This window comes from Diospyros lotus, chromosome 2 (assembly GCF_014633365.1).
Source record: "Diospyros lotus cultivar Yz01 chromosome 2, ASM1463336v1, whole genome shotgun sequence".
Taxonomy (NCBI): Eukaryota; Viridiplantae; Streptophyta; class Magnoliopsida; order Ericales; family Ebenaceae; genus Diospyros; species Diospyros lotus.
The window spans coordinates 16369960-16513103 of NC_068339.1; the positions used below are offsets into that span (position 1 = coordinate 16369960).

A 143144-nucleotide genomic window follows, 5' to 3' on the forward strand; every position below is an offset into this window, starting at 1 on the left:
CTACATGTATACACACAAAAAAGTGTGGCTTCTTAATTACTTGGTGGTTGATTAAATATTGTCTAAATTCTAAAAGGATCAACAACCAAATGCTTCATCTTGAAGTGGATATATAGGTGCATCATTCCACTTTTCATTTATTGTTCTTTTGGGTGCCCATAAGTCTAAGTGGACCATCATTATGGCTGTCTCTTCTTGTTTGGCCACTGCATGTGCCAAACAAAGGGCTCAGATTATAATAAAATTCGTGTGATTGCTCGGTCCTAAAGCAAAAATCCAATCGATAATTCTCAAATTAGTTGCAAAATTAAGAAGTCCAAGTTTATACTAACAATAAGTTAAGCAGTTGATAATTACATAAAATTTAAATGTTCCTTTTTATAGATTGCCTTATATATTATATATGAATGAGAGGAAATCATAGTACACTTTATCATTTGTGATTCAAAAATGATAAATTCAAATTATGAAATTAGTTTTTTTTTATTATTCTGTCAAGTAATTAATGATTGGGTGATGAGTTTTTAATCAATATTGTCGAGAATGTTTAAATTTTGGAATACTACTTTTATTATAGTGTAACTTGATGATAGCCAACTAGATGTTCAACTATATATTTTAGTAATTTAATGAGGTGAGAACCCATAATGCGAGCTTTACTCAAGAGAAATAGGACCCATAGTGCCTCTATTAGAGTTTTACTCAAGAGAAATGGTTAAGTGTCCAAACTAAATTTTCACATAAATAAAGGTATGCACACACTATTTTAGCAAGTAATGTACCTTCTTCTCCCCTCAAATCGTAAGTGAAGAATTAATGTCATGCACAAATTAATATCCATTATAGTTATCAACCAGCGCATTTAGAGAAACAAAGTGTGATAATTCATGCAATCTCATGTCTGAAGCAAAAGTCAAAAGAAGTGATCATGATAATTAGCCTTTTTTTTAAAATTATTTTAAAACAAAATATATCATCAAAGATGTGATCATCATTGTTGTTTCTTCGCTCTGCCATCAAAGATTAATTTGGTTGCTACCCAAGCTAGTAGTTATTATGGGCTTTAACTGTATAAAAGGTCAGAAAGAATTGCATTCATTCATTCATTCATTCATACATAAAAAGACATACTTTTCTTTCTTACCATGCTTTCTTTCAACTTCATCTTCCTCTCGTCTCTTCCAGTATAAATAATTTTTTCCTCCCATTTCCATGAAATTAACCCAAAAGCATGGCACTTGATCCCCACATAGTTGAAATCATTATCCTCCTTTTCCTGTGTCTTGATCTAAATTTCTTATTCCCCATGATCAAATATCATTTGGGATATCCTTGCTTTATAGAACTAACCACAACCTTTACAGTGTGACATAAATATATATAATATGAATATATATCTAGTGACACAATTCATCCCTTATTTTGCTTGTTTGCTGGAGAAAAGAAAATTCTTGGAACTGAATACAGTCTGCGTTGATCTTGAGAAAGGAAGAGAGAGATTTGACATATACTCGCATTGCCGGGAGCTCTTGAGAATGCAAGTTATCAAACTGCTGGTATGCATCAGTTCTGCAAATCTCATTCTTCTTGTTCTACCAATGTCTGTGGGCTGCTCATCACCTGAACACTTCAACAAAGCCAGCAATGGCAATAACATCAAGCACAGCAGCCACAAGGTCAGTGATTAGTTTCTTCATCCATTCTTCCATAGACAACAGCCATGAACATTCAAGAATCTCTCTCTCTCTTTCTCTCTCTCTAGCAGTTCAGTAACTTTAATTAAGCAAGCTGTGCAGTTAATTCAACGAGGGTCGAATTCTAGGGTACCCAAGGGCACCGATACATTCTCTTCTCGTATTATTTGCATCGCACCCCCTCTTGCATTTCACCCATACTTCCTTCACATTGTACCGCATACCTTTCGCCTTCTATTACATGTCTTCGAATTGTACCGCACCCTAGGAGTACCCCCAGAAAATTCCCTTAATTAGGGTTAGTTGATGGAGTGAAGTGAACTAATTTTGAGTCAGTGAACATTGTACAGATATCTGATATCACAGTTCATGGACTTCTCTTGTGGGCTTCAATGGGCTTTCTAATGCCTCTTGGGATACTTGCAATTAGATTGTCCAACAGATTGGAATGCGGGAGATGGTTCAAACTACTCTTCTATTTTCATGCTGCTTTGCAGGTTTGGCCTTTTTCTCTCATTATTGCCAAATGGATGGAACTGTATGAATAAACCCATTTTTCAGTACAAGAAGTAAATTAAGAAAAATAATCACAGCCATTTATATATAATTTCAAAGAAAATGGCATCTCGTTTCTTTAGAAAATGATTTCTCTTCTACTATGAAGTGGCATGTTCGGAAATAACCATTCATGGGATCAAACATTACTCATCTAGAGTGTCAAAACTTTTTTTATTGTGTTCTGGTACATGACCATACTCATAGCACACTTTAGCTTTAACTTTAATGATGGCTAATGAAGGGAACTATATGAAAAAGTTTATGGACACAAAATTAATACTTTCCAATGCAGCCCATGGTTTGATTGCAGTGTAGTGAATACCATCCAACCATTTTTATCATGAACACTTTGGAGACAAGGAAAGGACAGACTATATATCTATATCATATATGTATGTGTATAATGTATATGTAACAAGTGATTAAGTAAACTATCATGCTTAGCGCGCCACCATGATGGTAGTGTAGTGGTTGGGGGTATTTTTCAATATTGTGCTCAAGAGACCAAATCATTGTTACTCTTATAAATGAGTTCGTGTTTGACTTGTTAATACAAGGTGAATGCAAAGACCCATTTAATACAGTGTCATAGAGTTAAGATGATGAATTTGCCAGGTAATAACTCACCTCTCATTTTTATCAAGGAAAGTTAAAAAACTATCATTCTACTTATAACTTACGCTAATGATGTAATGATTTCAATAATTTGGAAATTCATATTGTTAAAAAATAAGATGAAAAATAAAAGATTTAATCACATTCAAATACAAGAGATTTTTATGTGAAAAACTGTAAAAGAAAAAAATCACAATTGTTAGGACAACAGAAGAAAAAATATCACTATAATAAAGTTTACAACTACAAAATTCAATATTCTTTATCAAAACCTAAATCCCAATTATATCCAATTCCTAGTTCTCACTGGTCTCTCACAAGTAATTTGCATACATTGAATAACAAGTCAAAAATCCTATTTATAGATTGTTTTCCTTGTTCATTAAGGCTAAGATTTTCTTGCCTAACAAGTAGTGTAAACTCACTAGGAAATAGAATCATAAACTAAACATAAAATCAATTAGAAATAACTGATTAGGAAATCTAATCTTCAAACTAATTAGGATTTTTTACTAAAAATCCCAACAAACCACCACCTAAATGAGAATTCCTAAAAACATTCATCCATTTTCTGATGACAATCATGAGTATCTATTATCGATAATCACCATGAGCTTTATCACTAAGATTACCGTACCCCACCATAAAAGGTACAACCACTTAGGCACATACTGCCCTAAGATTTTTAAGGCACAATGTCAAAAAGTATCTTGCTAAAATACTATGGTGCAACACCCATGCTTGGCTTCTTTGGGAGCTCTTCAGCCATTGACATTCCTTTCCACCACACACCTTGCATGACCTCCAAGCCAATGTTTGTGTACAAACTCATGGATCCGCTAAAAGTATCACATTATCTTTCACGGCAACTCTAGTGGCATGCCATGAAGATGTATCCATATCTTAAAATGACATCTTCATCTCCCATAAAATTAAGAGATGAACTTCTAGTGTCACAATCTTTAGAGCCTTTTGTCATACTTGCTTTATTAGCGCGACAATCATTTTTCATGTGACTAGATTGTTTGCACTTCTAGCATATCATTTTACCAGATTTTTTAGAGTCTTCAGGAGTTGGTTTGTTCTTCAACACTTTGTGTAACCCATATTGGATCAAGATATCCTTAACTTGTATTTGTCACAAACCAAAATTGATCTTCCCATCGAACTTTTCAAAATCAAACTTCATCATGCTTGACATACATTTTGTGTATTAGGCGACTGATAATGAAAGCTCTAATACCACTTGTTGGAAAATAAGATGAAAAATAAAAGATCTAGATACACTCAAATACAAGAGATTTTTACATGAAAAACCCTAAAAGGAAAAAATCACAGCCATTAAAACAACAAAAGAAAAGATATCACTATTTAGTAAAGTTTACAACTACAGAATTTAATATTCTCTCTCTAAAGCCAAATTTCAATTACATCCAATTCTTACATTTCCCTAGTCTCTCACAAGTAATTTACACGCCTTGAATAGCAAGACAATAATCTTATTTATAGATTATTTTTTGTACACCAAGACTAAGGTTTCCTTATCTCACAAGTAGTGGAAACTAACTAGGAAATAGAACCACAGATTAAATAGAAATAAATTAGGAATAGGAAAAGAAGTTATTAGGAAACCTAATCTTCAAGACTAATTAAAATTTTTTGCTGAAAATTCTAACACATAGAGATGTGATTTTTTTAATTAAAATCTTAAAATTGAAATGTAAAAAAAAAAACTAAGTTGGATAGACGTACACAGAAATCAAATCTAAAACAAAATTAAGCACCAATATCAAAGGAGCAAAGATTTACAGAGCAAAGAAAAAGAGCAGACATAACTTGGGAGATTTGGAAGTGACAAGAGCGAGCACCAAGTCATTGTATAATAAAGGGGTTAAATAAATTAACTTATGCCTCTTGAAGAAGGTTGAGGAGATAACCCGATAGTGTTGCAGTTGACACGTAACTTGATCTCAAACTTACCACAGCCAGAGTAATCATCAAAATACTTGCAACATAAATAAAAATAAACTATAACTAATAGTAATAGAACACAACAAACTACAAAAGTACATAAACTACCACATTCTACACTATAACTAACTAGCCACAAATGGCAAAGCAGGGCCCAAAAATAACAAACCAATATACCAAAGAGCAGGGCTGAGGTTGTGGTTTATTCTTTCATAAGAGTTATAATTTATAAGAAGGGTACCTATAGTATGTATGCCAATATTTTTATATTTTAGGATCTTTAATGTTAAAAGACATTGTAAGATTATTTACACACACACACAACCTAATCTATCATTTGTCATTAGTTTAAGATTATAATTGGTATTTTTTTGTTGGGTTTAATTTATAATTTGTATTCTAAATAATTGGATCATGAAGTCCAAGCACTTTTATATGTTTTATCAAGTATGGTGAGACAATTTACATGATCTATATACTAGCCATATGACTGTGAATAATGATGCCTTGACCAATTTGACTAAGAGAAATGAATGTTTTGATTTAGCAAAATTGTCATTACTAACACTCATTTCTCATTACTAATACGAAGATAAAATTATCATTATCCTACGACTATGCATGCTAATATTCTTAGGTTTATTATATATATATATATGTACTGAATTATCAATGTTCTTTTTGATGGATTAATGATCAGACTGTGGCAGTGCTTCTTGCAACAGCTGGAGCAGTGCTATCCCTAAGGAGCTTTGAGAATTCCTTTAACAACCAGCATCAAAGAATAGGCTTAGCTCTTTATGCAGCCATTTGTGTGCAGGCCTTTCTTGGATTTTGCAGGCCAAAGAGGTACCAACAAAATCCATTCCCCGTTCTTCCTTAGCTAAACTGTTTAGCTGGGTGCATCAAAGAGTTCATACATAGTACCGTCAATATTTGATTACATCACCTTCATTTCTCAATATTTATCAAAGAATCTCCATAAACTTTTGTAACAGCCTCGTTAGACCCTTCACCCTTTCTTAATCAAGATAATTTGGATTTTAAGAATTTGCAGAGGGGGCAAGGTTAGAAGTGTATGGTACTTTGTGCACTGGGGATTGGGAACAACAACTTGTGTGGTGGGGGCTTTGAACGTTTACACAGGCTTAGAAGCCTACCACAAGAGAACATCAAGAAGCACCAGACTTTGGAGCATCCTGTTCACTGCACAAATCTTCTGCATCGCCTTCTTATACCTCTTCCAAGACAAATGGGAATATATGCAAAAGCAAGGAGTTGTCTCGAGCAATCAGCGGCCAATGATTCCCACCCATACTCAAACCTCCAACCACGAGGACTTGGTGACTACTGAAGCAGCTATGATTAAAACCAACTCCCTTGCCAATTACTTTGCCAGAAGCATTGCTCTCAAGAAACTATTTCAACTCGACATAAATGAAAGGTAACTCTTTCGGGTTTTGGTCCTTTTTGCATAAGTCTTTTGTGATTTATTTTTAGTATATTGGGTCTCTATAGTTTGATTTTTTTTTTTTTCAAGACAACTTGTCTATTAAGTTAAAAATATGTTTTAAGAAATAAATTATCGAGACCTGAAATACTAAAAATAAATTATATAAATGTATGTGAAAATGACCCAAACCGTAAGAGGTAGAAGGAAAATGTACCAACAAAGTAATATATATTTGCCTTTTTTTCCCACTTATGTATAACGCTGCCTTGTATTCATATTTCATGCCCCGCCTTTCTTTTCTTTTCTTTTGTCTTGCACTATAGATACATAGAGGTCTTCTTTTTTCGGTTGGATATGATATTAAATATTTATATAAAGATACTAACAGAATAATGTGTATTTATATTTGTACGGCTCGCTTGATACCAGTAGAAATTAGTGGTAATACCATGTTTGAGACAAACACTTGTGTCATTGTGCTGTATTAACTAAGAGAAAAAGTAACTTCTCTCATCTAGATGGGACAAACTTGTTCCAACCCCCTGGTATAAATTAGTCCAGCTTCTCATTAAATGCATCTCCTTACCGTACCGTGATTCCCCTTCTCACAATTCGGATTTGAGGGTGTGATCTCCCCTTCTTCCAATTCTGATTTGAGGGTGTGATTTGCAGATCTGTTCTTACCATCTCTTCCTCTTCTCTTTCGACAGAATCACCGCCGGTCCACCGCCACCAACCACCTCCACAGAGCGCACAAGTTTGGGGTTTTTAAATGTTATAGATGGCTAGTGTGTTAATTGTCACCATCGAAGTTAAAAAGAAACACATCCGGTCATACCATTTAAGTATTTCCTCTACAAGTTAAAAAAGAAAAAGATTATTTTGGACAACAAAGAATTTTAGAAAGAAAAGACCTCCAAATTTTAAAAGAGTGCCCACATAGCCCTACCATAGGTTTATGAGCTTTTTTGTTCTTTTGTTTCGGTCACTAATTAAGTGGGACAGACCATCATTTGATGGTTCCTTCAGAGATGAAGCAAGCTGAAGACAAAGTTGAAACAGCAGCTTCAAACAGTAGGATGAGATGCCTAATGAATCAGCAATTCATCAAAACAAAATCTATACTTCCGACTCATAACATAGGAAGATGCTTCAGAACATAAACTTTGTATGAATTACAGCCTCAATGCTTTTATGTTTAGATACAGTTTAGCTATAAGGATGAGATGCCTAATGAATCAGCAATGCTTCTGACCTCTGCAATCATGGCCACTGAATCATTAAGCTTGTTAACAGCTGAGCATACGCCGTGCATCCACAGCCAAAGACCAAAGTTTTAGACCATTTGAACAGAATACTAGAGACCATCCCAGATTAACAGTGTTCGTATATTTTCCACACCACACTGTCCAGTTCTGTATTTATAGCTTACATACACATATATATAATTAAGAAGAGAGATGAGTTACAGAGATCAAAGATGAACTGATGAGATGAATTATCAACCTTAATTATCTGCACCACTAACAACAGAAGCAACACTATGTCTACAAAAATTCTGCAGCCCGGAAATAATCTGCAAAATATGATTATTGTAAAAGGACACACGTAGTTCAATTATAAATAAATAAATAAAAAATCCAAAACACGTATGCATGCGAACCAGAGAAAAGCATTTCTTGCATGGAACCGTAAAACACCTAAATCGCAGGAGCGGGTTTATTCAGGAACTCCCTTAAATGATGAAAACAAAACAAAGAAGGGAGTTCTTTCCTTCGGGTTCGGGCAATATAACAGATTTGCCGGTTCATTGCTTGCTTAGTCTCAAGTTTTATCGGAAACCCTTTAAACAGTCGATAACAAAAAACTAAAGAGATAATAGTTGGGGGGTAAGACCTTGGGGGGCTCTTCTACGGCCGTCTTTCTGCGTGCCTGACAATGGAGAGCCGTTGGGGAAGACGGAGAATCAGAGGAGATAAGACAGGATGGCAGCTCTATAACGTTGCAGAAAAGATATTCTTTTAGGTAATGCATTATTTTATTTTGGGTATAATTATAATAAATTTGGGTAAAAATTATTATAAATTTATAATTGTTTGTGCGCGTAACATTTCCTTCTTCTTTTTGTTCTTTTTGCAAGACATAGAAAGGATATTTTGTTTGTTGGAAAACGTAGATACTATTTTGACTTGCAGTTGATATATGTTATGTGAGGCTTAATAATAATAATTAGTTATTTGTCAATAATTTTTGTAAATAAATACTGGCAAGTAATTGATCATTAATATTAAATAATATATATTTATTATATCTTATTTTTAACATCTAAATAATTTAATCGATTGATGATAAATATATTATATTTTAAAATATTTAACTAACCAATCAAATTATTTGAATAATGAGTGGTTGTAGTTTCTTTTCACAATGTTTTAGTAGAAATGATCAGTATTTAGATTTTATTCCTTTCTTATAAATCAGGGGTTACTCCACTTCTCCATGAGAATTTTCTTTTTAAATAAAATCATACAGTCATTCTATTACATGATTTTCTCTTAATCAAAGGAGATAATATTTCATGCGCTTTTGACTATATTTTTCAACAGACCCATAAAATATTATCTAAAATTATTTAATACAAATAATATTTATTATTTTAAATTTTATAAATTTAATGTTAGACGTCTGTAATTTTATTTTTCATTTTGTAAAAAAACAAAATTAAAAAAAGGCAGCCCAATGGATAGACTCGCCAAGGCCAAGAGGCCCAGTCAACGAGGGCCGCAGAAGCAGCCCATAGTGGACAGAAACCAGTTGAGGTATGAAGAAAGGGCCATCTCTCATTGTCTCGTATAATGGTGGATGGTCTGAGTTTTCAAGTTTGAATTCACTACTTGTACAATTATTATTAACTAAATTTAGATTTATTTTTATATCGAAAATCATAGGATTGAGCGATAGGAGCTCTCGGAAGGAAGGGCATCCAAGAATGGGTTATTTCTACGGTATCTTAGGCTATTTTTTTAATTAATAATAAAAGTTTAACTACACTTTATAGTTAAATATTTAATTTAGTTGGAATTAAGGAATTCCCAAAAGCCTCTGCATATTATTGAATCCAAATTCTTCACATAGGCATAAACATACAAGACAAGTCATATAACTGCTTGTTAGAAATTTTGGAGGTTTGGTTAATTAAATTACGTTTAAATACGGACTTTAACAAAATGTCATAAAATTTCATAGTAATTAAACGTGCATTTCATTTATCAAGATCTGTAAATATGGTGTGGAACAAGCTGTTTGATATAGAGTATCTAATTAATAGCTATGTCAATGGCAATTTTTATTTTTAATTTTCTGGAAAAAGGAAAACCCAGTGGTTAACTGAAACAAAGTATACTACAGCTTATTGATCTTATGTGACTCAGAAAGGACCGATCATTGCGCCGCCGTAGTCCAGCAAGTTTGACGTAGAAGCACTAGCCGTCACCGTCGCCGCCATTGCCGTCTCATCCTCATGAAGCCTAGCCAACACGTTCGTCTTAAGCGCTTCCAGTGCAGCCAGATAGTGTTCAAGCTCGTGCAACTCCAGATGACCAACGGGCTCATCCCACCAAAACCCTAATTCTCCCGGAGCCGCCGCCGCCGCCGCCCTTTCTCTCTCCTTCTCGGCTTCCAACATGCTCTCGGCGTTCTTGTACTTGTTCCTCATCTGCTGCAGGCGGATCAGTTCTGCGTCCCTTGGACCACTGCTGGTAGGGTTAGGGTTTCCTTGAGCGAGAAACCGATCGGCGACGGAGTCCACTGACGGGTGGCCGAAGGCGAAGACCTTGCCGGCGAGGGACGTGACGATGACCGCCACTTGTGCGCCGCACAGGACGCTGAGTTCGCCGGCCTTGTTGAAGAGGCCGGAGCGGCGCTTCGAGAAGGTGACCTGAAGTTGGCTGCTCTTCTCTATCTTCTTGATTTCAATCTTCCGCCGGCCCATGCTGGTTCTCTTCTGCTTCCTCTCCATATATATATCGATCGATCACAGTAGCAACAACTGGCTTCTTTTATTTATTTTTTTTATTCTTCTAAGTAATGATCATGATCATGAAGAAGACGATGAAGGATGATGGTTTGAAATTTATAGATTTATAGATTCTTTAACAAGGGTTTCATTCAATAAGGAATCAATCTTTTGGCGGTATTTTTGTGGATTTATTTCCATTCTCAGTGAAGTAAGAGACTGAAAAGGTTTCTATTTTCTTGTTGATGAAGCTTCCCCAATAAATGGAAAGTCGAATAAATAAAATCCAAAGTATATAAACATCTACACTTTTAAAAGATTCCAAATAAAGATTTTTAAACTGTAATTGGTGGTTTAGGTTTAGTTTTTTTTTTTTAATTGTTTGGACAAACATTAAATGAAGATTAGTGAAACTATATATATTTGGGTAGTATTTGTTAAGGTAACGTTTGTTAACCAAAATATAGACCGACAAATGTGGAATATAAAAAGTATTTTCGACAAAAGTATTTTTTATTATATTTATTAACTTTTTTAAAAATAAGTTATATGACTTTTTATCTTAAATTTTTAAAATAAATTTGTTCTTTCCCCTCGGATAGTTATCTTGAATTTTACAGATAAATTATCTCGATAAAGGTTTATCTTACTCATTTTAACAAATACTGCTTAATTAAGATATATATCAAAAAAAGTAAAATATGTAAAGTATTTTAGATTTTTATTATTTTCAATGAATTTGTTAAATTTATATAACGACTTTTGAAAAAAAAAAGTCACGTGATTTTTTATTGACATATTTTTCAAATATACTAATATCTCATCCCAAGATAAGTATATCTTATATTTTATAAATAAAAAAAAAACGCATATATCTCTAGTATATTTCAAAAAATTTAACAAATAATTTTATAAAAATTTTGAAATGTTTTCTAAATTTATTTTGACCATTCTATATATTGATTTGGAAAATATTTAAATTTTATCTTGATATAATCTTATTTTACTCATTTTAACAAATTACACTCTTTTTTTGGTTTAAGTTAATTTTAAAAAGTATTTCAAGTTTTCAAAATTACACTTACGTTGGTGAGTTACAAAACATGTCAAACTTTGCCTTTTCTATTAGTTTATGGCAATTAAATTATAAAATGTTTGTAAAATTATTTCCCACATCTTACCTCTCTTTCTTATTTTTCTTAAAAGAATAAATAGGTAAAATGACAAAGAAAGTCAAAGTGCATGGCTCATAATGGTTATCATTATGTTGGTGGTTTGTAATTGTAAAAAAATTGTAAAAAATAAAAAAAAAAGGCAAAAAGAACCGAACAAAGAATGTAATGATAAATAAATTAGATAAAACAAGAAATAGATATACGAGATAAAAAGATAATGGTGGCTATCATCATTAAGAATGGTTGAAGTTAATATTAAAATTGATCATCAATGATACTTATATGTCGTTGTAGAAAAGAAAAAAATTGTTCAAAATAAAAGTTTAAGACGAGAGTTATTAAAGGTCATATTGGTAAAATGATTATGATAGAATATTTAATTTTTTTAGAAAATTTGATTATAGTTTCAAAAAAAAAAAATAATGACATATTTAAATTACATTTTAAAGTTTTATAAAAAAGAATTACTTAATTTTTAATAAGATAAATTATTCATTTTAATGGGCACATACATCATGCATGAATGGGCAACGACAGTTTCATCAACCATATATAGCTAGCTGTAATATATTGGAGAGGATTGCCCGCATGGGCAGTCCAATTGGTCAAGAAAAAGGGTATAAAGTGTCTTTCGTGATGAATCTTGAATCAAAATTAAGGATCGAGTCTCGCAAGCAGCAGTTTGAGGTATCTCTCTTTAAAGTGAGGGGGGCTCCTTGTGCGCGGTGAGTCTGGGTCTAATCACAGCGTCCGATTGGGTCACCATGATTAACCTCCTCACGTCCTGACGTTCGACGTGAACGATTTCACCTTTTGGATCAATATATTGGAGAGGATTTTTTTAATGATTATTATTATTGTATATGTGATAATTATTGATTAGAAGTTGTACCATAACCATCAAAACTTGTGATGGAAGTCAGAAGGTTTTATGGTCCCCACACACGTGATTAGTGCAGTTTAGCTCACAAACAAAAATAGAGTAATAAAACATAATAGGAGGGCATAAGGAAGCAATTTCATGTTCTTCTATCGCTTAGCATCATTATTATTATATCTGAACTAGAAGAACATGATAAAATATCTAATAAACTTTAAATTATTATATTTGTGTTTGTTTATATTCATTTACATGTTCGCTTTATGAATTTGCTTCCAAATAAGTTTAAATGATTCTAGGCAATTTATAAATAAATAAATGCAAAAAAGCTATCAAGAATATTATTTTTACACTATTTACAGGAAAAATATTATATATATAATATATATATGTAATGACAGAGAGCAGGAATGCCAAAGAGGGAGCTTGATGAGACAGCATTCGCTTTTTGTCAAACCTCGTGAGGCCCACTCTCTGTCACGCGTGAATGATCTAACGTTCACACTTCCTTCCGCACTACACGGTTCCCTTCCATCCGACGGTCCAAAGTCTCTGCCTTTGACTCTCTCTCTCTCTCTCTCACCCCCTTCGCTTCTACCCACCCACCACATCCCAATAACCCAAGATTTCCCAAACCCACTCATCAGATCTCTATACTCCTCCTTCTCCGATTGCCATCTTCTCTCAAACCCGGATTTATGGTAAACCATGCCTTCCTCCCTCCGATTTTTTCTGATTATCTGCATCAATTCGTTCAGATTCGAACCCATACGCTAATCTTTTTGCTTATGTTTCCTCTTTCGGTTTCATGCACTTGGGCTTGACTTGTGGTTGTCTTATATTCTCACTCTAAGGCGTTGTTTTGATCTTGGATTTGAGTTATTTGTTCAGTGTCCTTAATAAGTATAAATCGTATGTATGGCTTAAATTTCCTTATGAAATATTTGATTTGGGTTTCTATCAGTTTTGGTTTCGGCTGTTGCTTATTTGATCTTTTGAATTAATTAGACGATGTTGCCTGTTCCATTAATGGGTTCCTATTATATTCTCTTTTGAAGGTTGAGGCTCGTATTTTCTAGTAATTTTGGAGCTGAAGGAGTAGATCAATATGCCGTGGACGTCCTCTTGTGTGAATTTTAGCCGGAAGTGTGTTCGATTGGTGGTGTTCTTTCGTGTCATACTGTAATTAAATCTGTTCCTGTAAGATGTCTGACTCTTATCTTGTTTCTTTGAGTCATTTGAATTGTGTTTATGATGTTAAAAGCGAAAAGCATCAGTATATTTTGTACTTCTGAAGGGTTTGGCTTGGAATTGTATTTTATGCATTTGTCTTGGCTGATTATTTATCTCTTATTCCAAAAATTGGTGTTATGACTTGTGGTGGGATTACTATAATGGAAAAGTTTTGGGTCATTCTGAATCGGTGATGCATTACTTTTGTTGGTTTTTGTGAGAACCATGGTTTAAATTTTAGGTGAATAAGACAATTTGAATTGGGAAGATTCGGTGTTGGAATTTCATTTAAGCATTGCGGTTTGCTTGGTGTTCATTCTTGCCTTATGATGTTTTGGGCAATCAAGCAGTGTGTGATTAAACTCTAAATTTATGAACTGTAAAATGTAATGCTAATAAGGTTTTTGGGCTTGTTTGGTGCAGGCCAACTCTTTTGCTTTGTGAAGGCTTTCTGTGATTGACTGTTTCTAATTTAGCAGCTGCTTTTAGATTGAGAATGTATAGGGCAGTTACCCTGAAAAGATATCGAGCAGTGAAGGAAGTCGGGAAAATTAAAATGAGTGTCGGGATAATTGCTTATTACCAACTGATGCAAGTTTGCCAGGTAAAAAGTTACTCTTGTTCCGCTCCTATTTTTAGTAAGTATGCATCCCATTGCTAATCCTTTATATATTTTAACACTGGATCTCAAAAATCTGTAAACTGTTTTCCTGAACTTGCTTAAAGCTTTGGGGCTTTTTTGGTCTCTGTTTTAATTGTCTATCCTGTCTCTGTAGTCTGTAACTTTGGGAAAGAAATGTTAAAGCAACACGTTTGGTTAAGAATCATTAAAAAATTTCTTAAACAACCACTCCTTTTTAGGGCATACTTTACTTTATGATGTATTTACTGTTTTTTAATAGATTTCATGCAGTTTTTAAATGCTGCTTGATTGGCCCATGCTCACACGTTTTCACTAATTGTTTCTTTACCATATCTGTAAGTTACTAGTAAGTTTGTTAATTTGTGGACCTCTTGTTAGAAATGAATGAAACTTAGAAAATAAGGGGAACCAAATTGTATTGGGAGAAAAGAAGATATTATTTTTGCAGAATAAGGGAGGATGCAAAATCAGCACCTAGCTTATATCAAATAAGTTTGCCTTGATCAATGGCTTTTACTTATGTTTTGTTGTTATATCTTTCTTTTTTTTTGGATCATCGCAATTTTTTTCCTTCTTTTGCCACTTTATGCAGTGACTGGTGCCTAATTTTGGTAGATTTCTAATTTTGTCCGAGTTAATTGGCTTGATGATTATATGGAAAATTGTATGCTTCTCATGTATTTCTATTTGAATATATAAGTCTAGAATTTTCAGAAATTGAGAACCCTTCACTGTGTAATGAAGATTCTAGCTCAATAGAAATTAAAGTATTTTTTTCCCCTTAGAAAAAAGAAATATCCCGGGGTACCACATGCAGTATGAGATTTATGTGTTGATGTCTCTATTGCTATATTTATATGAATGAAAAAATATGGTACTGTAGTCAAGAAACCTCTGTATTGTGTCCATTTGTATTTTCCTATTTATCATTGTGGTATATGATTTTATATTCCTAACTTTTCAAGATATATGTATTTATATTATCGGTTTTGCCAATCTTTTGAATTAAAGTGTCATTAATACTGTGGCTTGGCTTTTGCTTGGCAGGCTGAGTATTTCCGGCAGTTGCTCAAACCTGTTACGTAGTCTTAGTGTAGTAAAAGCCTTGGGTCTTGGGATTGATTACCTCTGATTATTCTCGCACATTAGATGGCAGTATAGCAGCTATGAATCGTTGATTCCGATAGTGGTTAATTTGGAATTGGCAACTCTTTCTGTGCTAGATCCTTGTTAGGCCTGTGATTTAGTCTATTTGTCATCTTGGGAACATTCATAGGATAGATAATTGAAAATTCCCCTATTGTACTTTCTTGTCCCCCCCTCAAAAGCCACTGATATTCCTGTTAGTGAACTTGTTTATTAAAAGCAGCACTCATGCAGAGCGACCAACAACTTTTCCCTCAAAATTCACTGTTCCCCATTTCTGATCAAGTGGGTGGTAGCTGCATGCATAATGCTCTGAACACATCTGGCTTCGGTGGGGCAGTTTTACCTACAGGTGTAAGCCACTCAAAGCCCTTTCATGGACTTGAATTTCAACCCTCAGAGGTCTGCCCTAAGAACTTCATTATTTTCAACCAGACTGAGAACAGGAGCCAAATTATGTTCCACCCAGCAGTTGCGCCCAGACTCTGTTATCCTGGTATAAATATGTGTTCATCATATTTCAATGACAATGTCGAGAAAGATAAAAATATTGAAGAACTTCCTTCATCCTTGGAAGAAGATTCCGATGACATTGATGCACTGCTAAGCTTGGAAGAGGAAGAATATGATGAAGAGGAGGTCAGCACAGCTCATACACTTGGAAATTATGAAAGTGACTCCTCCGATTCTTGCTCTAATTATGGCTCGAAACCCAGAAAGAGCAGAAGGCCGCCTCATTTACAGAATTTGTCTGGCAGTGGCAGCAGTTGTAACAGTGAAAGGAAGCGGAAGAAAATGCGAGAAATGGTGAAGGCACTTAGAGGAATCGTGCCTGGGGGCAACAAGATGAGTACTGTTGCGGTTCTTGACGAAGCTGTCAAGTACCTCAAGTCCCTGAATGTAGAAGTGCAGAAGGTTGGAGTAGATAACCTGGAGAAACAAAGAAAAGGTTGAACCTTTGATCCGGTAACTGTGATTGCAACTCCTTGTTTTTGCTCTATTACTACTCCTCTCTTTTTGTCTCTCTATGAGCAGGTGGCTATACGAAGGGTGATTGATGATGCAGCGTTCTGCTGCATGCATGTATGTGCACATGTGATCTTGCCAGAAATATTGTCCAGACTTGTGGAGGAAACAATAAATTTCTAGCAGTATGGTTTATCTTGCTTCATGTAGGACTTGAGCTGTGTTGAATGTTATATATAACTTTTCGTGTAATAACTCAACTCCAATGCTTTCTCAACAATATGTAGTTTTCATTCCGTGATAGATTCTTAATTAGTTGTTTTTTTCTTTTCTTTATTCGGTGGAGGGTGTCCACAAGTCTCATTCTCATTCTCATGCTTGATATGAGATGTTGGTTGTCACCGAGCCATGCGTAGTGTTTAGTTGGAATATTTGATTGGTCTCTGTTGGATTATGCCTGCCTTGGTTTCACTTTTTCTAGTTTTTTCCTTGCATGCTATCACAAGTCTCATCCATCGCATATTAGGACATGCTCTTTATGCCCCTCCCCTCCTTTGTTGACAGTGTCCTGTGGGTTAGTGGCGCATCACTTTAGCAAGCATGTAATTGCTTGGCAAGCAAATGACCATTGCATTTGGCATTTGCGATGCTCCTCCTAGTTCCCAACACTGGTAAATGGTCCCAATAGTCTGCTTTTATTTGCCATACATTTCTTGAGTGGTGAGTGGTTGGGCTATTTGTGTTGGTTCACTTTTTTTCTTCTTATTATGAAACGAAACAACAACATGACAACATGATTCTTATTCTTATTATTATGATTTGTCATAGATTTGCATAGATAAGAGTCCAGAAATTTCTCCAAAATTGTTCCAATAGTCTAGCCGTTGAATGGGAACTTGCAATTGCCATAGCCTGCAAAATCAAAAGGCAGAGAGAGTTCAATGATCGCGAAAGGGAAACCAATCATGATGTCAATTAGAATTAGCAATTGGGTATTACCTTAAACTGCCTACTAAATCTAACTTAAAGAAAATTAATTAACATTTATAAATTGTTTTATATTAAAAATATTGAAAATTATGTGCCGGTCAGGACAAGGTCGGGTTAGAGATGTACCCATATTCCAACCCGACCCATTTCAGATAGAAAATATGCTTGCTTTTTATCTCCCTAGCTGTCTTTTTAGCAAAGTTTTTGTCCAAACTCGCCGCCTTAAGGCTTATTGGCGGGTGGCCATTTGCAATCCACAGGAAAAAAACAATTTTGGTGATCTATAGAATGAAGCAGTGGCTTACTGGGATCGGTGACGGTAATGACGCCAGAACTGTTGAAGTCACAGTTCCAGAAGTGTCTTCCAGCTTCCTGATAGTAAAGGTTCATGACAAAGGAGGCATGGTTCATGGGCAACGGAGGCAAGAAACATGGCCCTCCGTCTCGGATCAGGCTGCAGTTCACTACGCTGCACGCATAGTTTATGTTCGCCACGAGCTTCTCAATTGAAGTTGATGGCTTTGCCACACACCAAGCTCCCTGAATTGAAGCATGTATTTTGCCCAAAATTTTTGAACCAAATAACATGATTAAACGTCATTTATTCCGGAAGGAAAATACTCTTTAAAACAACACGAAATTGCAAGGATTGAGATTTACCTGTCCAGGTGCCTGTCCGTAAGCAAGCTTGATACTTCCACCTGAACAGCAGAGTCATGGGAAGTTAATGAATCAATGTTCAGAAACTGGAAATACAAAACAACCCAATTTGGGTGAAGTAGAAAGATGAATAGAGAACGTAGGATTCAGATAAAATTAACAAGAGAAAGATCAAGCCGGATGAAATAACACCACAGTTCATATATCATAAATCTGAAATTAAGTGAGAAATTAATTAAATGGCTAATTACCTGAGATGAAGAGGAAGAAGATGAAGAGGAAGAGAAGTGTAGAAGAGTTAGCCATGGATATGAGCTGTGAGGCAACGGAGAAAATTGTTTTGGAGATCCAATGGATGCCCCTTAGGCTGTATATATGTGTGTGCGTGTACGTAGAAAGCAAATTGGGTTCTATTTATAGGGTGAAATGAGAGAATCCAGATGCAGACAAAACAATTCAGAAAAGAGAAAAAGCAATTGAGAGAAATAGAGAAAAAACTTGTCCAAGCATCATCCTTGAAGCAGCATTGAGCACATTCATGTCAACAATCTGTCGACTTAAAAGCCATGATTTTGAATTTGATTCCCTTTTTGTAAAAGAATTTTGGTATCAATGAGAATTTTTGATATTATTGTGGCAAAAGCACATTTTTGCTCCTCAACTTTTACATTTTTTTCTCATAGAACTTTAAAATTTTTGTAGTTGTAAATGTGTCCATAAACTTGCAAAATCACTATATTTAAACACCTTTTAATTGACTCACGTGCGTTTGCAACACGCATGTTCTTTGAGTGCTCGAGAGCCAAAAATTGATTTGACTACGTCTAAACACTTTTTAACCGACTCATGTGCGTTTGCAACACATATGTTCTTTGAGTGCTCGAGAGCCAAAAATTGATTGATGAGAAAGAAAAGCCAATTGAAATAAGTTGATGGATATTTTCTGCTTCAAATCACTTCAAGGCGATGAACAAAAAACAATAGCAAAGAAAAAAGGAAAGAAATGGAATGGGTCTCATCCAAAATTGGGGGAGTTGATGGGGCTAGAGGCAAAGCATCGCAGAGTCAGTGGCAAAGACCGGGTGAACTCCCAAACTATTAGACAATCAAGTGGAAAAGAAATCATGGTGAAGCCATGGAGATGGTAGCTTGAGGAAAGATAGAGAGTGATTTTCTTTGGAGTAGTCAAGGGGAGAGGAAGATGATGGTGTTGGTCTTTTTATGGCTTCACTGCAAGTGTTGCATTGTTCGACAGAGAGAACTATGGTGTTTGTGGTGGCGATGGAGGAGAAGTTGTTAAGGTGAAGCTTAGAGAGGAGGTTGATGGCAACGTTGGTGCCAGTGTCGAAGCCATCGATGCCATCGATTTCTTCGATTTTTTGGAAGTCTATCATTGATTCTCAATCTTCGAAATGGTTTAGAGAATAAAATATTCGCCAGTCAATATTTGTCTCTCAAGTGCTCAAAGAATATAAGTGTTGTAGACATGCATGAGTAGGTTAACAACTGTTTAAATATAGTAATTTTATAAATTTAAAAATATATTTAGAATCACAAAAAATTAAAAATTAAAAAATAGATGTTAAAACTGAGAGGCAAGAGTATGTTTTCGGCCTTGCCCCTTTTCATTTACCGAGGAGTAAGATGTGCATGAGGGAGGCACGCCCTTGTTCATGGTTGATTAACTAAGATAATTAAAAAACACTCCCCAAAAACTAAAATAATTATAAAAGATGTTCTTGTAATATTTTAAAAATAATGTGATACTGATGAGAGTGAAATATGGACAAATATAAAGACGTAATGTCATTTTCTTTTTTTGTGTTTTTATACAAAAAAATATATATGTAAGAAATTGATTTAATTTCTTATTAAGTTTCCAAAACAAGCCTTTTAATTTAAATAACTACCAATCTCATGTGACCTATAATTTTTAGGGTTGCAATTGAATCGAGGTTGGTTGAGTTTAGACTCGGCCCCCGAGCCAGTTTTTAGGCTTGAGTTCAAACTTGAGCTTGACTCGAGTCTTAAAACTTGGCTCAAACTCGAGCTTGAGCTCGAAATCGCCAAAACCTACTATTTTGCTTAAAGCTAATTTGTTATTTGACTTTATTATATCTATCATATTATGTTAAATAATTAAATTAATATATATAATAGTTTTAAATATATTCAATTTAATTGTATTATATAATAATTTAAATTTTGATAACTTTATATTAAATAATATATTTATAAAATTATAAATAAATATATTAATGTATTTATAAATAAATTTATTCATAAACTATTCACAAACTTCTAATTGACCATATTTACGAACCTTTAATCTAATATATTAGTATTCACGAGCTTTAATAAACAAAGTTTTACTGAACTCAAGTTTAGTTAGTTTACAAATTAAATTTTAAAATTAGTCTTAAACTCAATTTATTTATCTTAATGAACGAACTTTTATCGAGTCAAACACCGAATCACTCATAAACGGGTTGGCTATTTGTGACCCTACTAATTTTGAATATTATGATCATCTCTCTAATTCATTATTTTTATATTGACATTTCATTAAGATTGATTCTCATTTTTTTTTTTTTATTATTATTATTAGTAACCAAGTCGATTGCCCACTTTTTAACTTATTTGTAACTTTATGCTCACATGGGTCCTCGAGCTCACCTAAAACCCTTACAAAGTTAACTTTCATATCTAACTTAATTAGTCATCATTTAGACCTGACAGGCATTCCCAATGTTATTTCCAATTATTCATTTGTCAAGTTATAATTTTTATTGTTCATTTCCAATTCCTATAATCAACATTTACATGGAGCTATTCATGTTTACATCAAATAAATGAGGGTGCTTTTGCTTTATTTCAAGCTTTGGCACCAAAGAGGCTTCCTCTTCAGAATGATTTCTCCATTGGAACTTTATTGAAAATATTACTTACACCTCAAAACACCTATTTTTTGATTGACAATCTTCACTAACCAATTTGGATATGCCAAGTTCTATTGTAACTCGACTGTCCCTTCTTGTACTGTGAGGCTTGAATCAAATATGAATGTTGAGGCTTGAATCAAGTATGTATTTTTGTAGTTAAGATACATGAAACAGATTATGAATGTTGGACAAAGTAATAGATTGGTCGAAATAATATATTATAGGTACTACCCTCTTTAGAATCTTATAGGTTCCAATGTATTTTGGACTGAGTAACTCTCTTGTTTGTTTCTCTTCATTGACTGGAGAGGCTAAACTCTCATATATATATATATATATATATATATCTTGTGCCCAATCTTAGACTTCTAGATCTCTAGTCTAATGGTCTATATAATATTTTTGGGTAACTTAAAAAGCAACTTTCAATCTTATTTGACAAGTCATATCTTTTCTACTGTGTATTGGACTACCTTGCCTGCTATATGTAATACCTTGGATTTTTATAAAAATTTGGAAGAGTTAAACCAAAGTAAATTTTAAGGATGAAATCTCCTTAACAGTTATTGGATGTAATATTCAAAATATTTAGGGATTTTTGGATATTAATTAAAAAATTGAAATTGAGCTTAGCGATAATTTTGGTTAATTATCAAGTATCAGTGGGCTTGAGGAGAACTTAATGAGAATTTATACAGAAATAAAACTTAAGTGTAATTTTTAAAAATTATAAAATAGGTCAATTTTGATAAGTTAATGAGCTAACTTTGAGAGCAAACTTTGATTAACCTAGATCAAATGAAACCTATACCAGTAGAAGGCTTCGTAAATGGGATTAAGATAAACCCATAAGATCTAATTTCTTAAGAAATAACTTAGCAAATTAAAAGTTATTCAAGCTCAATATTGGTTAAAACGCATAACAAGTTGATTGGTTAAATGTAGTCCAAGGTGATCGATAAGGGTGAATACAAGTTGAGTTTAAATCAGTGTCAATTTTATTCAAAGTGGTCAAAGTTTGTAAATGACAAAGTTCAAATTGTGTGAGTATCCCCTAAAACGGCCCAATGATCAAGTACAAACTAGATAGATATTGCATAAGGTGATTAGTTTGAAGATAAGATCGAGTTCTTAAAATTGTGAAATATCACCCAAGATAGGTGGTGAATGGTTGAGTTTAAACTGAGTTGATCTTACTCAAGACGATCGATGTGGCTAAAAAATCAAGTCTAGAGTTCAATGGATACTACTCAATATGACCAACCTAATGACTAGTTAAAACCAAGTGGGTTAAGTTCAAGATGACCAAATTGGATGATGTGATGAAACGAGGGTTAAAGATATGAGTTAAAAACTTATAGTGGATAATGTTAAGATTTTGGTTAAAAGCTTGAAAAATTTTTGAGGATAAAATTGTTTAAAGGGATTGGATGTAATATCTTAGATTTTTATAGAAATTTGGAAGAGTTAAGCCTTAGTAAATTTTGAGGATATTTAAGGGGTATTAGATGTAATATATGAAAATTTAAGCAATTTTTGGATATTAAAAATTATTTTAGAACTAGACAGAGGGAACTTAACAATAATTTTGTGAATTACTGAGATTTGGAAGAAATCCAGGAGAACTAAAACCTAAACTCACAAAGAATTTGCACCCAAGTGTAATTTGTTAAAAATTATAAAATAAACTAAATTTACAAAGTTATGGGGCTAAATTTGAGTTTAGAATTTGATCAAATTGGAACAAATCCAATATTGGGTTTCTAAGATGAGACTGAGTTGAACTTGTAGAACCTAGTTTACACAAAATTGTGGAGCAGATTAAAAGTTATTTGAACCCAAAATTAATTGAAAAAACATAATGAATTGATTAAATACACTAATTTGAACCTGAATGAACTATGATTGAACTCGGATTAAGATAAAACGAAAGATGGAGGGTTAACATAAGCATAACCAAGAACATGATGTTGCTTCCACATCTCACTATCAACTGCTGGATTGAAAACAATCGAACTTGGAAGATTGCAAAAAAAAAAAAAAAAAACTGCCAAAGACATTTGGATATGCCATTTTGAGCCAAAATTTTGAGCAAACGACCTTGAATTGAGTTGAACCATTTTACAACTCTTGAAGTCAGCATGAAGCAGAACATATCAGTGCTTCCAACACATGTTTCCAGCCATGGATGAGCAAGATATTGGAAGCTGAAAGTTTGACAAAATACCTAAAAGAAATTGAAGCCATTAGCTAAGTGTTAGGTGGGTAATACATAAACTCAGTCGAATTTGAGCTTCAGTCACTACGATTTAATCAGAATCGGTCATATCTGCAGCAATGATGAAAAACTGAGAAAATCTATGAGAAATTCAAAGCAAATCAAGCCAAAATTACAGGGGCGGAGCTACGCCCAGCCAAGGGTGGGCAATTGCCCACCCTGCTTTTTTTAAAAAATGTTATTAAATATATATAATTTAATTTTTTTTAATTTTTGTCTCCAGTAGCACTCCACCTCCACCCCCTCACTTGCCCAACCTACTTTTTTTTTTTTTTTTTTAATGTTATTATATATATAATTTAATTTTTTAAATTTTTTTTCTAAATATTAATATCACCCCACCTCTTACCCAACCTAACCTCATTTTCTCTCTCTCTCTCTCTACTCAGACAGTCGGTCCGTCGAACGCCCCCATTGTCGCCGGTCCCCGGCATCACTTCCACCTCACTCACTCGGTTACTCTTCTCGATCTCTTCTATAAAAGCTCTGTAAATCACCTATTTTGCAAAATCTGATCGTTGGATCATGAATCCGACCACAATATCATCATGAAATCAATCATGATCTACAACAAGATAAGCTTTTTAGTTTTATTAGCTTTACTTTTAGTATAGATTCGTAAGGTGTTTATGTATATATGCGTTATTTAGTTTGGCCAAAATTTTAAGCTTAGATCTACGGAATTTTAGCTGTTGGATCTTATTGATTTTTGGATATGTTAGACGAATGGGATAAGGGAGTCGAGTAGTGGACTTAGATTGCTAGAAAATACTGGTTGTGGTGGCCAGCGGCAATCGACAGTGTGTGTGTGTGTGTGTGTGTGTGTGTGTGTTTTTGTGTTTAAATCTAGCTGAAAATTAAAAACCACATTCGACCTAGATCCATCATGCCAAGAACCCGATCTCGATACATCATGCTAAGAACCCGATCTCGATGCATCATGCCAAGAACCTGATCTCGATGCGGTGCCTCCATAGTCTTGAATGCACAATGTACCCCATTGTGCTTCTTTGCCCTTTACTTCAGTCATGAAGAATGAGCTACTCATTTTGCTGCCATTCATAGAGTTTTTAGTGCCAGAAATGCCTCAATCCTTCTGGCCCAGTTTTCGATAAGTGATCGGTTCGGGGTAGCCATTACACTCACTATTGAAGCTCTAGCTCGACTTCAAGATTCTGTTTATAGTTATGTGTCCTATATTCTTCCCTTTCAACAACAGGTTAGTGATCTACAAGCTTATCGAGCTTTTTTGCAAAATTTACTATTTGGAAACCATTCTGCATATTCTCAACCTATTCCAAATTGGTTTCACCCACAACCCAATCCAAATCCTATTCCATAACCTAATATGAGATTTGCCGATATTTTTGGACTCATCTCGCATGGATCATTACTCGTGGATGATCCAAACCCAATCGGGAGCTTTGAATATCTCATCATCCTCGAGACTGCCTCGCTTCCTAGTTTTCCAGAAGCTACTTCTCTACCTTATCCCGTCGACACTAGCAGTAGCCAATGGCCACTTCGACACGACATCGATGAGTTTGAATCCGTCATGTTCGGCAATCATCGTCGACACTGTGCATCGACAACATTTCAAGGTATCAATTTCTATGGTTTGACTTCTTTCTTTTTTTTCTTGTATTATTCATGGTTTGATCTCTTGTAAATGTATTGAATATATGGAATAAATGCTATGTTTTGGATATTTTAATGTCTATGATCTATATTCATTATATAACACCTATTGTGATATTCCCTAAGAATTATCAACATTATCTTCGATGTTTCTCATGCGTCTCCCTATTTGAAGAGTACACTAATATATCATCAATAAATATAATTATTAGGAATGGGTTTAGAGAAATGAAGGCATTTTTCAAGATGTTATTTTCATCAATCAAATATATTTATTTAAATTCTAAATATATAAAATAATTTAAATGGATGAAAAATAAAATAAAATTAACATTTACAACAGTTAACAACGGTAGTAAAATTTATTAATTTTATAATTAAAAAATAAATTTTATAATGATTTTTGAAAAATTATAATAAAATTTAGAAAATAATTTAATAATTAAAAATAAAATAAAATAATTTAATTTCTTTTAACTTTTTTTAATATCATTTTATTTTTGCCACCTTATTTAAAATTCCTGGCTCGGGCCCAGGCCAAAAATGACAAAAATTTGGAAGAAATTGGGTTGATGTATGTTCATGTATATAAATCTAGAAAATTGGTTGAAATGAAAGGGATGATTATAGTCAACATTTAGATCGTCGATGGCTACTTAGCCAAGGTGACTTATGGCGATGATGGAAGTTGATAGGTGTCTTTTATACACTTATTTTGGTCTATAAACTTAGCATTTATACATTCAATGAGCATGATTTCTACTTGATTTGATTCTATATATGGTTATGTAGATGTAGAGCATGTGTTAAAGCGGACATGGAGCAAAAAGAGTGATTTTTGGTGCATGATGGGAGTGAAATGAAGTTTGGAGGCATGGTCGGGTTTCGAATTAAAAAGAAGCAAAAGAGTATCGAAAACAAGAAGTTGAAGATGATAAAGCAAGAGGCCAAAGAAGAAGGCTAGCGGGCTTATAGCAATATGCATACCGCTGTAGCACCGCTATAAGACTTAGTCTCTGGAGCTCACGGTCTTACAGCGGTATGCATACCGCTGTAGGACCGCTTTAGGAATTATTTTCTGGAGCTCACGAGTCTGCAGTAACAAGCATGCCGCGGTAGGACCGCGGTAGGGTTCAAAGCTTCGTGACAAGGTCGTTTTAAGCCCGTTTTAATCCAAATAAAAGAAAAATAGACTTCTTCAAGGTGAAGAACTTTGATAACCTAAAGAGGGCTATATAAAGGCTTATTTTTTGGAGATTAAGTAGTTAGTTTTGGAAGGAGGAGAAGACGGCAAGTTGAGGCAAAAAGAGAAGACTTTCTTGAAGAACTTCGGTTTTGGTTTTATTTTTCTGTTCTTTATTCTTTGCAACATCATGAACTCCGTTTTTATTACTTTCTCGTTGGTTGAAACTATGTTAGGCTAAGTACTTTGTGGCTAGGGTGATTGATGAAACCTAGTTCAATGATGGTTTAATTAAAAGTATTTGGATTTTATTTTATTCTTGTCTTTTGAGTTGATCGTTTGTTATGCACTAATTCCGTTTTGATGCTTGGCCGCCATTAGAACGTGTTTGTGATTTATATTGCTTTCGAGAGATTCAATATAGATTAGCACTTGATAATAAATGACATAAAGTTCGATAATAGGTAGAGATACCGTTATGCCTTGTGAAATCTTATTTTGATGATCATTGTGGATAAATGCATGTTTTTATATTTGCAGATTAATTAGAGATAATTAATCTCATATGCGAGCATAGATTCGATTGACCATCGAGAGAGGCTTTTGATTAACTTAGGATCATCGATTTTCAGATCAAAGCAAGAATTATAAAACTCAACCACTGAGAGATTAAACCAAATATAGAACTACGGTAGATTCATGAACCCTAGCGCATTAGATTTTCATATTTAAAACCTAAAGAATTATTTTGTGTTTTTCTTTGGTGAGTTAGTTTTAATTTATATAAAACTTCCATTGAGTATTCTTTGAGTTGTGTGTGACTTATTAAAGTTAATAGTAGTTAAAGTAGGGACCAAAAACCAATCCTCGTGGGAACGATACTTGATTCATCATTATATTACTTGTTACGATTCCGTACACTTGCGGGAAAGAAAAAGTCTAACAGAAGTGTCAAAGTGGTGATGCGGTAGGGGGAAGATTGACTGGAGGTGATGTCGATGGGACTTGACGGAGCATTTTAGAGTGGCCGGAGATTCAGTTCAAATTGGGTCGCCAAAGAAGACGAAATGACAGCAGTTGTTTTCGTGTTCTCTGGTAGTTGTCGGTAGTGTGGCTGGCATCGACGGCGAGCGGCCCAGGGGTGAGAGGTGGCGATGGCAAGTGGCTAGAACATCCTAGGCGGTGAAAATGAGGAAACAGGTGGGCAGGCGCGTGAGAAATTTGGAACTTTTGAAAGGTAATACTTCTACCCTATTGTTCTAAGTATTGCATTTAGACCTGCTCTGGTCTGTGTATCATGCATATGCCGTCCGTTTTTGCTCAAATTGCATTAGTATCCTATAATTTACATGTTATTATATTTATGACCATTAAATTTACATAAATTTCACGTTTCCATGAAATTTATGCATATTGTAGTATGATTTATATGCTTATAGAGTTAAAATGCAATCTTAATGGCACACATACATATAAGATCATACATTACCTTTTAAGAGCATATGACCCAAACAATGTGAATTTAATTGATAACAATAAATGATTATTACTATTTTGTTTGGCATAATTGGTGTAAAAGTTTATGAATAATATCTACTTATTCATATGTTTGAAAAATCATTTTAGAGATGTCACTAAATGATTCATTATCATAGCTGATTTGGGTGCTTTAAGAGGGGAAGAGGAAATGGACAACTAGAATATTGTCTTCTTTTTTTTTTTTTTTTCTAATTTCGTATTCATAATATTTTCTCATTGTATTATTTAGTTTCTTGAAATGGTTTGAACATTGGAACGGGGAATATAATAACATGATTTATTAATTCAATGTTTAATTTTCTGTATTGCATCTTTTTTTTTTTTTTTGATCAAAAGGTAAATATATAAAGACCAAAAGAACTGTACAAGTACACTGGGCATACCCGCTGTATTGCATCTTACTTAGATTTGGGAGGAATAATGCTAGACTGGTATTTTAGCATGTTATGGGTCTTAGACAACATGGTTTTCCTTCAACTCCTGTTTTTATGCTGAAATTTGTCTACTCGTGCAGTTGAACACAAATCCAAATAGGTTACATAAGTCTTATCTTGCCCTTCCATGGACAATTCAGGCGGATCTTATCAAATCTTAGCTAGGTAATGTCTGTGTTGCAGTGATCTTTAGCCTTGTTTGTGGAGCGGTGGAGATAATTCCTGTTGGCCTGTTACCTTGAATTCTCAAAATGCGTTTCCTATATGGAGAAAATCATCAATTTGCTTCTAATGATAACATGGTATAGGTTTGTCACATTGATGAAACCCATACCTATAAAGGAGCATTTGGATGTCATACTGCTCTTATATTAAGGAGACTCTGCCGGCTTTGTTCTCTTGGTACCTTTTCCCTCAACGGTTCATAAAAGATAAAACTTCTGCTTAATTCTTCCTTTTCTCTTTCCTGCAAACACATCATCTTGGCCTGCTTTCTGGTTGCAGTGTATGGCAGCAATCCTTCTTTTGTGTTTTGTACTGCCACTTCTGCAAACCCCTGTGAACATGCTATGGTAAGGTACTAACCCAACTGTCATGTCCACCACCTGCTCTTGCCATTGGAGCCCCATGAGGTGTTCTCTCTCTATGTTTTGGGTTGGGGGGGGGGGGGGGGGTTATTATTCATATAGTTAATTCTAGTATTTTTGTTGCATACCTCTTTTTGGTAATGGTCAACTTCAATGTACACATTCATAAATCCAGCAATCTGAGTTACCATTTACCCATTTTGTTACTCTATTGTTCACAGTCAAATTTTCTTGGAACTGAGGTTTATTAGTTTTTAAGTGAATTTGTCAACATGTTGTTCTGGATTTGCGGTTAACTTCTATCAAGTATTTAAACAAACATTGAATAGACGTCAGAAGCTTTTACGTTTTCTGAAGGTCTTAATAGTAGCTGATGTCAGCCATTCAGTTATCTTCTTTATCTTGGTCGTTATGCAATTTGTAGCTTGAAATTTTGAATTGACTTGAACAGGATGATTTTGAACAGACAGAGATGCAGAAGATAGAGAAGATTTTGAACAGAAAGATGAAGATTCCATTGCTGCTGCTGCAAGTGCAAGATTAAGTCTTCAATCGTTTGTTTTCAGGACCAGTGTGTAAACCCAAGCAAGATAAGTAGTCCCTAGTAGTAGGGATTCCCAGTGATAAAAGGATATGCTGTTTGGGTTATTATAGCAGGCTCCCGCTATGACAGTATCTGTTGCTTATTGTTGGTAAATATATCACTATTCACTCAAGATTGAATAGTCCTGAACGTATGTTTGGAGCTTCTCTCAAGTTGGCCACTTCATTTTCTCCATCGAAACTTGTCCACTTGTAGTTGTATTATTGAGGCGTTTTGGCCAATAATATATTTCTGGTTTTCATTGAAAGCCACATGTTGCAGCTGCAGCTGCAATTTGTTCTTTTCAATATTTAGTTCATCTGTAGAAATGAGTTCTATTGCTAAAAAAAAAAAAAACCTTTGAATTCCTAAATGAATACAGGGTCTTTTTCAATTTGTTAAAACGACTCAAATAATTGTTTCTTTTTTTTTTATTTTTCTCTCCTCTTATTGTTGCCTAGTAAACCTGAGCTTGAGATAGAAGGCTTAGAAGAAGGGGCCTTTGCGTGCTGCTTGATAAAGCTCCCGAGCTTGATGAACCAAATGATGATGTTTTGCCACTATTTGAGCATTTGGGGAATGCTGCTTCTTCAGATGTGATGGATCAAGTTTGTGAGGTTGTACTTTGTAATCATTGTTTTTATTTTATTAGAAAAAAGGAAATAATGTTTTTCTTTTATTGGACTAATTGTTTTGAGTAATCCAATTCTTGGGACTGGACTAGCTATTGTGACTTATCTATGCCACTGTATATGTAGGTAGAATGAAATCCATTTTTTTTAGTAATTATTATGGTTTTGTTGGACTTATTAGGTGAAAAATGTTTTTTTATTTCATAAAGGTACGATTATATATAGAAATGACAATATAAAATAAAGAGTCGTATTTCATTGTATTACGCTGTCTTTTTTTTAAGCTTTATAAAAAGGGTTTTTTTAGCAAAATAATGTAAGATTACATCATTGAACGGGGGGAGAGAGAGAGAGCAACTTTCAGAATCTACAACAGTGAAGCCTCACAGCCCTGGCCTTGGGCTTCCTTAATTGGAGGGCGTCTGGTTTTGGCATTTGCACAGGGCTGCCAATGCCTTCCCATCTCAACCTGCATATTTCATTTATCAATATGCTATTTACAAACAAGACCACCAAACTAAGCAAATTTATATATAGGGCTTACACTGGGAAGGCAAAAGAACCAGAGCTGCTATCTGATTGATTGGAATCACTTGATTCAGCAGACACCATTACACAGTCTTCAGCCTCCTCAATGTGGTCCTCCCCTCCGTGCTCCACTGCAGGAGATGCTGTTTCCAAATTGATTCTCCATTTTTCTTTCCCCTACGAAATTTTTCTCACTTTTTTTGCCTTCAAGTCATTTCCATGGAAATCAAAATTGCTTGTGTTTGATGAACTATTTCTTGGCCTCAAAATGCCCCTAGTTTTAGGATCCAAGAGGTTTTTCTTGGTTCTAAAAATTTTATGAAATAGTGATAACCTTAATGTTTTTATTGTTTTTAATTCTGAATGAAACGCAAAACACGAGATTGAGGAGCTATCTCACACCTTTCTGTTAGAGATCACATTATCTCCCTCATTCGATGCACTGACATCTCCTCCATCTTCATCCAGCATACAGCCATGGCAACTGTTGTCCACTTTCTCTGCACACTTACCATATACAAGCTGTTCCCACAAAACCAAAGCAAAAACAGAAGCATTACTAGCATTGGAACCGGCTTACTCGATATCTAAAATACGATCAAACAAAATGGTTTGCATCTAACCTCTCGATTTATGTGCCGTGTTGAACTCTTGCTTGCGCCATCAGCATGGTTAGATGATGCTTCCGGCTTCCCATCCTTCACCACATGGACTGCTCCATCCTCTCTAAAGCAGAATACAATGCAATCCTCGTCAATCTCCTGCTCTTCTACTCTGCTACTGAGAGTTAACTTGTGCCTTAAACTAAAGACTGGTTCTTTCTCTTGTTGGTTGTGGCTGCCATGTAAGGTGACCGTGTTCATCCCATTGGCTTCCCTGGGAGCTTGAGCTGATGACGAAGGGCAAACTGTTTCTGCTTCTTCTTCACCTACCACTGCATACATACTTATTAGCTCAATTATGCAGGAATGATTTGGATTAGTACCCATAAAACAAATTGTTAACTGAAACCAATGATTTGGATCAATACCCATAAAAAGTTGTTTTAGTCTTTTGATACTGTTTTAACTTCGATTGTCCAAGCCTGAAGTTTAAGCTAAAGGAACCCGATAAACTAAACAATCAATCATAAGCAAAGAAAAATTAAACCAGATATAAGAGGAGAATCGTTACCTAGAGGAAACCTGCAAGAGAGGAAATATTTGGTCAAGTCTCTTCTGGTCCATGGAGTGCACATTGTTTTTTTCTCTCTTCTGGGACAAAGAGAGTCATCTATATTTCTGAATTTGAAAAGGAGATTTAATGTTGAGTGAGGGAATAGCAGAATTTTGAATTTGAAAAAAGAGATTTAATGCAGAAGTTACAATGGTTTTATCACTAATAACCATTGTAATTGCTCTTCATGGTTGTGTTGGGGAGAGAAAAATGTGGAGATAATATTCATACATTGTAACTGGCCCTTTATTGACAAAAAAAAAAATCAAATTTATCAAAATTTTCACAAAAGCATTAGAATTAAACTAGCAATAAGTTTAAAACCGTCTGAGATCTCAAACTCCTGCTCTCGCATAAGTTCCCTCCCACTACCTCTCCTAATTTTCATCTCTTCCTCAAGGCACCTCCAATCTTCACGGGTAAGAATTAGACAATTTTGTCAGTTTGCTGACTATTAATTACCAAGATTGCATTGCTCCCACTAGAAATTCTTAGTAATCCAATTTCGTTGTTATGTGTTCCCACTTCCATTCTAGAATATTTAACAATTATAACCTTTCAGTAAACTAAATACAAGTATCGGTTGATCAAATGTCTTCAGTATAGAGTGTAACCTTTTAGTATAACTAGTCTAGTTGGCCAAAGAATACACCTTAATTATTCATCCATAATTGTTTTCATTATCTCTACAAAGGTTGTTTGGTCAACCGAGTTCTACTTTAGTTGACCAAGTGCTATCAACTTCATAAAATTATCTTCAAAAATCAATCATCTTCTGCTTATTTAAATGCTCATTCCTTTGACTACTCTCAAAATTTTCTAAATAAATGTTACCCTTTATCTATTTTTCCTTATAGTTAAACAAAGTTTTATTTTTTTATTTTTTATTTGGAACATATACAGATCTATATTTTTCTAAGGCATTAATGTGTATCACTAAAATAGTTACCAAAATCTAACTCTGAGCTTTGAGCCTCACATGATCTTTTTGGTCTCATCCTTATTTGGAAAATTTTCTATGGCTACAAAATCCTTCTATTTTGTCCTGATTTAAAGGACTATAAATCTGTTTTTATATTTTAACTCGTTTGCATGTCTCACTTTGTAAGGATTTTTATTTATTATAAGTGTGATCTTGTTAATAAATTTACATGTAAATAAGATTCTATCTCTTGTATAAAAGTTAGGATTATTCTCATTTATTTTTACCGAATCTTTTAAGTTCTAATGCTGGTTTTGGCTTCAACTAGCCATCGTTGGGACACTCTCTGCCGACAGAGAAGGTTCGCTTATTGTCAAGGATGACAGCAGAGAAGGCACCTTCTTCGTCTCCCTCTCCATTGACACTGTTTTCCTCTTTGTCATCATCTACCTCTCTCTTCAAATTTTACACACACACACGAAGACAAAGAAACTAACGATTTTATTGTTGACAAAGACAACAAAGCGATCCATGACTTTCTTGATTTGAGATCAAACAACAAATCTTTAGAAAAAGAAGAAAACTCTAACTATCGATTTGAAGATTGTGATGATGGTATATAGTGGAAGGAAAATTGCAAAGATGGCGAGAGAGAGAGAGAGAGAATAAAATTAGGGTAATATAGAGTTTTAAGTAATAAAATAATTTCTTATTCAGATGGGCCTACATTTACGTGTAAATTGTTTTACAAAATACAATATTTCACATCAAGGCTTTCACTTGCTTTGACGTATCATATTTTATTTACTCTTTTTAAATTTGGTTACAAAAATAATTTACATAGATGTGTAAAATATATATATATATATATATACATATAGGATCTTTATATGAATAATATATATATATTGCAGCTGATGCCTATCCATTCACAGGCCCTTTTTGGCGCCAAGCCTTACAAGTCAAAGAAAGGCGTTAGCTTATCGGCATGGCCCTTCTTTGGACTGGCCGACTTCCACGGTGTAGTGTCAGTGCCACCAGCACTTCCGCCAATTTTCTTACCCACCAGCCAGCCAATCATTTTGGCCCTTGTCTGCAATTTGCTTGGCTCCCACACTCACTCACACACCTCTTTACTAAAACTTAAATTTGTGATTACGTGGTATCACAAAAATCAACGCATTTTAAGTCGTTAGTACCTAATAATAGTAATGGCAATTGGTTTCAGAAAGTGAGAAGGAAACAGTAAGTGTGCTCACCCGACTCGAATTTAATATTGAACGAATCATGGGATTGGGACGCAACGCAAGTGCAAACTATCCTCTTACGTAACCCGTGGGCGTGGGCACGTGCTCTCTCCACAAGTTGGCTGCCTGATGCATTAATAATATTTGTCCATGTTCAAGGAATCACGGCTATCTGATTATTGACAAAATGCGCCCAAAGCTTCAAAGGAATCATCGACTGGATTGTGGATACACCACATTATAAATTCTTCGCCATTTTGATCATTTCAGTAGTAGAGCAGAAGCAATGGTGGTTTCTCCAATCTCTGGTTTTGCTCTCATCGCAGTATTCATTGCTCCACTAATGGGAATTCTATCTGCAGACCAGACAAGCTTAGAACTTGAAGTTGAGGCCTTGAAGGCATTCAAGGACTCAATCACCAGTGACCCTTTGCAAGCTCTGGCGGACTGGACCAATACAAACCATCACTGCAACTGGACTGGAATCGCTTGCGATCCTCACTCGAGCCATGTTGTTTCCATTTCCCTATCCGAGAAACAGCTCCAAGGGGAGATCTCGCCGTTCCTAGGGAACATTTCCAGCCTCCAGGTTCTTGATTTAACTCTTAATTCATTCACTGGGCACATTCCACCCCAGCTGGGACTTTGCTCACAGCTTCTGGGACTAGTTCTTTACCACAATTCTCTTTCGGGTCCAATACCTGCTGAACTCGGAAGCCTTAGAAATCTGCAGTCTATAGACTTTGGAAACAACTGCTTGAATGGAAGCATACCTGAGAGCATAGGCAACTGCACGGCTTTGGTACAACTCGGCCTCGTCTCCAATAATCTAACCGGCAAAATCCCATCCAGCATTGGTAATTTAGTTAATCTTCAGCTGTTTGTAGCTTATCATAATGACTTGGTAGGTCCTATTCCTGCTTCCATTGGTAGGCTGGAAGCTCTGCAAGCTTTAGACCTGAGTCAGAACCAACTATCCGGTGTAATACCCCGAGAGATCGGGAATTTATCAAACTTAGAAGTTCTTCAGTTGTTTGAGAATTCACTCAAAGGGGAAGTCCCATCTGAACTTGGTCATTGCGGGAAGCTTGTCCGTGTAAGCATATATAGCAATCAACTCATTGGAGGCCTTCCTCCTGAGCTTGGGAATTTGGCTAGATTAGAAACCTTGAATTTGTATGAAAATATGCTGAATTCAACAATCCCACTCTCCTTATTCCGAGCCAAGTCAATAACCCATTTAGGACTCTCTAGGAATGAGTTAGTCGGTACAATACCTTCTGAAATTGCGTCGTTGAGATCATTGCAGGTATTGACCCTACATTCAAACAGGTTCACTGGGGAGATTCCTTTATCAATAACTAGCTTGGCCAATTTGACATACTTGTCAATGAGTTTCAATTCTCTCACAGGGTCACTTCCACCAAACATTGGTTTGTTGTACAACTTGAAGAACCTTACCCTGAACAATAACTTTCTTGGAGGATCTATTCCATCCAGTATCGTCAATTGTACACGCCTTCTTTGTATTGGTTTAGCTTACAACAGACTAGAAGGGAAGATTCCTCAAGGCTTGGGGCAGTTGCGAAATCTCACTTTCCTATCTGTTGGTCCAAATAACATGTCCGGAGAGATTCCAGATGACCTCTTCAATTGCTCAGATCTTGATATACTCAATTTGGCTAGAAATAACTTCAGTGGATCACTGAAACCAGGTGTTGGCAACCTCTTTAAGCTCCGAATTTTGCAGCTCCATTCAAATTCATTTTCAGGATCAATCCCACAAGAGATTGGCAACCTGAGCCGATTGATGATGTTAACACTTGGGAAGAACAGATTTTCAGGCCTAGTTCCTCCCCAAGTGTCAAAACTCTCACTCCTCCAAGGCTTTTCCCTGAATGACAATGGACTTGAAGGGGCAGTCCCTGAGAAAATTTTTGAGCTCAAACAGCTTGTTGATCTCCGTATGCAGAATAATCGGTTCACTGGTCCTATTCCGTATACTGTAGCAAATCTTCAGTTGCTTTCGGATTTAGACCTCAGCAGGAACATGCTTAGTGGGTCAATACCAGAAAGTATGAAAAGTCTTAGTAACCTTATGAGCTTGGACCTCTCGCACAACCATCTCAAGGGACCTATCCCCGGGTCAGTAATTGCAGGTATGAAAAATATTCAGATGTATCTGAATTTATCATACAATTCCTTGATAGGAAGAATACCAAATGAGCTTGGCATGTTAGAAATGGTACAAGTTATTGACATCTCAAATAATAATCTGTCAGGTAACATTCCTGATAACCTTAAAGGCTGTAGAAACTTGTTCTCTCTTGATTTGTCAGGGAACAAACTTTCTGGGCCTTTGCGTGGTGAAGTTTTTAATCAGATTCATATGCTTACAAGCTTAAACCTTTCAAGGAATCAGTTGGTTGGTGCAGTCCCTGAAAATCTGGCACATCTGGAGCACCTCAGTTCTCTTGACCTTTCTCAAAATAGGCTCAAGGGAATGATCCCTGACAGCCTTGTGAATACTTCCTCCTTGAAGCATCTCAACCTTTCATTCAATCAACTTGAAGGACGAGTTCCAGAGAGTGGTATCTTTAAGAACATAAGTGCATCTAGTTTGGTAGGAAATCTTGGTCTCTGTGGAGCCAGAACTCTTAGCCCATGCAGTGGAAAGAGCTATAAGAAGAATTCACACCGCTTATCCAAGACAAACATTCTGATTCTAGCAGTACTGGGATCTGTTTCCATATTCCTAATTCTCCTACTGGCAATATCAATCTATATTTGCTACACCAGAAAGCAAAATCAAGAAAGGGCCAAGAAATCAGATCCTGAGTATGCTTCAGCATTGACCCTTAAGAGGTTTGATCAAAAGGATTTAGAAGAAGCAACAGACTTCTTCAGTGAAGATAACATTATAGGAACAAGCAATTTGAGCACTGTCTACAAGGGTATACTGGAAGATAGGAATAAAATAGCAGTAAAGAAATTTAACCTGCACCAGTTTCCTGCAGAGTCTGACAAATCCTTCTATAAAGAAATTAAGACCCTGAGCCAACTGAGACACAGGAACCTGGTGAAGGTACTTGGTTATGCTTGGGAAAGCAGGAAGCTAAAGGCTTTAATCCTTGAGTACATGGAAAATGGCAACTTGGATAGCATCATCCATGGTCCTCCTGCAAATCACTCAAGATGGACATTATCTGAGAGGATCGATATCTTAGTCTCTATTGCAAGTGGCTTGGCTTACTTGCATTCCGGATATGATTTTCCCATTGTTCACTGTGATCTGAAACCTTCTAATATTCTTCTTGATGGTAATTGGGAAGCCCATGTGAGTGACTTTGGAACTGCTAGAATGCTGGGTGTTCATCTTCAGGATGGGAGCAGGCTTTCATCATCTTCTGCATTTCAGGGCACCATCGGCTATATTGCACCAGGTAACATTAGACTTCATTATCTGCTTTATGAAGTCCATCATTACATCAAGTGCAGCTGTTTGAATATTTACCAATATTACTAATACAAATGAATCCACCCTGGCTAATCCCAAATGATAAACTTTTCATAATAGTCTATGTTGAATGCATAAAATGAGGGACCAAAAGGATCTCCAGTCCCCTGCATGCTTAAGCTGCTACAGTATATGCAATCTGTAAAGAAATACAAGTTTCAGATGATTTTTAATCATATTTTTGAGGAATTAGTCAATGCGAGTATGAAGTAAAGAATTAGATCTGGCTAAGTGGCATTCCTGTAACTTGTTCTGCATTCTTTTGTTTTTGATTATTTGTTCAATGATAGAACTGAAAGTATGACCTTGACCTATCCCTATAGTTGTCATTCACACCTAAATAAAATCATCTCTTCTTATCCTGTGCAGTAGGATAACTCATGTCCTCATGTTCTGTGGGCATGTTTGAAACCTTCCATATGGTTAATAGAATCTGAAAAGTTAGTATTTCAAACTGATATGTACTCAAGTGAAGGAATGTAAAATCATGACACATATAACCAATTGTTGGCCATCTAGGATCAGGGCATCCTCAAGTGGAATAAGAAAAACATAACTATAAATCCATGAATTCAGAAGGATATCAAGTATAAATGTGTAAATGGCAAGTTTTGGCTTGTGCAGTACTTTTATTTTCGTTTACTTGCTGATAGTACAGTATTTTTACCTTTCACTTGCTGGAGTTTCTTAATGTGATGCCTACATGGGTTCTCACTTCCCTAAATATGTAAATGTTCTGATCAGAGTTTGCATATATGAGGAAGGTTACAACTAAAGTAGACGTGTTCAGCTTCGGCATAGTAGTAATGGAATTCTTAACAAAGCAAAGGCCAACAGGGCTCATAGAAGAGGATGGTATACCTGTCTCTTTGCCTCAACTTGTGGAGAGAGTGCTGGATAAAGGAATCAAAGGCCTCCTTCAAGTTGTTGACCCTAATCTAGCTTCAAATGTCTCCTCCAAAGAGCAGGAAATAGCAGAAGAGCTTCTTAAACTGGCCTTATCTTGCACCTGCACAGACCCTGAGAACCGGCCCAATATGGACACTGTATTGTCCTCTCTCTTGAAGCTGAAGTAAATGCGGCACAACATTATGAAAGATGCTTCCCCTGTGAACCAATGCTTCAAGGTAGATTCTAGATGGTTCATTTCCTATAATATTCATCATGGTTTCAATCAAAGTTTTAATATTCAAAAAATTGAAAGATTGTACCCAGCGTGCAAAATTCCCATTCGTGTGATTGTTAGAGAAGTTATTTTTTACAGCACAGTTTATAAGGTCAAATCATGGCATAATAACAATAAAAAAAATCCTGGAGGATGGATTACATTTTGTTGGAGAATCTACTTGTTTGTGATAATTAATCTAACTGCAAAAAAATGTAAAATAACATTTTCTCTCCTTTGACTGGAAGAGGATCATTAATTGATCGCAAAATTAGCAATCCAACAGCAAAGTTGCAGTAGCTAGAGATAATCAAATAGTGAACAGTAAAGTTTGATCCATAACAATGTGAATACAATGACATCACTGCTCCAGAATAGGCAAAGAATTTCACTCGGTTTCTCATCCAACAGCACTACAATCGCCTATAACTGTTACTAGATCCATAAACAAACCTGTTCTCCAAGAAAGGCTTACTCTTGAGGAGAAATTATTTTGTGTCTCCAGGGCACCACGTCAGGACAAATTTTCGGTGCTCAAACCAATCGGCTGCTGTCACATGATTATATATTTGTAAAAGATCTCCTAACCCACAAAAACAATGGCGCAAACGTAGTTATCAATTTATCCTCACCACTAACACGCGCCCAGAATTGATTGGTTTCAGGCACCAAAATTTGTGCTGCTGTGGTGCCTCGGACGCACAAAACAATTTGTCACTCACTAGGAGGATCACTCTGCAAGAACTCGTCTATAGTTGAAGGGAAATCTAATCCACCAAAGCCCTCATTATCCCGAAATAGAAAAGCAGCTTTGCCCAAAAGCAAATGAGCCAACTTCAGAGGCTCTCTCCTTTCCCTCTCACCATCATCCAAGAAGTGCTTAATCCACCCATCCAACCTCTCCGATTCCTTCACACACTTGGGCCCCTTCACCCTAACAATCCTCGCATAGAACCCACCATCATCATCATTCTTCAAAACCAGATCATCCAAATTTGGCTCTTTCTCTTCACAATCCGACAGACCCAAGAGTTGGATTAATAACCCAATCTCATCAACACCGTTGTCTTCAATGACAATGCTTGGCTTGGGTGGAGATGGGTCCTCCTGGATAGGTGGGAAATCGAGGGAATTTGAGAGGAATTCTCTTGGGGGTTCACTATCTTCTGAGGTCGAGGTTTTGGTATTGCTGTTGCTGGGTTGGTCAAGCTTGAGATATAGAGGAGAACTCATCCGAGACTCCATTGGTGTAGAGTTATTGGTTTCCCCTGGTGGTGAAGAGAAACTGAAGGGTTTCGATGGGCTCTCTGATTTCATTCTTTTCTCGACCTGTTCACATACATTGTGAGAAGTACTTGAAGACATATACATTATATATATAATATATATATATGCAGAAGGGGAAGAAGGGTTGAGATTTACCTGTTTGAGAGAGGAGAAGAAATTGGAGTGGAGAGAACGAGGATTCATCTTGCTTAAATGGGTTTGTTGATTTCAATCAAACTTTTTTCGGGGGGGTTTAATGTTTTCTCCGCTGAAAAAGAAGAAGTACCTACTAATGGTCAAGAACAAGAACAAGGAGATGGAGAAGGAAAGAGAAGCGCGCCAAACAGGCTGCTTGCCGAGTACATATTTTTGCTGGTACAACTTTTTCACGGGTTTATTTAATTTTTTTTATTATTTTAATTATATTATTCGATTATATATTTTTAAATTAATTACGTCCTTCAATTAAAATGTGCAATACATGAGTGCCAAAATACTCAAATTATCCCTCACACCACCACCATCTCTACCATAACTTTTTTCTTTAATGGTCGACAATGAAACAGGTGTAGGTCGACGATTATAGTGAAAAGTGTAGAAGTCATCATCGATCGAGAAAGGCAGAAGGAAGAGACAAAGGTATCGATAGTGGGGAATGACAAAGAGGCGAAGGCATTAGCGATGGGTGAAGAGTTGAAGACGTCGATAATGGCGAAAAACAAAAAGGTGAAGGCATCGATAATGGCAAGGTAAAGAGATGAAAGCGTTGGTAGTGACAAAAGGTGATAAAGTGAAAATCTTGGCAATGGCAAAGGGCCATCGCCTATACCTTCACCTCTTCATCTTTTGCTATTGATGCTTTCATCTCTTTGTTTTTTACTATCGCCAATGACGACCTTTGTGCTTTTAACTATCGTTGACGCTTTTATCTCTTCGCATTTTACCTTTCATGATCAACAACGGCCTTTGCACCTTTTGCCATAGTCGCGGGCCTGCACCTCTCACTCTCACTGAAGGAAGAAGTTGTTATTGTAGAGATGGTAATCATGTGAGGATAATTTGAGAATTTTAATGCATGTTGTATGCTCTAATTAAGGCATGCAATTGAATTAAAAATATATAGTTTAAGGGTATAATTGAAATAATAAAAATTTTAAGTGATTACATAAAAAAAAATATAAAAATATAAAGGTAAACTTATAAACTAGGCCAACAAAATATATTAATATATTAACAAGTAAAATAAAATAAAGGAGAAGAGGAAATCATTCAAAGGGCAGATTTGTTACTGTGAATTTAGGTTCTCGTTTGTGCACTGGCAGGTAAGAAAAATATTTCAACATTCATTCGTATTAGTAAAAGGAAAAGCCTTCAAGAAAGGGAAATTAATTAACTAATTTACCAATTAATTGAGAGGGAACACATGAAGAAATAAGAATTGACACGTGACATAATTTAGATAATTTGATATATATATATATATATATAAAGACTCTCGTAAAGTATTTACACTTGCACGCAACAGAATTTTATGCTTCCATTATTAAGAACTATGACTCGACTTCTTAGCATCGTCATGCCTTAATTCTATATTGAGATCACATTTTAATTAAGTTCAATAAAAAATTATATTTAGACCATTAATATACAATCTATAAAAATTCTTTATACAATCTAATTACTCTACTCTTCTTTGTTTTTTCCTTTGAAATTGGATCAAAATTTGTCTTTTTCACTTTCATTATTTTTCATTTTCTTGTGATTATGATTAAATAAACATCAAATCAGAAAAACATAAAAGGATTAAATTAACCTTTTCTAGGAAATTAATCCATTTATTTAACAACTTTCTCTTCAACGGAGAGAGATAAAGTTGATCCACTCTACCTTCAAAGATTAAGGCTTCAAAATTATTTTTAAGGGACATAAAACTCATATTTCTTGCAAATTTAGGTGAAATAACATAAAATTTGTTTGACGTAAATAATATAATAATTTCTTCAAAGTTTATATAGGAGAAGATGAAGTTGTCTCTTCAATCAAAGTAATAAAATTATATAAACAAAAGAACTGTTGAATTTATTAATGTTGTATCTTTTAATTAGTTCTTATTTATTTTTATTTTTTTTAATTTGAAACTAGTGAAGCACACTAGGGGTTGGGTCAAGTCAGGCCATGCCACTACATTGTTGGGCCAAGCGTGACTTCACTTATTTGATAGGTAAGTTCATCCAGCCCAACAACCAAACTGAATTTCACATGCTTTGCAAAATTTGACCCGTAAATTTCAACTCCTTTTATAGATCATAAGGGTGGGTTTGGAGAGGGATTTAAGTTATTATACATCCCTTTTATAGATCAAAAAGGGTTTGGAAATTGTTGTTTAGTTCAACCTACTTGGATCGAACCAGAGGGATTTTAGTTCCAATTGTTTGGTAATCAATTAAACTAAACAACTTTGAAACCAAATTAATATTGGCCCCAGTAAAAACTGAATTTAGTTATAAAGGATTTGGAAAGTATGTAGTCGAGAGGGATTTAAGCGACAATGTATGAGCTTCCTTATATGCCTGGTTTATCAAACTCAGATAATTGGATTAGGAATTAATTAATGAGCTTCCTGTAATGAGTATTGATCTGCTTGAGCTTTTCTTTTCTTCCTTCTTCTTAGCAGAATGAAAGATTAAATTTAATGGGAAGCATTAATTTCCTCCATTGAACATCACAACTGATATTTTCTGCATTAATGCAAAGGAATTTACATCACCCAGACTTCCTCAAATTTCACTCTCATGAACCCACGGCTCAACCTTTACTTTCTCAGATTTTTCATCTGTGATTTTCTCTCACTTTCCGGGAACAAAGTTGGTGGCGTAAGCCCAAGCATTGTTGTTAACAGGGTCAGCAAGGTGGTCAGCCAGGTTCTCCAATGGCCCCTTTCCAGTAACAATGGCCTGAACGAAGAATCCGAACATGGAGAACATGGCAAGTCTGCCATTCTTGATCTCCTTCACCTTGAGCTCGGCAAAGGCCTCTGGGTCATCAGCAAGCCCCAACGGGTCGAAGCTGCCACCGGGGTAGAGTGGGTCGGTCACCTCTCCGAGGGGCCCGCCGGCGATACGGTAACCCTCGACGGCACCCATCAAGATAACCTGGCAAGCCCAGATGGCCAAAATGCTTTGGGCGTGGATCAAGCTCGGGTTGCCCAGGTAATCCAACCCACCCTCACTGAAGATCTGGGCACCGGCCTTGAACCACACGGCCTCGCCGAACTTGACGCCGTTACGGGCCAAAAGCTCGGGGAAAACGCACCCGAGGGCTCCGAGCATGGCCCATCTGCAGTGGATCACCTCCAGCTCCCGGTTCTTGGCGAAGGTTTCTGGGTCAGCCGAGAGCCCAGCAGTGTCCCAGCCATAGTCACCGGGAAACTCACCGGTGAGGTAGGACGGGGGCTCGCCGGAGAGTGGGCCCAAGTACTTGACTCTGTCCGGGCCGTACCACGGGCTACTGGGTGGCGCTGGCCTGCCACCGGTTTTCCTCATGCTGACTCTGCCATTGCCGAGAAGCTCCGGGGCAGATGGAGCTAGTTTCACGGCCTTTCCGGCGAAAGATGGAGATGAGAGAGCCATTGTAGAGGCAGCCATTGAAACTGATGAATGAAACTCTGATGCTGATGGTGTGGTGGCGGCTTAAGTTTCCACAGCAAGAAGGTTGCTTGTATTTGTACCAATTGGAGAGCCAACGGACCTTATCTGAGAATATCTCTATCTGCATTCTGATTGGTTGATGGCATTTTGGGGGCTTGATTGATATATATTGCATATCTATCCATTTGGCAATCTCTACACCATGGAAGCACATATTCTGTATATCGCGTATCTATCAAAAATCTCGTACAGTGCTTCAACTTCATTCCATCCACCAATGGCATATGGCCACGTTTGTAATATTAGATAGTGTTATATCTTGGAACTTAGGAAGAGAAAATTGCATCCTAGCTATGAAATGTATATGTGGCTTGATCGGGACCAATGAGATGGGTGGTGGAAAATGCTTTCCCATGCTGTGTGTTTTCTGAAAGCAAACTACTCTTCTTAGTCAATCAATTCAGCTGATAATATCTTCCCCATGGGTTGTTTGGCGAGTCAGAAAATTAGTCAGAAAATCTTTCTTCCTGGTAACCGGGAATGCCAGAAAGGAAAACTGCAAACACCTCTAGCGGATATTAAATATCATAATGGAAACTGTAACAAATCTTAGGAAAAAGAAAGAAAGAAAGAAAGAAACAGTAACTATAGTTATTTTTGTTTAATGTTATTTATTTCATCAATTAATTAATAAGCTCTGATAAAATATGAATTAATTAATGCTATTAAAAACTTAAATGTTAATCTATTTTAATCGCTCTTTCCATATTACTCTCAAATTCAATCGATTAAATCCTTTATAAAGTTTTTCATTCAGTACTTTAATTACTCATTTATTTTCCTCCCCCTTACTCCATGTATCAATCTTCTCAAAACAAAGCTAATGCCTCGAGTGAAGCTCTACACAGATGGCTTCGTTTTCTCATTCAATGCGTTTACTGGCCCCCATCCTAACTCTCAGTTCTCACAAACTTGATATTGAACTCTCTCTCACTCTATTAATATTATTGTACCAAATCAAGTAGTGGCAACTGGCAGCCAGTAAGCACCAGCCATCACTGGAGGGGGTTACGAAGCAAGACCACCATCCATTAACTTGCTTTTTTGGTTTTAGTTTTCTTCTTAAAAGAGATAGCACCATGTTGTAGGGCATGTTTGGCTAAGGAGTTTGGCTACTTATAAGCTATTCATTTAGCTTAGTTTATAAATTGTGTAAATTATTTTTTTAAAATATTTGACAACACTAAAAACTTATGCACTACTATTTAACTTAAAAGCTGATTTACAAAAACTTCTTACCTTCAACTTTTTAAAAAACGTTGTGCTAGGAGTTTATTGTGTTGACCAAACAAAAGACATATTTACCCTCACATAATTTTTGAAATTCTAATCTACCTATCTCATTTCATCTACATAATCTATTGTCTTCCTCGACTCTCGCTAGCTGCGGCCGTCATCGTCTGTCGTTGCCTTCAATTCCACCGTCGTTGTTGGCTGTTGCCTCCAACTTCCACCCCCTGCGTTCGCCGCTTCCTCCTCCATTGGTAGTTGTCCTTCATTTCTAGTCTCCATTGCCAGTCATTCGCTACTTCCATCGCCTATGATCGCCTCTCTATGGGTGTATATATGTATATGTATATATATATGTAACATATATATTATATTAGTATTTTTTTAATAATTATATATAATTTATCAACAACTAATGATAAAATTTTATCATTATACATTAATTTATAATTTAATTTTATTAGAAATTAGTATTTTTATGTCTTTTATTTGTATTATTTAACATGTATATTTTTGTTTTTTTATCAAATTTTGATAACTTATCAATTTTTTTAAACTAAACATATAACTATTATTAATTGATAGTTTAAAAACACATTTATTCAAACATATTATCAACTTAAACGTTATCTAACTTAAAAGTTTTAAATCACTTAAAAGTTGAGCAATTTAAAAGCTTTTAAAAAAAAAATGCTTAGCCAAACAGGCTAGTAGATTTGTAACGTATATTGCAGCCATTATTTCTCATCACAAGCTTGATGTTATTGTAAGAGTTTAGTTATATTAATATTTAGATGTGTAGTCTGAGTTATAAATAAAAAAAATAAAAAATCAAATTAAGCTATTCGGAATTCTTTTTAACTTTTTCCTCCCTCAAATAGGTTTTTTTTGACTCTGTTCGATTTTTTTTTTTTTTTTTTTTTTAAAATAGAATCATGCACAACGCTAAAAAGCTGGCCACTTGCTAGCTCGAGAAACCCTAACGCCCTTTACTTATGCCTTTATACCAAGAAAAAAGCCCTAATGGGCTAATTCCCTCCTAAGCCATAATTTTGTGCATGATTGGCCCAATGGTGGTCAGCCTCCATGACCCTTTCATTTTCTTTTCTTCTTTTCTTCTTCTTCTTCTTCTTCTTCTTCTAATCCCTTTCATATAAATATAATTGCCAGAACTAACCTATGATAAATAAATTTACCTTCATTTATTTTTTCTTCTTTAATTCAATTACAAAAATTTTCATGAATCATCCCAAATTTTCATTTTTACATCCTCCTAAGGGGATTTCTATATATAGTAGCCCCCTCACAATTTCTAGTGCTCGTGATCCGTGGTACATGTAATTCATTGTTTGGGCTTTTCCACTGAGTTCTCTTCTTTTCACTATTGAGGGACAGTATTTTTGTTTCCACAGACATCTCAATATTTATTAAAATGAGAAATATTATATCTAAAAATAAGTTTAACAAATAATTCTCACAAATTGATCGTGACATACAAAAATGTATAATAATTTTATCCAAATTTATAATATTTTACTTCAATTTATAAGAGTTATTATAATATTTTTTTTGTATTCCCTTCTCTGAAGAGATAGCAAGAGCTTGGCTCTTAATTGAATGAAAGATCAAATTTAATGATAACTAACCATGCCCCCATTGAACACGGATGTACAACGGACATTTTCTGCAGTAAAAAAGCAAGGATAATGCTACATAGCCAATCTGGCTGAGCAATTTACATCACTCGTTACACTTTCCCACTAAATTCTCACTCGCGTACGTGATTGCAAAATCTATTCATGAACCCACAATTCAATCGTTCCCTTATAATTTCTTCACCTTTTCTTCTGTGATTTTCTCTCACTTTCCAGGGACGAAGTTGGTGGCATAAGCCCAAGCATTGTTGTTTACAGGGTCAGCAAGGTGGTCAGCCAGGTTCTCCAATGGCCCCTTTCCAGTAACAATGGCCTGAACGAAGAATCCGAACATAGAGAACATGGCAAGTCTGCCATTCTTGATCTCCTTAACCTTGAGCTCGGCAAAGGCCTCTGGGTCATCAGCAAGCCCCAACGGGTCGAAGCTGCCACCGGGGTAGAGTGGGTCGGTCACCTCTCCGAGGGGCCCGCCGGCGATACGGTAACCCTCGACGGCACCCATCAAGATAACCTGGCAAGCCCAGATGGCCAAAATGCTTTGGGCGTGGATCAAGCTCGGGTTGCCCAGGTAATCCAACCCACCCTCACTGAAGATCTGGGCACCGGCCTTGAACCACACGGCCTCGCCGAACTTGACGCCGTTACGGGCCAAAAGCTCGGGGAAAACGCACCCGAGGGCTCCGAGCATGGCCCATCTGCAGTGGATCACCTCCAGCTCCCGGTTCTTGGCGAAGGTTTCTGGGTCAGCCGAGAGCCCAGCAGTGTCCCAGCCATAGTCACCGGGAAACTCACCGGTTAGGTAGGACGGGGGCTCGCCGGAGAGTGGGCCCAAGTACTTGACTCTGTCCGGGCCGTACCACGGGCTACTGGGTGGCGCTGGCCTGCCACCGGTTTTCCTCATGCTGACTCTGCCATTGCCGAGAAGCTCCGGGGCAGATGGAGCTAGTTTCACGGCCTTTCCGGCAAAAGATGGAGATGAGAGAGCCATTGTAGAGGCAGCCATTGATGAAGATGGGCTCTTGAAGCAGTAGTTTGAAGTTGAAGTTGAAGTTGAAGGAAGAAGCAAATGGTGGTGGAGGAGAGAAGCCGGGTTGTGGGTATTTATACAAAAGGAAAATGCTATTGGTACACCCATTTTGTACACCTTGGGCTACAAAATGGAGTATTATGACAAAAAACCCCTCATGAGGCGCATAGAGGCGCGTGAGGCTCATGGAGAGGCGCAGGGTATTTTGGTCATAATACCCCTTGTGTAGCTCAAGATGTACAAAAATGGTGTACATGTAGCATGATCCTATACAAAATTTGAGAGAGAGAGAGAGAGAGAGAGTTTTGTCTCCTAATCCGGGCGAAATCTTTCTCTCCATCTCTATTGGGTGTCAAGATTCTATTTGTCTTTGCTTTCCTCCACTTGGCACCTTCTAATCCACAATTCAGCAATATGGCGGATGCATCTATGATCTATCTCACAGGAAACTTAGCCATTACTAGAAAATTCTTGAATTTAGACGAAGGTATATTAAAAGTACTCCATGTTAATACAATGTTAATCTCGTAAGAATTAATGTTAGTCTTAATTAGACATTAATTTTGAATTCTAAAACTGTAGGCGTAATATTGTAACAAAATGTTATTTGACAGTATAATATCATGTAAAACTTGATGACTTTTTTACCCTGATATTGAGCATTTTCTCCAAACGTTGAAGACTGTGACTTAATTATAACTAGTAATATTTGGTTGATTGCAGAAAAGTATGTAAGGTTACAATTTCCTTCGTGGTAACATCTCCAAGACTTGTCTGCTTTTTTTGCGTCTTTCTCACCAGAAAGCAAGATTTTCCAAGTTTAATTCCTGGCAATTTTCTGGCTCACCAAACAACCCATGGTTAAAATATCATCAATTGAATTGATTGACCAACTGTAAAGCTCAAACTTAGTTCATTAGATTTGAGAGAACACGTAGCATGGAAAGTTAAGGATTTTCCACCACCCATGTTTCTGGTCCCAATCAATCATCAATTGCCAATTTGCCATGGCCATTGCCCATTGGCCACATATATTCAATTTCTTTATTTATTTTTTATATAAGATGAGGCTGCCATGAAATTATATCATATACGCTTTTCTCTTTCTTCTAAGTCCCAGCATCTATAACACTATCTGTTATTACAAGTGGCCATTTGCCATTGGTGGATGGAAAGAAGTTGCAACACATCGCATGTGATTCTTGATGCAAAATAATAATAATAATAATAAGCAGCTGGAAAATCCCAATTCCATGGCTGATATGATAGCGGTGTGGACATTGCCAAATAGGTAAGCAATATGAAGCTCTCAAAATGCTATCACCCAATGAGAATTCAGATAGAGATATTCAAAGATAAGGACCGTCCCTTGCTCGTCCTAGATAGCTACTCACTCGTATATATAAACAAGGCCTTCAATGAAAATTCACCACCACCACCACCACAACCCCATCGGCAGCTCTTCTTTTGCATTCCTTAGTCCAATGGCCGCCTCTACAATGGCTCTCTCATCTCCATCTTTCGCCGGAAAGGCCGTGAAACTAGCTCCATCTGCCCCGGAGCTTCTCGGCAATGGCAGAGTCAGCATGAGGAAAACCGGTGGCAGGCCAGGGCCATCCGGTAGCCCGTGGTACGGCCCGGACAGAGTCAAGTACTTGGGCCCACTCTCCGGCGAGCCCCCGTCCTACCTAACCGGTGAGTTTCCCGGTGACTATGGCTGGGACACTGCTGGGCTTTCGGCTGACCCAGAAACCTTCGCCAAGAACCGGGAGCTGGAGGTGATCCACTGCAGATGGGCCATGCTCGGAGCCCTCGGGTGCGTTTTCCCCGAGCTTTTGGCCCGTAACGGCGTCAAGTTCGGCGAGGCCGTGTGGTTCAAGGCCGGTGCCCAGATCTTCAGTGAGGGTGGGTTGGATTACCTGGGCAACCCGAGCTTGATCCACGCCCAAAGCATTTTGGCCATCTGGGCTTGCCAGGTTATCTTGATGGGTGCCGTCGAGGGTTACCGTATCGCCGGCGGGCCCCTCGGAGAGGTGACCGACCCACTCTACCCCGGTGGCAGCTTCGACCCGTTGGGGCTTGCTGATGACCCAGAGGCCTTTGCCGAGCTCAAGGTGAAGGAGATCAAGAATGGCAGACTCGCCATGTTCTCCATGTTCGGATTCTTCGTTCAGGCCATTGTTACTGGAAAGGGGCCATTGGAGAACCTGGCTGACCACCTTGCTGACCCTGTAAACAACAATGCTTGGGCTTATGCCACCAACTTCGTCCCTGGAAAGTGAACGTGAGAAAGGACTCCTTGTATTGTTTGATGATGATGTGAAATGAGCGTTAAATATTGTACATTGTGTACCGCTCAACTTGCAATTTGATTGTCATTTGTGCTGGCAAAACTTGTTTCTGCTTTCTTTCCATTAGGCCATTTACACACATCATAAATGCTAAAACAACATTTAAACATGCACTCTAACTAATAATTGTTTCAAAGTATATTCTGCTAACATTTATCCAAATACAAACTAGATGGAGCTAGCCAGTAAAAATTGAGAAGGAACAATAATGAAATGGAGGGTGCCAATTTCATTAGTGACCACAGAACAGCATCCAATTGATTATTTTGCCAAAGTCCCAAACCATATAATCCTACTTAATAAAAAAAAAAGAAACATAGAAAGTTGGGGGAAAGGAGAAAATAGTCTTCAAAGCATTATTGCAACACATTTTTACAATTATAAGCCGCTTTGACAAGGTTTTTTTTTTTTTTTTTTTCCCCTGTATGAAAACTCCCTACATGTAATCATTAGATTCACAGCCAAAACAGGAAAATAGTAATACAAACTCGCAAGATTGAAGAAAGTACAACGAACAAGGAAAACCAACATGGTAATGGCTCAGTGTCGTATGTTTTTAAGTATACAAGTTGTACATGTTTGACAGGAGAATATTGTATCACAGGCGTTGGACCAATTCATTCTGAACAATATGAAGTGGAATGTACATCAGCTGCAAGATTGAGGTGTATTTATATGTACAAATGAATGGATATCATGGGAGGTTAAAAGAACCAAAATAGTGGAGGTGGATAGAAATAAAAATCTTGACTTGACCTCAATCATTGCAAGATTCATACGCGAAAGCTTTTTCCTCTCCGTTGTGGATGTATAGTGTACTTGCTACAGTTCCCACTAGTCGTTTTAATCGGTGGGGCAACAATCATATCTCATTTCATCCAGTTCCCAGATACTATTCAATTTGCTGAACAGGTTTGCGTGAAAATCTCAATTCTGGCACCAGGGATGTCCGTAAATACCGAAACAGAAATCAAACGCGACTTGCTAATGCCCTTGCTCTAGCCACAGACTTCTCATAAAGCTCTTCATACTGCAATGCTGATGAGTCCCAACTGAAGTCAATATTCATGACCTTCTGAACGAGTTGTTGCCAACTCTGACTACTTTTCTTATAGTGCATAAATGCACGTTTCAGAGCACCGTTCAGTCCCTGTGAATTTTCATCAAATTCACCAGCATCAAAATGAGAGAGAAACCAAATATTTCCGTGTTCTTATGGTAAATTCCACAATAAAAATATCATGCGTGATGCTTCCAGTACGAGGGTGCCGTTGCAAAGAAACAAGATCTTACATGCATGTATGCTAAACATGCAATTTTAACTACACAATAGTGATATTATGTTTTCTTTTTTCTGTAACTAATGTTTTGTTGGGTATACAAAACATTAGTTACAGAAATAAAAAATGTACATCCATTTTTTTGTTGGGTATACTGAAAAAATTACCTGTTCATCAGGTGTTAAAAATGTATATCCATTCCTAAACTGCACTGGTATGCTATCATCATCAACATCAAAAACACTGCAAAAGAATCAAGAATTTAGGAAAAAATTCTCCAAATAAGACAACTGAATGAAAGGTGTTTCATCTTATAATCAAAACAATGATCACTGACCTGTCATTTAAACCCCCCGTTTTTCTTGCTATTGGGACAGAACCATATCTCATTGCTATCATCTGCAAAAGGATAATAAATGAAATAAAGCATATATATTTCTTCCCAATCATCCAACTTCCTCCAGTTTTTTAGCTCTACAAGAAGAATACAGTTTTACCTTCTTATCCTACTCCCATTCAGCTTAGTTGTCTGCCCAATGGACAGAGCTAGGTTTTCTTTCACCATATGTGATATGACACAATTTAACTGATACTACAAATTTCTGGTTCTTTAGATCTGGTTCTTTAGAAGCGGCAAAGTTCAATCTCATCATAACAAAGATCAGGTCAACTTAGCAAACGGTAAGGCCATCTCCAACCCACTTCCCTATCTCAATCCCTATTATATTATAAACAATTCACTCCCTATTTTTACTTTGCCTCGAAAACTGTGTGCTCCAACCACACTCCCTATTCTCTTCTCTATTTCACTCTCTATTTCACTCTCTATTTCATTTATATATTAATAAACTTCAATTCTATTTATTTACTTCCGCCAAAACTGGTCGCCGCCGCTTCTGCCGGATTTGATTGCCGCCGCTGCCACTTCCATAGCCTCTGCTAGTTGATTCGTCTTCCACCGCCAGATCTGGTGGTTGAGACGTCTTCCGCCTGATCTGGTTGTCGAGATTCATCTTCCTCCACTGGTCGGCCTCTTCCGCATTGAGATGGCGATGATCCTCAGCGTGGGTTTCCTTCGCCACAGTTGGGGGTGATTTTCGACTTCGCCAGATTTTTGGCGATTGAGATTTGGCTTGGCCAGTAGTGTTGGAGGGCTGATTTTGGGGTTGGCTCCCTAGATTTGGCTTGGCGAATTGAAATAGGAAGCCGTTGGAGATGGCCTAAGATTTCACAACCATTTAGTATTTAGCTATATGGAGGAATGCTTGCCTCAATCAAACCTCTCCATAATTTGCTACCATCCCAAACTTCTTGGGTTCTTCCTTCTGGATCCCATTTCTTGTTTGAGCAGTTTTCTTGTAGTTGTTCTTGTTATAGTGATACATGTATTTCTAACATCCCTTACACCAGAATATATCTATTTATAGCTTTATCTTTCCTAAGACCGAATACATTGTCTCTCTAGACACACCATCGTGGGCGTTTTCCAAATTAATAGAAACAAATAAAAGGAAATTTTCATTTCTTTGAACACATCCATTAATGCCTCAACCAATCATCCAAACAATTTTCAGTTAACTTTCTTTTGAAATTCTAAATATTCATGTGTACCCCTAAATTTTATACCGCATTTACACATTCCGAACCCCTAACCTAAGCCCTTTTTTCTTTGGATAAGCCAGTCCCTAGCCAAACCCTAGTATCTCACCCTAGCTTCTTGGTCCACATACAAAATAATACATCAATGCGTATCCATATTCAAGCACCATTCTTCTACGTTGCTTCTAAGGGGTGCTGAAGCCACCCTTCTGCCTCACTCTAAACTATTGATGCAGCATGTCAATTGAGGAGTATTATCAACATTGAATGTTTATAGAATTCATATTAATGGGAGCCAGTATCTTGTGCCTCAACCCTCTAACTAGGCTTGGTCCAACTATCTAAAGATTATAGCCCTTAGCCTCAACTACAACCAATTAGGCTAATCCATGCTTCCACTGGATTTGATTGAACACTAACAGCTAAAAGGGAAAATAAAACAGCTGAGAAAAAATGAGAAATCAAAATAACTGGTTTCACAAAAGCTATGTCCCAGCCCATTAAGACTTTGAAAATAGATTATGTTCAATTTAAGAAACTGAATCAGAGGAAAAAGGAAAAATATTGCAACGGTTAAAACTCCTAGTGTATGGGTGTCTATTTCAAGTATTCTGACTTTTACACACAGTGTAGTTGCTACTTGATACAAAATCTACTTCGAACAATTAGCCAAAGTATGCACACCTCTAAATTGATTAAAAATCTAGTTATGACATCATAGAACATCCTACAGAAAACGCAGAGTTCGCTTTCCTCTCTCACTGTCATTTACACACAATGTAGGTGCTACTTGATACAACACCCATGTTGAAGGTTTAGAAGCTAAAAATACGCACATGTATAAATTGATCAAAAATCTAGTTCTTTCATAGAATGCAAAGAAACACACGCACACATACACATACAGAGTTCTCTGTATATAATGGTAAATTATAACAATGATGGAATAAACAACAGTAATATTACATATAATTATTACTATTTTAGATAAATGATAGTGACAAAACTACTGTTACTATTATTACCATTTTTTAGTAATTATTTTTTGGATTCTGACTACTGTCATCATCATATTCGCATTTCTCTGTTGAAGACTTTTGGTTTTGGAAGGATTGGAAACATACCTGTGTAAGGCCACAAGGCTCAAAGATAGATGGGATTATGAACATGTCACATGCTGCATAAATTAAGTGGGAAAGAGACTCATCATACTTCAACATCAACCTAATCTGTTCATGACTCTGGAAATGTTTTGCAATATCCTCAAATTCCCTCTGCAGGAAAAACAATAGACTTATCAGAAGACATAGTTGACATGTTTTATAGAGAGAATAAAATGACAAGGTGGAACGAAGTAGGATGTTTGAGTCTTTCTATTTGTAGACAACTGGTTTACTAGCAGTAAAAGCAAGTACAGCAAAGCAAAGGACTACAGCAGGAAATTACAATAAAAACAGGAACTTTGCAATAAAACTTTAACAGGCACATGCATTACATACAAACTCTTGGCTGGCAAAGGTATCATGAGTATTTCCACTGCTTTCATGACAGAGTGGACGACTCTATCAAGAAGGGCATGGAGAGCAAGTAAACATCATATCAATCGCTTGCAACAAGAAAAGTCAGAAGGGTGAGAGGGGGAGGGGAACCTAATATTATGCCTAATTGTACAAATGTCAGAAACTCCAACTACTCAGCTCAGAAGTAACTTCATCAACGAAAAGTGATTCTACAATTAGAATCCATATCAAAAAAAAAAAAAACAGTTCATTGATTCTAAAGCAATTGGCAATGTGATCCAATCCTACTGAAAATCTGTGCTCTGCTTAAGTACAAATTCCTGAAGTAGCATTAGATAATTCAGATTGCGTAATTTTGTACATGACTTGTCAAAAAAATTTCTAAGGCCACATATTTACCTTTCAATTGACCTAATTCAATTTGTGAACTTTGTTACCCTTATTAATTTAATTCATGGATATCATTAAATCCCAAGTGATTTGATATCTGGTAGCCCTTTTTTCCTTATTTTTTTTTTTTTTACCAAGTGCATGGTAGGTCCATTCTCAGTTGGATTGAGTGGTATGCATTTGGTTTATATGGGGAAAAATGAATTCATTGTCAACTGCCAACTCATTTAAAAGCTTTAATTTGCACATGTGCGCATACACAAAGATAATTTTATATTATTACTTTTATTGTTCAACACACGCCCTCACTTGTGATTAAACTCAACTGCAAAAGTGCACCAAACATGTGCAACTATTTAAACATCGGGTTAACGGTGAGGTTTGAACTTAGAATATTTGCCTAACTCAATACCAAGTTGAACTATTAAACACTTTACACCGTGACGGTAGCCCAGCAGTTTAGGAGTTCTCCTATGTCCCCTGGGTCTAGGGTCCAAACCGTAAACCTATCTTGCAGGATGACCCAGAGCCATGACATTATAACACCAAAAAGAGTGATGGATACAGGCCTGACTCTGTACACTGCAGTGGGACTAGGGTGATGGGCTTGCCTTCCCAACAGTAGAGACAGCTCAAACTGAACATTCCCTATCAAGGAAGGGCTCTCATGGTCACACCCAGATGGAGTTGGTACGTTGCTTGCCCCACCTTCCTCTTTTATGATCTTTCTTAACCAAAAAGAGAAAAAAAAGAAGAAAGAATTATTAACCACCTTCATCTAAAAGTTAAAGTTTGTAAAGAGAGGGGTTAACTTCATCTTTTATGTTATTATTTTTATTCCTTCCAACATTTATTTGATTTGTATAGGATCTAAGTTATACATGTAAAAGATTTAGTAAATTAAACTATCCATAAAAACAAACTAAACAAGGTCAACATTTCTAATACAAGCCAAATTAAAAGTTCAATTCTAAGTCTCTAACAAGCAACAATTTTACCAAAAATATATATATATATTAGTCAAATAAAAGTCAAGAGCCAGTTTGGTATCACCTTGTTTCTGGGGTCAACACCCACTAGCAAAAGTTGCACTCGTTTTTCTCTTATTTTTAATTTTTTTTGTTGGGGGAAAGTGGGTGGATTACATAGTAAGTAGCAAATCCTATCCTAATAATCTAAATTCTGTGTTTTTTGTTACAGGAATAAATGACTTCCCGCTTACAAAGTACTTGATGTGCACAATACTACTTTTTGTGGCCTTCACAGCATGGCTAGTCTTCTAGGTGGTTCACACTCTGATTCTTTCACGCCTATTCCAATAACATTATTCACATCATCTTTTGGTAGTACGTACATTTAAAAAAAAAAAAAAAACTCCCTAGATTTGCAAGCCCACCTTTGTCAGGGAATTAAAACAACAATATCAGATGGAGTGAATGGGAGATACCAATGTATACCAGTCATGGAATGGAAGGAAGATTTTCTAGTTGTACAAACATAAGTTTTTGATTAAACATTTTTTAATATCTTTTGCAAGCTCCTAGTTTTGATCAGCTAGAGTACAGAATTCAACTATTCTAGAATAAATATAAGAAAAAAACAATTAAAGCAGAATTCTATAGAAAAAGCAACAGTTTTTTAAGTGACATCCATAGATTACTTATTTCTCTCCATGTTGGCTCATCATTAACTAGGGAAACCATGATAGTAGCATGTATAGCACAAGCTCACCTGAATATGTGGCACTGGACTTGAACCCAGAAGTACAAACTGTCCTCCCATCTCCATTGTCCTGTATATTGCATGTCTAATAAGATGCACACCTTTCTGTGGAACCAATCTTGTAATGCAACCAACCTATCCAAGGATGGATATAGAGTATTAAGTGAGAAAATGATATCATGAAAATAAAAAAACTATCAGGAGGCCCTTGACAAAGAAAAGAATGCAACCATTTATTTTGCAGTTGTATGCATAGATTTGATTGTTATCAAATCTAGGTGGCAGATTTTTTTTTTTCCCAGTTATAATATGCAAGAAGTGTTTAGAAGATAACTGCAAGGGGTGAAGCTACACAGGAAACATCTTGAAGGGGTGGTGCATCCCCTGACAGCAAAGTTATCACACTGATTTAATGACCATGTATAAAGCTACAAAAGAGGCAAAGGAGGAATATGGAAAAGGAGGGCAGACCCATACAAAAGCTATTTATAATATGATCTCATCCAAAAAAAGGTGAATACGGAAATATGAAGAGGAATTCTCTAGAGACCACAAAAAGGAGAAAAGAGAAGCGCTTCCTTTAAAAAACAAAAGAAAGAACAAAGTCTCTACCCTTTGAAAAGCCACTCTAGATGGGCCTCCCACTTTCCAAATAACCTTCAATTGGAAAGTTGAATTTGTACCAACTCCATGTTGTCATGACCCTTGGATATTACAGGGGCAAAGCTGTAATTGAGTTACAATTATAGTTAGGGGGTATTTTTGTAATGCGGTTACAATACATGGGTGTTGTTATTTTGTTATTCTAGAATATATTGTTAGTTAGATGTTAGCTGATGCCTATAAAAGCTACTTGAAGTAGGTGGGGAGGTATGTTGATGATAAATGAAATTGAATTCTATTCTCTCTAAATCTTCTCTCGGTTCTTCCTCTCTCTCCCTTCTTTCTCCCTAATTCTGCTCTATCTCCCCCCTCTAATTCTTCTATGTTTCTTCCCCGAAGTCCTTCCTAGACCCTAGCTAAACCCTAGGGTCATGACAAATTGGGATCAGAGCGGTCATCCTTGGTTGTGTCTTTCGTAAGGTCGTCTAGTTCTTAAAAGCATAGTAGGCGATCAATTATAGACTAAGAGTCGAAGACGCAGCAAAAACATGGTGGGAATTTTGATGATCGTTAACCATCGGCAATAGCTATGTCTTGGCGAATTCAATTAGGAGAGCTTCGCTGTGATTCTGAGAAGCATACAATGAAGTCGGTGGACCATTGGACAGTGACTGGGTAAGGCGACGCGAGCGGACCAGCGTTTGTGAATAGGCGGAAGTCCGTTGAAGGGCGATGCAGACCACCAGGAGTTCGTGATTGGTGTGGGAGTCCATCGAAGGTGGTGATGCGGACAGTCAGGAGGGTCATGACTGGAGTGAACGACTGGTGCGGGAGATCCGCTGAAGTTGGCGACGCGGACAGACAGGGAAGCTTTCGACTGGTGTTGCTGGTGCTGCTGCTTGATAGGTCGGCGATTTCGACCCAGAAGATGGAAGCGTGAATCGCTTTCAGATTAGGTTGTTGAATGTGAAGGTGAAACAAAGCAACTATTGAAGGTGGAATAGCAGGGTGAATTGCTGCTATTTTTCCGAGTTGTTGTAGTCGATCAAGAAGGCCAAGGCAAGGCGGGCAGAACCAAAGCAATCGCAATTGTCCAAGATTAAGCAATCTTGGATGAAGATTTAGAGCTAATGATTCTCGGCGGCTCCCAGGAGCGATTCAACAATAGAGGACCCACAGTTGCACTGGTTGATTGGCTTTGAGGGTGATCAAAGCTGGTTCAGCGAAAGTTTGGCAATTCTTGTTTGTCATTGGGAGGTGACATAGGTTAGGCGAGTCCTCCGACCAGTTCTTGGTGGCTCTAAAGGTGGCGGAATAGGTCTTGGATCTCGACTAAAAAGCCCAACAATTTTGGTATTTCATTCCAGCAAAGCTTGGAGCAGTTGGGAGTGGATTGTTGAAGGCGAATTTGGATTGGTGATTCTTGGCTGTGAATTCTGGTGTTCCTTTGCGGTAATTCCAATCTGACTTCATCAAGGAAGATCATAATAAAGCAGTAATTTCAGGCGGTAATTCTAATCAAATTCTAGACTACTAGTAAGGTAAACAAAGGGTAATCTCGACTTTGAATTATGGTTAACTTTGTTTAAATTGGAGAAGCAAAGACGAGCAGTATGTATATAGCTCCCTGGTCTTCAAAGTATGCTGATTGTGAAAATTCGGCATCGGCTAAGGGAAGCAGTGCACGTAGGAGACCATTGGAGCCTCAATTGCAGCAAAAGAATGCTTCATTTTCAGTTGGAATGGAGCCTCAATGGTAGCCAAAGAAGGCTGCATTTTTAGTTGGCAACAATAGGGATAAGGAATAGTGTAGCCAGAAGAATCAAACATGGGGAAAGAAGTTTGAGAATGAGTTTAGCCGAAGGGATAAAGGAACAAGCAGTGGGATACATGAAGAGTATGAGGAATTCGGTCGAACGTTCCGCGAGAAGCTACAGGAGTTTGCAATGATACTGACTAAGAATTATCATTACAACTTCCTCGCAGAATACTTCGATAATTATCGAGGAAGTTTTAACAAGGAGGAATTCCTTAAAGTGAAGCAGTCGAAGGAGGACAACCTTGCTGAAAATAAATCCTTGGTGTACTCCAGCTACCAGCAAGTAAAAGTATTTCCACTTGAGGAGGCCCCTATTGAAGATATGGAAGAGTCTAAACATACTGCTCCCTTGGTCTTGGCTGTGGAGAGGGTTGAGGAGTACATGGAAAAAGAGATTGAGGAGGAGGAAGTGGAGGATGGCACTCAATTAGTTGGCAGCCTCTCAAACACTGCCATTGGTGCTGAGACTCCTGATGCCATTAATCTCCTAAAACATCAAAATAAGGAGTCTAAAGAGAAGGAACAAAGGATTGCACCAGGCACCTTACTTGGAACATCTCACATGTATGTCATTTGCACAGGCACAAAAGACAAAGCAAAGGTAACATTGCATCTAGAAGAGTTGGAGGTAATATACAAATTTTTACCTACAGAGAGGTTTGAAATTCTGTCCATAATTGAAAAGGATGGGGTTGTAGGACTGACGACACATTTGGAACCATTTTTAACGGCAATAAGGAAGAGGTGGATGGCTGAAATTAGTGTTGCAGCAAGTCATAATGATTTTACTGTTGAGGAAAAAGAAAAGAGGAAGCAAGAGACAAGGGAAATAACAAATAAGAACAAGAAAAGGTGAAGAAGAAACCAGTGGGTGAAGATGGGCATTGGATAAAGAAGCAACGGCTAGGTGGTAATAAGTTTCTTGGGGACAAGAAACATTTCAAGGAGGGAGAATTGCCACGACCCTTGGGTATTATAGGGGCAAAGCTGTAATTGAGTTACAATTACAGTTGGGGGGTATTTTTGTAATCCGGTTACAACATATGAGTGTTGTTATTATGTTATTCTGGAATATATTGTTAGTTAGATGCCAGTTGATGCCTATAAAAGGCTACTTGTAGTAGGTGGGGAGGTATGTTGATGATAAATGAAATTGAATTCTATTCTCTCTTAATTTTCTCTCGCTCCTTCCTCTCTCTCCCTTCTTTCTCCCTAATTCTGCTCTATCTCCCCCCTCCAATTCTTCTTTGTTTTTTTCCCAAATTCCTTCCAATTCCTTCCTAGACCCTAGCTAAACCCTAGGGTCCTGACACATGTCAACAAGAAAAAGTAAATCCCCTAAATGGAACAAAATCCATAAATCCTCCACTTGCATGGCAATGGATTGGTCCTCAAGTGATCCAAAGAGGTAGTCACAATTGTCCAATTCTTGCCTGTGGAGATTTCATATAAAAAAAGCACGACCAAGCAAAACCTCCTTATGTCAGAGGAAAAGACTCATTCTCTTAGGCATCTATATCTCCATCTAATTTATAAAGACCTAAGAAAATCTCTCTAAAAGGTATGTGCCTATGCCAACTATAATGATCAAATTTTACATTAGACCCATCCCCAATTCAAAAATGCTAGCCTAGAGAACATCCCAAACTCAAAAATGCTGCTTGAAGCCATCTCCAATGGTCCTACATTTAGATGAGGAAGAGAAATAACCTCCTCAACTTCTTCAAGGATTAGCTTATCCCACATTGTAGTAATACTCCTTCAGTAGTTCCTCTAATTAGAATGCCCAAACTAGCCAACAATGACTCCACAAGTTTTTAATCAAGTTTGTCATACAATCCTCTATTGTAACCTCCTATGACCAGACTACACCAACTTTCTAGGATCTTGAAAGAGATTTAACTGCAAGCCTTGTATCCTGGTCATTAAGACGTCATGTTCAAGTTCAACTCATGCTAAGCCTAAAGATCAGTTTGCAGATTTTACTCACCAATTTTTAGGGAGGCTAAAGTGAAGTTTATTATAACAAGCTTAGAACATAGGATATATATGCTCTAGCTTGAGAGAAAGTGTTAACGTGTATTTGTCTAAATAGATGTATTGTTTAAGGGTATTATTATGATATCAATGTTTATGTTTCTCAAGAGAAATACAAACTGAGGCAACCCTAATTGATTATATAGAATTCCTCCATTTTGTAAAAAGTTTACACAAGTAAAACTTCAAATTTGAAAAATAATAATAATAGTAATAAGAAGAAGAAACTAAATCAGTCAACAGCTGTATCACATCAAAGCATTAGTCATCATTAAATGACTGAGAAAATAAATTACCATTGGCTGCCTGACATTCACAGAAGAAAGTCTTAGATGCCGTCTTAGAGCTTCTTTGTTTTCTGCTTTCCCTTGAAGATCATGGGCGCTATACTGGACTTTGAGAAAAGTATCAGTAGCAGGATTCCATGCTTCAGTATCTATCCCATTCAGAATTCCTATGAACTTTTTTGAGTGAGAATTAAGGGTCAAATGAAGTCCCCGTCCTCCCTATCATCATAAATGAAACATATAAATCAATGCAAAGGAAAAACCAAGGTCACTGGAACATGAATTGAAGCAATGTCTAATAGATGTGCATGCATAAAATTGATAGACCCAAACTGATCCACATAGTATTTCTCTCCTCAAACGAAAGCTTTTTGTCCTGAATCACTTCAAGAATCAACATAAGAAACTTAAGTTGCATTTAGGTGATATCAGTACATAAACTTTGCGTGGTTCATGTGAATGGACAACAGTTGTCTGATCCTTTTTCCCTATTAGCAAGGCATGGCTTAGTGTAATTGTAAGTTGTAACATGCATTGGAGAAGACCAAGAGACATAAAAAAATGGCTCCACTTTGTTAACAAAAGAATTCAAGGAGACCAACACCACATATGAATGAAAAAAAATGGAGAAGGATCTTTGCTAAAAAATTTTAAGCTTCAATTACCTCCTCATCCCTTAAATTTCACTGCATTTAAGGGACCAAAAATAGCTTCAAGGATCTCATGCGCCCTTCCCCACCCACCCACCCCCCCAAACCCAAAAAAGAGAAGAAAAAAAAACACACATTCCATAATGCTTGATACACTTCACCTGCTGCCCTATTCATCCTAATCGATATGGACTTCAGAAAATTTCAGTACAAACTTCCTAAATACGCAAATCGTCCAACACTGAAAAAAGAAGCATTAGCACCTAATGTGGAGGGGATGATCTCTTGGGCTTTTTCAAGAGTGTACACACTTCAGGGGTTTGACAAGAGGAGTTTTTTTAGGAATTATCAGAAATTTATGTCTAATTACACTCAATTTTAGTGTTATTAAATTCCCCCACAACATGGAGGGGTCATAGAAAGGTACCCTCACCTGGGAAAGGTCAAGGGAGAATTTTCCATCTACCATGTACTGCTGATTTTTTATCTCAGCATTCTCAAGTAAATTCACAAAGCAAAATTTTTTTTTACTTATGTTGGAATTTCATATCTAACCTACTTTTGACCATCTCCAACGACCACATACCTATCAAAGCCCAGAACTAGAAGAATTACGAAGCACATTGTAATACAAAATGAACTGCTAATAGAGGATACATCCATACCTCGGCAGTCTGCACCTCCAGTGCATAAGTTGGTGAAACTGTTGTCACGATGTTGGAATACACAACTGCACCCTACAAGACAACATAAACATGAAGTAAAGAAACATGGGGTGGAAAAACCACATGCAGATTAGTTGTTTTTGAAGAATAATCCATCTACCTTGACAGGATTGATCTTGTCAGGTGCTGAGTTGTCCTGCATCCTATCTGGTCTATTTAACTGATGAACATCAAGACCACAAGATGCCAGCTCTGAAGCAGGTGCAGTCCCTTGGTACTCAAAATTATGACATGTAAAGCATATTCTAGCTGAATTCAATCCTTTGGGTGCATATAGATCCCAATAAAGTGGTGCCTGAAAATATAGTACAATACTTTTAAGTTCAAATACAAAATGATCAGTCCTGATTAAAAAAGGAAAACATAGAGAAGCAATATCTAAAAAATCCATACAACAAAAGCTGTCTGCCAATCGTGGCAATGAATTATGTCTGGTTTCTTGCCAGCATGGAGAAGAAACTCTAGGGCTGCCCTACTAAAGAATGAGAAACGTTTAAAGTCATCATGCTCCCCATAAAATTGTCCTCTCCAAAAAAAGTTACCCGGATGATGAGGCTCAATAAAATAGACAGGAAGTCCTGCAAAATCAATTTAAATCAATAGGATGGTCAAACTTTATATGCTACTTAAAGATAAAACAGTCTTACCTTCAACAGTCCCAACCCAGATTTTGTTTTTGAAAAGGTGACCATCAAAATACGATTCCACTACCACATCTAGGGCCTGTATAAGTAATTAGACTGTCAAAATTCCATGAATATAAGAATTAGATGGTCATATCATAAAAATAAAAATATAAAATAAGTTGCATACCCTCAAATCACGAATACGCTCATATTTCATGCAGTCATACTTTGGAAGAATGATTTCGACAAGGTGTCCTCTTTTTTGCAATGCTTTGCCAAGACCAGTCACGACATCCCCCAAACCACCAACCTTTAATCACAGAAAAAAAATTCAACTTTAAGAATAGACAAACAAACTAATGGATACGCCAGAGTAGAAAATGTGAAAGCACTTTTTAAAAAATAAAAAATAAAAAGATTTTAAACAATTGAGGAATGGTGCTGTAAAATAAGAATAATTATTTTCTCCATAGATGTCTCCCAAATTTGAACAGGAATTCTGAAGAAATAACTTAGTTCACTAAATTAATCCAAATATAGGCATTGGGAACCAAAAAGGAACTGCAAAGTAAAAAGCATCAACCGATTCTCATCACCCAAGATTCTTGTTCAAGATTGGGAATCATATTTAGAGATTTTAGACAAATATTGACTTCCAATAGGTTTAAAGAAGCAAGATAGATAGCAACATTAACCTCCCTTCATGGCTTAAGCTGCAGCAAGTTTACACAGCAGATGTTCACAAGATTATCTAGTTCCATGTAAAGTAAATTTATGCAGTAAGTGGATAAAAGGGGAAAATTTGTTATTTGAGGAGCATCCAAAGTTGATTCAAATGTATGGAAAAAGTAAACATGATGCTCCAAGAGTCTTTTTGCACCCACAGATTGTAAATACTCCCAAACTTTCTTTGTGCAAATTAAATGGTTAATAACTTGGAGAGATCATCATTTCAATACACCCATTAGTCATTAAAAGGTATGTACCCAAAGTTTTTTTCATGGACGCAAACATGTCCCATAAGCTGGTGATAGAGAAGCAGGCAAAGATCACCATGATCCTCAGATGGGGAAAAATTGAAGAGTAATGATCCTCACTTCTGAAGGACCAAAAATTTTGTAGAAGATGTAAGACAATGGGCCACACCCAATAATACTACCTTGAAGTTAACTATTAGACTCATGAAACCAAGTAATGTACCCAGATCTTGCCAGTAAATTACCAATGTGAAATTAGGTCATAACAAACTCCCGTCCTTTCAGACTTCTACACCCTAGTCAAGCCACACTAGGTCTGTGTCAAACATTCTATCTCAGCCAACACTCAATACTGATCCTAGATCAGCTTTGATAACACTTGTAATAGGATATGCACTTGTCATAAATATTAACTTGAATTTAACTCTTGAGCTAATGGGACCAAAGACCATACAAATAACTTCCCAATAGATTATTGATATGGATTGGATCATATGACATTAGATGTCTCAAAATTTCCTAAAGCAATTGTATCAGTGTCCCCACTTTTACAAGCTTTTGGGATGTTGGAAAATTTGGGAAGGAAGATGAGACTTTGATGGCCAAAAATTAAGAGGTAAGGTTGTTAGGTGTCATGTGCCTGCCCTGTGGACAATAAACACGTGAATAAGGGGGGTAGTTATAGGCTGATATACCTTGTACTTAGAAAATGCTATGTGTAGTTGTACTTTAACGGTAATAGCTTTTGGTGGGAAAGGATTCCCATGTGACTTGGGGAAATCAATATAAATAAACTAATTTCACCCTTGGAAGGATCAGAAGATTCATTTTAATACAATTCTGAAATTCTCTCTCTCTCTCTCTCTTTCACTCTCCCTCTCAATCATTCTTCCTCTCAGCCCTTTGTTTCTACTAAATTCTGATCTGAAGTGGAAAGAATTCTTGCCAGATCTTTAAGATCTGACAAATTTGGTATTAGAGCTAGGTCCTAGGCCAGAGAAGTTCCTTGCGAATTCGACTCAAGGGCTGAGGGAATTTGAATGAAGAATTTGGAATCGAAGCTGCAACAATTCGGCTCGACAATGGCCAATTTGCAAGCTCTTGTGGATCAATTGAAGATCAGGTCTAATCGAAACCATGAGGTGATCATTTCAATAGATCAGAAGTTGGATGGAACGGTTACTCAGATCCATGAGGAGGTGGGAAGCTAGATCATAGAACAATTGCAAGGGTTCACGGTGATGTTTGCTAGACAGAATTCGGTAAGAATTTCTCCTAACTTTCCTCCTAGGGAGAGATCTGACCTGATTCTGCCCAAACATGGGATGAATCAGAGGGCACCTGGAACCTCCGAAATTGGAGAAGATCCAGGGGAGATGGGAGAAAATGTAGTGGGACGTACACAAGAAGTGTCAGTGGTGCAAAACAAGTCTGGATTCCCTATGCCAAGGTTGGATATCTCTATGTTTGATGGGGTGAGTCCTAGGTGGTGGGTAAGAAGGTGCGAAAGAATGTTAGGGCGGTATGGTATCCCAGATCAAAAAAGGGTGGCTTTAGCTATGACCTACCTTAAAATGTGGGAGATGCTTGGTTCCAGGGGTGGTCTAAGGTGAAGGAGGATTGTCAGTGGGCCGAATTTGCAGAGTTATGTGAAAGATTTGGAGATTGTGGTCTGGTGGACATAGTGGAGGAGTTCAACAAGATTAGATAGGACGGACCCGTGATGGAATACCAACTCAAGTTTGAAGAATTGAAGGCACTCATGTTGAACCATAACCCCCACCTAATAGAAATGTACTTCATTTCAAGCTTCATAAGCAACTTGAACGAAGAATTGAGATCAATGGTGAAGGTGTTACAACCTAAGACCCTCAAGCTTGCAGCAGAAAGTGCAAGGTTGCACGAGTTGACGATCGAAGCCTTATTGAAAAAGCAAAGGTTACTGGCCAAGGGAGGAGTTCAAAATGTGCTGTCACAAAGGAATACGAGCTTTAGCAAGGAAGTGAGTAGAGGGGTGCAAGGGGTCAAGAGCTTGACACTACCAGCCCTTAATACTCAAGAGATAAGGTGATAGAACAGAGAAGGTAGGTCGGACTCTATTTCCGGTGTGGGGACAAGTATTTCCTAGGCCACCAATGCAAGAAGCAACTGCTCCTACTAAAAGGGGAGGAAGGAGAAGAGGCAGGGGAGGAAGAGATAACTAATGTGCATGAAGGAAGAGAGGAAGATAACGGAGAAATATCATTACATGCATTGAGAGGGTTGACTAATAGTATGATAATCAAGGTGGAAATGAGGGTAGAGGATTGTAGGTTAATGATTCTGATCGACGGTGGGAGCACCCACAACTTTCTAGACAAAGGGACAACCCGGAGATTGAAGTGCACCCTTATTAATACTCAACCCCTAACGGTAACGGTGACCAATGGCAATAAAGTGATGAGCAGGTCAGCTTGTCCTAGTTTCTGTTGAGAGATGCAAGGGGAGAATTTGAGGCCGACCCATGGTTGCTCAAATTAGGGGGATGTGATATGGTGTTGGGAGTAGATTGGATGAAGCATGTAAGTCCAATTTGTTTTGAAGGAGGGTAAGAAAATAACCTTTACAGGCAGTAACAAGATGGGGATATGTAAGATGATTACGGGGAAGCGACTACAAAAGATGCTCAAATAGAAAATGACTTAGGTGGCACAATTGTTTTCCATTCAAGCCATGGAAGGAATGGAAGAAGATGACTAGGAGCTGGGGGAAGAGCTCATGTTGATTGTCAGCAACCTGCCCTAAGTTGAATTGGAGGTAAAGAAACTTAACCTTCTTAATATACTCTTAGTTGAATTTGAGAATTTTTTTTGTAGAACCTAATTCCTTACCCCCTCATAGAACTCTCGATCATGCTCTTAACATGAAACCTAGCACAAAACCTATCAATGTCAAAACCTATCGTTATCCACCCACCCAAAAGACAAAAATAGAAAAAATGGTCAAGGAAATGCTTTAGAAGTCCCTAATCAAACCAAGCCACAGTGCTTTTGCATCCCCTGTGTTGTTGGTCAAAAAGAAATATGGCTCATTGCAGTCATGTGTGGACTATCACCAATTAAATGCCTTGACAACAACAATAACAACATATCCAGCCTTTATCCCACTATGTGAGGTCAGCTACATGAATTCTAGACTTTCATGTATTTCTGTCTTTTGTCATATCTTCATTTAGATTCATACACTTCATATCAAACTTTAATATCTCTCCCAAAGTCTTCTTGGGTCCGCCTCTATCTCTTTTTTTGACTAATTGTTCAATTTTATCAACTCTCCTCACAGGAGCGTCTCTTGGTCTCTTTCTCATATGACCAAACCATCTTAGTCTAGTCTCTCTCATCTTCTCCTCGATTGGCACTACTCCTACCTTATTACGAATAACTTCATCTCTAATTTTATCTTTTTTTGTATGGCCGCACATCCATCTTAATATCCTCATCTCCGCTATGCTCGTCTTTTGCTTATACTGGTATTTGACTACCCAACATTCTGAGCCATACAACAAGACTGGTCTTATAGCTGTCCTATAGAATTTTCCTTTCAGTTTTAATGGGATTTTACCATCACATAACACCCTCGATGCATTTCTCCATTTTAGCCAACCTGCCTTAATTCTATGTGTGACATCCTCGTGAATTTCTCCATCTTTTTGAATCACTGATCCCAAATATCGAAAATGGTCTTTTCTTTGCAAGATTTGGTTTTCCAATTTTATTATAACATCCTCCACTCTTGCATTCTTACTAAATTTACATTCCATATATTCTATTTTCTTTCTACTTAATTTAAATCCCTTAGATTCTAAATCAGTGTTCTAAAAATCGGCCAAGGTGGCCGCCTAGGCACCGACGAGGTGGTAGGCGGCCGCTAGTCGCTGCGAATTTTGCCTAGTCGGCCCCCTAGGCGCCGACCCGATTAATCGGCCGCCGCTGGCGCATAGGCGGCGTAGGCAGCACCTAGCTGCCTGGGACTCCTAATTTTTTACCTACCTCTCGGCCGTCTCCCTTTTCTCTAGCCTAAGGCCACCGCCGCTTGAACGTCACCGCCTCAACGCCGCCAGTACCTCATCGCTACCTCCAACTCCATCACGACCTCAAAGTAGCAGAGATAGAGCTTGAGTCAGCAAAGACGTGTCGGCAGGGATGGAGCTTAATGGCGGGGATGGCATAGAGGTAGTGAAGCTCACCTGCTGGCAACTCGTGAGCTCAAGCAGGAGGGCCACAAGGTGGTGGTCTTCGAGCGCTACAATTGGATCTGCGGCTTCTGGTCTACGACCCCCCAAGTTGCCCTAGCCATCCCAGTTTATATATATATATATATAAGTTTTTATATAAAGTTTATATATTTATCTATTTATATATATATAAATAATATATTTATAAATCTATCTATATAAACATATATATAAGTTTTATTTATCTTTTTAACTTTGATTTATTTAAAAATAACATAAAATTATATTATAAATTTAAAAAAAAAAAAAAAAATAGCAGTCCGCCTAGGCCCCGCCTATAGGCGACCTAGGCGCTAGGCCCTAGTCTGGCGCCCGACTAGTGCCTAGCGCCTTTTAAAACGTTGTTCTAAATTGTTTCTCCACAACTCAAGCTCAGTGTTCACTCCTTTTGTTTCATCCACCAACACTATGTCGTCTGCAAATAACATACACCATGACACTTCTGTCTGAATATCTTTAGTGAGTTCATCCATTACTAGAGCAAATAAGTATGGACTTAGTACAGAACCTTAATGCAGTCCTTGACAATTAAAGACAAATTCCCCATTCCTCTTATCGAGGACCTATTAGATGAGTTGAAACATGCTACCATTTTTTCTAAACTTGACCTCAAATCAAGCTATCAACCTATCACCAAATCCAAATGAAGCCACAAGACATACCAAAAACTGCCTTCAAAACCTATTAGGGCCATTATGAGTTCTTGGTAATGCCCTTTGGCCTTACCATGCCCCAACTACATTTCAATCCTTAATGAACCAGATATTCAAGCCTTACAAAAATTTTTATCCTTGTTTTTTTGTTATTTTAATGGCATATCAATTATCTTCATTCACCACCATCTCATGAAACTTCTCCATATGAAAATGGTGTTGAAACTACATTTCATCATTACTTCGCCAGGGGATGTTATCCACTGTCGGTCCCAAGCCCGAATAAAGGAGGAGGGTTGCGTTAGGTAGCCGATAGTCAACATAAAACCTAGTTGGATCCAAATATGAATTCTAGACAAACTATTTAACTATTTGTTGGGGCGTAACCCACATAGAAGTCTAGAATTCATGTAGCCGACCCCACATAGTGGGATAAAGGTTGGATATGTTGTTGTTAGCATACTCGTGTAGGGACAAACCTTTGAACAACACCTTGCACACTTAAGGACTACCTTTGAGATCCTCAGAGTCAACTAATTGTATATCAAAAGGTCAAAATGTGTCTTTGCACAAGGGGCAAGTGGAATGCCTGGAGTATATTATTATCTCGAGTAAGGGTGTAAGCACTAATCCAAGGAAGGTAACAGCCATGACTTCATGGCCAAGGCCTACTACCCTTAAGGCTTTAAGGGGATTCTTGAGCCTAACTGGCTATTACAGAAGGTTTGTGAATGATTATGGGGTAATAAGCAGGCCATTCATAGAATTACTAAAGAAAGAAGGGTTCAAGTGGTGTCTCAAAGCAGAGGCAACCTTCAAGCAATTGAAGAAGGTAATGAGTGAGGCTCCAGTGTTAGGGTTGCCAAATTTTACCGAGACCTTTGTCTTGGATATTGATTCGTGTGGCACGGGTATTGGAGTCGTTTTAATGCAAGAATGGAGACCCCTAGCGTTTATTAGTCAAGCATTGGCACCTAGACATGAGGGCTTAAGCATTTATGAGAAAGAGTTATTGGTTGTCTTAATTGCGATAGAATAGTGAAGGTATTACCTTAAAGGGGGCCAATTTGTAATCAAGACGGATCATGAAAGCCTGAAGTTTATGTTACAATAGAAACTTCACACTCATTTACAGGAAAAGGGGAAGACCAAGTTGATGGGGTTAGATTACGTTATATAGCACAAGAAAGGGAAGGAGAATATTGAGATTGATGCATTGTCAAGGTGCCAAGAAGAAGGGATTGCGGTAGCTATCACTGTTCTGGTTTCGGATTGGTAAGGTTGTTGCGAGTTATGAGGTGGATGAACTATTGGAGCAACTAATCTTGGACCCCTCAAGCAAAAGGGGGTATACACAAGAATGGCTTGATTAGATATTAGGGAAGGTTAGCAATTGGGGACTGCATGACACTTAAGGAGAAAATATCGCAGATACTACATGAATCCCCTCTTGGGGACATTCGGGGATACAAAACACTTATCACCACTATTGTTAGAATCGTGCGATTCATGATGCGAATTACACGATTCGACTCAATTCAATGAGAAATTGAGTCGAATCTATAGGGTAAATTGAGAATCCCTTAGAATCGACCATGAATCGAACGAATCGGAAGAATCAGGCGAATCGGACGAATCACAAGACTGCTTGTAGTGACCTGACTATCCAAGCTAAATTCATTATACAAAACTTCCGACTATATGGCTTCCTTGATTGCATAACAAAGATGAGTTGTGAAACATTAGAACCTGAAACGTCGAGAGCTGAAAACCAAACAGAGAAGGATAAAACGCTACTGCTACATATGAGCATGATGCCATTAGCTGAAACGTCAGAAGAAGCAAAGGCAAAAGCCGCGATTACGAGACTTCAAGCTCTGTAACTTCTGTTCAAGCCTTCAAGGTGTGTTCACTGTGCTGCTTTCTTCTTCTTCTTCTTCTTCTTCTGCTTTATCTGAGATCATACAACTATACGAGTCTTAAAGTAGAAGATTGCGTTGCTTAAAACTAGCTGAGACTTAGGTGTGGGCGTTGCTTACTACCAGCAGCTTTTGTTGACTTTGGGTTGTCACTGCCATTGGTTAAAAGCAAGCTTACTACCAAAGTACTAGCTGGCAACTGTTTTGTTAACTGTGGGGTTGTCACTTGTGAACCAGAAGCAAGCTTACTACCTGTCAGCTGCTTTTGTTAACTAACCTCTAGCAACCTCTGTATTTCTTATTGTTTTGTTTAGTTTTGTTTTTATTTTTCCTTGCTTTGCAATACTATGTCTCTTATTTCTTTTGATTTTGTCTGTTTCTGTTATGTTTTGTTTCGGTTTCCTAATCCAATTTCTCTTCAAATTTTTTATGTTTCTTTTAATTTTCAACTAATTTATATTATTTTCAATGTTATTTCTTTTTATATGGTGAAACTTTTAGTTTTCAACTAGTTTATATTATTTCCAGTTTTATTTTCTTTTATGGTGTTTTACTGTTTTCTATTTCAAAAGTTTGACCTTATGTTGTTTTTCAATGTTAGAAGAAGAATATTACTTTCTTTCTCATGGTGTCAAGATCAAAAAAGGGATCTACAACAACAAAGAGTAATGATCCTATCTGGGAATATTGCTTTCGAATTAATGGAAATAGAATGAACTTAAAAGTGCAATTATTGTGGACTTGAAAGATGGGGAGGGATAAATCGAATGAAACACCATTTTGCGGGTGATCATAATAATGTGGCTCCTTGTACACAATGTCTAGATAATGTGAGGGAACTTTGTATTCAAATCTTAGGAGAATTAGAAAGACAAAAGGTGAATGAAAAAGAATGTTTCCAAGAAGAAGAGAAAGAAGTTCAAACGGTAGGAGGAAAAAGAAAAACTAGTATGGATGCCTTTGTCACTAAAGGTAAAGGGAAAGAAAAACAACAAACTTTAAATGCAATGGTTAAGAAAAAGGAGCCCGTTGTTCATAGCATTTGTAGATTTTTGTATGGACATGCATTGCCTTTTGTTTTGGTCAAAAGTCCCCTTTTTGCTTCAATGATGGAAGCCATTGGTAAATACGGCAAGGGTTTAAACTTCCTAGTTATCATGAGGCTAGAGTTACATTTTTGAAGAAGGAAGTTGACAATGGAAACTCAATGCTAGAGAAGTATAAAAAGGAGTGGAAAAGGACCGGTTGTACTTTGATGTCGTGTGGGTGGATAGATAGGAAAAGTAGGTCTGTTACAAACTTTTTGGTGAACAATCCAAGTGGAATAGTTTTTCTTAAATCTGTTGACACTTCAGATGTTATAAAAGATGCACAAAAGTTATTTGAGTTGCTTGATCCATTGGTGGAGGAAATTGGGGAGGAAAATGTTGTTCAAGTGGTCACTGATAGTGCTTCGGCCTACATAGCTGCGGGTGACTTGTTGATGGAGAAAAGAAAAAAATTATTTTGGTCTCCTTGTGCAGCACATTGCATTGATTTGATCTTGCATAATATAGGTGGGTTGCCTATTTTCACAGATATAATAAAGAAGGCTAAAGAAGTTTGTGTATATATCTATAGACATGCTTGGGTCCTTAGCATGTTTAGGAAGTTCTCTAAGAAGAGAGAGTTGAAAAGGTTGGGAGTTACAGGGTTTGCCACATTATTTCTTACATTGAGGAGCTTTGAGGAAAACAAGATTCCTCTTAGGGCTATGTTTGCATCGGAAGAGTGGGCTAAAAGTCGTTATGCTTCTAAGGTGGATACAATTAAAGTGGGAGCAATCTTGTTATCCGGAGACAAGTTTTGGAAATCGGTCAAGTATTGCTTGAAGTGTGTAAGTCCATCTATTAAAGTTTTAAGACTTGTTGATGGAGATGTGAAACCGGCAATAGAATACGTAGATGAAGCGATGGATAGGGCAAAGGAGCAAATTGAACAAAATTTCAACCATCAAAAGATGAAGTATGAGCGCATTTGGAACATTATTGATACAAGATGGGATTTGCAACTTCATAGGCCACTCCATGCAACGGGATATTTTTTTAATCCCAAGTGAGTTTTTAAAATCATATTTCCAATTTCCTATAACCAACAATTCCTTGTATATGCTTTATTGTTTCTTACTTGTATGCATTTTTTCAAGGTTTCAATATGATGAGTCTTTTGATGTGGATATGGAAGTTAAAGTTGGTTTGTACAAGACAATAGAAAAGATGTATCTGGATATTGAAACAAGACTCAAAATGGATGAGCAATTAGAAAAGTTTAAAAAAGGAGAAGGATTGTTTGGCATGAACATGGCTACTTTAACAAGAGACAAGAAGCAACCAGGTATTATTTTGATTTAAGTTTGCATTTTCAAATTTCAATTGCTAGCTCCTTCAAACTAATTAGACTAATTAGTTTTCTATTTTTCTATCTTAGCTTTATGGTAGGAAAGCTACGGGGAAGAATGCAAAGAGTTACAAAACCTTGCCATACGAGTCTTGAGTCTCACATGTAGTGCTACGGGATGTGAAAGAAATTGGAGCACATTTTAGCATGTTTATTCCAAAAAGAGAAATCGTTTGGAACAACAAAGATTAAATGCTCGTCTTTATGAAGTATAACATTCAACTAGAAATGAGGTAAGCTAAGAGGGAGAAAAGAGGTGAAAATTATGATCCTATTTGTTTGAGTGATATGAAGTCAGATGATGAATGGATTACCGAACAAGAAAACCCTTGTTTACTCAAGGATAATTCATAGATGGATGCTAATGAATGCTTTGAAGATGATGGAGGTATTCAGCTAAGTAATAATAGAAGAGGTATATATCTATATTCTATACTTTATAGTTTCCTACTTTCTAAAACTAAATTAATGTGTTTGTGTTTGAATTCTAATATGTTATATTGTATAATATAGGGCCAAGGAACTTGAAGCTAGATAGAAAAGGAAAAGGAAAAGTTGTTGAAGACAAAGTGGAAGAAGAATTGGATTTGGAAATGATTGACGGTGAGGAAGATGTAGAGGATGGAGAGCAAGTGGATTTGGCTACGTTTGATGACAAAAAAGATGATGCTCTTCAACTTGAAGATGAAGATGATTGATAACTAGTGAAGATTATGGACAATGGAGTTTATTAGTAGTTTAATAGTTGTTTTTTTCTAGCTTGTTATTTTGAAAGTGGTTTGATTTGGTACAATTTGACTTTAAAGGTAACATGAATATATTTTTGGTATAATTTTAATATATTTTATTTATTTTCTATGGATATATATTATTTATATTTGAAATTAAAAATATATACCGAATCTTACGATTCGATTCGATACGATTATCGATTCACGATTCATAAAATAAGGATTTCGATTCTCGATTCAACAACTATGAACCCACCCCTTTTCTAATAGCAATAGGGAGATCCAAATCATTCAGATTAAGGTTGGAAGAAATCAAGGGATGAGGGACTTTAGTACTTGGGCTGGAAACTGATGCTAGTCCATGCTGAGAATGTAGAATAGGCTGAGCTCTTCTCTTGAACACATTGGGGAGAGCCTTTAAACCTAACTGGGAATGGCAGCTCGGGCTGATTTGTTTGGTTAGGTGGCAATAGGAGAGTGAACAAGTGAGTTGGCCTGAGTTTCTCGATAGGAACTAAGTCCAAGCTAGAAAGAACACCTCCTTTGTCACCATACTGCAAATTCTCCCCCTGGGGACCAAGGTTAGAGGAGACAAAAAATGGTTGAGATTCAACAAAGGTAACATCCTTAGACATAAAATTTTCTAATGGAAGGATGGTAGCTTTTGTAACCTTTCAGGATAGGAGAGTAACCGAGGAAGAGGGCCCTAGGATCAAGTTTGTCTCAATTTTGCTTGGGAATGTGAACAAAGGACACACATCCAAAGACTTTGAGAGGAAGAGCGGTATGCAAACCAATGTTAGGAAAGTAAGAAGACAACACTAAAAGGGACTTTGATGGATGGAACTCAATTGATTAAGTAGGCTATTGTTAGGACTGTCTCTCCCCAAAAATGTTTAGGGACGTGATGATGGTGGAGAAGAGCTCTAGTAACATTTAGGAGATGTCTCATTTTCCTTTCGACCACTCCATTTTGTTGAGGAGTGTTAATGAAGGAAGATTCATGAATAATTCCTGCTTGCTGGGAAAACTGATGCAAGTATTGATTGAAATAATCCCTTGCATTATCAGTACGATATTTTCGAATGAAGAGGCTAAATTGAGTTAAGATCATCTTATGAAAATGTGGTAAAACAATACTGATAGCAGTCTTGTCCTTTAAGAGATATACCCAAGTCATTCGAGTACAGTCATCTATGAAAGATATGACCCATCTAGCCCCAAAACAATTAGGTACCCTAGATTGTCCCCAGACACCAGAATGAATCAATGAAAAAGGACTAGAAGATAATTTATTACTAATGGGATAAGACACTTAATGATGTTTTGACATTTCACACACATCACAATGAAGATGACTAGTATCTAAACTCTTGAATAAAGTAGGGAACATAGTTTTCAATAAGGGAAAAGTAGGATGTCCCAAGATATAGTGGTGGAGCCAGACGTTAGTGAGAGCAAGAGAAGACTAAGATGAACAAGCAAACCTATGTTGAACCCCTTTAGGAAAAAAACTCTCCTTCTTCAAGAAATACAGTCCATTCCACTCCTCAACAGCACCAATCATCTTCCCTGTGTCTAGTGTCTGAAATTCACAGGTATGAGGAGAAAAAATAACACGACAATTGAGTTCTTTAGTGAGCTAATGGATAGAAATAAGGTTGGTAGATAAGTTAGGAACATGCAAAACATGTTTAATAGGGAGAATAAGACTAAGGGCGACCTTGCCCTAACCCATTATAGGAATTGAAGTCCCATTGGCTATTGTGATATGTTTGGGAATTCCCAGAGGCTTATCGGTTTCAAAAATAGTAAGATCATGAGACATATGGTCAATAGCCCTGAGTCTAGAATCCACAAGTCATTCCTATTGGTTTTTGAGACAGTAAAAGAGTTAGAGTGAAAACAAGTACCTTGTTGTGCAAGAGAGAAAGTTCCATCCTAAATAGTTCTTAGAAAACTCTTAAAAGAGTTTACTGATTTCATCTGCATTTAGTTGACTTAGATCTAATCTAGCAGTTGATTCTGCCTTATCCGTAGCTTCCTCCTGCTTATTTGAAAGATAGGCTTGATTCTTTGAGGATAAACTCCTGAAACCCCCTATCTTATTCAGAAATGCCTCATTTCCATGGAGATTAAAACATGTCTCTCGAGTGTGTTTTGGCTTCTTATAACAAGGTGCACCACAATCCTTCTCGATTTTGTGATTTTGATTGCACATCAGGCTTCCTTGGCTGGGATTTGAATTTAGTTCCCTCTCCTTTATTGGTCATCATAGCTGACCCCTTAGAACTAGTTTCACTGAGCATAGGTATCCTTCTATACTCTTCACTTCAGACTATGGAAAACACTTCATTAAGAGATGGAAGTTTTTCCCTTCCAAGAACTTACACCCTCACCTGATCATATTCTGCATTGAGACCTACTAAGAATTCCACAACTCTGTTCCCCTCAAGGATAGTATTAAGGGTGGTTGCATCTTCATTGCACACCATTTTAATATCTTGGTAGTGATCAAGTTTAAGCCAATATCCATTCATTTTGTTGTAGTACTCAGTTATTGTTAATGTCCCCTGCTTAGTACTACTTAACTTTATCTTAATCTAAAAAATCACTAAGGCATCTTATACCTTAGAGTAAGTACACTTAACGATATCCCAAATATCTTTTGCAGTAGACAAAAATATATAATTTCTGCTTACATTAGGTTGCATAGAACTCCACAGCCATGACATGATCATGGAATCCTCTCCCAAGCGGGGAATGCAGGATCTAATGTCTTGGGGCCTAGTGTTGTTAAGTGTGCTATCTTCCCTTAACCTTTTAGAAAGGTCCTTATCAATTGTGCCCATTGTAGGTAGTTCCTGCCATCCAAGCGGTAGGAATGATGCATCCCTGGCAGCTCACTAGTAAGATTTCTAATTGATTGATCAAACAAACTAGTCTCCCCTGTTGTCACAGATGGAGCAATCTCGGAGATTTCTAACATATTCAGTGGGATAGATAACTGTCAAAATCGAATTCTGACAGGTGATAATTCTCCTCGATCTGAGAAGAATTAGGGGAAATTGAGGGGGAAACAGAGAAAGAATTGAGAGGAAAAGGGGAGAGAGAGAGAGAGAGAGAGAGAATTTGTGTATTGATAATTCTCAAGATAACCCAGGAGAGTGGTATCAGTGGTTTATATACTGATCCATCTCACCCCTAGGCACCAAGGGCCACTTGCCCAATTACAAATATTTGAGTTCAACTTGTCTAACTGCCTAACCAACATTCCCGCTTATTCTAACAATCAACTAACAGACAACTAATTACAATTGAGCCCCCCCTTATATAATCGTTCCCGTGACAATGACTGAACTGATAGCATAAAGGGAACAATGTGGTGCAATGAGGGCAAATTAGCAAGTAAGGTGATGGCAGTGAAGGCCAAAGAATGGTAGTGAAGGCTGGAGAGACAAAGAGTGCTGGAGCCAAAGAAAGCAATGAAGGCCAGAAAAAAAACCCCTAGAAAGATGGATCTGATACCATGTGAGAATGGAATACTTTCATTCTTAATTCACATAATGATACAACCCTAATTATCGGGTTGAGAATTACAACATAGGAAAGATTACCTATATAAAGTTTTAGGAAAGAATTCTAAACTGAAATTAAGAAAGTATCCTAAACAGAATTTAGAGATGTCTAAAAAACAAAAAAAGTTTATTTTCACTCCACATTTTGTCTTGGGATTTCCCCAATATTAGTCTTTTCCTTGTCTCCTATATCCTTCCCCTATTGCTTTTTGTCTCTACTTTTCTTCCATTCATGTTGGCTGGATAAAGTTGGCTATTTGTTGATGTGCATTAGTAGTCAGATTTTTATGGATCCTCTCTAACTCCAAGAAGATTACTCCAAATATTCATCCTAGCATAGAAATTAAGATAGAAAAAAAGTCTCTAGATAAAATTGCAGGAAAAAAAATTGTGTTGAAGATTGGAGATTTTTTAGGATTTATTCCTAAATATCTCCTTTCCTAAATGTGTTGGAGATTTCCTTTCCCTGTTTTAGGAAATAGGAGATTTCCTGTTTTTCTTTCTTTCTTTCTCTCTCTTTTGTTCATTGTCTTTCCTTCCTTTTTTGAATATCTTGTCTAGTATATATTGTAAAGCATATACTCAGTTCAATATAGAAGAATCATTCCTTTCTTCATGGTATCAAAGCCTTTTACGATTGTCTGTTGTCTTCCTGTCAGCCTTTATTGCTAACCTTGTTCTTCCTGTTGTTTCTTGTTGGCTTTCATCACCGTCACCTTTGTTGATTTGGCCTTCATTGCCATTCTTGTTCCCTTCAATCTCTTTCATTGTTTTCTGGTTATTCCATGGGGAGATGTCTGAGACTTCTGAGAACGTGACATCCAATCCTGAAGCTGTTCTTGATTCCCTGTTGATTGGTTCAAGTGGAGAGCTTCGAAGCATCAATGTTGTTCATCGCTTGAGTGGGAAGAATTATCTACAATGGTCACAGATTGTGAGGATGCTCTTGAAGGGAAAGGGGAAGATTAGCCACTTAGATGGGACTAGTCCGAGTAATGATGACCCCAAGTTCCAAGCATGGGATGAGGAGGACTTGAAGATCATGTTTTGAATATGGAATTCAATGCAGTCAGAGATTAGTAGAAATCTCATCTTCCTTCCTACAGTGTGAGGTATTTGGGAGACGCTTCAAAAAACCTACTCAATGAAGTAAGATGCTATGATGATTTATGAACTGAAAACCAAAGTTTCATCTGCAATACAAGGCACTCCCTCAGTTACTAAATATTTTAACTATTTGAATGGTATTTGGCTTGAAATAGATCATTATCAAGATCTTCATCTTACGATGAAGTGTGCTGAAGATGCTAAGGTCCTACTTGAATTTCTTGAAAGGGATAGGATTTTTGGGTTTGTAGCAGGACTAAATAAGGAATATGATCAAGTAAGAGTGCAGGTGTTGGGAAAGGATCAGCAACCACCCCTTAGTTATGTTTTCTCCATCATTCGAGCATGGGAAACTAGGAGAAATGTTATGCTTGAGACACAACCGACTGAAGGTTCAGCCATGATGTCCAAGAAAGGTACAGACGATGGAGGAAATAAGCCATATAATCCATGGCAAGGGAAAAACAGGCTGATTCCTCTAAACAATCCAACTAAGATGGAGTGCGGTGTTCCTACCGCAAAAAGCCTTGACATACAAGGGATAATAGCTTTAAGCTTCATGGGAAGGCTCAAATATTGGCTAGAAATGGTGGATTCAAAGGACAGAAGCAAAGCAAAGCCAATCTTGCTAAAAATGATGATATTTCTCAAAAGGAATCAGTTATCAGTAGAGAAGAATTCAGCAAAAAGAACATTGAAAGGTTGAAATATTTGTTGAACTCCCTCACCAAGACTTCTGGTACGTGTTCATTGGCTCAAAATGGTAAGTGTATCATTTCTGATTTCTTTAAAGCATCCAACATGTTCCATTCCCAATCATGGGTCATAAACTCTAGTTCTACCGATCATAAGACTCACTACCCAAATAAATTTGACAATTATATGGTTATCCCTAGATACCAAAAGATCTTTGTAGTTGATGAATCAGCTATTCCAACTGCTGGTCATGGCAACATTAAAGTTACCCCTCTCCTTTCCTTACCTAATGTCCTACATGTTCCCAAACTATCAACCAATCTTCTCTCCATCTCCAAAATCACCAAAGACCTTAATTGTACAATCAAATTCTTTGATACACGTCGTGTTTTTTAGGATTGGACCATGGGGAAGACGATTGGATTTTCTAAGGAAAGCAACGGGTTGTACTATCTTGAAGGGACTAAAGGTGACTTAAATGGACAAAATCAGTTGTTACTATGCTCACCTTGACAATACCTCCCTCTCCAAAAAGGTCCAAATTTTGGCTTCATCATTTTAGACTTGGTCATCCTTCTTTTCAACTTCTTGGAACTATGTTTCCTTTACTTTTTCAAAACATTTCAATTGGTAGTTTACATTGTGATGTATGTGAGTTTGCAAAACATCATCGTGTATCTCACCCTTTAGGTTCACTAAAATCATCTAAACCCTTCTTTTCAATTCCCTCTGATGTTTGGGGTCCATCCAAAATTCTTAATATCACTGGTGCTAGGTGGTTTGTTTCGTTTATTGATGATTGTATCTGTACAACTTAGTTGTATCTTATGAAAGAAAAATCTAATGTAACCAAAATTTTTCTTGTATTCCATAGTATGATCATAATTCAGTTTGGGGAAAGTATTAGGAGGGAATCCTCACGTGTTGACACTCCGCAACAAAATGGAATTGTTGAATGCAAAAACAAACATCTCTTAAGAGGTTACTAAGGAGTTACTTTTTCAATCTAATGTTCCTCAACTTCTTTGGGGAGAAGCAATTATAACTGCTGCCTATTTGATAAATAGGCTTCCTTCTTGTGTCATTGGCAATCAAATCCCTCTAGGTATGTTGTCCAATTTTATTCTAAGAGCGTCAATCCAAGTTATTTATCCCCAAAAATATTTGGTTGTACTTTGTATGTTCATGTCCATAAACATCGCACTAAATTAGATCCTCGAGCCCTAAAGTGTGTCTTCATTGGATATTCTAGTCATCAAAAAAGGTACAAATGCAACCATCCTCCGAGTCGAAAAATTTCTGTCACTATGGATGTCACTTTTTCTGAAACTAACCCCTTCTACTCAAACCGGTTCTCTCATCTTCAAGGGACAATGAGAGAGTGGATTTGACTTTTCCTAATGAGTTTCTACCTAGTCAAGCACCAGTACAACAGCCTACAGTCACAGCCTACACACACACCTGAACTTCCTAATACCAAATAACTCTGAGAATCCAAGTCATTCAAACCGGAACAACCTCAACTTGAACTGAAATCTCAAAATGTCTCTCAGGAACAGCAGCAGTCACAACCGAATCAAGCATCCAAGGAATTGGAAGTTTATTTAAGATGTGGACAGCCTAATTTGGACCAAAGACAGATCCATGACTCTGAACCAAGTCCAGGTACTAAAATAACACTTTCTACCTCATCTATTAGTGAGCAATCTGACCTTGATCTTCCTATTGCTATAAGAAAAGGAACCGGAAAATGCACTCAACACACCATATCTGATTTTGTGTCCCTAAACCGATTGTCTCCTCAACATAAAAGCTTTCTTGTCACTCTAGATTCCATTAACATACCAAAAACAGTTCAGGAAGCTTTAACGAATAAGAAGTGGGCACAAGCCACGAAAGAGGATGAATGCACTAGAAAAAAAAAAAAAAAACAGACTTGGGAGATTGTGCCTTGGCCTAGAGATAAAGAAACCCATGGGATGTAGATGGGTCTACACTTTGAAGTATAAAGCTAATTGTTCTTTTGAAACGTACAAGGCAAGGTTGGCTGCAAAGGGGTATACTTAGACATATGGAATTGATTATCTTGAAACCTTTGCACCAGTAACCAAAATGAACAATATGAGGGGTCCTATGGTCTTTAGCAACACACTTTGATTGGAATTTACAACAATTAGATGTGAATGATGCTTTCCTTCATGGGGATTAGGACGAAGAAATGTTCATGGAGATTCCACCTGGTTTTAATGGAAGAATTAGACCAAGTAAGGTGTGCCAGCTAAAAAAAGCATTATATGGGTTGAAGTAGTCACCTTGGGCATGGTCTGAGAGATTCACAAAAGTTATGCTGCAAGTGGGATATAAACAAAGTCAAAGGGAACATAAATTGTTTATTAAAATACCAAGGGAGGTAAGGTAACTGTCATACTCGTTTATGTTGATAATATAATTATTACTGGAAATGACAAAAAAAAAAAAAAAAAGGGCCTTAGAGATTGCTTAGCTCGTGAATTCAAGATTAAGGAGTTGGGAAAATTGAAATATTTTCTTAGGACCAAACTCCGCCTAGGGATGTTATCCACTGCCAGTCCCAAACCCGGATAAAGGAGGAGGGTTGTGTTAGGTAGCCGATAGCCAACGTAAAACTTAGTCAGATCCAAAACATGAACTCTAGACAAATTATGAAAAATCGTTTGGGCGTGGGCGTAACCCTTCATAGCGACACGCTACACTACCTGCGTGTAGTGTCAAGTGAACTAGGGTCGCTGCATCGGCGCCCGAATGTAGTGACAAATGAGCAAGGGTCCCCGCATTTGCTTGGACGGATGTGGGTAAAGAAGCTAGTCCAAAATCAAAATCAAAACCAAATTCAAAAACAAAATCAAATTCAAAGTTAAGGCCAAAAACAAAATCATAGATTAAGGATTGGGTCATGGAACATAGGAACATTAACAGGCAAAGCTATGGAAGTGGCAGATGTGATTATTAGGAGAAAAATTAATATTATGTGCCTTTAAGAGACGAGATAGGTAGGGAAAAAAATAAAAACTTTATCAGAAACTGGATATAAAATATAGTACACAGGAAATGATCGAGCGAAAAATGGAGTGAGGATTATTATGGATAAAAGATTAGTAAATGAGGTAGTGGATGTAAAGAGAATAGGGGATAGGATTATTATGGTGAAGGCTAGTCTAGAAAGAATGACTATGAATATCTTTAGTACATATGCACCACAAGTGGGGTTAGGTGATGAGATAAAAGCAAAATTCTGGGAGAATCTAGAGAGACTCATACAAATGATGCCAAAAGGAGAGAGAGTAATTATAGGAGGTGACTTAAATGGGCACGTGGGTAGAGACGGAAATGGCTATAGGGAGGTACATGGAGGGTATGGATTCGGGAAAATTAATAATGAGGGTAAGTCTATTCTAGATTTTGCTATGGCATATAGGCTCATTATAACCAATACTAGGTTCAAAAAACGGGACGAACACTTAATCACATATAAAAATATCACATCAAACACCCAAATAGATTACTTCCTCATGAGACAAGAGGATCGATTATGTTGTAGGGATTGTAAGGTGATATCGGGAGAGTGTTTGACTTCTCAACATAGACTTCTAATACTTGACGTCCAAATAAGAAATTGGAAGAGAAAAAATCACATAAAACAAAATCCAAGAATTAGGTGGTGGGATTTAAAAGGGGAGAAACAACTAATCTTCAAAGAAAAATTAAGGGGTAGAAGGGAATGGAATAGAGAAGAACAGACAAACCAAATGTGGAAAGAAATGGCTAATGCCCTGAGAAGCACGGCAAAGGTAGTCCTTAGAGAGACAAATGGTAGAGCCCCTAACCTTAAGGAGTCTTGGTGGTGGAATGAAGAGGTACAATTGAAAATTAAAAATAAGAAAACTTGCTATAAGGTTGTATATCAATGCAATAATGAAGAAAATCAAAAAAATTATAAAAAAACAAAAAATGCAGCAAAAAGAGCCGTTAGTGAAGCAAGGTCAAAAACATATGAGAATCTATATAAACGACTTGATACAAAAGATGGAGAAAGGGATATATATAAATTAGCTAAAGCAAGAGAGAAAAATACGGGATTTAAATCAAGTGAAATGCATAAAAGATGAAAATCAAAATGTATTGGTGAATGAGAGAGCGGATAAGGAGAGATGGAAGGAGTATTTCACAAAATTATTCAATGATGGTGGTGACACAAGAGTTAGGTTGGGACATCTTAGTAACTCCGAAGGGAAAGTGAGTTATACATTTTATCGACGCATAAGTTCAAATGAAATAAGGCAAGCATTAAAAAAGATGAAAAATCATAAGGCGGTGCGACCAGATAATATACCAATAGAAGCTTGGAAATGCATGGGAGAAGAGGGCATCTCCTGGCTAACGTAATTATTTAACGCGATCCTTAAATCAAAAAAGATGTCAGATGAATGGAGGAAGAGTACTTTGGTTCCTATATACAAAAACAAATGAGATGTTCAAAACTGTGAAAATTACAGAGGAATTAAGTTAATGAGTCATACCATGAAACTCTAGGAGAGAGTAATAGAGTAGAGGATCAGAAAAGAAACAAAGGTCTCGAAAAACCAGTTTGGTTTCATGCCTGGTAGCTCAACAATGGAAGTTATATACCTACTGAGGCGCCTAATGGAAAGGTACCGGGATCATCAGAAGGACCTACATATGGTGTTTATAGATCTAGAAAATGCCTATGATAGGGTCCCTAGAGAAGTATTATGGAGGGTTTTAGAGAAGAAATGAGTCAGAATAACCTATATACAAGCCCTTAAGGACATGTATCACGGTGAAGAGACAAGGGTCAAAACATGCGGAGGGGATACTGAACCATTTATAACTACAATAGGACTGCATCAAGGTTTTGCACTAAGTCCATACTAATTTGCTCTAGTAATGGATGAACTCACTAAAGATATTCAGACAAAGGTGCCATGGTGTATGCTATTTGCAGACGACATAATGTTGGTGAGTGAAACAAAAGAAGGAGTGAACGCTAAGCTTGAGTTGTGGAGAAACAATTTAGAATCTAAGGGATTTAAATTAAGTAGAAAGAAAACAGAATATATGGAATGTAAATTTAGTAAGAATGCAAGAGTGGATGATGTTATAATAAAATTGGAAGACCAAATCTTACAAAGAAAAGACCAGTTTCGATATTTGGGATCAATGATTCAAAAAGATGGAGAAATCCACGAGGATGTCGCACATAGAATTAAGGCAGGTTGGCTAAAATGGAGAAATGCATCAGGGGTGTTATGTGATGGTAAAATCCCATTAAAACTGAAAGAAAAATTCTATAGGACAGCTATAAGACCAGTTTTGCTGTATGGCTCAAAATGTTGGGCAGTCAAATACCAGCATGAGCAAAAGATGAGTGTAGCGAAGATGAGGATGTTAAGATGAATGTGCGGCCATACAAGAAAAGATAAAATTAGAAATGAAGTTATTCGTAATAAGGTAGGAGTAGTGCCAATCGAGGTGAAGATGAGAGAGACTAGACTAAGATGGTTTGATCATGTGAGAAGGAGACCAAGAGATGCTCCTGTGAGGAGAGTTGATGAAAGGGAACAATTAGTCAAAAAAAGAGGTAGAGGCAGACCCAAGAAGACTTTGGGAGAGACATTAAAGTTTGATATGAAGTGTATGGATCTAAATGAATATATGACAAAAGACAGAAATGCATGGAAATCTAAAATTCATGTAGTCGACCCCACATAGTGGGATAAAGGCTGGATATGTTGTTGTTGAGGTTGCTTACTCCAAACAAGGAATCTTTATTTCTCAAAAGAAATATGTTTTAGATTTACTCAAGGAGACTGGAAAGCTTGCTAGCAAATCAACAAGTGTCCCAATTGAACAGAACCACAAATTAGACAAAGAAGAAACTAACGGTGTTGTGTATAAAGGGAAACTAATTTATCTATCACACACAAGGTCAAATATAGCCTATGTTGTTAGTGTAGTGAGTCAGTTTATGCATGATCCTAGGGAAGAGCATCTACAAGCGATTTATGAATTACTTCACTATCTCAAATCTACACCTAGGAGGGGATTGTTATTCAAAAAAGGTGGTGAACTAACCCTAAAAGTTTATACAGATACAAGGTATGCAAGATCACTTGTTGATAGAAGGTCTACTACAGGTTATTGCATGTTCCTAGAAGGTAATCTTGTGACATGGAAGAGCAAGAAGCAGTCTATGGTTGCTAGGTTGAGTGTTGAAGCCAAATTCAAGGCTATAGCTCATGGGACTTGTGAGTTGTGGCTAAAAATGATTCTAGATGACTTGAGGATTAAAAGAACTGGGCTCATGAAGCTATATTGTGATAACAAGTTGGCTATTAGCATTGCACACAATCTAGTCCAACATGATCGAACTAAGCACATAGAGATCGATGGACACTTCATGAAGGAGAAGCTTGACAGTGGGCTGATTATCACTCCATATGTGCCATCATGTGATCAATTAGTAGATGTTCTGACCAAGGGACTTCCTACTGCCAGATTTTAGGTAATAACAAGCAAGTTAGGAATAGAATATATCCTTAACTAGCTTAAGGGGGAGTGTTGAAGATTGTTGGAGATTTCTAAGGGTTTATTCCTAAACATGTCCTTTCCTAAATATGTTGGAAATTCCCTTTCCTGTTTTAGGAAATAGGAGATTTCCTTTTTTTCTTTCTTTCTTTCTTTTGTCTTTCTTTCCCTTTTGTATATTGTTCTTTCTTTCCTTTTTTGTATATCTTTTCTAGTATATATTGTAAAGCATATACTCAGTTCAATATAGAAGAATCATTCCTTTCTTGAAATTGCATTGCATATTACATAGAAAAACTTTGACAATCCGACAAACAGATGGAAATCTTACAGTAAGACTGAATAAAGATAACTCCACTCACGTAACTCTGCGGTGATTGAGAAAAGAAAGATACAATTCTATGACATTCACCTTAGCAACCGGGGCCATCTCTACTGCAATATGAACGACATACATTCCTGCACTAAAGATCATCAAGAAGCACAAGTTACAGGCCACCATATAAAAAGCAGAATTCACTACATACAAATATTAGGGTAAATTACACTGGGCACCACTTATGTATCAGCTTACTATAGGTGCTATCTCTCAATTTTGAAATATTACATTAACCTCCCTTATTTATGGATCTTGTTGCAGATCTGTCCCTTCTATTAGAGCAGTGCAAGTCAACTAATACAAGTTGATCTCTTCACTATTTCTATCCTTATCTCAAAGACCAACACAGCACAAACACCCCATCCTAAACAGCCACCATGTCCCACCAGCAGCAAAAAAAGAGCTACTACCATCCTTGACTGCACAACTTAGCCACCGGTAGAGTCATTCCTAGCCACCACAATATCCTCATCTATTCAGCTTAAACAATATATAACCATCGCCAGCCAAATGCCCAAGTGCTTACCTCCCACCATGGCACCCAGTCCTTTACATAACATAGTAATTCACAAATTCATGCCTGATTGGGAGTGATTGGAGGCCATGATGTTGGATTGACAGGGTCTAGTCACTTTTGTGAGTGGTTTCAGTTAGTGACAATTGGGTGGTGATTATGGAAGATAGGTCCGTATCATGGTGTGGTGATGTGGGTTTGGTTTGGGGGTGGATAGCACTAGTGTGGGTTTGATTTGGGGTCATTGTGAAATCACTGGTTGGTAATATGGGTTTTTATGGAGCTAATTGCCCTTTGGTGGAGTGGGCTGGTTGGGGGATTACTAGTGATGGTGGTTGTGAGGTGGTAGATTGGGGGTGACATTAACTGATGGTTATGGTAGCTGAGTGCATTTTCCAGGCTGATTGCCAACAGCAATGGTAGCGGTGGTGTAGTGGATTTGGTTGGATGTGACTAGTGAGAGTGTTTGCATGGTAATGGGTCTGATTAACTGGTGCCACTGGTGGTAGAGGTTGTTGGTGCAAGGTGACTAGGGTTCGGTGTAGGAGATGATAGAGGGCAAGAGAAGATGGTCTGTGTCATCTGACTGGGAAATACCCATCACTTTGTATGAATTATACCCTTAATTGACAAACTATTACAAGAGCATGTGGCATAATTTTTAAAATTGAATAGCAGCACCATTACCACATCAATACCTCAGGGATACTCAATGCAATTTACCCTATAAATTAATACCGTGTTGGTGATGTCTGTCTAAGAAATGTAGCAATTACTTCGCGCTCATTCTTTTCTCGGCACGCCATGTATGTTTCACAAATGCGTCCATCTTTCTTCCACACCATTTCTCTTAGTAGCTTTGCGTCATTGGATGATATTTTCTTCTCAAGGAGCCAACCATCAATCATAAGCAATAAACGACTCCAGAACTCCCATGGCAAATCATCTACAGGTTCATCCAAAGATCTTTTCTTGCTTTCTTCTATCAAACTATTGAGGGTATCTTGGAATTCTTTCACTGATTCTTGATATGATTGAACACAAGAATGTATCTCTTCATCAGACCTTTGAACATGCTCTTCAAGAAGTTTTATCTTCTGTTGCATCAATTCATTATATTGTTGCAACTTCTCTGATGATGATTTATAGGCATTAGCATCTTCAAGGGATCGTTCCAACCTGTCCACCTTCTTCCGGAGCTCCTGATTCTGCTGTAACACTGAAATAGCTTGATCTGCCTTTTTGGTTGACTTATCTAATAATGCTTGCAAATGTTCTACTTTTTCCCATAAGGTTTTGCATTCTGATTTTAAAACAAAAAGTTTTGAAACATCTTCCTGAGAGACATGAAGTTTAAGCTCCAACTCTTTCAAAGCAGATTCCAAAGAAGAGCGTTCTTTCTCCAAAATTATAACACGTTCATCAGTCCCCCTGACATTACTAAGCTCTGCCTTCAGTGCTTGTAAATCATCCTTCAGGGACATATTTTCTTTCCTTAATAAACTGAGTTCCTCAATGAGAAAATCAATACTATTATTAGGAGGAATTGGGACTGCTTTGTGCAGATCTTGCATGTTTGTTCCAGTGCCTCCCCGAGTAGATAGTCCATGTCTTAACTTTGCCATTTCATCTTCCAGGAGTTCCACATGTACCTTTTCTTGGGCAGCAACTTTGATCCGTGCATCAGTTTCAGCCACTCTCATCTCTAAAATATTAATTTCTCCTTGCAACTCCTGCTTCTCATTAAGAATCTTTTTAAGATCTTCAAGGGCATGAACCCGAGCTTGGTTGAGGAGAAGTACATCTATGTTGACATAAACAAAAGTGTAGAAAACAGTTATGCCTTAATAATTGAGCCAGTAACAGATCCTATATAACAAAGAAAGATTAATATCCTACTTTTCTCAGCATTCTTTATCATCCCTATCAAATCCTGGATCTGAAAGCTTGAGAAATCCTCACCACTGCTGGCATCTGTTGCCTGTTAAAGAGGACACAGATTAATTATCCTGTCAATTATTTTTTCCTTCTCTTTGGGTGAATAATTATCAAAGAAAAATGTTGTTTCAAGAATGAAAATCAAGAACTATTCTCAGTGCAGTACATTTAAGAATGTAGAGGCATTAATCTACACGTTATTGCTTGGATTCTCCTGTGTGTGAAAAATATAGATGAACATGTGTCACAACTATTTACAATTTTTAGCAGCCAAACAGAATGCAAAAATTTCCTGTTACTCATGTTTCATGAAATACACATAAAATAAGATCAGAAAAAGCTGTAATTCACCATGCCAAGTCTTCATGAGACAATATGTCAACATTAATAATATCAAACTTGCCTACAAGATTATAAGCTCCAGAATCCAAATAATTGGTTGATAAACAATATGCTCCAAGAAATCATTGGATCAACCAATTTAATGGACACTAGTATTTAGCTTAAGGTCTTTCTTCTTGTTTTGCTGAATGCTTATGTTCTTTTTTCACATCAAAAGTTCAACCATTTATTGTAACCTTGACTGTAAGTATAAAATTAAGACATCCAAGCACATACAAGTGTTATCAAATTGTGTTTCCCAATATATATGATGTTAAAACTTGCAAGAAAGTTTCATAAAAAAAATTTAAAAAAAAAAAAAAAAACTTGCAAGAAAGAGAAGATACAAGTGGCTTAGGTGCAAAAGAATTATACATCTACCGTTCATTATTTCTTGGAACATCCCAAGATCAGGGGTACAGTGTACTTCATCCAAAATTTCTGAAATATTTACCACTCACAATAACTAATAATCTGAATTTGAAAAATGATAAAAAGGAGTTGTTCGGTCATGAATATACATAAAACGAATAATAAAATTAGCTACTACTTCTAAGATGATCTCTCTAATTGCACATTAAAAAGCTACAACACATCATAAAATTACCAATATGGTCCAAACACAATAAGATATACAAGGGAAATTCAAGTAATCGGTACCACTAATCTGTCATCCAAAGACTAAAGAACTTTTTACATGGTGAGTTGTTTCTACACCTACATACATAATCCAATTAATGTTGGAATCCAAATTTTCAAAATCAAATAAGATTCATATCACTAACAAATAAACAAAGCTCAAAATCACTAAAACTCTCAATCCCACCAAGGTGACTACAGGAAGTCAGATTCAAATAGCTATAAATCCAACTTTTAAGAAAACTCTTTGGTTACAGAACCCTTTGGTCTGGTTTTCAGGGGTCCAAACCTCATCCCAAGATTCAAAAGATCCAAAAGGTCATGGACAAAGGAATGCAAACTGGCCTAGCATTACAAGTCACAGTACATAAATATTACATGTGCTAAAAGTATGTCAACACAAATAATGTATCATAAAGATAATGAAAAAACAAAATTACAAAAACAAAAGGGAGTGTTCTTTATAAGCTTAATACCTCAATATGAAGAGCAAGCAAACAGAAATGAAATAACCGATGAAGAATACACAAAAGCTTCAAGCTTTGTGATCCTTGTAGTCACCAAACATGAAACGCTAGATTTTCATGAAAGCTCATGCATGTACCAGCAAAAGAATAGAAGAGCAAGTGTCCCTACAAAGGCATTATAAGAGACAAGTGTGTGCGTGCAAGATGAAAAGATGCCAAGTACAAAGGAGGCCTAGTTTCATATGCAATGGCTTACACCTAATGCTACATAATACAAATATATATTGTTCAAACATGACCTAAAAAGTTTTTTTCTTCGAAATTGTCTATTTTCTTCTAATTTCACATAGTTGAGGTTTTGAAACATAAATTATGTTGGTTCATTCCAAACAACCCAACATACCAAAATCCATAACTATGAAAAGTGGAAAGCATTAAAATCCTTATTCCATTAGCCACCAGTTGTTCTACTAGTGTACTCATTTTCTAATGTTAATCTCAGAGAAACCAAAGAAATCACAGAAGGATAATGATGGGCACATCATGTCCCAATAGTGCATGTATACTTTGTCTAAATTGGAAAAATAAAAAGTCATAAATACATCAGAGAAAGTATTTGGTTAATCAATGCAATAAACCTTATGCTTCAAACCTTTTTTTTTATTTTTTAATAAGTTTAAAGTATGTATTGACCTCTTGAATTGTCATTGATTTCCTATTGACACATCTGTGACTGAATGCTAAAAGCTTTTCATAGACTTGAATTGAAGAACAGGAACTCTGATTTCATCTTAGAGAGAGAGAGAGACCAAATCAACTGTTACCACAGACAAACCAAATCAAAATAAAAATTAAAAAAGAGCAAGCATAAAGAAGTATGTTCTCTGAATCTATATCTTCTAAACCAGTAAAAAATGTCATTTAAGAAGGAAACCTAGCTACAATAACAAAAATTTTAGAATCATCATGTGAACTGCACTGGATTCTACTGTAGCTTCTCAACCTAATCAGTAATTAGTTCGATGATGCTGAGTTAAAGACAGCAGCTCTTTTTTTTAGTGAATAAAATGACAGGAGCTAAAGCAGTTTCCTTTTAGCTCAAGAGAGAATACTAGTTCCTAGCAATATAAGTATAAGAATGGGACCAGAAAAGCTTTTAGTTCTTGGGATATTTGATTTTCTATATGGCAACACTATATAAACAGAAGAATTGAAATTGTTACGAACAAAGAGAAATAAGCCATCGTACAAACCATAATATCTTTTTTTTTTCTCTCAGCATACAAACTGTAGTATCATATAGGTGAATAGATGGATCATACCAAGGGTTTAATTTCATTCAGTACAGTTAGACTGTTCAAATCTTTCTCATTTGTATCATCAACAGCACCATCATTGTCACTAGACATAGGTTCATGATTGAAACTTGACATTTCCTCTGTGGAAGAGGGTTTAATTTCATTCAGTATAGTTGGTCTGTTCAAATCTTCATCACTTGTACCTTCAACAGCTACAACAGTGCCAACATCATCACCAGATACATTTCTACGATTCAAACTTGATGTTTCATCAGCAGAAGTTGCTGATTCAGCATCTTTGTCGCTATTTGTATCTTCAACAGCTACAACAGTGCCAATATCATCATGAGATTCATTTCTATGATTCAAATTTGATATTTCATCTGCAGAAGAAGTTGCTGATTCAGTGTCCTTCTCGCTATTTGGCTGGAACTTTGCATTTGTGGGTAGTCGCTCAGGGGAGAGTTTTTTAACTTGTCTCTTATGTTGAGAACTGCATAATTTTTCAATAATTGTGAACAAAATGCAAAAGATATATATAAGTATTGAAAGAAAAAGGCCAGCAAGCATTATACTAATCAATATCATAAATTACTACTCTATTTTCAATTAAATAATAAGTTAAATAAAGTATTATCAGCATAACAATTCGAAATAGTCAATCTCATTTTAAATTCTAAAGAAAACTTTATATATGTGATTGAATTTCACAGTTCTCTGCTGAAATCAACAGTCCTAGAACAGAAGGCCCTGCAAGAAATGGCATCAAAGCACTTTCCTCATTCATCAACCATCCTGTGCTCTATGTCGATGCTTCAGTACCATGCCATATTCAACATTTGTACACATCTCTACTTATTTGTCTCCATTAGAAGCATGTACAAATCCCTGACAAAAGTAAAATCAATTTAAGAAGGTTATGAAAATGAAGCGGGTCTTTATTTACATGTTTCTTGCAAGAGTTTCACTCCCCAATGCTGCCCAAGAATCAAATGGTAGAATTTAAAAGGTTAAAAACAAACTATTTTCAAACAAAAAGTGTGTGGCAGAGATTGGACTGTAGAAGGAGAGGTAAACCAAACGTGTATTGAAATAGCTGCTGCTACTATTCAAAATAAGGAGAAAAAATGATTCTAGGAAAGTCAAAGGGAAAAGTCTCAAACAAAAAAAGAGTCTTGGTGGTGGAATGAAGAGGTAAAAGAAAAAATCAAAGCTAAAAGAGCTTGCTATAAAACTTCACATAAATGTGGTAGTGAAGAAAACCCAAAGATAAATAGTTTGGTCAAGAAAAAAGCAAAAAAGGCAATTAATGAAGCAAATTCAAAAGCTTACAAAAATTTATACCATTGACTTAATACAACAGATGAGGGAAAAGATATATATATTTATATATATATAAACTTGTAGAAAATTATGTGCAAAAATATAGGAACAGTTAGGCAAAATAATAGGGACATTTTAATTTATTCATTATACAATTATTTGTTTTCATTATATAGTTATTCATTACGCAGTATTTTATGTGTTTTAACTATCTCCATAGGGATAGTGATCATTTGTAATATATATATGTGCGTGTGTGTGTGTGCTAGAGATAGTAGAGAGATGACTATCCATATTCAGGGATTGTTATGGTTTGATTCAGTTGATCTATCTTTCTATATTCCTATGTTGAATCTTATTTCTTGGAGATTATATCTTGACTGTATTTTCAATTGTATCCTAGATTGTAAATATTTCCAAATCTAGATTAGGAAACTATGTAATTAGGTAACTGCCTATATGGGAGAATAGATTGTATATATATTTCTTATAACCCTACAATGAAATTGTGATTGGATTTTTCGTCATTTTGACATGGTATCAAAGCCATAGGTTCATAACCTTGGGAGTAAGTCAATTTTTGACTTCCAATGGTCGTAGGCTACATCGATCCAATCTCCTTTCATAACCTTATAACCATGATGGACTCCATTGAATCCAGTAGCACAACAAAAGTTCCTTTTGCTAGAAATTCTAGCAATGGTGCAACGTCCAGTGGAGAGCTATAGAACATCCAAGCAACTTATAGCCTAAATGAAAAAAACTACTTGAAGTGGTCCCAATTGATCAGGACACTCTTGAAGGGCAAAGGAAAGCTGAGTCAATTACTTGGAACCGGGCCTACAGAGGACGATCTTATGTATGCAACCTACAATGAAGAGGACTTGTTGGTTATGTCTTGGATTTGGAATTCCATGCTACTCGAGATTAGTGACACTGTCATGTTCCTAAAGACTGCTAAAGAGAATTGGGATGTTGTGAAGCTCACTTACGCTAAAGTACATAATGCTGCTCAAATCTATAAGATCAAGACCAAAGTAGCAGCCACCAAACAAGGATCTCAGTGTATCACTGGGAGTGCAAATCTCTTGCAAACTTTGTAGCAAGAATTGGATCACTACCAATGCATTTAGATGAAGTGCAGTGCAAATGCGACTACACAAAAAAAGTTTGTTGAAAAAGAGAGGACTTATGATTTTCTTGCAGGTCTAAACTTAGAGTTTGATGTAGTGAGAGTCCAAATACTTGGAAAGGCAGATTTGCCTTCTCTAAATGAGGCAATATCAATTGTACGTGCATAGGAAGCATGGAGATGGGTGATGCTTGAGACTACTCCTATAGATAGTTCAGCACTCATAACCTTGAGGAGTTCTGGCTAGAAGAAATAACCTAGAGAGGACAGGAAGGTCTCTGATTCATCCAAACTGATGAACAGGGAAACCTTGTGGCGCACATACTGCAAGAAGCCCCGACATACCATAGAGAAGTGCTAGAAACTCCATGATAAACCAACCAAGGGTGGACATCAAAAAGGCTAAGGGCAAGTATTCGTGGCCAATAGAAAGCAGCCTACTGAAGGAAAAGCTCCAGATCAAGTAGATGCAATGGAGCTAAACCGGGAGGAGATTGAGAAGCTAAGGAATCTATTGGGGTCGCTGGAAAAGAAACCGGGGACAAGTACTTGCACTCTAGCCTTCACAGGTATATCTTTCTCTTCTCTTACCTTTCATGCTTTAGCTATAACTCTTCCAAATACCTAGATGCTTGACTCTGGAGCCACAAACAATATGACATGTTCTTCACATCGGTTTCTATCCTATACACCATGTTCTAGCACGAGAAAAATAACTATGGTTGATGGATCATTAACAACTATAGCTGGCCAAGGAGATGTCCTTATAAACAATAACCTAACCCCAAAGAATGTTCTCCATGTCCCTAAACTTTTCACCAATCTTGTGTCCATTCAAAAACTTACCACTGATATTAATTGTCATGTCATTTTTTATTCCTCCTTCTGTGAATTTCAAGCACAGGATACAAGGAGGATGATTGGGCGTGCTAGGGAAAGAGATGGACTTTACTATCTTGAAGACCTCGGTGGACAGACTGATAAAAGGAGAGTTTCCCCTGTATCATTCCTAGTTAAGTCCAATAAAGACAGGCTTTGGCTTCGTCATTTTCGTGTTGGCCATCCATCTTTTAGGGTTCTTAAATTGTTGTTTCCTTCATTATTCAAGCTATTAAAATTATTAGTATAGTTGTACATATTTTACATGTTTTTTATTTGTAATTATTAGGCCTTGTAATCAGTGTTCTAAAATGCGCTAGGTGCTAGGCTGGGGCCTAGGGCCTAGGTGGGCTTAGGAAAATTATTGATTTTTTTTTATTTTTTTTAACTTTGTGATATAACTTGATGTTATTTTCAATTAAATCAAAGTTGAAAGTGGCATGAAAATATATATATATCTAACATTTATATATTAGATACATATCTAACATATAAATATATATATATCTAATCTAACATATAAATAGAAATAGAAAAATATATATATTTAACATATAAATAGAAAAAAAAATGTATATATATATATCTAACATATAAATAAAAATAAATAAATACATAATAAACCCTAACAGCTAACACCAGCAACCCGTGCGCGAGAGACAGAGAAAGAGAGAGAGGGGTCGGAAGCGGAAGCAAAAATGGAGCTTAACAGCGACGGTGGCGTTGACGCAACGAGGAAGCGGCAGTGAGGACAGAGCTTGACGGCGTAGAGGCGGTGAGAAGGTCGCGATGGAGCTAGAGGCAGCGAGGAAGTACCGACAGCGTTGAGGTAGCGGCGGCCTTGGGTTAAGAGGGCGAGACGACTGAGAGGAGTAAGAGAGATTTCGGAATCGACAAAGGGTAAGATTTAAACCCAAAAATTGGCATCACAAGTGGCACCGCCTAGGCCGATTTTTAGAACACTGCTTGTAATTAGCCCTAGGTTAAGCCCATTATGTCTATTATAAATAGCAAGTTGAGAGAGAATAATCTCTTAGGTTTTTCTCTCCAAATTATTCTCTCACATGGTATCAAAGCCACTAGTGAGAAAACCCTAAGCCGTCACTGTGTATCCTTCTCTAGCGGTCTCCCAACCCTAAAATTCTTTGTTTTTTTTCTCTCTCCTTACCGCCCCTATCAAGGCCGAAACTCCATTGTCCAGCCACCATTTGCCAACATCGCCATTGTCATAGTGTTTTTCGATATCAAATTAGTTGACCACCAGAGACCCATCACCGCCAAAGTCGTCACGCGTTGTCATGCGCCAATCAAGGTTTTCAGGCCAGTTCCCACGCATCGGCACGTGGAAGCGTGTCACTCACCAAAGTTCTTCCGTCTTCTTATCGGAACCTCGACGAAGCCTCCTAAAACCATCCTCGATGTTCGTTTCCCAAAAACCATTCTGATCTATGTGTATTAGTTACCTAACATCTTTTTTATCCACTTTTATCACCCAAACATCTGAGTTTCAGTCTCTTCGCCTAAATCCCACCATGTCGTCATTGAGTGATGCCAACTCTACTCTTGGTGCCTCATCCACATCTCAACCCTTCACCCTTTCCAACATAGGGACCCTTATTATCACTTTTGACAAGTTGATAGTGTCTGCCAACTATCTCTCATGGGCAGCCTCTATCAAGATGTGGTTTAAGGGGCAATGACAAGCAAACCATCTCACCAAGAAGGCAAAAGATGTAGATGAAGCCAACAAGGCTAAATGGGAACAAGTTGATGCTTAGTTGTGTAATATTTTATGAAATTCCATTGACCAATATGTTTTGCATCTCTTTCGGTCGTTTAAGACTTGTTGTGAGGTTTGAAAGGAAGCCGTTGAGTGTTATACTAACGACATTCAATGTCTTTACACTATTGTCCACTCTATCAAGAACATCTAGTAAGATCAATAATCTATGGAATCCTATCTAGGCCAAATGCGTTCTCTCATGCAAGAGTTTGAAGCTCTTCTTCCATACTCTGCTTCCAAAGCTGCTCATGATTCTCAACACGAAAAACTGTTCATGGTCCCTACTTTATCCAATCTCAAGCCTGAGTTCGAGGCTGTCCGCCATTAGATCTTAACTAGCTCCGCTAACCCCACTATGAAAGATACATACAAAAAATTGCTTAATATGGTTGGCAGTTCTCCTCTATTGGTGCTTTTACAGGTGCCCCCTCTTGAGGCCTCTGCTCTTGTGTCTCAAACTTCAGGCGGTAATCAAGGCCGGTCCGGTAGCCGCTCTCGCCCTTAGTGCAACTTTTGCAAAAAGAAGGGGTATGAGGAAGACAAGTGTTGGAAGAAGCATGGTAGACTAGCTGCCACTCCTACCTCTCAGACATCCCAGGCAGCTCACGTTGCACAGAGTGACCCTAGTCTAGCATCGGGCCCTCCAACGGTAGCCCTGCCTGCTACTGACTATGAGGCTTTCTTGAAATTCCAGACTTCTTAGCAATCTACTGGTAATCCCGTGGCTTGTGTTACTCAAAGCCCTTCTCTTGGGCCTTGGATTTTGGACTCTGGCGCCACCAATCACATGTGTGGTAATAAAGACATTTTCTCTACCCTTACCTTTTCTGAACATTTACCAACAATCACTCTTGCAGATGGTACCAAAATGCCAATTAAAGGGATGGGGAAAACCTCTCCTACCTCCTCTTTTTCTTTAAATTATGTCATTTATGTCCCATGTAATCCTTTTAATTTGCTTTCTGTTAGTTAGCTTACTAGAGAACTAGACTGTTCAGTAACCTTTACTTCCACTTCTATTTGTGTGCAGGATCGAGGTATGAGGCGGACGATTGGCGTCGGGCGTGAGTCACGAGGCCACTATCATCTTGTTGTGCCTAGTTCGCTAGTAGCTTGCACCAGTGTTGCTTCCCCAAACCTTCTCCACTCCCATCTTAGCCATCCCAACCTCTCCAAACTGAAGAAGTTAGTTTCTAGTCTGTGGTCATTATCCACTTTTAATTGTGAGTCATGTCAGTGTGGTAAACACGCTCATAGTTCTTTTTCTAGTCACGTCAATAATAGGGTTGAGGCTCTCTTTTCCCTTGTGCACTCAGATGTAAGGGGGCCCAGTCGAGTCAACTCTACTATAGGTTTTTCATATTCCGTTACCTTTATTGATGACTTTTCTCATTGCACTTGGTTGTTTCTCATGAAAAGTTGGTCCAAATTGTTTTCTATCTTTCAAACATTTACTGCTAAAATAAAAACACAGTTTAGAGTTTTTATACGTGCTTTATGTAATGATAATGCCCCTGAGTACTTTTCCTCTCAATTTACTGCTTTCAGGACTACTAATGGCATCTTGTATCAATCTTCCTATCCTTACACACCTTAACAAAATGGTGTTGTTAGTGCATAAAAATCGTCATCTCATTGAAACTATACGGACACTACTTTTACATGCCAAGCTTCCCACCAAATTTTGGGGATATGTTCTTACTGCATGTTATCTGATAAATCGCATGCCAACTTCAGTTTTACAGGACAAAATTCCTCATTCTCTTTTGTTCCCACTTTATTCTGTTCCCCTTCGTGTATTTGGATGCATCTGTTTTGTGTATTCTTTTTCACCTAGGTAGGATAAACTTGATGTCAAATCTCTCAAGTGTATCTTTTTAGTCTACTCCCGATTGCAGAAAGGCTATAAGTGTTACTCTCTAGAGTTGGAACCGCTATCTTATGTTTGCTAATGTCATCTTCTTTGAACAACAATCTTTCTTCTCGATTGCTCAACCCGATTCACATAGTCTTGACTAGGTATGGCCTATTCCTTTTTCTTCTCTTTTGTTGCCCCCTTCAGGTCCATCTGTCTCCTCCTATGCGGACCCTCCACTACCATCTTCAGGACCACATTTCACAAATCCTCCACTTCTTACATATCATCGACGTCCTCAGCCCACAACTGACACCAACATTCCCCCAGAACAAGACTCTCTCCGTTAATGGTTCCTCCTACCACGGCTCTTGAGCCAAATAGTCTTCTCGTTGCTCTCCACAAAGGTACAAGGTCTACTCGTAATTCACACCGTCTTTATAACTTTTTGTGCTATGACCATTTGTCACCTACTTATAGTGCCTTTGTTTTGAATCTTTCCTCTATTTATGTTCCCAAAACCACAGGTGAAGCCATGTCCCATCATGGTTGGCGCCAAGCTATGTTACTTGGGATTTTGTGCCTTTACCAACAAGAAAGACTCTCATTGGTTGCTAGTGGGTGTTCACCCCTAAAGTGGACCTTGATGGACAGGTGGATCGTCTTAAGGATCGCTTGGTTGCCAAAGACTTTACACAGATCTATGGGTTGAATTATAGTGATACATTCTCTCCTGTTGCTAAAATGGCCTTTGTTCGCCTATTTCTCTTTATGGCTGCCACACGTCATTAGCCGCTATATCTGCTGGATATTAAAAATGTCTTTCTCCATGGTGATTTGCAGGAAGAGGTTTATATGGAGCAACCATCTGGTTTTGTTACTCAGGGGGAATCCAATGTAGCTTGCCAACTCAATAAGTCTATCTATGATCTGAAACAATCTCCACGAGCGTGGTTCGACAGGTTCAACACTGTGATTTAAACCTTTGGTCTCACCCAGAGTGAAGTTAATCATTCAATTTTCTATCGACACTCCTCTTCTTTATGCATCTACCTTGTTGTTTATGTGGATGACATTGTTATCACAGGAAGTGATCAAGTTAGCATAGAGAAGCCGAAGGAACATCTACATCAGCACTTTCAGACCAAAGACATGGGCAGACTCCTATATTTCTTGGGTATTGAAGTTATACAATCAAGAGATGGTATCTTAATCTCTCAGAGGAAGTATGCACTTGACATCTTAGAAGAAACTAGTATGGTGGACTGCAAATTGGTTAACACTCCAATGGATCCAAATGTCAAACTCTTGTCGAGGCAAGGGGAGCTCATTTCAGATCCTAGAAGGTATCGAAGACTAGTAGGCAAGTTGAACTATCACACGGTTACTCGTCCCGACATTGCTTTTGTTATGAGTGTAGTTAGTGATTCTCACTAGGACGCGATTATCTGGATTCTGAGATATATCAGAAGAGCACCAGGTAAAGGGCTACTCTATAAGGATAAGGGACACACAAATATTTACTATTATACAGATACAGATTGGATAGGATCTCCTTCTGATTGTAAGTTAACCTCTGGGTATTGTGTTCATGTGGGAAGAAATATGATTTCTTGAAAAAGTAAGAAGCAAAATGTAGTAGCTAGATCTAATGCAGAAGCAGAGTATCGAGCTATGGCTAATGCAACTTGTGAGCTCGTCTGGCTTAAGTAACTCCTGCAGGAACTCAAGTTTTGTGAAGTGTCCCCTATGAAGCTTGTTTGTGATAATCAAACTGCCTAGCCCATTGCTTCCAATCCAGTTTTCCATAAACGAACCAAGCACATTGAAATCAACTGTCACTTTATTAGAGAGAAGTTTGTTGAAAGTGTTATTGTTACAGAATTTGTTAACTCCAATGATCAACTTGCAGATGTCTTCACCAAGTGTCTAAAGGGTCCTCAGGTAGAATATATTTGTAACAAGCTTAGTGCATATGATATCTATACTCTAGCTTGAGGAGGAGTATTAGAATTATTAGTATAGTTATACATATTTTATATGTTTTTTATTTGTAATTAGCCCTAGGTTAAGCCCATAGATTAGACCTATTATGTCTATTATAAATAGCAAGATGAAAGCAGCTAATTTCTTAGGTTTTTCTCTCCAAATTATTCTCTCTCACAAAAGATTAGACGTTAAGAATTTTCATTGTGATGTGTGTGAACTTGCAAAGCATAGGAGAGTCTTGTTTCCTCTTAATAATAACGATTAAAATAAAGAGGGTTAGTTCAGACAAGACTATTTTAATCAGTCTTTGTCTATTTTCTTCCAAAAAAGGGGTATAATCCATGAGTCTTCTTGTGTTCATACTCCTCAGCAAAAGGGAGTGGTTGAGAGAAAGAATGTTCACCCGTTAGTTGTTACAAAAGCTCTTCTCTTTCACAATAATGTTCCAAAATAATATTGGGGAGAAGCAACCTTAACAGCCATATATCTTATTATTGGTGCATGAAGAAATAAGTATGTGATGGTCAAAGAATGCAGATTTAGAAGCTTCCTAATCTGGAATAGGATATTTCCTAATTTAGACTTAGGAAACTTTCATAAGAATGTATATATGTACCTTTTCCTTTCTTGTAAGAAGGTTTTTTCCTTATGTTGTACCTCTACTCCTCTATAAGAGGACATCATCATGTATATACTGGTTTAAGGAAGAATTATTCTGAATTATTCATTCCATTTTCTACATGATATCAAAGCCAACAATACCAGTTTGATCTTCCTAAAAACCCTAGTGTGCCTTCATTGCACAATCTTCCTCCCCTCCCTTCTCATCCTTCATTGCTTCTTCTCTATTCAGCCAATTATTCAAGTGAACATGTCTGAAATCTCTAAAGCAACACCTACCTTGACAATTGGAGAATCAACTCCAGTTGAACAGCCAACCGAAGTCGGAGAGTTGCTCGGCATACATCATTCCTACCGCCTAGACGGTAGGAACTACTTGCAGTGGGCCCAACTCGTGAGGACCTTTCTCAAAGGCCAAGGGAAGATTGGCCACTTAACTACAACCCCTGCAAAAGAAACAAATTCCACTTTCACAGCATGGGATGTTGAGGAGTCCCTGATTATGTCGTGGCTATGGAGTGCAACGTAGCCTAAGATTAGTAAGAATTACATGTTTTTAGCTTCAGCAAAGAAGATTCGGGAGACAGTGAGGTAAACCTACTCTAAGGTCCAAGATGCCTTGATAATTTTTGAAATTAAAACCAAGATTAACGGTACTAGGCAAGGGACTTTAACTGAAACATAATACTTTAATAGGATGAATGGCTTATGGCTAAAACTCAATCACTATCAAGACATCAAAATGGTGTGCAATGAGGATGTTGCCACCCTCAATTGGATTTTGGAGCGAGATAGGATTGTTGAGTTTCTGGCGGACCTAAATCCAGAATATGAGTTGGTGAGAGTTCAGGTTCTTGATAGGGAAAGACTCCTTGCTCTTAATGAAGTGTTTGCCATTATTAGAAGTGAAGAAAATCAAAGAGGTGCCTTGCTCAATAAACATAGTTCAAAAAGTTCTGCTATGATGTCTAGTAACAAAGAGCAAGCAAGGCTCAAAGTAGGGAAATCAGAGACTCAAACTAAGAACTCAAGCCATAAAGGGTTGTGGTGTACCTACTGCAAGAAACCGAGACACGCTAGAGATACGAGCTTCAAACTCCATGGGAAAGAAGTTGTTTTGAGCAAGATGGGAGGATTCAAGAATCTAACTCCCAAGAACCAGGCCTATCTCTCAAGCAAGGAGCAGGAGAAAGTAGGATCAACTAATAAGACATAAACCATTGGATCTTATCTTAATCAATTGAATGCAGAGGAGATTAACAAACTCAAAAACTTCCTAAGGACAATCTAGGATGGAGCCTACTCTCTTGCTCAACAAGGAAATTACCTAAATTCTAGTTCTTTTTCAGACTCTAAAACTGATAGGAATAACATATGGATCCTAGATTCAAGAGCCATTGATCATATGACCCCTAACTTGCATGTTTTTTAGACATGTCTCAAAAGAGCCTCTTGAAACCACTAAACAAATAACCATTGCCAATGGAACCTCAATTCCCATCACAGGACAGGGCAAGTTCAATCTTAGCCCTATCTTATCTATCAAACAGGTACTTTATGTACCTAATTAGGTACCAACCTCATTTCTGTTCATCAGTTTACTAAAGAATTAAATTGCCGTGCTATTTTCTCTTCTCATATGCGTAAATTTCAAGCCATGGACACAGGGAAGATGATTGGTGTGGCTGAGAAACAAAATGGACTGTATGCCTTTACAAGGGAGAGTGATTGTCCTACAGGGAGACAGCTAAGGATTGCTTGTTCATCCCAGTCAACCTCTGATCTTGTCAACATTTGGCTCCATCATTTTAGACTAAGTCATCCTCCTTTTGTTCTGTTAAAAAATATGTTTCCTACCTTGTTTAGGACTCTAGACCTTAGTAGTTTTTAGTGTGAAATGTGTGTAATTTCTAAACACTATTGGGTGTCCTATCTAATCAGCAATAAACTGTCATCTAAGCCATTTTCTTTAATCCATTATGATGTTTGGGGACCATAGATGCAAACATGTACATAATTTTTATTTTCATGTGTTTTCTCTAATTGGGTAAGGGTATTTTGGATATCCCTCTGAAACTTTTCCAAGCATTTAACAAACAATAAAGAGATACAAACAAAGACATCCTATAGGTCCAAATAGTAGAAAGACTGCTCCTAATCAAAGTGAATCTCCTATGTTTAGACAAATGTTGCCTCTTTGTTACAACTCTAGGGTAGAACTCACCCTCAAAAGCTAGCTGTTAAAGGGAGGGTACCTAAGAGGTTATAAACCTCATACCAAGAACCTGAGCTTCCAATGTGGGACCATAGTTCTGAAAGGCGCGAGGCGCAAAAGGTCCTAGAGCCTGAGGCGCGAGGCGCACGAGGCGAGGCGCGCCTTTGCGAAGCAAGGCGCACCTTTTAGGAAAAAAACTCAAAATCTTGTAAAATCATAAACAACTATCAAATTATCAATAATAACACATTCATGATTCATTATCTTCAAATTCTATAAACTAACAACATCAAAGTTAATTCATTCATCATGCAAATTCTAAACTAGAAACATCATCAAAGTTCAAACTTAAAGTCTCAAACTTTACCAAGTACCAATTATAATGCAAAATTCTAAACAAACACATAAACACTACAAGTCCACAATCAATATAAAGAAGTTTTTAATCGATCATCATCAAGGAGATCATCAACATCAAGATCAATATCTTCATCATCCCCTTCAATCACCCATTCATCTTCTTCTTCATCTCTCAATTCTTCTCCCTCTTCCAAGTCTTCATCATCTTCGGTCCCTGCCTCACTTTCCTCCTCCTCTTCAATCTCCTGATTTACTTGCCGCTTTGAAGTCGAAGCCGAAGTTGATCCCAATTGTAATCGAGTTTGTTTAGTTCTAAATTGATAACTAGGCTCTCCAACTCCTGCAGCCGCAGCAACATTACTCCATGTCAACCCATCCCCAACGTCATCTGGAAAAACAGTTTCATCATCTTTATCATTCTCCTCATCAAGTTTTCCAGTCAACCATTCATTGCTTTCATCAATGTCAGTCAATATGATAGGGTCAATGGTATCACGCATTTGATACCGACGCCTCAATGCTCTATTGTATTTCACAAACACCAAGTCGTTTAAACGAAGTTGATCAAGCCTGTTTCTTCGTTTAGTATGAAGCTGCAACAATTTATGCAAAAACATACTAAGAATAAGCTACATGAAACAAACCAACTACTAATAAAAATTGTAAGTGTTATATGTACAATGCACTTACATTTTCAAACACACTCCAATTACGTTCACACCCAGATGAACTACAAGTCAAGCTAAGAATTTTAACTGCAAATTTTTGCAACGTGGGTGTTGACATTTCATACGAAGCCCACCATTCAGTTGTCCAATAAAATTCATGGGTTAGTTATAATCTATTATCTAGAATGATTATATATATAATGTAATATATAATATATGTGTACCTGGTGATTTCTCAGCTCTCTTTCTAATAGCCATATAGTTTCCAAAGAACCCATCTGCATTGCTATACATCGAAAGCTCAGCATCAATTTGGTCTTGAACCTTTATATCTAGATTTAACTTTCTAATGCATTCATATAAGCCAGTCATGATCTCTGGATCTATACGTTCATCCTTGTAGAAATATTCTGGGTTCAAGTACCAACCAGCTGCGTGTAAGGGGCGATGAAGCTGAACATCCCATCAATTATCAATGATCTGAAAAATGGGTGCATACTTCTTTTCATCCCCATTAAAAGAGTTAGCAATCGCTTCTTTGGCCCTATCCATGGCCTCATATATGTATCCCATAACAAGCTTCTTCTCACCATCCACTAAGCGCAATACACGCACCAATGGACCAGCCACCTTTAAAGCAAATACAACATTGTTCCAAAAAGAAGGCATCAAAATCACTTCTACAACCTTTTTAACCTCCGCTTCTTTTACCCACTTGCTTGTCATCCACTCCTCGGAGGTAAACATCCTTCTAAGGTTGCTTTTCAGACTATGCATCCTGCCCAAAGTGATAAAGGCAGTTGCAAACCGTGTTTTTGCAGGCCTCAACAACTCTTTCTTGTCAGTAAACCTTCTAAGCATGTTTACTAGACCCGAACGAGTATAGATATAGTTATTCACCATAACAGCTCTCTCAAATGTCTTCTTCATATTAGGCAACTTGAAAATATCTTCCAACATTAAATCCAAGCAGTGCGCTGCACATGGTGTCCAAAACAACGTTGAATATTTTGCCTCTAAAAATCTTCCTGTTATTATTTAGAGTGAAATTAACAAGATATTAGTAAATAATAAATATCTAATGAATATTCAAATTGTTCTATTTATAAACATAATACAAATTACAAAAATGAATTTCATACCTGCTAAAACATTGTTTGAAGCACTATCGGTGACCACTTGCACCACATTTCTTACTCCAATCTTTTTCACACATTTGCTTAATAATTGAAACATCTTTTCCCCAGTCTTTGAATAGCTAGAACCATCAACAGACTCCAAGAACATACTTCCTTTAGGAGAATTGACTAAAAAGTTAATCAATGTCCTTTCCTTCTTGTCTTTCCAGCCATCTAACAAAATAGAACATCCATATTTGGCCCACGCCTCTTCATGATCTTTCATCATTTCACGTGTGGCTTCCACCTCTTGTTTGAGAAGGGGAACCCTGACTTCATGGTAACTAGGCGGCTTCACACCCGGACCATACTGACCAACTGCTTCTATAAATACTTTAAAACTGTCATATGTCACTGCATTGAATGGAATGCCTGCATCATACACCCATCGTGCAAAGCTTCTACAAACTCGAGCTCTTAACTCTTTTTTTGCAAAATCATGCTCACCCAACCTTGTTTGCTTTCTTTTGCCCTTGCTTTTCAACACATTAACTTTTGGGTCTTTAAGAAAAACATCAAGTGGACCATTTTGTGTTGGCCCTTTAACACTACCAACACTACCAATACCGCTTCCACTTCCGGTAGATATATTGGGTCTTTTTTTACTTTGAGGCAGCGGCTCATCATCATCATCATCATACCCTTCACCAAATTGAAGATCATCATCTAACGATGCTATATTTCGCTCATCCCTGTTATTTTTCTTCTTTTGCATGTACTCTCCAATCTCTTCTTTTACTGATGGAGGACATTTTGGACAAGATTTAGTATTCCTAAAACCGCCCACAAGATGTTGTTTCGCCCGAAATATACCACCTTTTGTTACTTTACGACAAAATTTACATGTGGTGATATTTCTATCATTAGGATCAGCTTCAAAATAATTCCATGCCGGGTCCGTTTTGGAAGTGGTTGACGCAATTTATTGGGCTGTTGCAACACAGTTCCAATTTCCACAAAATTCTCCTAATGATAGAAATAAACTATAAAGACTTGAAGCAAATTTCAGCAACCACCTGCCAGCAAAATAAATTGGGCAAAAATGCAAGAAATAAACAAATAAAATACAAGTAAAGAACTTACAATATGAAATTATGAATATAGGAGAAGACGTGGGCAGCCTTAGGCCCTTAGCAGCTTTAACTTGAAGAGCTCAAGAGCAGATGAGAAGAGAGGCGAGGAAGAGAGGAGAAGACCGTGGGCAGACTCGACAGAGGAGAATAGAAGAAGAGGGCACGGCTGGAGACTGGAGAGGAGGAAGGCGCTGCTGGAGAGTGGAGAGGAAAGGAAGAGGAAGATCAAGGGGTCGCGGCTGGAGAGGAGAGGAAGAGAGGAGGCAGGCGCGGCTGGGGCTAGAGAAGAAGAGGAAGATCGAGCAAGCAGCGAGCTGGAGAGGAGAGGAAGAGAGGAGGCAGGCGCGGCTGGGGCTAGAGAGGTAGAGGAAGATCGGGCGAGCTGGAGAGGAAGAGAGGAGGGGGTTACAGCTGGAGAGGAGAGGAAGAAGAAGATCGGGCGAGGGCGAGCTAGAGAGAAGAGGAAGAGAGGAGGCAGGCACGGTTGGGGCTAGAGAGGAAGAGGAAGATCGGGCGAGCTGGAGAGAAAGAGAGGAAGGGGTCGCAGCTGGAGAGGAGACGAAGAAGAAGATCGGGCGAGGGCAAGCTGGAGAGAAGAGGAAGAGAGGAGGCAGGCGCGGCTGGGGCTAGAGAGGAAGAGGAAGATCGGGCGAGCGAGCAGCGAGCTGGAGAGGAGAGGCAAGCGCGGCAAATGCTATAGTCGGGAGGAGTGAGGAGCGAGCAGCGAGCTGGAGAGGAGAGGCAAGCGCGGCTGGATGCAGTCGGGAGGAGAGGCAAGCGCGATTGGGCTGCAAGATTTAGTAGAAGACCTCAATTTCATGAGGCGCGCCTAGGCGTGCCTCACTCCCCAGCTCCTAGGCGCGCAAGGCGAGGGCCTCGCCAAAACCGCCTCGCCTCGGCCCAGGCGAGGCGCCAAACTGGCGCCTTAAGGCGCCTAGGCGCGCCTTTGATAACTATGTGTGGGACAAGCCTCACACCCTGTAGTAGACCATAACATACTATCATAGACCAAGGGTATAGCTGTATTGTAATTAGAAGGTATAATGGCAAAATTGTAATAATCTAGTAGGGGATAATTCAAATGGCGCGCGCATGGGCTGGTTTCCTAACTGTCACGCCAAGCTATGTAATCCTTCTATAAATACAGATAAGTTGAGGATGGGGAAGCATGTGAGGATTATTCCACGGTTTCCTTTCCCTCTCATTTCTCAATTCACATTTCTCTCGACAACTCTTAATCTCTCTCTCTAAATTCTTCCCGCCTAAGCCAATCCTTCCAGAATTACGGAAGACAACCCCTCTTCAGATCCAAGCTTGACACATACCACCACGCTTTGCAGCCCAACGCCCACAACGACAAGCTATGCACTAGCCACTACTAGTCTCGGGCAAACACTGCAATGTCGGCATCACCTCCGTCACTGCTCACTTGCACTGAGAGCCATGGAGCCGGCTCTGATACCACTGTGTCAAGCCCTTAAATTAGGGCTTGCAATTTGGTAATATATGAACGTGAGAATTGATAGGAAGAAAGAGAACAGAAAGAAAGAAGACAAAAAGAGAGAATCGAGAGAGAGAGATTGATTATTCACTTCCAATATATCTCTCAAAGTGCCATAGGTCCATGTTTATAAGACCTCTAGCAACATCAACTATCTTCTAACTATCCAATGGCTTCAATTAGTCGTTCATAGCATTTCTACTAACTCCCTTATTTCCTCATTTAGACCCACATTTTACAATATTACACACTACTCCCTAGGGTCGTGACACTCCTATGAGAGGCAAGTATGCTCTCCCGTCTCTTAATGACTCCATTCCAGGCAAAAATGCATTTACACTTAGCACCTAGGGTAAAAGCCAGCTTTGCAGCCAAAGGGAGCATCTAAAGCTCAATGTTGTCAACCTGGAATTAACAGGGATCACGTAAGTCTTCACAGGGTTGACAATCAATCCTGACTATGTTATTGTGCTACTCTGAATATTAGCCTATTACTAGGATGATTTATTTATGCTTTATTGTGTTCTATGAGCCAAGGAATGTAAATTGTAGTTTTATTTTACTTATCCCACAAAAATAAAATGTGAGGTTGCAACAAATAGGCTTTTCCACTTAGTGGCTCTGCTATGCAGCACTTCCAGTAGCAACTTTTAATTTGACATGTGCATTAATAACTTCTGTGATAGCATTTTAACATCATCTCATCACACACCTTCACCTCAAATTAAACACATAAACGTATCAAGAACTTAATAACTTTTCCTTGGATTATGCATTAAGTTAGACAGCTAAAAAAGATGAACAGTATACTTTATACACCATTATACTTAAGAAGCAAGCTGATTTCATGACTGGCTATTACCTCTCCAAGGATAAGAAATTTTATGAAAGGATAACTTAGCTAAGAACACCTGAAATTTCAGACAATCTTAGGGGCACACATTAAGGTTTCTGAAATTTCTATGATACCTGGCAATAGTGAGGAAACCAAAAGTACTGTTTTTTTTTTTTTTTTTCTTTTATAAGAGAGAGGGAGAGATCTTTATCAACAATTCTCTCACATTCTAAGGAAGTTGCAAAGAATCCTTAGCGCATTTTGTATAATGCAGTAAATTAAAATTAACAAAGAAGTAGAGATGAGTGTTGCATTAATAGAAAAACGAGCATTTAGGGGTCTATCCAGTACCTAAAACTACAAAACTAGATCAAAAATTAATGAAGTTGATGATGTTTAAAGCATCATAGCCACTAAAAACAAGTCAAATTCCGGTAAGTCCATTTGGTTGGAAAAATCAGTCTCCAGGAAACAAAGGAACAAATAACTGGGCCATTTCCAAATAGGACATCAATAGTTTCATATATTTGATTACTTTAAGGATCATTGGGTCAGGAATTCCCCTACTTATTAGTGTGTGGAAAGGGAAATTTGTTTACTTTTAACCTCATTAATTCAGGAAAATACAAACACGAAAGAAAGGAAATGAACCAACGGATTTCCACCCCCTTTTGGTTAATTCAGATATTTTGGGTATTTTTAGATATTTTAGGTCAAATAGCACTAGACCCGAAATTTCATGTAACACTCGAGAGGAAACAAAGACATGCCACAACTGATCATCCCCTGTCAAACCAAGCTTCCAGTCCCCTGTACCCTTGCACGATGAAAGAAAATAATTGTAGCCAGTGCCACACCCCATCCCTTCAGTTGTATCCCTGAAGCAACACAAAGAACACAGTAGCCACCAGAGCAATTAACCAAGAGGTGCATACACTGAACTTCACCTTGGCCGCTCCCCAAGTTTAATTCATCATAGCGGACATTATACAGCCATAATGAATTTTACTCTTTTCTCTTCTCCACCCTTTCATGTGTAGAAATATCTATAACTATATAATCAATCTTTGCATCCACATTCCACACCGGAAACTGATAAATCTTCAGCCGGTACATTGGTACCACTTATTCATTGCGATCGCACGCACGCACGGAAATTAAAAGACCTTCACAATCAACACGGCAATTCAAACGGTCCACCAGGATGCGCAATGAATTTATTTGTGCAGAGAGAGAGAGAGAGAGAGGAACCTGAGGTTTCGGTGGCGCATCTTGCAGGAGGCCGGAAGCAAGCGATGAGAGGGGGAGGAGCGTACATTCCAGTGTCTACAATTGACGCCACTCCATCCATAGGCCAGAAAGCAGGTTGATAGCCTCGCCGCCATTGAAGCTCCTTGCTGTCCGCGCAGAGAGAGAGAGAGAGAGAGAGAATACTTGTGGAGAGAGAAAGAGCAGAGGTGTTGCTTGGACACAACGACTGCTCCTGAGTTAACTGAGTTAAGCAAAGTGCACGCTGCACCACACACAGAAATCTCTTCCTGCCTTGCTGCTAACTCCCGAGGCGGCGATCGCCTGAAAGCACAAATAAAAAGACTAAATCGAAACTTCAGTCGTTAATTTTAATTTAGTATTTATTTTTATGAAATTTAATATTTAAAAGTTTAAATTATCCTAACTCGTTATTTTTTATCATTAATCATCGTAAGTCTAATTAACTAATTTTAAAAAATTTAAGATTAATTTGTTCTGATTTTTTACTTATATAAAAATTTAAATTTTTTACTGTTAAATTCTTATCAAAATCTTTATTTTGTTTTCTTTTTTATAATTAAGTAATATAAACATATTTAGAGAAAATATTTTTAAAAACTACGGTTATGTTATCTTTATTGTTTTTAAGTTATTTTTAATTTTTAATTTTTTAAAATAATAAAAATATATTTATTTTGTCATTTTTAAAATACATTTTCAAAAATAAAAAAAATTATAAAGAAAAATCAAAACAATAAAATGTTATTTTTGTTGTTTTTAACCAAAACAATCTTTAAATTATGAAAAACACAATTTATTTTTCATGTTTTGGCTCTAAAAATGAAAAGAGAAAACAGAAAAGAAAGGAGAAAAAAAATATTTTTAAATTTTAAAAATAAAATTATATATTTATTTAAAATTTAAAAGATATAGTATATTTATATTATAATTAAAAATATAATATATTATTAATGTCGACGTTTGATTTCGACCGACCGTGATTCGTTTTGGGCCGCAGTGAGTCAATCCAAAAATACCGAGAAGGAAGGAAGAAAACCCCTCTCCCCCCAAAGTTCCAAGCGTGTACACCAGAATCTTTTACGTGGTTCGGCCAGAACGAAACCTAGTCCACGGCCGCCATCTGATCATTCTCCCAGAGTGGCGGTATCTGATTATATTTTTTTTGTCCTCCTTGCCCCTCATGGTCTCTTTTATTTTCATTTATCTTGAGGGGCTTTTACAATCTAGATAATATATAAAAATACAGTGTTTGTATAATGGGGGACAAACAGTTCTTACCGCCTTCGCAAGGCCGGGAGTGGGATCCTCATTACGAGGGGCATGGGCTATTATAGATAAAGTGATCGGACCCTACCTCTGACTTCTCAGCAGCTTTGCCGCTCATGCGAGCTGGAGGTTTTAGGCGAGCGACCTGGATGGTCCAGCGATCTGGAGGATATTTCACGAGCTCGTTAGTCGATTGCTCCGAGCTCGTTGGGGGATTACCGGGAGCTCGCCATATGCTCGCTTTACGAGTTCCGGATCTTTGGTGGAGGCTGGACCTTCCTTGACGAGGTCGTCCGGGCCTTCTTGGCCTTGGGTGATTGGGCCGGTCTATCGGACCGAGTCTGGCCCATGCGGGGTGATGCGGGAAATACATATAACATAAGCCCCCCAGTTCGCGGCACGATCTTCGTGCTGGGAACTGACGCGTGCCAGCTGTTCTTCCATCCCTCCGACTTCTGTCCAATCACCTTAAGTCTCGTCGTTCCACGCAGCACGCTTTGTCGGCAGCGCATTTAATGCGCGCCCCCTCCCCATTTCTGCGCATGATTACACTCGTGGGACCCACAAGCTGTTGTGCGGCTGCTGGATGCGGAGCATGTGATAAGTCGTCATTCGATCCGACGGTTGGGATGGACCAGGCCGTCAGTATAAATAGTGGGGAGTGTCCACCCGCTTCTTCTTTCACGCTATTTTGAAACTCCTTCAAACATTTGCCTCCCTGCTTTCTCTTTCCTCTCTCGAGGCCTCCGTTATCGCCGTGCTTTCAGACATCTGTCGTTCTCGTCCGGTGCTTGGTACGAGTCCCCATTCAGTCGTCAAGCGCAACTTTTAGGTAAGTTTGTCGTGACTTTCTTCTTCTTCTTGTGAGGTCGTCCACCGTTGGTTAGCCGTCGGTGGTTTCTCTGGCTTCGTTGATCGATGTCGTTCTCATTTTTGGAGAAACGGCACGATTCGGTTTGTCGTTTGCTGGGCCTTTGGGTCCAATGACCTTAGGATTAGCTTTTCATGGAACACCGGGCTTGCGGCTGCAGCCCCTCCGCCCTAGGCGGTACCCCTTTTGCGAAGCGCTCGGCCTGGAAGACCTAGGGGACGTTTTAGGGTTTTTCTTCTAGTTTCTTGAGGTCTGGTTCGCGACTTGCGACCTGACTGTTCTCTCTTTTCCTTTGTAGATGTCCGACCAACACCGTGGAAATTCAGGTCAAAAGCGCTGTAATTATATCGTAGGAGAAAACGACACTTCGAGCTCCGAAGATTGTCTCATTATGGAGGGCCAAAATCTTGGGGGTGCGAGCTCGGGGTGCAGGGAGGTCGCCGTCCCGACCTCTCGGGAAACCGAGCTGAAGGTTCAAGATCAGATCGCTGGTGGGAGTGCTGATCTTGCGGTCTTCAAGAGATTCTCGTCCAAGGCCAAGCTTCACGAGGTGATGACTTGTGCTCAGGAGTTTCGTCTCCCTAGGACCTGCCGAATATACATCCCTGCATCGAGCTCCCATGCAGCCTACCCGCCAGCCAATTTCATAGCTATTAGCCCCCAACACCTCGAGTCTGGCTTTAGGTTCCCAATAGCCCCGTACCTTATCGCCCTCTTGAACGACGTCAAGCTCGCCCCCTTCCAACTAACACTGAATTCGTATGCCCAACTTACTTCTTTGGCCGTTTTATTCCTTATAAACAAGCTTCCTCTCCCTTCGCCAAAACTGATAAGATTTTTATTTTCTTTCAAAAATGCCAAGGACGGGCTGTATTACCTGGCGGCTCGTCCTTCTCCGTACAAGGCCGCCCTTCCTCAGGGTAAAGCAAAGGGGAAGTCCAACGTGGGCGATTACAAGTCCAGTTGGTTCTTCGTGTCTTGCCCTTCCTTTTCTCTACTTAGGAATTGTAGCTTCACACTCACCCCTGGTAAGAGAATATGAGCTCTCATAAATCTTTCCTTTGCTCCGAGAGTGCTTATTTTAACTTGCTCATGCTTTGATGCAGATTTTAGGGGGAAGAAACCGATTTTATCGGCCGAGGAGACTGATATCCTTGGCAAACTTGTGGCTGCGGAGTCGAGCTCGAAGATTCTTGAACTTTCGGACGAGCTACTTCGCGAATACGAGCTCGCCCCTCCTCTTGGCACCGAGACTATCGAGGGAGATCATTTCAGGGACTTGGGTGCGGAGATTCTCCCTTCCGGCTTACAGCTCGCTGAGACGAACAGTTCAAGAGGGGAAGCCGACCAAGACGATAATATGGTTGATCTCGAGCTCCTCCAACCGAAGCGTCATAGGGCGAGGTCGAGCACTACGTCCTCCATAACCCCGAGCTATAGCTCGCGGGATGGCAGGTCAGAGCAGCCGCAGCCGCAATCACGCCCTCAGCAGCAGCAAACCCAACAGTCGCGGGGGGGCAGCAGGAGCAGCGGCAAAGAACACTGCCCCGTCAGCCCCAACAGTCAAAGCAAGCTCATCTGCAGCTGGGGCATCGGCCCCCTGCCTCCCGAGACCATGGTTCGAGTGGAGCCCGTGGGAAGGAGGTCGCAGTGGAGGTTCGAGACGCTCCTGCTGCCAGCTCGAAACGGAGATCGGACCAGCTGCAACAGGGGGAGGATATCAGGGCCAAACGGGTCAGGGTCCGTGAGAAGGAGCTGGCCGTGGAGGCCCTGCTAAGAGGGGTCTTTGTTGGTCCCTTCCTGGATTCCGTGCCCGACTTCCTGGGTCCGAACTCAAAGCCCCTCGACGACCCGAAGTTAAAGGGAATCCCCCTTTGTGATTTTGTCGCCCGTCACAGCCTGGTGGTAAGTAGGAACTCTTCGTACCTCGGTTTCTTAGCCTACTTTTTTAATGAGCTAACATTTCTTCTTTTGCAGACTTCTCTTGCTGCCGTGAAGCTCCGAGCTCAGTACAAAGATTTTGAGGAGCAGCTTCAGTCGGTGAGCATGTCCCGTCAGGCCGAAATAGCGAAGCTTGAGGACGAGAAGAACGCCCAAAAGGCCGAAATAACGAAGCTCTCGGACGAGAAGAAAGATCTCCAGGTCGAACTCCTTGCCACTCAAAAGGAGGTGGAGGGTTGCTTGACGCGTCTGAGGATGGAGATCCAGAAGAATAAAGATCTCGACGAGGAGCTTCGCAGGTCGAAGAACATGTGGGAGCAAGCCAACTCCGAGCTCACCGGTGAGCTAAATGGAGCGAAGGGGGAGTTGCGGAGGGCTGAGGAGCGACTCAAATCAACCAAGGCAGAGCTTAGGGCGGCGAAGGAGGAGCGGACACGGGCGGATGATCGTGCCGTCCGATGCGAGGAGCTTGCCAAGAGGACCATTGATGATATAAGGGCGGAGGTCGGAGAGCGGATGGACGCAGCGTGTAGGGAGACCAGATCCGACACCTGCTCGGCATTTCTATACACCCTTTGGGTGAACCATCCTGAGATGGATTTCTCCTTCTTTGGTGCGCAGGCTGTCGAGGAGGTGGCTCGGTATGCTGCCGAGGCCGCGGAGGATGCTGATGATGCTAGTCCCCTTGACTCGTTTTTGGTCGCAACGCAAGCTCCTCAGGTCGGGGCCGAGCTATCCGGGGTCGCCGCGGCTCAGCCTGGTAAGACTGCCAAGGAGCCTCCTATGGAGGTTGCCGAGGTTTGCCCAGCCGGGACTGTCGAGGTCGATCTCCAGCCGACCCTACCTACTGAAGCTCGCCCTGTCGAGGTTGATCCTGCAGAACCAAACGCCCCTCTTAGCTAGGATTCCCACATGTTTTTTTTTTTTTTTTTTTGTAATGTGAGCTTCATCTAATAATAAAAATTGGCATTTTGTGCACGTTGCCTCAGATTTCTTCGCGAATTCAAGTTAACTCTGACGAGGTTTTGGCATGACGATTCTTGAAGCATGACTTGAAAGTAACTTCTTCATGGTATAACTTAAAAATTTCTTCAACAAAGCTCCCGTATTTTTGAAAGGTTCACTGATAAGGAACTTTTGAGTATGTAACTTGATAATAAACTGTTCGAACATAGGTCCAGGTAGATCCGGAGTTTTATCAGCTCGTAGACTAACGCTCTTTAACTAGCTCGTTGATGATAGTTGTAATAATCAGGGCGAACACTCATACTTAGGCAATTTCCAGGAAACCCCGTTCGGCATATTTTGACGAAATAACGAGAGCCTTCCCGAGATATATGTAAAGTCGGATGGCCTTGTGATCTTGTCTAACATGTGGTGGCTGAGAAGCTCGTTATAGGGCGTGTACCTGATAGGTCGCGAATGCTTTATTTTTAGCCAAGTTAAGACGGACCTCAGCTGATAGGGTCCAATACGCAAAGTTTGCTAGGGTATGAGATTATGCCATGGCCTCGGCCGGAATGTTGAGGCTTTAATAAGTTTTCAATAAATTGGGAGCGAACACTCAGGTAGGTCGTAGACCATGGCTTTAAGCCAAGACAGGAGGACCCCAGCTAGTGAAAGCGCAGCCTGTACCACCAAGTTATATGTTCAGGCGGGTCATAGAGTGACCCCAGCTAACACACCATGGCTTGTTATTTCGTTTGACTTGTACGGCCGGGATATGTGTCCAGGTAGGTCGCGTTACGGCCTCAGCTAACACCCAGTGGCTTCTACAAGTTTTATTTGAACTGAGAGGGAACACCCAGGTAGGTCGCAGACCATGGCTTTAAGCCAAGATAAAAGGACCTTGGCTAGCGAACCCAAGCTCGGGGTTACTTGTGGAAGTGGTTGCTCAGTAGGTTCCAAACCATGACATAAAGTCAAGATGATTGGTTCTCAGCTCGCAAACCACGACCTGAGGGAGGGACCAAGGTGAATGCTTGGTTGAGCCGTTGACCGTAGCGCCGCGGCTAGGTTATTTAGGCCTCAGCTCGCAAACCATGGCTTCTCGACCCCTCGTTACGGGGGCATTCAATCGAATACCAATAAGAATAAAGTGCAATGAAAGTTCATAAATTCTGACCAGAATCATGAAAGTCATTCGTAATGAAAAAGACGGAGCATAGGCAAGAACGATTATATTTATCTGAAGTAAGGACGAAGGTGTTCTGCGTTCCAAGCTCGTGGGAGAGGGAGACCGTCCATGTTTGCCAGATGATATGCTCCGTTATTCAAATTTTCTTTGATGATAAATGGACCTTCCCAGTTAGGACCTAAGGTGCCATCGCTTGCCGCCCGTGCTCCTGGCAGTACTAGACGTAGTACCGGATCTCCGACGTTGTAACGTCGGATTCGGACCTTCCTGTTATAGTATCGTGCCACTCTTTGTTGATAAATGGCGATCCTCACGCGAGCTACATCTCTTGATTCCTCGAGCAGGTCCAGATTAGCCGCCAGTAGCTCGTTATTGCGATCTGAGCTGAAGGTGGCCCTTCGATGGCTGGCCACTTTATTCTCAGCGGGGATCATAGCCTCCGACCCATACGCCATTGAGAATGGGGTTTCTCCAGTGCTGCTTCGGGCTGTTGTCCGATAGGTCCATAGCACTGTTTGCAGTTCATCCACCCAGGCCCCCTTTCTAGCCTCAAGCTTTGTCTTCAGGGTCTGCTTGATTATTTTGTTGACTGCTTCGACCTGCCCATTGGCCTGGGGGTGATCAACGGCGGTGAAACTCTTTTGAATCCCCATTGACTCGCAAAATTGGATGAATTGCTCGCTGGTGAATTGGGTTTCGTTGTCCGTTACTATTTGCTGTGGCACTCCGAATCTGCAGATTATGTTATCCCATGTAAAAGCTTGTGTCTTCGCACTGGTGATCTGTGCGAGCTCTTTGGCCTCTGCCCATTTGGTGAAATAGTCAACTGCCACTATGGCATGTTTGCATCCTCCGCGAGCCGTGGGCAGCGACCCGATTAGATCCATGCCCCAAATGGCAAAGGGCCAAGGGCTGCTCATCTGCTGCAGGTAAGCCGGCGGAGCTCGCGGAACCTTGGCGAACCTTTGACACTTCTCGCATTTCTTGACCGTCTCTATGACATCTTGCTTCACGGTGGGCCAATAAAACCCTTGTCGGAGGGCCTTTTGTGCCAGAGAGAGTGCTTCTGCATGATTACCGCAGTGGCCTGCATGAATTTCTTCTAGCACAGACTGGCAATCGGTGCCGTCAATGCACGTCAGGAGTGGGGCTGAGAATCCCCTCTTGTACAGTCTTTCATCGTAGATGCAATATCGGGCGGCTTGAGCTCGCAGGCGACGTGCTTCCAGCTTGTCTTCTGGTAGTTTTCCCGTCTTGCAGATACTCCAAGATGGGGGTCATCCATGAGTTTTGGGGCACCGTGATCAGTAGCGTTTCATCTCGTTGTTCTGTGCTCGAGGTGGCCAAAAAATCGACAGGTATGTCCCCCAAGAATTCTGCGTCCCGGGCAGTTGCTAGGCGAGCCAGAGCGTCCGCATGAGAGTTCTGGGAATGGGGGATTTGATGCATTTCATATTTTTCGAAAGTGGCTAAAAGTTCGAGTGCCTTCTGTAAGTATGCTGCCATCTTCGTGTCTCTGGCCTGGTATTCTCCCCGCACCTGGTTGACAACTAGTTGAGAGTCGCTGAAGATCTCCAAAAATTCAGCTCGTATTTCCTTTGCCAGGTGGAGTCCTGCTAATAAGGCTTCATACTCGGATTCATTATTGGTGGCTAAAAAACCGAACCTCAGGGCGCAGAGGATTTTGTGACCTTTGGGGCTTATTAGCATAACCCCGGCTCCCGCTCCTTGTTCGTTCGATGATCCATCGACGTATAGTTCCCAGGACGGTCCTTTCAGGTTTTTCGGCTCCTCGTCAATTGGCCCAGTAAACTCGGCAATGAAGTCTGCCAACGCTTGACCCTTTATCGCCGTCATTGGTTTGTACTTTATGTCGAACTGAGCGAGCTCAATAGACCATTTTAGTAAACGGCCTGAGGTATCCAGTTTTTGGAGGATTTGTTTCAACGGGTATTTGGTCAGGACTTCGATCTCATGAGCTTCAAAATAGGGTCGCAGCTTCCTTGATGCCACTATTAGATAGTAAGCCAATTTTTCGATTGGTGCGTACCTTGTTTCTGCATCGATTAGGCTTTTGGAGACGTAATAAATGGGGTGCTGCACCCCTTCTTCCCCCCGAACGAGGGCCGCGTTGAGAGCCTGTTGGGATACTCCTAAGTACAAAGTCAACCTCTCTCCCTCCTTAGGTTTGGCGAGCAGTGGGGCCCGTCCCATGTACTCCTTTAGTTGTTGGAATGCGAACTCGCATTCTTCTGTCCATCTGAAGTCTTTCTCCTTTTTTAGAAGCTCGAAGAACGGGGCACACTTGTCAGTTGCCTTTGAAATGAAACGGCTCAGAGCCGCGACCTGACCATTGAGGCTTTGCACCTCCTTCTTTCTTATGGGCGACCTCATGTCGAGCAGAGCCTTAATTTTGTCTGGGTTGGCTTCAATGCCTCTGTTGTTTACCATAAACCCAAGAAATTTTTCAGAGGCTACACCGAAGGCGCACTTGAGCGGGTTGAGCTTCATCTGATATTTCCTGAGGACTCCAAACGTTTCTCTTAGATCTGAAACGTGGTCCGTCACTTGCTCGGATTTTACCAGCATGTCGTCAACGTATACTTCCATGGTTTTTCCGATCAGTGTTTCGAACATCGTATTGACCAGCCTCTGGTAGGTCGCGCCAGCATTCTTCAATCCAAAGGGCATGACCTTGTAACAATAGAGCCCCCGGTCGGTTATGAACGAGGTGTGCTCTTGGTCCGTGGGGTTCATGGGGATTTGGTTGTAGCCTGAATAGGCATCCATGAAACTGAGGAGGCGGTGACCAGCCGTTGCATCCACGAGCTGATCGATTCTGGGGAGGGGAAAGCTGTCTTTAGGACAGGCCTTGTTCAGGTCGGTGAAGTCGATGCAGGTCCTCCACTTCCCATTTTTCTTTTTTACTAGGACCGGGTTGGCCACCCAGACCGGATAGTGGGCTTCCTTGATGAAATTATTCGCCAAGAGTTTTTCCACTTCTTCTTTAAGAGCGGTATAACGCTCCGGAGTCATTGGCCTCCTCTTCTGGCGCACTGGCCTGTAGCCTGGATCTACGTTGAGCCTGTGTGACATGACTTCTGGGGCGATTCCCACCATATCTTCGTGGTTCCATGCGAATACATCAAGGTTAGCTTTAAGGAAATCTGTAAGTTGGGATTTTACCTCGGGGGCTAGACTCTTGCCTAGCTTGAGGTGTCTTTCCTCATCTGCCTCGCCGACTGAGATATCTTCGAGCTCTTCCATGGGACCGGTGGGCTTTTCGCAGTCGACCTCGCGTGGATCCAGGTCCTCCCATCGGCCGGTTGATCGCGGGCCGACTTTTGCGATGATATTTACTTTCTTTCCCTTTGCTCCCATTTTCAGGGCGTCCTCATAGCAACGTCTTGCGAGGTGCTGCTCGCCTCGTACACACCCTACACCGTCGGGGGTCGGGAATTTCACCGTAAGCGACCTGGTTGAGGTGACTAGATCCAGGTCGTTCATCGCCGGCCTTCCGAGTACGACGTTGTATGCTGAGGGGCAGTCAATTATTAGGAATTCTGCCAAAGTAGTGGCCTGGCAGTTCGCATCCCCGATGGTGAGGGGAAGGCTGATCCGACCGACGGGAATCACTGCGTCTCCCGTGAACCCATAGAGTGGCTCTGGGGACGAACTCAACTGTTCCGGTCCCAAACCCATCTGATCGAAGCATGCTCTATACATTACATTTACCGAGCTGCCCGTGTCCACCATTATCCTTCGCACTTCAGAGTTGCCGACCTGGGCTCGTATAACGAGTGCGTCGTTGTGCGGCCAATGGACGTCTCTGGCGTCTTCTTCCGAGAAAAACATCTTCTCTGGGATTGGGTTACCCCTAGGCCGCTTCGCGGGAACCGGCTGTTCGCCCGATCTCGCTAACAAGACATGGTTGGCCTCTCGTATGTATTTGTCGCGGGATTTGTGGGAGGATCCAGCGAGGTGGGGCCCGCCATGGATCGTGTAGATGGTTCGTACAGCCGGTGATTGGTCATCATCGGTGGGAGGCTGCTGCTGTACCGGCAGCTGGCTTGGTTGATTAGTCGACCGCACCACGTAATCTTTCAAGCGACCTCTTCTTATCAGATCTTCGATGGCGTCCCTTAGGGCCCAGCATTCCGAGGTGTTGTGACCCGCCTCGTTGTGGTACGCGCAAAATTTTTCTTTGTTTCCGAATTTGTTTGGGGTTCTTAACGGGTTGGGCTTCCCGAATTCCTCTTTGTTCCTTTCGATGGCGAAGATCCTTTCTTGGGGGTCTGACAGGGCACAGTAGCTGTCAAAGCGCTGTGATCTATGAGGTCGCTCATCTCCCTCTGCCTTCTGAGCTCGCTTGAACACTTCATTGCTCGAGCGCTCCCCCGAGCTTCTCTTCCGGCGTCTCCGTTGTGCCTTCTCTTATTCTGGCTGGAGCCCCCAGCTTCTTCTCTCGACCCGACGGGCTTCTTCGTCCCGAAGGCGTCTTCCCATCGGATTTCCTTGGAAGCTCGTTCATAGAATTCTCCCAGGTCTTTGACCGGGGTTCGGTAGATGCTCTCGTAGAGCTTTCCGTCTTTTCGGAGGCCGGCAGAGATCGCCGTTAGGATACTTTCATCCGAGGGATCCTCGACGTTGCTCACCTCGCGCATGAACCTGGCGATGTAATCTCTTAATGGCTCGTTTGCTTTCTGGAATACGGTGGCGAGGTGGCAAGGTGGCGCGAGCTGCCTCCTTAGAGCCCTGTATTGGTTAAGGAACCTCTGTTGGCACTCTTCCCAACTGTTGATGCTACGAGGCGGAAGGCTCCTGAACCAAGCTCGGGGGATGTCTCCTAAGATTGCTGGGAAGGCGCGACATTTAGCCAGCGAGCTGGTTGTCTGTAGATCCATTTGCACGTTGTACGCATCCAGGTAATCATAGGGGTCGTTGTCCCCATTATATTGTGGCATGCTTGGGACCTTAAACCTCCGGGGCAGGGGTTCGAGCTCAATTTCTCTGGCGAACGGCGTCCTATCCCCACGGCCATTATTCTGGCTGCGGACTCCTTGTCATTCTTCCAGCTGTCGCACCCTTTGATACAGCTCTTCCATAGTTGAGTCCGGTCCTACTGATTGCTGGGCTTGCGATCGCCTGCTTCTTTCTCGGACTGGGGAGCGGTGAATTGGGGACGGATAGTTATCCCCGATATCTTCTTCCGCGGGTGGGTGTCTCTCCTCCCGCGGTTGTCGGACCCTGCGAGGCGACGCCGGTGGGTCGTGGACAGCCCGTGCTTGAGCTTGGGCCAGAATTCTGACCGCGTCAGCGAGTTGCATTACCGTATTCTCCAATGCTTCCTGGCGCTGCTGCCAGTCCCGGATCGTCCCTGTCCCAGTGATTTGGACAGTAGGCTGGACAGGGACCCGTGGTGGTATGCCGGGAGCGTCTCCGGCGGGCGGCGGCAAAGGAGTATCGGCTGTCGGGGCAATGGGTCCTCCATTTGGTGGTAAGTCTCGTGGTCGATCGTGGTGATTTTCAGGTGGGTCGATCGCCGCCTTGGAACTTCTAGTATTCCTTCCTCTAGCCATGGCTATTGATCAGAGCGGCCCCCTTCCTCTAGGGCCAAAATGTCGACGTTTGATTTCGGCCGACCGTGATTCGTTTTGGGCCGCGGTGAGTCAATCCAAAAATACCGAGAATGAAGGAAGAAAACCCCTCCCCCCCAAAGTTCCAAGCGTGTACACCAGAATCTTTTACGTGGTTCGGCCAGAACGATGCCTAGTCCACGGCCGCCATCTGATCATTCTCCCAGAGTGGCGGTATCTGATTATATTTTTTTTTGTCCTCCTTGCCCCTCATGGTCTCTTTTATTTCCATTTATCTTGAGGGGCTTTTACAATCTAGATAATATATAAAAATACAGTGTTTGTATAATGGGAGACAAACAGTTCTTACCGCCTTCGCAAGGCCGGGAGTGGGATCCTCATTACGAGGGGCATGGGCTGTTACAGATAAAGTGATTGAACCCTACCTCTGACTTCTCAGCAGCTTTGCCGCTCATGCGAGCTGGAGGTTTTAGGCGAGCGACCTGGATGGTCCAGCGATCTGAAGGATATTTCACGAGCTCGTTAGTCGATTGCTCTGAGCTCGTTGGGGGATTACCGGGAGCTCGCCATATGCTCGCTTTACGAGTTCTGGATCTTTGGTGGAGGCTGGACCTTCCTTGACGAGGTCGTCCGGGCTTTCTTGGCTTTGGGTGATTGGGTCGGTCTATCGGACCGAGTCTGGCCCATGCGGGGTGATGCGGGAAATACATATAACAATTAAGTATATTATATATATCATGTATAATAATATTTAATATAAAATATCACTAAGATGTCAACAATTTTTTAATTAAATTTATTATTTTATTTTAATAGTAAAATTTTATTAAAAATGTTAATTTTATCATTTAATAATTAAATTTATTAAATAAAATATTATAAAATAATTTTTCTCAAAATTCTGAAATAAATACGTTTTCTAATAATGCAATCCTATCATTTATAATCACATTATATAATATTAGTTTACATTTTTAATTTTTATTTTAATGTTTCTTATTTATAATCACATTATGATCACACTTGTTATATTTTTTTAAATTTATTTATTTATTTAAAATTAAATAATTTTAATTTTTTGAATAATTAAATTCATTTAATAAAATGTCATTAAAAATTTATTTTTAAAATTTGAAAGAGAATGTATTTTCTAATTTTTTATTTTAAAAAATAATTTTTTAAAATGATAAAGAGAACGTATTTTTAATTTTTTAAAAATATACTACTAAAATCAAAAATATAAAATAAATTCAAAACTCAAAATTAAAAATTAAAATAAAAAATAACGCAATCTACATTTTTCAAATCTCAAGTATCCGCATTATCCATAAAAAGGCTATGTCTGGTGGGGGCACATGGTGGGGGGCCTATAGTGTGGGCTCCACACCCTACTAAATCAAATTTTTGTACTTGATATTTCTACTTCCATAAATGTTCTCAAATTTTTAAAATATTTTGCAAATTTAACAAATATAATAACTATTATAAATAAATAAATTGATGATAAGCCATCTAACTTATTGGACCATTCCCTCTTTGAGGTAAAATACATGCCCAATAACTCAAATTTAATTGAAAGGCATAATAATAATATTATATTTAAAAAAAATTCATCTATTCATAATAAGTTCAAATCTCTATTTAAAATCATCCAAGTAAAGAATATAAAAGGGAGTTTAACTCTAAGTTAATGCCCATATAGTTGACTTGCCAAATTTACTTAGAATATCAAATCTAATCATTTATATAATATAATTAAGTCTTTTAGTAATCTCTCAATAAACTTATATAAAAACATGATATTTTAAAAATTAAATACTTCATTAATTATATATTAATTAATTACATCACGATGGCATCATTTTCAAATATAATGACTAAATTGAGTATCATAAAACTCACCAAAAAAAATCAAGCCCACCTCTCATTTTATAGGCAGAGCAACTCTTGATAATCTTGGAGTGGAGGAGTTGCTGCTGTCCACTTTTGAAGGTAAACAGCACGGGCTGAAGTAATTGATTTAGTGGGGTCCCGATTTAAATAATTTAGAGCTCAAATGGGCCTTTTTGAATCCACGAGATCAAAGCAGTTGTAGGCCCAAGTTGAGTTCATAATGGGCTTGAAGGAGTGTTTTGAAGATGTAGGCCGGCCCAAAGGAATGGATTTTAAGAAAATTCATCTAATCTGGCACTGGAAGACAATAGAGTGAAGCAAAGAGAAAAAATGTTGAAAATGGCCGAACAGTGGGCTCCGGTGCCAGATATTAGACGACATATATATATATATATATATATATATATACACACACACCTCCGAGACAACGCTTCAACAATATCCAAAATTAATCTTATATCATATATTTGTGAAAGGGTATGGCTTTGTTCTGTCCATTTTTTTTATTGTTTTCAAATTATTTTTAATTTTATAAAACAGTAAAACGTATTTATTTTATTATTTTAAAAAATACATTTTTAAAAATAAAAAAATTATAAAAATAACTCAAAATAACAAAAAAATATTTTAACTATTTTCAACCAAAATAATCAAAGAAAAAGAGAAGATAATTTATTTATTTATTCGTATTTTATTTTTGAAATAGAAAAAAATATTGTAAAATTCACCAACTTTAAAATATATATATATTTCTTAATAATATATTAACATTAAATAATTTTAATTTATTAAATAAAATATTATTAAGAAATTATTCTCAAAATTTCAGATAAAACGCGTTTTCTAGTTTTTTGTTTTGACAAACAACTTTTCAAAATAACAAATAGAAAATATTTTATATTTTTTAAAAATAAACTAGTAAAATTAAAAATAAATTCAAAACTCAAAATTAAAAATTGAAACTCAAAGAGAATGTAGTATTTTTAGATCGTTTTCAATTTTTAAAATAGTAAAAATTTGTTTATTTTTATATTTTAAAAAATAAAAAAATTATAAAAAACTCAAAATAACAAAAAGTCATTTTGACTATTTTCATCGTAAATATGCTCAAAATTTTTAAAATAGAAAAAACACTACAAACAAAAAGAAAAAACTATCCGAAAGCGATAAAATGTGTGGTTTTTCAATAAAAAAAAAACTATTTTAGTTTTTAGTTGTGTATGTCATGAGCAAGATTCAATAAAGCTTGAAGAATTCATAACATGATTGAATAAGTAATCTTTCAATTTAAAATTAATTAATCTAGTTATTTTCGTTGATGATGGTAGTGACTAAATTTGGTAGACAAAAGTTGGTGAAATTTTGAGCCTTTAGATTGACACATCCATATTAGTCTCATTATTTTCTTTTGTGTGAGATATTCTTCCATGGATTTGTTTCTCTAGAACTTGTCTTGATTCTCTTTGAGGTCACATTGTCACATGCATGCATGAACATGATTGAGGCCCTCTTTGTTATAACCTACATTAGCCAAATAGCCTTTATTGTAATTAATTTTTTCCTTTGCTGAACCCCTTTGAGCTTTATTGGCCTTTTTCGTTTATTGTGAACCCACGTTACAAGCTTTAAACTCGAAAAATAGTGTCTTTATCCAAGTCGTAGAACTAGTAGAGCATTGTTCATCATTATGATGAATATGGGGGTGCAAGAAATAAGTGTGGGGCAATTTGGATTTGTGGTATGGCTATGGCCGGTGAAATGGAACATATTTTCATTCTCAATTCGGGAGTTCCATTATTGAAGTATCTTTAAAAAAAAAGAAAAAAAAAAGAATAAAATGAATGAAGGAGGAAATTGTTTTTAATATTACAAAATGTCCATGTTCATAATTCCTCCTAAAATTCCAAAGAAAGGGTCTGTGTAAATGTGATACGTATAAAGGTGGAAGTTGTTGCAAAAGTTTGTTTCCTGTTGCAAACAAAAAATGTTCCTTTTGAACAATCTCTGTTTCAATGTAGAAGTTTTACATGGTTTAAATGCTTTAAAGTTAAATTGAAGAAGTCGCTGAATGGAGATATTTGTTTTACATGTCTTATATATTCAAGCTTGAGTTGATTCATTTTTACTTCACTAATTTCAATGGCTTTTGAGCTACATTCTCAAATATTTCCCACCTTGGTCCTAAACCCCGTTACAACCCTTGAAAAGTCTTTATGATTTGTGTTATGCATGTGATCCTAATGATGGAGAATGAGAAGATTTGCAAGCCTATGGTAAATCATTTCCATTGGAATGAATTTGAGCGAAACACATATCCTTCAAACACATGAGAGTCGAGTATTTATTTTTGTGAGAGTCTACATAATTAGTTTACTCCATATTCGAGTGAAAATACTTACTAAGTGATTGTAAGTTGTTTAAGAATGATTGTTCATGATATGTTATGAGTTTTGAAAAGCTTAGTTGTTCTTTGTTAATGGCGTTGCAAACTCAGTGTTTTTGGGAAGTTAATTTGAATTTTTGCAACGAGCAAAAGTTAAGTGTGAGAGAATTTGATGAGAATGTAAAATGTCATATTTTACTCCCTTAATATTTAGCCTTTTATATTTATTTAGTATCTAAATGTACTCATTATTCTTATATTTTGATTTAGAAAGCAAAAGGAGGCATTAAATGAAAAACAAAATTAATTCTACTATTTTTGACCGTTTTGGCATTGCTCTGTAATCTAGGAATAACTCTTTCGTTCGAATTCTGATTGAGATGATTCAAGATTTTATGGAACGACAAGAAAAAGATCTACAACTTTCATATTTAGCGTTTTGAGAGATTCTGACTGAATCAAGGTCAAAATCGAGATTAAAGTTGCAATAATTACATAACTAGAAGAGAAATTAACAAAGAATGGGCCATGCGCATGCTTTATATATTAATTATGGAGGCCCAATTAGAAAATAGCATCCATGAGAACTTAAAGTCCAAGAAGCAGTTGAAGAAATTGGGGGTCCACATATTTATTGTATTATAAAGTGGAAAGGTTAATTGGAAGAAGAAAATTGAAGGCCCAAAAGTAAGCTGCTTGCACTTGAAGTCCAATTGCAATTGATGTGGGGCCCATGGAGCAATTAGAGCTAGGGTTCTGTGCATATGCTATTATATATTGTCTCGAAGGCTTTTACAATGGGGAGATTGAACGAAGGCAGCAAGCAGGCGTGCAGTAACGGCACATAGGAGGCGCACGAAAGTTCTCTTTTTTTTTTTTTCTTTTTTTTTTTTTTTAGTTTTAATTCATGGCCATGTGTGGCTAAGTTTTTATACTTGGTTTAAGGAAACGGAAGTCTCAAAATCAATAAAGCTATAAGATTTAATTTATTTTTATCATTCAATTTATGCTTTAAATATGAGATGTTCTTCAATATCTATCTTTATGATTGTTTTATTTAATTATTAAGAGGTCTACTAGTTTATTATTTGTTGTAATCTACTGTTAAGTAGATATCAAATCCGTAATTATTTGATCCCTTTAATTTATGAAGAAACTAAGATTTAATGATTTGCTGCATCAAAAATTATTAAATCTTAGGAAAAACGCTCGACTAAATTAAATGCAACTGCTTGTGTTGTTTAGTTTTATCGATTTTTCTAACTCATAAGGTTTCTATTAGATTAAACTTTTAGCGCTTGTCTTAGGTTATTTAATAGTTAGGGTTGATTAGATCGTTTGTTTTCTAATTAACTATGACTAAAAATAGATAGGAAAATAATTCTAACGGTGAATATTTAGAGTGTAAATTAATATATATTTGTATCAATGATCAGATGTAAGATTCCGATGGTGGATATTAACTTAGACCAATGTTTGTTCTTTTAATTGATTTCGATATTTTAATTTGATTGACTAGTTGTTAATCTTAAAGTTGATTTCGTTATACTCAAACTCTCCCTCCATTAGTGTTCACATAGCATAAAACTAGGCTGAATACTTTTCGTGGGAACGATTCTTACTCACACTACTACATATATTTTTAAGAGTACAAATTTTATTTTTGATTGACTGCAAAAACGTGTTTTCAGTCATTTCAAAACAAACACTCAAATCATAAAACTAAAAATAAATTTAAAATTCAAAACAAAAACATGAAAAGAACAACGAGTTTTTAAATATGTTTAATAGAGTTTAATTATTTTTTACAAATTTACTCTTATCACGAACACATAATATTACGTGATTGACCATTAAGATATGTTAATTGGATGTCTAAGAGACGCAACCTACTCTCTCAACTCAATTAAGTTGAGTAAGTTGAACACTTTGTTTCATGGCCTTGGACTTGAAATCATCCAAATAATGCTGGTAGAGATATGAGACAAAGCCCCAAACAGCCAACAACATGGCAATAGCCTTGACGCCATCCATCTTGTCATGGAAGAAGATCACAGCACAGACAGGAACAATAGGCAAGCCGAGGGTGCTAATGACATTGCAGAAGAGGGAGGAGACCTTGAAAATCAGGCCCACTACGCCAATGGAAAACATTTGCCATATAATGGCCGTCCACACCAAAGTCATCACATACGAGACTTTCCCTAGCCCAAACTCATCCATCTCCTGCCTCAAACTTCTCCACTCCCCGCTCGCAAAGAGCCCCACCACGATCGCACTCGTCGCCACCAGCGACTGGTAGATTATCAGCCTCACTATCACCTGAAGGGTTGAGCTTTTCAGCACCTTTTGGAAGAACACCTGGTCAAGCATAAGCATCGATCAGCAGATCCAATATATATATATATATATATATATATATGCGAGTGTGAGGGTTGAGCTTTATCCTCTTTCAAATTGTTTAATTTTTAAGTCATGCAAAATTTAAAAATTAGATAATATTTAAATTAATAACGTATTTAAATAAATATATTTTAAATTATTAATTATATAATTAGTTTAAAAAATTAATAAATTATTAAAATTTGATAAAAAATGAAAATAGATATATTATTAAATAAAATATATAAAATATTATTTTTTAATAAAATAAATTATAAATTAATGTCCAGATAAAATTTTATCACTTGATAAATTATATATAATTATTAAATAATATATTAATATAATATTTAATTAAATTAATATATATATATTATGTGTTTTATATATATATATAGGGAAAAGTAAATAAATGACGACAATAAGAGGAGGCGATGATTGAGATGGGGAGACGACGAAGGAGAAGATGGATGATGACAAAGAGACAATGATGGATGTGGCAAGAGATGATGATGGACGCGTAAAAAAGGAGATTCAGACGATAATGATGGTGATAGTGCTAGGCTAGAGACGAGGATGAACGACCGGTCATGAAAGAGACAAAAGAAGATAGAAGAGAATAAGGGTGTAAATATTTAAATTGTGTAAAAATAATTTTATAATTTGCTTGATTACCGTCATAAGTTGTTAAGAGTTTGTTTAAAAAAGTTGGAGATAAATATTTTGAATAAATTATTAAAACAACTTATAAATTTAACAGCATTTAAATTATTAAATTTTAAGAAATATATAATAAAATGAGATATATAAGTTAAAAAGAGTAGCTTAACACCCTTTGTTTCGTAGGAAGTCCTCCTCAACGAGTTATTGCAGAAAAAGTAGGCCCCCGACTGAGAGAACAGTACGTGGACCTTCATCTTGTTGGTGCACGAAACAGCCGCATTAATATAGTTCTAACGCGAGTGAATTCTTAAAAAACTCAAACCAACGTCAATACAATAAAATTAACAATACTAATACTCCCGGGCATAGTCTAGCGGAGAAAGGGCACGCTGAAAGTTTATTTAAGGGTTTTTAGCGTGGGTTCGATTTTTGAGAGAAGTAGAATACTTTCTTTTGAGAAGAATTTTAAAAATGGTATTAGTGGTGCCAAAGTCTACCATCCTGGTCACGAGGGCACATCCAGCGATTTATTTTCTCAATGTAACTCTGGGATTAGGGTGGTTGAGATTCCAAAAAATAAACAATACTAATGGCTAATATCGATTTTTTTTTTTTTTTTTTGTCCGTCTTGTCTTACCTGGCCTGCGGAGAGCAGCAGCGCGTACCCGGCGGCCCCAAAAGCAGTGCACACGAAGCCGATGATATACTTCCCTCTCGATACTCTACCGGAACTCGACGAGTCATCTGGTCCAAAAACCAGGAGAACAGAGGAGATGGTGAGGAGGACGAGAGAGTTGATTATGAAAACCGTGAGCTTCTGGGCATTGAGGAAGAAGGAGAAGAAGGCATTGAAGCCCAGTTGGCTTGCACAGATGAGGGAAAAAGTAGAGGCGGGAAGGTATTGCAGCCCTATAGCAAACAACATGCAGTCGCCTGCTAGGAATAAGCCAGAGCCAAAGTAGATTGAGGCAAGGAGCATGGGAGAAACATTAGGTGGCCTTTGGTGGCTGCCATTTGGGGCAGATTGCTTGAGGAAGAGGAGAGGGAGGAGGACCGGGAAGCCGCCGGGCTGCACCAGGGTGGCCACCCACTTGCTCTTTCCGCCCTTCTCGAAGTAGAGTCGGCCGAGCAGGGTCGCGACCGACTGCCCGGCGAGCACCAAGACGGCGTAGACGGCGACTTGTAGCCACCGCCGGAGCTCAGGGACGGTTGGTTGGGGGTTTGATGATGAGTTTCCATTTTCAGCAGCTGATGACGATGAGGTTGCTTCTCTGCAGCCTTGCTCTGCATTTGTGAATTATTAGGAAGAGATGATCAGTAAAAGAGAGGGAATATAGAACATCATTATTAATTAGTTTTGTCGGTTTGGAAGCCTACCGATTTGGAGTTGAACTTCTTGAGCCTCCCCCATGCTGAAGAAGATGTCAACAAGCAGCTAAAAACATTTTAGAGATGCAAGTTTTGGCAGGCAGTGAGAATTAATCTTGAGAAAATATCAGAAGCTGGATGGAGAGAGAGAGAGAGAGAGAGAGGGGTACATATAATATAATAATACTGCTATGGGGAGAGAGAGAGACATATAATACTGGACGAGAAAAGTCTGTAGAATTGGCCCACACACTTTCTCAAATCTTTCAATAATTTAAAAATACTTGTTTTACCCTATAACCTAGTCTCTCCTCCAACCACCCCTGATCCATCATCGTCGTCTCGTGTCTCTCTTTCTTTCTTGCATCATATATACACGCATGCGCGCGTACACACACATATAATTATATATATATATACACGCCATTATTGGGTGGCCGAACCACACAAACACTCTCTTTCTCTTTGTGCGATGGCCGCGAGATCGATCGTGTTGAATAATGACTTATGATGTTGCTGAAATAGTCAAATAAGTTAGGATTTAATACTGACATGGAATTGAAATTGTTTAAGTTGTGTTAAACTTGATCTAGTGTTCAGCTATTTTTTAGGAATTTTTTGTTATGTAACGTGCAGTAGATTTGGCTACCTTTTTTTATGTTTTTTCTATTTAAATAAGCTGTATAAATAAGTTATTGAAGACTCAATAAAATTATGTTTCATCCATTTTCTTCTTTCTCCATAAAGAATACCAACAGAGTAGTATCAGAGCGTTTTTTTTTAGGGACCTGTGAGTTGAGAGAAACCAAAAAAATCATATTCATAAACACTCAAATTCAAACCAACAATCTACAAAGATGGAAGCATAATCAAATCACGGAATGTCGGCAACACCGATATTTGGTGGCGACAACTATCAGGTATGGGTTATTAAAATGGAAGTCCATCTCATGGCATAGGATCTTTGGGAAGCAGTTGAGGAAGATTACGTAGTCGTTGATTTGCCGACCAATTCAACTGTGAACCAAATAAAGATTTACAAAGAGAGGAGAACAAGGAAGGCCAAAGCCATGGCCTACTTGTATGTTACAGTTTCTCTTAATATTTTCACAAAAATCATGAACCTATCTTCAGCAAAAGTCATTTGGGATCATCTTAAAGAAGAATACCAAGGCAATGAACAAGTGAAGAATATGCAAGTGTTAAACTTGATCAGAGAGTTTGAAATGCAAAGAATGAAAGAGTCAGAAACTGTGAAGGAGTACACTGACACGTTGCTTAGCCTTGCTAACAAAGTAAGATTGTTAGGTAAGGATTTTCCTGATCAAAGAATCATTGAAAAAATACTTGTTACACTTTCAGAGAGGTATGAAACCACTATCTCTTCTCTAGAAAATGCAAAAGATCTGTCAAGCATTTCTTTGGCAAAGCTACTTAATGCTTTATGGCTCAAGAACAAAGAAGGCTTGTGAGGAGAGGAAGAGCCATCAAAAGAGCTTTGTAGGCACAAACAAGGCCCACTGGTGAAAAAAAAGGTTTGGAATCACAACAAGAAGCTTGTAAATGCTGGAAACGACAATAGTGGAAATTATCCACCTTGCCCATACAGCAAAAAAAAAAAAAAAAAACAATCATCCACAACACAAGTATTGGTGGAGGCCCGATGTAAAGTGCAACAAATGTGGTCAATTAGGTCACTTCACAATTGTGTGCAGATCACAATAACAAGAAGAAGAAGCTAGAGTTGTTGCTAACCAACATGAGGAAGAAGAGTTATTTTAACTCTACTAAAAAAAAAAACCATATCCATGCCTATACCCCAAAACCCATAACCATACCTATGCCTCATAACTATAAACCATAAAATGCCCATATGCTATATCTAAGACATGCCAAAATTAAAATGCTTTGCATTTGCAACCTCAAAGTCAAGAAAAAGTGTTGAATAATGACTTATGATGCTGCTGAAATAGTCAAATAAGTTATGATTTAATGCTGACATGGAATTGAAGTTGTTAAAGTTGTGTTAGACTTGATCTAGTCTTCAACTATTTTTTAGGAATTTTCTGTTATGTAACGTGCAACAGATTTGGCTACTTTTTTGTATGTTTTTTCTGTTTAAATAAGTTGTATAAATAAGTGATTGAAGACTCAATAAAATTGTGATTCATCCATTTTCTTCTTTCTCCATAAAAAATACCAACAGGTCACAATCCACACACACATACTCTCTCTCTGTTCTTCGAATGCACACACATATACAAATACACACACGCACAAATATATATATATATATATATACACACACACATGGTCGTAGCTACCATGGTCGCGAGCTTTCCTCGACTGCTGCCAATTGGGGAACATTGGGTTCCTTGACTGCTACAGGTATGCATTTTTTTTATTATTATTTTAATTAAAATTTTTTATTATAATAAAAAAATTAAAAAACAATACAAATAAATATTTTTTTTAAATATATGTATTTTAAGTAATTATAAATTAACTAATTTTATATAGGTGTGTATATAAATTAACTAATTATATATATAGGTGACTTTGTGTGTGTATATAATTAATACTAATTTTGAATTTTCTTAAGTATTAACTAATTCAACACCATGATTTAAAATTTAAAATTAGTTAATTTATAATTAAATGTAAATATTTAAAAAGAATTTATTTATCTGTATTATTTTTTATTTTTTTTATTTATTATAATAAAAAATTAATTAAAATAATAAAAAAAACACTACTAGCCAGGGAACGCTAGCTTCCATGGCCGTGGCCATGCATGCGTGTGTATATATATATATATATATGTGTGTGTTTATGTATATGTGTGTGTATTTAGGGAACAAAGAGAGAGAGACAGTGTGTGGGTTGGCCACTATTACTGACCCACCTCGTGATCATTGCACAGAGAAAGAGAGTGTGTGTGGGTCGGTTGTAATGGCCGACCCAACAATGACGTGTATATATATATGTATGTGTTTGTGTGTATATGATGCAGGAGAGAGAGAGATATGAGGTGATGGCTGATGATTAGGAGTGGTAAGAGGTAAAAGTGGGTGTAGGGCTTTGGAAGTAAAATAGGTATTTTAAAATTATTGAAATATTTAATAAGAGTATAAGCTCTGAAGAGCAATTCTATCAACTGTGGATAGAATTTCCGTAGCGGGCTTTAGCGAGCCTTGCGAAGTCGCTACCAACCACGCAATTGTCCAAGACGTGGCGTGTGAACGCGGATCAAGTTTGCTGCCTAGTGCATCCCCCTTGGGGATGGAATGATAATAAAATGAAAGCGAGTTTTGTTTTTTTTTTTTATATATATTATATTGCGTATTTAATTAATATAAATGTATAATATATTTATATAAGAGTAGCATAATAAATGTTATATCTAAATGTCCAAATAATATTTTTATAAAATAAAATAATAAATGAAAAGAAGATTCTCGTTTGCTAGGACTAATAGTAATGGATTTAAATTTTCATTCATAAAACACCCTAAGCCTAAAATTTATCTGAATTTTACAAATTTAATCTTGTGTTTTTAAAAATGACTTCCACCTTTCTCAAGATTAATTAATTATCACATATCAAATACCTATTGTTGTCAGATAATAGTAGTTAATTTTTAAAAAAATTTAAAATGCTCTCCCAATCTCTACTCCTTTTATTTTTATTCAATTTTTTTTTTTAAAAATTGAATAATATAACGAAATTTGAAACCCACAAAGGTGTGTTCCAATTGTGGAACCTAAGACACATTTTGAGTTATGAAAGGTTGGGTTCAAGAAGAGAGAGAGATTGATATAGAGAAAGATAAAAAGATTTTATTGACATTATGCATGTGCCTGTGTTTGTTGACATAAGACAAAAAGACCTTGTTGAGAGGGTGTGCTCGCGCATGCGCATATACATGCATAGGCATGTGTAGAGAGAGAAAGAGAAAGATGTGCAATGAAGAAAGAAATTGCATCGTTAATGACTGATCGAACTAATCAGTTACTTGTCAATATCATAGTTTACATGATAAAATGGAAAGAGAAACATATAGAGGAGAGAGAAAGATAAAAATAATCGATTATATATCAATGATGGTAGGCAACGTGGCAAAATAAAAAAGAGAAAGAGAAAACATCTCAAATACAAGAATCAAAATTGTTCTTGATTTAGTTTGTTAACTTTAAGATATAACAGTCACTTTTAAAATACAGAAATAATTGATATAATTTAGACAAATTTTAAAGATAACCTCTACCTTATATTTATTAATTTGGTCAAATTAATTTATAAATTATTATAAATATTTAACAAGCTTACACATTATACACTACAATGACGTCCATTGTCGTTCACACACTTATCCCAAAAAAAAATCTTCATTTTGTCAATAATGCAGGGCCCCAGAGTCCAGGTAGCCAGTTGATAAGATGATAAAGTTTTCCATTTAATGCCAACCAAAGATGCAATGACAATGGCCTTGACATATATCAACAAAAGATAATGTTATTTGTACATATACAATTTTTATAAGTAGATTTATAGATGGTTTCAAGGATCATTTTGTCCTATTCTCTCCTTTCTTGGTGACTATTTTGCTCATTTTTCCTCCAACAACCTCTCCTCGCTCTCTCCTCTTCCTCTCGTTGCTGTCATCGCATCCTCGTCATTGCAACTAACCATCCATTGCCGACTTCTTGTTGTCGTTTTTCGCCTTCGTCGCCTTGCTTTCTCTCGTCACTACAACCTCTCGTTGTTGTTACCTCGTTGCCGCCTTGCCTCTTCACCATTATATCCTCCAATAATTTGCTCATTTCTTGGTATTACATCAGAACCCTAATGCAGCGGCGAGAGGTGAGCCAGTTGTTGGAGGATACAACAATGAGAGATGAGGTTGTAGTAGGTAGAGGAGGCGATGTTGTAACAGCAAGAAGAGGTGAGTCAACTGTGGCAAAGAATAACAGTGGGTGGTCAATTACAGCTAAGAGGAAAGAGAAGAGAGAGAGAAAGAAATAAACAAAAATCGTGATATATTTACCTTGTACACTTACTTGTTAAATCTCTGTACAAATAGATAGTATGACCCGGCAAATGGCTTGAAGTTGGCCAATGAAGATGGGTGATCGACAGCCAGGCCAATAGGCCCTGGCTAGCAGCCAAGCCATGTCACAAATCACCAACCAGCGTGGGCCGGCCAAACACGTCCTTGGACGTTATGGCATTAATTGTTGATGTGGATGCACATTATTGAGTGCCTGTCCGTGTTGTCCTGCGGTGGTGTCACCTAGCTGTTATCTTTGAATTTTCCTATATCTGGAAACTGCACTTTTGACTGTGGGCAGTAACCACCGTCCATCGTGTTGATTTTTTAGTTTCCCAGTCGAATGATTTGGAATGACTAATAGTCCGTTTGGCTAATTGATTTGACCGTTTATAAATTATTAGTATGGCTTAAAAGTTATATAATTTTTTTAATTAAATATTTTATAAATTTAAATAACTTAAAAATTATATAGTTTAAACCTAATTCAACAACTTTTTGAAAAACTTCTTTGCAAAAGCTATATAGAGAAATAGTCGCGTTGACCATTAAAATTACCTATTTACCCTCAACCAAAACACCAATTTCTAACCCATATCTTTCTTCTTCAACCCTCTGTAACTAATTTTCGACTATCACTGTCATTTGTCGTCCATCGCCATCCACCTCATCGTCACTCCAGCCATTTCCCCCACCGTCACTTCTAGCTCCTTAGTCATCTTTGCCTGTTGTCTCCAGATTCATCGTCGCTAGTAGCCCCTGTCTCAAACCCATCCTCGTCCCCATCAGCCGCCGGCTCCAGCCTCAACCATCTTCGACCGCAACCTTAATCGCCCTCCGCGCCTCCATCGTCGGCCCTATCCTTGGCGACTACCCTGATCGCTGCCTGCTCCCAATCGCTGTGTATATAGATATTATATATCTGATATTAATTTAATGATAATATATTATAAGAAAAAAATAAAAAAGTGTATATATAGTGTATTAATATATTTTTTAATAATTACATATAATTTATTAATATTTAATGATAAAATTTTATATCATACAATATATCTATTTTAGTCTTTCTATCAAGATTTAACAGCTTATCAGTTTTTACAAATCAAACACATAATTTTTAATTATTAGTTTAAAAACATATTTATCCAAACACATTATTAGTTTAAACACTATTTAACTTAAATGCTATAACTAGCTTAAACACTACCTAACTTAAAAGTTTTTAAAAAAAAAATGCATAGCCAAACTAGCCCTAAGATCAAATTTGTCTACTTTGAATGATTTGGATTATGCCGCCAAATAAAGGTAATTATCAAAATAAGGGTTAATCGGTGACAAAATAATTTTATATAAAGTATTGGAGTTTGAACCAGTATGACGATTTAAAAAGTATAATTATTGTTGAAAGATAGTATTCAACTAGAAAACTGTAAGATTAGAAGATAAGTTTCACATAAATTGTATTAAATGTTCAATTTTGAGTATATATAGAATGTGTTAATATTTAAATTTATCTAACAAGTACATCAAAAAGAAAAGTAATCAGTCTCTAAGATTAATCCGGTAAAAGTCATATAGTCATGTGAATAAAAAAAAAAATTAAAGAAAATATATCCTAGAAAAAGGCGGTGGTTAAGTGTCCTTTCCAGTTCGCTTAATCCTCTACTTTTTCAGGAATGTTCCTTCTTTTCCTTGTTCAAAAGGTAAAATCGCTCACCCGAGCGCCCCTCACACCTGGCCCAACAGAACGTGGGAGAAGGTTAATCATGGTGACCCAGCCGGATGCAGTGGCTAGACCTGGGATCACCGCGCACAAGGAGCCCCCTCACTTTGGAGAGAGGTACCCCACACTGTCGCTTGCAAGACTCGATCCTTGATCTAAGTCTAAAATTCATCACGAAAAATATTTTATACCCCTTCTTGACTAATTGAACTGCCCACGTGGGCACGTTTCTTCTTTTCCTTTGTAGTAGAAATGGCTGTCAAAGCATGAACCCATTTTTATTTTTTGAAAAATATTACAGTTTATAGTTTATGCAAAAGTGATAATTATTCAATTGTACTTTGTACGCACACAATTATTAAATGTCATGTCCTGTTGAATTGTCGATTTCTGTAAAAGGGTACCCCATGACAATTTGTAAAAAGGATTAGCCGATTAGGATTATGGCACCACAAATCCTATTTGGAGTCACTTATATTTAAAAAGTGACAAATAATGTCTCTTGAAATATAGTTTGAATAATAAAAAACGAGTTGTGATATATCGGTGTTATTTTGATTAATTATAAATTTAAATTTTGATATTCTCGAGACACATTTTGTAATTTATCTTTTTCAATAAAATTAAGAAATTAAACGTTAGAAGCCTCTCAATAAAATTTAGAAAAATATTTAAGTGTACCAAGCTTATACACTTAAATATTACATATTTAGACCCATCTATATACACTCGTTATACTAAATTATTTTCCTATAATTTAAATTTTCAGAAGTTGGAGATATCTTACTCTCTTGGATGCTTTGGTGGTCTTGCCATTGTTAAATTAAGTAATCTGGTCCACTGATGATGTGTTTTTCTTGGCAACAGACAAGACAGACGAAGGTTGCAAATAATAAGATGTGTTTGATTAGAGGTGTAAAGTGCGGCACAATTTTAATTTTATGAAATTTTAATTTTTACGCATTTTTTATAAATTTTAATTTTTTGATTTCAAGAAAAATCTTTAATTTTTGAACTATGATGGAATTCGAATTCTATAAAAAAAAATTATTTAATAGAAATTTTTTAAATTTAAATAAAAAATAATTTTCATTTCCATCAAACACACCCTAAAGTTGAAGTTGAAGATGCTATCGAAAATGACCTAAAGTTATCAACTGCTCCACCCTATTTTTTTGACAAACTTGCATAAATCTGTGCTAAATAATATAACACGTTGTCCTTGACCTTTCCACAAGAAAGTGATAGTGACGGTAGATTTGTAGTCAAGTGGAGTATAGTCTATTGGTAAGGGCAATGTTGAATGTTGGTGACCTTGATATGTAAAGTTAAATATAGTTTTATTTATTAAAAAATAAAATACTATGAAACCAAAGCATACTACTTAGTATCCTAAATTGTGTGTTCAAGTAAAGCTATATTAATTTAGCACTGATTTATGTTTTAGTAAATGAATAAAAACCAAGGGAATAATATATATACTTATTTTAGGCACTTAATTGAGAGATGATTTTTAGTACCAAGTAATTTGGGTCACTTACATTAAGATCTCGATTGTTATGAAGTGCGGGTGTGGTTTAATTTTTTATTTAGACCCCTTTTTGTTATCAATATCATTAGTCAAATCTAATTCTTATCTTCTTCTTCTCTTTTTTTGTATCTGTCTCTATTACTCTCAATACTGTATTCGTTCAACAACTAGACTGTTGCCTATCAAGATGTTATTTTTGGTTTTTATTTTAGTTGAAGTTTAATTAGTGTAATTTTAACTTAATTAGGTTTATTAGTTTACTTTTAATTAATTAAAGTTTGGTTAACACAACCAATGTAGCAATATCTTATGAGCATAACTGTAAAAAGCCCTTTGTTTCTAAAGAATGTTTGGCTTGATGAGCTATAGAATGAGTTGAATATAAGAATCTGCAATATTGATTTCATTAATCACAATTTTAGCAAATGCAATTAATATTAAAGATAATTAATTCATCTACATTCAAAGTAATTAACGATGCAAAATATCACTAATAATACATATTGACAACTAAATATCCTAATTATCAATGCCCCTCTATAATACATATGGCTCTTTCATGCTTCAGGGAAGGCTTAAGAAGAAAATAATGCAGACATATGGTTTGGCAAGGGGTTCCAATTGATTTATTTTGTTTATCTTTTGTGTTTATTTTAATTAAAATTTAACTTTAGTCTAACCTAATTAATATAATTAATTTAAAAGACTCAAGTGAAAGAAGTTTATAATATATAGAGAGAGTGTTCATGTAAAATACTGAACTACAAAAACTTTTAAATTTATTTTAAAATTGACAACTTCGAATCCATATTTAGAAATGTTAGCTAAGTGTTTAAGAGAGTGGCTTGATATAATATATTTGTATATTTATGTATTACATATTTATATTAGTTAAACGCATAATATAATAAATAAATTGATATAAAAATATTATATTAAATATTATATTTAAATTTCTAGATATAATTTTAAATAAAATTTTATGTTTATAATTGCATGTCTCTAAAACCCCCATTATTCTTTCTCAACCCATGTCTTAGGTTTGATCCCTTTAACAATTAATACTTGATTTGAGCCTTCTCTTTTTGATCTTCTCAACTCAGACCACACAATTAGAGCCTACCATGTACCCATTTCTTTTCTCATTTTATAATTATGAATGAAAGTTTGATGTATGTGTTATGAAATTTATTTATTTATTTTTTGATTTAGTAAAAGGAATACCTTTTCGTATAAGAAAAATATGGGTACGAGTTAAACAATATTTTTCTTATTTTAATCAAAGAGTACTCTTGTATATTTAAAATGTTCTACTAAGCAAGTATACATCATTGCCTCTATATATGTTTATGGAGAGGAGTTAGGTTAATTTAAGTTTTGATGGTTCTTTTTTAAGGACTGTAATCTGTTCTTTTTCCTTCTTGTTCTTGCAGGATATATATACCAGCTTCTTAGAACTATTTACTTCTTTCTGCAACAAATTATTTGTTCTTTTTCTTCTTCATTTCCATTTGGCTGTTAATCCCTTGTAAATTTCCATTTTTTTGTAATCTGGTCACATGATGAGGAGCACTTTTTAAAAAAAGGATTTGGTTATGTGTCTTCATAGATTTTTTTATTCATCTATATAAATTCGTAGGAAGAAAGCTTTGAATTGTATGCTTTGTAGTCTGGAATTCAAATTTGTCTACAATTAGAATTGTTAAATTGATCTAATTAGGATTTTGAATTTGACTATGATTGAGAATATGAGATATTGTCAAATTGATTTTGAGTGAAATTTATCTTATCCGGAGAAATATTCTTTTAAACCATATTTTGATCATAATAGAATTTCATGTGTATATTTATAGATGGTTTTAGTTTCATAAATATGTGCTCAATACTCTGGAATTAGTGTGGCAATATTACTTTTATTGTAACAATATTTGCTTAATGATATTTTGTTCTTTTTACTGTGATTTTCTCGATTTGAATTTTTTATGGTAAATTCTATTTTTGTTTTGTATAGTTGATGGTTTTATCGTGGTTTTATTTCGATCCAAATTCGTAAGATATGCATAATAAGAAGGTCTTACATTGCTTGAACATATCAAAACAAACTGCATTTGGCCTCCATCATCATCAAGTAACAATTAAAATTTAAGGGAAACTGAGCTAACTTGCATTTCCACGCCTAGACTCAGACTTCAAATCCTCAAGATAGTGATGATACACATATGAAGCAAACCCCCAAATGGCCAACACCATGGCTACTACCTTCACCCCATCCATCCTGTCATGGAAGATGAACACAGCCAGAACCGGAACAATCGGCAAACCAACAGCGCTAATCACATTGGAAAACAGAGAAGAGGCCTCAAAAATCAACCCCACTGCACCAATGGAGAAAACTTGCCAACTGATTGCTGTCCATGCCAAGTTCATCACATAAGAAACCTTCCCCAGTTCGAATTCATCCATTTCCTTCTTCAACCCCTTCCACTCCCCGCTCGCGAAAAGCCCCACCAGGATTGCCCCTGTTGCAACAAGTGACTGGTAGATTATGAGGTCCAGCATCACCCTGAAAGTGGCTCTCCGAATGATCCTGCTGAAGAAGAGCTGTGTCATCGACAGCATCAACGCGTAGCCTGCAGACGCACCAATGGTGCAGGAGATGCCGATAATGTACTTCCCTTTGGAAGCCTTGGTCGAGCCAGAGGAGTCAGCGTGGAAGACTAGGAGGGCGGAGGATATGGTGAGGAGGACCAGGGAGTTCACTATGGGGGCAGTGAACTTCTGCGAGTTGAGGAAGCGGGAGAAGGCGGCGTTGAAGCCTAACTGGCTCGCGCAGATGAGAGAATACGTGGAGACGGGGAGGTACAAGAGCCCGATTGAGTACATCACGCAGACGGCTGCTAGAAAGACACCAAGAAAAGCATAGATTGATGCAAGTGTTAAGGGTGAAGGTGACTTTGTTTGATAATCATTGTTGGTGGGGGTTTTGTTTTGTGTTGTTGAGAGGAATAGGAAGGGAATGAGGATTGGGAAGCCGGCTGTTTGGACTAAGGTTGCCATCCATTTGCTCTTGCCACCTTTGTCATAGTAGAGTCTTCCTAATATTGTACCAACCGATTGGCAGGCGAGGACCAAAATTGTGTAAATTGTCATTCTGAACCACCACATGTAAATTTTGAGTCGAGGGGATGGTGATTGGTCATTGACATTTGCATTCTCAGACGAATTCGGTGCATTGATCCTATCTAAAAGAATCACGTACAATTCGTATTTTCAAATATTAGAAATATGAGAAACTAATTTCTAATTTAGAAAATTGAGACAAAGAGGCGAGAGGCTTTTCTTCTGCATTCTAAATGCAATTTCAGTCCTATACAAGGAGAGAGAGAGAGAGAGAGAGATGGGTAATTGGGAAATCAAGAAACTGAGTCATATACATTCATTTGAAAGTGGGAAAAAACTGATTGACTAACAAATGAAAAGGAGAGAAGAAATATGAGCTTACCATGGATTTGGGGTTGTTGCCGTTGTTGAGCTCCCTCCATGCGTTGAAGAACTAAGGTTACAAGAAAGCAAAGCTGATGAAATTGCTAAGCTAGTAATTAATTAATCCTTCATACAAGCTTCTGATGGAAATTTCTCAAGAGATATGTAAAGCAGCCTCAATTTTGAGGTGCAAGAAACTAAAGGATTCATAGTTCAATTAGGAAAACTTCGAATTATGAGATTGTGATAACTAGAAACGTGACACTCACTGTTAGAATATCTTCTTCTTCTTCTTCTTCTTCTTCTTCTTCTTCTAGACTCTTAGTTTCCTGTGGTTTCTGCTCTCGGCCAAAGTTGCCATTGTTGCAGAAATTCATCACATTGGAATTGTAAACCAATGTGAGAAGGGGGACCAAGTCAAGCCATGGTTGGGAGCCGTATCCCATAATATGGACAACAATCCTCTTGTCAGCAATTTTAAACCAGTGGAGCCCTTAAGATTCCTGTTATATCTTCTAATGTCTATCCTTCCGTCGTCCTCATTTAAAAAAAAAAATATTTTGTTTTATTTAGTAACCTGATTCATAGTTTGACTGGAAAAAAACATCAAATAATATTAATATATGTTGGCTAAATTACAAAACTAATCATTGAACTTTACGTTAAATTGCAAAAAGATCGCTAAATTTTAATTT

The 143144-nt window shown here is 37.7% G+C and overlaps 11 protein-coding genes and 2 pseudogenes across 18 annotated transcripts in view; 3 read left to right on the forward strand and 10 right to left on the reverse strand.

Annotated features, from left to right (window-relative positions):
- Window positions 1–1126: 1126 nt before the first annotated feature.
- LOC127795528 (cytochrome b561 domain-containing protein At4g18260-like) lies at window positions 1127–6691 on the forward strand. The gene is made up of 4 exons (XM_052327277.1): window positions 1127–1676; window positions 2045–2191; window positions 5539–5687; window positions 5896–6691. Exons 1-4 carry the CDS (start codon window positions 1386–1388, stop codon window positions 6284–6286), a joined length of 978 nt encoding a protein of 325 aa, XP_052183237.1. The 5' UTR covers window positions 1127–1385; the 3' UTR covers window positions 6287–6691.
- A 2854-nt stretch (window positions 6692–9545) lies between these two features.
- Window positions 9546–10369, reverse strand: LOC127795628 (agamous-like MADS-box protein AGL62). Its single transcript, XM_052327423.1, has one exon. The coding sequence runs from the start codon at window positions 10307–10309 to the stop codon at window positions 9719–9721; it is 591 nt and encodes a 196-aa protein (XP_052183383.1). The 5' UTR covers window positions 10310–10369; the 3' UTR covers window positions 9546–9718.
- A 2523-nt stretch (window positions 10370–12892) lies between these two features.
- LOC127795382 (transcription factor bHLH144) lies at window positions 12893–16645 on the forward strand. The gene is made up of 4 exons (XM_052327027.1): window positions 12893–13062; window positions 13420–13561; window positions 14018–14198; window positions 15285–16645. The coding sequence occupies exon 4, from the start codon at window positions 15612–15614 to the stop codon at window positions 16335–16337; it is 726 nt and encodes a 241-aa protein (XP_052182987.1). The 5' UTR covers window positions 12893–13062; window positions 13420–13561; window positions 14018–14198; window positions 15285–15611; the 3' UTR covers window positions 16338–16645.
- Window positions 16646–17022: 377 nt separating this feature from the next.
- LOC127795383 (glucan endo-1,3-beta-D-glucosidase-like) lies at window positions 17023–18447 on the reverse strand. The gene is made up of 4 exons (XM_052327028.1): window positions 18251–18447; window positions 18000–18040; window positions 17645–17879; window positions 17023–17261 (listed from the first exon to the last, which is right to left on the reverse strand). Exons 1-4 carry the CDS (start codon window positions 18303–18305, stop codon window positions 17227–17229), a joined length of 366 nt encoding a protein of 121 aa, XP_052182988.1. The 5' UTR covers window positions 18306–18447; the 3' UTR covers window positions 17023–17226.
- An 11709-nt stretch (window positions 18448–30156) lies between these two features.
- On the reverse strand, window positions 30157–31328 carry LOC127793892 (protein BREAKING OF ASYMMETRY IN THE STOMATAL LINEAGE-like). The gene is made up of 3 exons (XM_052324670.1): window positions 30746–31328; window positions 30360–30520; window positions 30157–30284 (listed from the first exon to the last, which is right to left on the reverse strand). The coding sequence occupies exons 1-3, from the start codon at window positions 30812–30814 to the stop codon at window positions 30176–30178; spliced, it is 339 nt and encodes a 112-aa protein (XP_052180630.1). The 5' UTR covers window positions 30815–31328; the 3' UTR covers window positions 30157–30175.
- Window positions 31329–34290: 2962 nt separating this feature from the next.
- Window positions 34291–40027, reverse strand: LOC127795637 (uncharacterized). 3 transcript variants are annotated; one of them, XR_008021840.1, is made up of 4 exons: window positions 39832–40027; window positions 38106–39738; window positions 34501–37190; window positions 34291–34428 (listed from the first exon to the last, which is right to left on the reverse strand). XR_008021840.1 is itself a non-coding variant. In XM_052327433.1 (2 exons), exons 1-2 carry the CDS (start codon window positions 39877–39879, stop codon window positions 39124–39126), a joined length of 663 nt encoding a protein of 220 aa, XP_052183393.1. In that variant the 5' UTR covers window positions 39880–40027; the 3' UTR covers window positions 38576–39123. The 3 variants fall into 3 exon arrangements, 1 of the variants encoding a protein (XP_052183393.1); XR_008021841.1 differs by having other exon boundaries at window positions 34501–37225; XM_052327433.1 differs by lacking the exons at window positions 34291–34428; window positions 34501–37190 and having other exon boundaries at window positions 38576–39738.
- A 2363-nt stretch (window positions 40028–42390) lies between these two features.
- Window positions 42391–47336, reverse strand: LOC127794984 (chlorophyll a-b binding protein of LHCII type 1-like; annotated as a pseudogene).
- Window positions 47337–48705: 1369 nt separating this feature from the next.
- On the forward strand, window positions 48706–49687 carry LOC127793808 (chlorophyll a-b binding protein of LHCII type 1-like). Its single transcript, XM_052324545.1, has one exon. It carries the CDS (start codon window positions 48713–48715, stop codon window positions 49574–49576), a length of 864 nt encoding a protein of 287 aa, XP_052180505.1. The 5' UTR covers window positions 48706–48712; the 3' UTR covers window positions 49577–49687.
- Window positions 49688–50158: 471 nt separating this feature from the next.
- On the reverse strand, window positions 50159–110450 carry LOC127793807 (probable starch synthase 4, chloroplastic/amyloplastic). Of its 2 annotated transcripts, XM_052324543.1 has the most exons (16): window positions 110138–110450; window positions 91499–91967; window positions 88651–88732; window positions 87490–88555; window positions 86271–86322; window positions 63091–63213; window positions 62925–63000; window positions 62671–62855; window positions 62378–62572; window positions 62218–62289; window positions 60912–61121; window positions 56166–56291; window positions 53649–53798; window positions 51263–51324; window positions 51093–51168; window positions 50159–50795 (listed from the first exon to the last, which is right to left on the reverse strand). In XM_052324543.1, the coding sequence occupies exons 1-16, from the start codon at window positions 110269–110271 to the stop codon at window positions 50616–50618; spliced, it is 3258 nt and encodes a 1085-aa protein (XP_052180503.1). In that variant the 5' UTR covers window positions 110272–110450; the 3' UTR covers window positions 50159–50615. The 2 variants fall into 2 exon arrangements, with proteins under 2 accessions (XP_052180503.1, XP_052180504.1); XM_052324544.1 differs by lacking the exon at window positions 86271–86322 and having other exon boundaries at window positions 87528–88555.
- Window positions 103697–104417, reverse strand: LOC127793811 (uncharacterized). Its single transcript, XM_052324546.1, has 2 exons — window positions 104322–104417; window positions 103697–104224 (listed from the first exon to the last, which is right to left on the reverse strand). Exons 1-2 carry the CDS (start codon window positions 104415–104417, stop codon window positions 103697–103699), a joined length of 624 nt encoding a protein of 207 aa, XP_052180506.1.
- LOC127793810 (uncharacterized) lies at window positions 104489–105259 on the reverse strand (annotated as a pseudogene).
- Window positions 110451–128003: 17553 nt separating the features above from the next.
- LOC127793941 (purine permease 21-like) lies at window positions 128004–130869 on the reverse strand. Its single transcript, XM_052324760.1, has 3 exons — window positions 130669–130869; window positions 129929–130575; window positions 128004–128607 (listed from the first exon to the last, which is right to left on the reverse strand). The coding sequence occupies exons 1-3, from the start codon at window positions 130700–130702 to the stop codon at window positions 128149–128151; spliced, it is 1140 nt and encodes a 379-aa protein (XP_052180720.1). The 5' UTR covers window positions 130703–130869; the 3' UTR covers window positions 128004–128148.
- Window positions 130870–141029: 10160 nt separating this feature from the next.
- Window positions 141030–143144, reverse strand: part of LOC127796038 (probable purine permease 10) — a 15595-nt gene continuing 13480 nt past the window's right edge. The window contains exons 1-3 of one of the 5 annotated variants that reach the window (XM_052328082.1): window positions 142719–142910; window positions 142469–142541; window positions 141030–142208 (exon numbers count right to left, since the gene is read on the reverse strand). In XM_052328082.1, coding sequence (XP_052184042.1) covers window positions 141124–142208; window positions 142469–142541; window positions 142719–142895 — 1335 coding nt within the window. In that variant the 5' untranslated portion in view covers window positions 142896–142910 and the 3' untranslated portion in view covers window positions 141030–141123. Of the gene's footprint in view, window positions 142209–142468; window positions 142542–142718; window positions 142911–143144 lie in introns of those variants that run through there. The other 4 variants (XM_052328083.1, XM_052328085.1, XM_052328084.1 and 1 more) reach the window with 4 other exon arrangements.

What these genes read in the sequence shown, in the direction of transcription:
- LOC127795528 (XM_052327277.1), top strand. Translation starts at nt 1,386, where the DNA reads ATGAATATATATCTAGTGACACAATTCATCCCTTATTTTGCTTGTTTG. An exon ending in TCAAGCACAGCAGCCACAAG is followed by an intron (nt 1,677 to 2,044) that starts GTCAGTGATTAG and finishes AACATTGTACAG; the next exon opens with ATATCTGATATCACAGTTCA. An exon ending in GGATTTTGCAGGCCAAAGAG is followed by an intron (nt 5,688 to 5,895) that starts GTACCAACAAAA and finishes AAGAATTTGCAG; the next exon opens with AGGGGGCAAGGTTAGAAGTG.
- LOC127795628 (XM_052327423.1), bottom strand. Translation starts at nt 10,309, where the DNA reads ATGGAGAGGAAGCAGAAGAGAACCAGCATGGGCCGGCGGAAGATTGAA.
- LOC127795382 (XM_052327027.1), top strand. Translation starts at nt 15,612, where the DNA reads ATGCAGAGCGACCAACAACTTTTCCCTCAAAATTCACTGTTCCCCATT.
- LOC127795383 (XM_052327028.1), bottom strand. Translation starts at nt 18,305, where the DNA reads ATGGCTAACTCTTCTACACTTCTCTTCCTCTTCATCTTCTTCCTCTTC. An exon ending in ACGGACAGGCACCTGGACAG is followed by an intron (nt 17,880 to 17,999) that starts GTAAATCTCAAT and finishes GCTTCAATTCAG; the next exon opens with GGAGCTTGGTGTGTGGCAAA. An exon ending in CATTACCGTCACCGATCCCA is followed by an intron (nt 17,262 to 17,644) that starts GTAAGCCACTGC and finishes TTGATTTTGCAG; the next exon opens with GCTATGGCAATTGCAAGTTC.
- LOC127793892 (XM_052324670.1), bottom strand. Translation starts at nt 30,814, where the DNA reads ATGCTGGATGAAGATGGAGGAGATGTCAGTGCATCGAATGAGGGAGAT. An exon ending in ATGTGATCTCTAACAGAAAG is followed by an intron (nt 30,521 to 30,745) that starts GTGTGAGATAGC and finishes AAAATTTCGTAG; the next exon opens with GGGAAAGAAAAATGGAGAAT. An exon ending in GGTTCTTTTGCCTTCCCAGT is followed by an intron (nt 30,285 to 30,359) that starts GTAAGCCCTATA and finishes TGAAATATGCAG; the next exon opens with GTTGAGATGGGAAGGCATTG.
- LOC127795637 (XM_052327433.1), bottom strand. Translation starts at nt 39,879, where the DNA reads ATGAATCCTCGTTCTCTCCACTCCAATTTCTTCTCCTCTCTCAAACAG. An exon ending in TCTTCTCCTCTCTCAAACAG is followed by an intron (nt 39,739 to 39,831) that starts GTAAATCTCAAC and finishes GTATGTGAACAG; the next exon opens with GTCGAGAAAAGAATGAAATC.
- LOC127793808 (XM_052324545.1), top strand. Translation starts at nt 48,713, where the DNA reads ATGAAAATTCACCACCACCACCACCACAACCCCATCGGCAGCTCTTCT.
- LOC127793811 (XM_052324546.1), bottom strand. Translation starts at nt 104,417, where the DNA reads ATGTCAACACCCACGTTGCAAAAATTTGCAGTTAAAATTCTTAGCTTG. An exon ending in ATTGGAGTGTGTTTGAAAAT is followed by an intron (nt 104,225 to 104,321) that starts GTAAGTGCATTG and finishes AAATTGTTGCAG; the next exon opens with CTTCATACTAAACGAAGAAA.
- LOC127793807 (XM_052324543.1), bottom strand. Translation starts at nt 110,271, where the DNA reads ATGGCGGCGAGGCTATCAACCTGCTTTCTGGCCTATGGATGGAGTGGC. An exon ending in AGCGTATTCGTGATTTGAGG is followed by an intron (nt 63,001 to 63,090) that starts GTATGCAACTTA and finishes TTACTTATACAG; the next exon opens with GCCCTAGATGTGGTAGTGGA. An exon ending in CTGGGTTGGGACTGTTGAAG is followed by an intron (nt 62,856 to 62,924) that starts GTAAGACTGTTT and finishes TTGATTTTGCAG; the next exon opens with GACTTCCTGTCTATTTTATT.
- LOC127793941 (XM_052324760.1), bottom strand. Translation starts at nt 130,702, where the DNA reads ATGGGGGAGGCTCAAGAAGTTCAACTCCAAATCG. An exon ending in AGAAGTTCAACTCCAAATCG is followed by an intron (nt 130,576 to 130,668) that starts GTAGGCTTCCAA and finishes TCACAAATGCAG; the next exon opens with AGCAAGGCTGCAGAGAAGCA. An exon ending in TGCTGCTCTCCGCAGGCCAG is followed by an intron (nt 128,608 to 129,928) that starts GTAAGACAAGAC and finishes ATGCTTGACCAG; the next exon opens with GTGTTCTTCCAAAAGGTGCT.